The following is a 144179-nucleotide window of genomic DNA, read 5'->3' as shown; positions in this document are numbered from 1 at the left end:
TTGAAGTTGTTTTGGTGGAAAAAGTATCCATAGTAAAGAGGCCCCTAAAATGGGATTTTGTCAATGCATGTGGGATTTGAGTAGGCTATAAACCTAAGTCTCAACCACTATGTCTATCTATGCATTTGAAGAACTATGAAGAAATATTAGAGTCAAACTTGAAGTAATTGAAAAGGGCTCCCATTCCTCCATGTGATGGACTATAGTATTCAGAGTCATCCCAATTGTATTGTAATCCCCTAAAGGCTACCTTCATCTATGCTTGAGTCTGATGAGCGTCACATCCTTACATTTTTCTTATCTAGCTAACCATATGGTCTATCATCTAAGGAGGATTAATTGCATTCCTTTTTCTCATAACCTCAACTTCTTGCAACTTGTGGTGATGATTATGTGGTGATAAGATATTGCAAGTGGTAATACACGTGGTGATCTCTAGGCTTTTATAAATGTCAATGTTGATTATCGTATTGAAATATGCACTACAAGAACTATCACAAAGCACAAGATAATCAAAGAATCAAAAAGCCGCATTCTCCCTCGATGTTGCCGGTAGTGATCTCTGGGCTTTTAAAAATATCAATGTTGATTACAGTATCTTGGGGAGTTATGTTGAGGAAGTGACAGTCGTATTGATATGGCTTGTTATTGCTTAGTAGTGATCTTTGTGTGTTGTAAACTCCCCATCACCACCAACCACTACTTGTTGGTGGTGACCCTCATGGGTACCAAGGGTGAGTACCATAAATGCCAAGTGTGATACTATATTGTGGGTGGTGATATGTGGTGATCTCCATGCTTTAAAAGTGCCAGTGTTGACTATGGTAGCTTGATGGTGATCCTTGTGGATGGCTAGTGTGAGCCACACAATGCCAAGTGTGGTTATAACAACATTGCATCCTAGTATTAGATATTATCCCTCTATTATAGAACCTAGTATAACTTTAGTACTATATTCTCAAACCGAATGTCTATTCTAGGATCAAGAAGAGTGCACAATAAAAATAGGGTACAATGTCGGGGTTATAAATCAAAAGGTGATGGATAGAGAAAAAAAATCCCATGTGCATTATATCAATGATAGCATTGGTACACTAGTTACAATTTGCAAGCATGGGACTTGTAACAAAAATCATGAGAGTGCCTCATCCCTACCTCAAAAATAGCTCTGACAAGGTGCAATCTCATAGAGATTTTGCTAACGCACCAGCCATCTCTAGATCAACATCTGCCTTGGTAACTCCTTCAATATGACCATCTAGGCTATCAATTGCACCCTTGGCTATCCCTAGTTTTGTACTTGATCCCTCAACAATCTCTTCATGGACCTCTGACCCTGCAATCTCATCCGCCAACTTTCAACAACTCTCGGGACCCATGCCCTTCGTGGCATCTTTTGCCTAATTGTCAACCCCCTATCATCCCTCTTTGGTCCGTGAGCAGCCTCCTCCCCACTTTTGGTATCAATAGCATCTAGATCCCCCTTGACCCTAATGGCATGTGGCACCACCTCATCAATTGAAGACTCCTTAGCCTTGGTATGCTTCGCATCTAGCATGTCATCCTCGATGTTCTTAGGTTCAGTAGCACTAGCTCCCAAGTCCATGTCCTATGAGACATCTCTCACCTTCTCCGTACTACACAACTCCTTAAACATGGGGCTAGTAGATTAGATTTTGTTGGCCTTGGCTCATCATATTCCACATTATCTATAGATTTCCCATCTTGGATGACCTTAGCCACTATATTCCTCATCTGCATAGTAACCCGTAGGCAATCCCAAATGTATGAGCACACTAAATCAACATTGTAATCTGCATGTAAAATAACCATGATAGATAACGATGCCAACTTACTCTTCACACTACAATGCCCAATGATCCATGCATTTGCCACCATAGGTACTTCAACATTGCACTCTTCTTTTACACAAAACCTGTCACTATGCAAAAGTGTGCTCAAGTAAAGGGGGTGGTATTGGTGTGGACACTCCATCATAAAGCTACCCATGTTGTATGTCACTTCCAGTGAATCCCCCACATGTAGCACAAATCCCAAACACATGGATGATCCTATTTTTTTCTATAATATATGGCATGGGAAAGAGGGTAAACGCTTTTCCCTTATTTTGAGTCAACAATGATCATCTGATTGACAAAGTCCATGTGAACCTACCCTTCCTTGCAAGAGACCTCTACCTTGTCATATTGTGATTTCCAATGAAATAAATAAAGAGGATTAAACTTCCAACAAAAAAACATCACAATAACCAAGTAGCGAGTATCAAAACTTTCAACCACTATACCATTACCAACCATTGTTCAATACCAAAGTGAACCTTTGTACAAAAAAAAGTACGAGGAAGTACCAATAAACACCAATTAAGGTACTAGAGAGTATAAGAAAACATTTATACCAAAGGAACCAAAAGAGTCTAAATGTACCAAGTTCAACAACATGCTTCATGTATCGTAATAAATCTTTAAGTATACCGAGTATAAAAACCACCAAAATATCAATAATTAGCTTTTTTATAATGAAAAAACTAGAGAGTACCTAGAAGCTCATATGACACTAAAATAGTTTCAAAAGAGCAACAAATGTATCCAAAAATACAAAATGCTACAAAATAGATAAGAGAAAATACCAAAAAGCACCTCATGCACCAAAGGTTCAAACACCACCAAAGGTTCCAAAAACCGCTAGAAAGCACCAATTGCACCAAGGGTTAAAAAAGAATGTACCAAGTTCTACCAAATGTTTCAAGTACCAAAGAGCTTCAAAATATACCAAAGAGTACAAGAACCACCAAAATATCCCAATAAGAGTTCAAATACCACCAAAGGTTTAAAAAAGCACCAATTGCACCAAACGCTAAAAAGAATGTATTAAGTTCTACCAAATGCTTTAAGTATCAAAGAGCTTTAAATATACCAAAGTGAAAGAACCACCAAAATATCCCAAAAAGAGCATGAGACAATACAAGCAAGATTGTTAGTGAGATGAGACCAACCAAAGAGAGTACCAAGAAACACCAAATAGTTCTAAAATGATTTCAAGAGTACCAAATGTATCCAAAACAACCAAGTGCTCCAAAACGATTAAGAAGCAATACAGCACCAATTCCACCAAAGGTTCAATAATCCCAAAGTACCAAAAGCCACCAAATGCACTCTACATTTTCATGTGTACCAAATGCAACCCCTAAACCTAAGGCATCAAAGAGAACCAAATGTACCAATGAGTAAAAGGAACACCAAAATATACCAAAAGAGCCAAAGTTTATACCAATAAGATTTTTACTAAGGAGATTAGCCAGAGAGTTCCAAGGAGAACAAATGGTATTGAAAGGGTTTCAAGAGTACCAAATGTCTCCAAAACCACCAAGTGCTCCCACAAGATTAAGAGATAATACTAGGGACAAACCAAGACAAAGTACATTGAGTATACTTGCTCAAGCTCAACCTCTTGTCCCAGTTATTTTATATTCTCATTGACCTCAAGATGTTGCAGCATTCATTAGCTTGCTCCTAGGTCACTTTCCACCTTGTTTACCCTTGTATCATTACACAAAATTTGCTACCAGAGCTCTTGGAGGCATGTTTCATACACTTTAATGTCGTCCTATATGCACTTGGCCACTCCATTCAACCCCTAGCAACCCTAATAGCGATGCAATAGCAATGCTCTTTGTGATAAATTTATAGAGATGCTTATACCGATCCTTTTAGTAATGGTAGGGGAAACTTTTTTAATGAACATTTTTGTCGGTTTGAACATTAGTATGAGGCCTGTATCTTGTGGTGTTTTCTTTTTACTTTTTCTCTCTTTCTCTCTCTTAAATTTTTATATTTTCTCTCTCTATAATTATCTTTCTCTATGTTCCCTCTCACTCTCTCCCTCTCTCTCCTCTTCTTTCTTTTTTGCTCTCTTTGTATCTTTCTCTCGGTTTCTCTCTCTCTCTCTCTCTATTTTTCTTTTCTTCACTTTTCTCTTTCAAGTTTTTTTCTCTCGCTCTCTTTTCTCTCTATATATTTTTTTCTAATGTCTCTATTTTTCTCTATCCTCTCGTCTCCTTTCTCTCCCCTTATTTTCTCTCTATCTCTCTCTCTCTCTCTATGTCAAAAACTATAAAAAAATGTTTAATTTAAAAAATAATTTTCTCTTTCCTCCCCTCTCTCTTTATCTTTTTCTATTTCTTCTTCTTCTTATCCTCCTCCTCCTCCTCCTCCTTCTTCTATCTCCCTCTCAAAGTGTGTGAAAATTTATCTCCAAAATTTATTAAAATTAAAAATTAAAAATATTTAATTAGCAATAATATTTAAATTAAAAATTTTAATCTAATACACAAAGAGAGAGAGAGAGGAAAAAACCCAAGCCCTACACGAGAGAGAGAGAGAGAGAGAGAGGGGGGGGGAGGAATGTAATTAAAAAGGGGAGGGGGAAGAGAAAGGGAGAGATTATACATGAGATAGAGGGGAGGGGGTTTTAATTTAAAAGAGAGAGAGAGAGAGAGAGAGAGAGAGAGAGAGAGAGAGAGAGAGAGAGAGAGAGATTCTAAGCCCTACAATGAGAGAGAGAAAGGGGGTAGGGGCATTTAATTAAAAAGAGGAGGGGAAAGAGAAAATGAGAGATTACATGTGAGAGAGAGGGGAGGGGAGGGGGTTTTAATTGAAAAAGGGAGGCTTGGAAAAGCGGGTAGGTTCGAGAAGCCCTCTAGAAGTTTGGGGCTTTTCAAACCTATAACCAAAATAAGATACTAGTAAGATAAAAGAAAATATCTAAATTATCTACATGAAGCAAAAGCACGCCTAATATCTCACTATCACAGGGTGCACACTCTACAATCAACAACATGGAGATCTCCTACTCTATTTTGCCATGGCAACTCAATTTCCTCCATCGGCATATAGCTCTACCAAATGGCTAATGAAGGGTCCCCATAAACCTCTTCAATGATGTCCACTCTAGCTTCTATCTCTTCTTTATAGCTTAGTAGTGCCCTACCATCCCTTCTGCCCCTATCAATCCTATAACTTAATAATCCCCCCTTTTCTTAGTGCACACACAAGCAATCATGACACGTGTTATGGAAAGGTAAACGTATTCAAATCACCCCTTTCATAGGCTAAAATAATCTTGAACCTTGGCTCACTTACTGAGTCTCCAAAAACCCTTAAGTGCGACCTTAAATATGAAACTCTTACTCCTAGACCTACCCATAACAGTCATATTTTTCTTGCTTGTTATATAGTGAGAATGTATTCACCTAGCCTCACTTAAAATCTCTTTCCAATTTGCATGAAGACCTTATATCTCATATCCAAATATAAGTAAAAAAATAATTATTACTAAGATCGAGTTGCTATAGATATGAAGTCTTACTAAGCATCAATTTATATAATTTGAGAGAAGAGTAAACTTTGACATATTGTAGGATGTGGTGATTTGAAGCCAAGGGTGATGGCAACAACAAAATGTGAAACCAAAAGGGTTGAAATTGTCTCTTAAATCAACTTCTTAATCAATTTGTAATTATTTTTTAAAGGAAAATGAACTCATCTTATAAATTTTTATTTTATATTTTAAGTTGGTCATGATTTCCATAAATGATGGCAACTACTCTCTCTTTTTTGTTCCATCCTTTGTTTCTCTTTGACATCAACCATTTCTAAAAGACTTAGTTTGACAAGTCATATCACTTCTTATGACCTACAAAATTATGTCATTAAATCCTAATGTATTCACAATCATATTGATTTTTCCTAAGATTCTTAATTTTGTCTTCTACATCTTCCTAGTTCTACTACTATTGTTATTGTCATCATCATTGTCATTAGGGTTCTTCTTATTTTTCATCATCTTCTTCTACATCTTCCTCGTTCTACTACTATTGTTATTGTCATCATCATCGTCATCATCGTTCTTCTTATTCTTCATCATCTTCTTCTGGTTCTTGTTCTTGTTCTTCTTTGATTTTTTTTCTTCTCAGGGTAAAGGGGCCAGTCATGGGGCACTTTCCATTTACTTGATCAATCACCCGTAATAGTGTAGGTTCTAGAGGTTTTCCATCACCAAACAATGGAGCCACATTAGTACAATGGAAAAATCTTTATGAGGATGAATAATTGAGGATTTCATCATTGATGGGAAGGACCAAAAATCATTTGGTATAGTAAAATAACAAGCCTTATGAAATGGCATGCACAAGAGCCTTTCAAATGAATTAGCTAGTTGTTGAATAGATTTAAACCTTTACCTATTGCAACCCAACACTTTCCACATAACAACTTCACCTATTCTATATATTTTTTAAATACTCTTCTACTTTTTTTTTCATTTGCCCCTCACACTCAACTAAAAAATGTTGCATGTGTGTGACCATGCTGCATTGTAGAATTTGTTTAGTACATCGAAATGTCTAGGTTAGTTGTAGCATATAAAATCTAGATACGATAATAAAGAAAACATGAAGTCACTTTTAGAATACATCCCCTTGATAATTCTCACTCCTCCTGAGGGACATTTATCCCTTTGCATGAAGTTGCGGTCAAGGCATAATGCAACCATCTCATAGGCATGAACCTTGGAATCTCCTCTATCTCCTTTATGTACTACATTGAAATTCATATCACACTCCCTCCCATTCTCTTCTAGCTTTCTTGTACCTACTGAGCCATTTTTCCATGAATACATGATGCAACACCAAAAATGATCGATCTCCTCCATGGCACTATCCATCCTCGTTTCTACCCTATTTTGAACCACCACATCTCTTGTTAATCTATCATCATCCTTCAACATCCATAGCATTCTATTATTAGAGTCCACCATTGATAATCACTCCAAAATATGCACTAATACCTTCGACACTAGTCAACCTTCAGTCATGATGTCCTTTGGGATGAGCTCATTGTTGCACAAAGTCCTTCAAGGGTTTTATGAAGTGCTCCAAGAAGAACATATATCAAGTATTGTATCATGAGTATTCTCATAGACATGTACTTCTTAAAGAGACAGACTATCTCCATAGATCCCCACTTTACCAATTAAATAAAGGATGACTTGATCTCCTTTTGTGAAATCTATTGCACTAAATTTGACAACTCATAAATCATCCAATGTATCTCTGGGATAAGACACCTTGCAATAGCAATCAATAGTATGAAATGTCAGAAATTTAAAGCATTACAAACATCAACTCAATAAAAAATAGTGAAATACTGATTGTAGGTATTGTGCAAATCATAGAATTTTAGTCCTACTAGTTGGTCATTTGTAGAAAAAGAAGACTTGAGAGAATACATCATGCATGTCTACGTGTCGATCGACCTGATAATTTGCTTCACCTCACATCGTTCTTTAGTGGACAGGATGCAAGGAGAACAACGTAGTTGCATATGACCATCAGAGCTCCTTCAAATCCATCTACACCCCTACACTGTCTCTCTTTCCTATGATATAGTCCCACAATAAGTTTTTCACATTCTTAAAAGTATGCATAGGATCTAATAAATTATTGATCTATAATAAGTGGGTTCAGTATGGCAACTCATAGAAATCTGAGAGCTATCATATTTTTCTTGAAAGAAAATCATCATGGACCATTTTTCACTCATACTAGCTTTGGGCATTCCTTCATGATAGAGGTCATTCATGCTCAATTATCTTTGCAAGTCTAATTGTGGTCCACACAATGGACATACATAATAACCTAAGGTAACCAAACCTGTCACAATATCCTTGTCTACTAAACATAAACATAAATGGGGCATGTTAGATATCAACAATGAGAAAAGAAGTACATTTACCTTAGCACTCCCTAAATCCCGAATAGTCATGTATGGTCCACATACGAATGGCTCGTATACTAGTGGACCACCAACCAACATGCCCACTCATGTCTTCCACAACAATCTCCTCCTCCCACAAAATCTTGAGCTCATTAACTAGTGGATGGAGATAGGCATCTATATTCTTGACTTTATAGTGCCCATGAATGAGAAAGCTAAGAATAAAGTATCCCTTCTTTGTGGAAAGCAATGACGGGATGTTTTAGTTTACAAGGACTACATGCCACACACTATAAGTAGTGAAGTCTAAGAAGAGACCGAATGGATTCATACCACCCATAGCAAGATCGAGTCAAACATTCCTTGGCTCTTGTAAAAAGTCTGAGAAGGTGGAGTTAATGTGCTTCTATGGACACAAATCTGTTGATATTCATTAGACTCTATCTATTGATCTATTTTGCACATACCATGTTATCAAGCTTACCATGCTTGACGTGTAAAACATGTGATGTATACATGGTATAAGTAAAAAGTGTCTAATATCCTTCTAAAGATGGTTTGCCCATGCAAGTCCTATCAATAGTTGTGAGTACCACACTTTGGACATGTCTCCTTGAAATAGTACACAATCATTGCCACATGCATGAATGTTGTTGTAGTCCATGCCAAGCTTTCACAATACTAGACATGCATCATTGCGAGACTTGGGCATCGTGTTTCGAGGTGATAATATGTGATATTTATGAAACCTTAAAACTAAGCATTTGAAGAGCATAGAAACCATTTTTATAATGGAGAAAAGATAGAGGAGCTTAGTATATACCTAAATAACTTAGTCACACTTACATCACTCCAATTGTATTTTGCATATACACTTAGGAGTGCAAGTAGCATCTTTAAGAGAGATACCCGAAACCCATTATATAATGGTATTATGGACGCCACCTCTATCAGTGGATCAGATGACCCAGCATCCATGGACACTAATGGATTAATCATTGCCTCCATCTCACACCCCAAGATTGGAGGAAGGTTTGAAGTGCCCACCATCTCTTTTGCTGTTGAGGATGTAGTTAGCGGTGTGTCCTCCATTTGGTTTATCGGCTCAAGCACTCTATCCATTACACACCTACAAGCTCTTTTTACAAATTGCAATAGGTGCATTCCTTGTGGAATGAAATGTCACCTCTTTGTAGACATTTATGGGGCACATCTAATATTATTATATATGATATTCAATTATAGTTTGAATGCAAAGTATTATTGGTACACAATTTTCTTATCATTAGCTCAAAGTCCAAGATTTCTTCGTCATAGTGATCTTTGATTGAAACTCTCTGAAGCATTATATGTGGTTTATAGACAAGCAACAATTTCATCGGATTGCCAACTTACACTGAGTGTAAGAACATGGAACACACTAATTTAAGATACACCTCACCATCTTGAATATCACACCCATTATCATTGTCCATTTCGTCTATGTTACGACATACAATATGCTTTTGTTTTCTCATTGTTTCTATTTCTCCATCTCTCTCTAATTTTCTCTCTCCCCCTTTCTCTTATTCTCCTTTTGTTTCCCTATTTCTCTCTCCCTTTGTTGTTCTATATTTTTACATTTTTCTCCATCTCTCTAATTATGTTCCTCTTTCTCTCTATTTATTTCTCATCTCTCTCTTTCCTTCTTCCTCTCTCTCTCTCTATATATTTTTCTTTTTTCCTTCATCTCTCTTTTTCTATCTCCTTCCATCTCTCTAGAACTCTCTCCCCCTCTCCCTCTATTTTTCTCTTTCCCTCCATCTCTTTATTTGTTTCTCTCTCCCTCTCCCTTTCTTTCTCTCCCCTTTCCTTCTCTTTCTCATCCTTCTCTCCCTTCCTTTCCCTCTCTTTCCCTCTCTTTGTTTCTCTCTCCCTTCTCTTAGTGGATTATTATAGCTACTCCATGATTATATTTGATGTATAGTAGTTTAAAGTGGATTTCAAAGGAGCTAGAGCAACTGTTTTGGCAAGGTCCATATGGATTTTTGGAGGTAGATTCTGAGAAAAGATGGAAAAATCTTCACAACATGTTTGTCTTGCAAGGTCATTGTGAACAGGTACATAGCCTTTCTTATTAATTTTTCCACAATACAAAATAGTCACAAATGTTGATTCATTCTTTATGACACACTTGTATGTGATATTGAACAAGTAATCTTCTCTCTAAATCCTTGGTAACTTCATTGGTGATATATTGTGCCATCAACATCTGAGAGTACTCGAGTGTATGATGAAAGCAATGTCCCCACCATGGATGAGGAGAGTATGTAGGTAGAGGAGTCAATATTTCAGGAGGTGAAGGGCAAGGAGGGCTTGGAGCATGAACAAGAGAGAACCATTGATAATGTAGACAAAGAGATAGAAGGCCAAGAATTTTTTGAGAATGGGACTCATTTTTTAATGGAGACCTATGTATAGACCTTCTAGTATATGTCAAGATATGCCAAGATCTTGATATGGAACCCTAGGCAGAGTCAAAATTGTGCCTGCTTGCTCAATTTGTTAATAATTCACTTTTAAGGGTAATTTAGTATATCGGTTACCTAAATCCTTATATTGATTTTTGCAAAATTATGTTGTCATGTTTTACTTCAATCCTTATATTGATTACGTTAACATCATTTTTTAGTGTGTAGGTGACCTTTGATGATACCTGAAGAGCAGGATGAGTTGATGACAATGACATATGAGGAGCTGCATGAGTTCTTTATGTGTAGGTGACATTTGATGATACCTGAAGAGCAGGATGAGTTGAGGAGAACGACATATGAGGAGCTGCATGAGTTCTTTATGCGTATGTCTCTAAATCAGATGGCCCACTTTGGAGATACAACGGACCAAGTGTTATCATAGTCATTATCTAGTGGTTTTGCAAGGTTTACCTTAGTACGCTTCAATACTTATATCTCTAGTACATAGAGTTGACACTCTAGACTTGCCCTGGATAAAGGGAGTGGTTTTAGAAGTTGTTGCATAGATGTAGATGTTGGGGAGTCCACAGCTGGGATCCAACCAATCCTCCCTCTCATATTGGTTCGAGAGAGAGTGACTCAAGTTGGCAGTGTTTTAGAAGCCCCAATGTAAAGTCTCCATCTCGTCAGTTTGGTCGACACTTGTCATTTCCACCGTTTGTTACACTTGTAGGCATGTCTACTCCTCTAAGTCTAGGTTTTTCTTAGTAATCCGTAGGTGGTACCCCTAGGGGTGCAACTCCAAGAGATACCACCCCCACAAGTACACCAAATGTATAGGGGTCTCCGGGTTATGTCCAAGAGCATGGTTGTAGGTGGAAGAGGCCGCATCTTGGATATATATACCCCAATAGGGTACGGAAACCTCGTAGATGAGAAACATGTTTATTTAAATTGGATATTGGCTTGTATCTTGTAGTGAATCTTAATATATCTCTTTCACTCCCTCTCTTTGGCTCTCTCTTTCTCTTCTACTCTTAGTCTATATCTTTCTTTGACTTTCTCTTTTCCTTTCTCTCCCTCTCCTTCTTTCTCTTTTTCCTCTCTTTCACTACGCCACTCTCTTAATCTCCTTCTTTCTCCCCCTCTCTCTAGCTCTCTCTTTCTCTTGATCTCACCTCTCTTCATCTCTCTCTTTTTCTATTAATCTCTCTCATTATGGGATTTTTTAGGTCAATTTTTAGCATTGTAAGAAATTGAGATTAGAGAAAGTGTTGTGTAATTTATAAAATATACCACTAGAAAAAAATTGTAATCCGAGGAAAACTTAGCCCTTTGTGGGTGAAAGCATGGTTTGGTGGTACAATAAAATGACAAGTTTTGTTTGTGCTCGATTGGTGCTTTCATTAATTCTTAATTTGGATTTTGAAGGGAAATCCCTAGATAAGGAAATTTAAAATTGTATAGAATTTTAAGTATATTGCTAACCCAAATGATATCAAGCCATGATGTACATTTGTGGAGTCATTATGATCGCGTATGGATGGAGTTCCAGTCAAGTAGAGTCGAGTTTGAACTACTAAGAAATATCCTAACTTGCACAAGAAACTTGCCATCATCTAATCAACGGGGTACAGATGATGTGCTAAATCTCACTATTCCAAATACATCATGAGCCTCCTCTAGCCATTAAGCTCTCAATGTAGCCACCAAGGCTCTTTGTTCTACTACTCAAACTCTCTTCTCAATGCTTTGCACCCAGTTTTCATGTTTGCCTATTTCCATGAGGACTCCATCAAGGAAGGGGGCCGTTAGAACCACCCAAGTGAAGCCCCCCAATGATGAAGCACAATGAGGGGATGAAATCCCCTTGTAACATTAATAAGACACAAACCATATGGATCCCATAAGGCATGCTTTCAAAGCACTTAGGTGAAGATGGCCTCCATGAAGACTAGTGGTTGATGTCCTCAAGCACAAGCATAAAAAAGGTGCAAAGATCGATGTGAGGAGCCACATGTATCACCACTTGGCAGAAGATTACAGGCTGCTTTTTCACAGGGTGTATCAAGCACCTCCATCTTGTGGTGAGATAACAATTAGGTTTGCATGGTTCTATACATTTGAGTGATGCCATGATGGGATGGAAGACCTTGCACCCTATAAAATGATATGGGCCAGGTTTGGGAAAAGTGTGATTGAGATGTGCAAGAGCAAGCCAAAGGGGGTGGAAAAGAAGATTGAGACTTGGAGAAGGGAAAATGGTGCCTCTCAAGGCAATATCCCTCCCGGAAAGAAGCCTCCCTTCACACAGTCTATGACCAAGATTTGTACAAAGCTCAAGTGTGGGTATGCAGGGCCGATCTATGATTACATTGCTGACTTGGAGTAATTGTTGGAGAGGATGTGTGGCAAGACCAAGAGTTCACTAAATAGGCTGTTGGAGCTAAAGGCTTTGATCCAACAAAAGAAGAAGGCATTGCTTAGGTATGACGGGTCAAATGCAGTGGCCTAGTGCATAAAGGATGACATTAAAGTGTTTGAAGTACATCTCCAAGATCTTTGGTAGCCAATTCCATATAATGATATAGAGGTAAAGGAGGTGGAGGTTGACCTAGGAGAAAGCCAACGAATGCACTAACATCTCAAGGTCAATGAGAATACAAAACAATGAGGATAAGAGGTTGTTCTTGAGAAAGTAGACCTAGTGTACTTTGTCTTGGTGTGTCCCTAGTACTGCCTCTTAATCTTATGGGAGCACTTAGTGGTTTTGGAGACATTTGGTACTCTTGAAACCCTTTTAGTACCATTTGGTGCTCCTTAGAACTCTCTGGCTAATCTTCTTAGTAAAAAGCTTCTTGATAAAAACTTTGGCTCTTTTAGTATATTTTAGTGTTTCTTGGTATATTTGGTCCTATTTGATACATTTGGTTCTCTTTGGTGCTTTAGGTTTAGGGGTTGCATTTGGTACACATGGAATTGGTGCTTTATTGCTTCTTAATCTTTTTAGAGCACTTGATTGTTTTGGATACTTTTTGTATTCTTGAAACCCTTTTAGTACCATTAAGTGTTTCTTAGTACTCTCTTTGGTTGTTCTCGTAACAAGCTTGTTTGTATTTTCTCATGCTCTTTTTGGGATATTTTGGTGGTTCTTGTACTCTTTGGTTTATTTTAAGCTCCTTAATACTTGAAGCATTTAGTAGAACTTGGTACATTCTTTTTAACCTTTGGTGCAATTGGTACTTTTTGGAACCTTTGGTGGTATTTGAACTCTATTGGGATATTTTGGTGGTTCTTATACTCTTTGGTATATTTTAAGCTCTTTGGTACTTGAAACATTTGGTAGAACTTGGTATATTCTTTTTGAACCTTTGGTGTGATTGGTACTTTCTAGTGGTTTTTGGAATCTTTGATGCATTAGGTGCTTCTTGGTGCTTTCTCTTAATAATTTTATAGTTTTTAAGTTTTTAGATCGATTTATTGCTTTTCAAACCGTTTCAGTGCTATCTAGAGTTTTTAGGTACTCTCTAACTATTTTCATTACTAAATGGCTAATTGATATTTTGGTGGTTTTTGTACTCGGTGTACTTAAAGTTCTTTGGTACATGAAGCAAGTTGTTGAATTTGGCACATTTGGACTATTTTGGTTCCTTTGGTATAAATGTTTTCTTATACTCTTTGGTACATTTGGTGTTTATTGGTACTTTCTCATGCTATTTTTTGTACAAAGGTTCACTTTAGTGTTGACCTGGGTGTTGAACAATGTTGTACAAAGGTTCACTTTAGTGTTGACCTGGGTGTTGAACAATGGTTGGTAATGGTATAATGGTTGAAAGTTTTGATACTCACTGCTAGGTTCTTGTGATGTTTTGTTTTTGTAAGTTTAACCCTCTTTATTTCTTTCATTTGGCAATCACAATATGACAAGCTAGAGGCCCCTTGCAAGAAGGGCAGGTCCACATGGACTTTTGTCAACCAAATGATCATTGGCATGAATAAGGGAAAGAGGTTCATCCTCTTCCCTAGGCCATATATTGTATACAAACATAGGACCATCCATGTGTTTGGGATCTATGTTGCATGTGGGGAATCTCTTCGAAGTAGGATATGTCATGGACAACTTCATGATCAAGTGTTGACATCAATACCATCCCCTTTCCTTCAGCGCACTTTTGTATAGTAGAAGTCTTTGTGTAAAAGAAGGGTGCAACATTGAAGCACCTTCTATGGAAAAGGCATGGATCACTGGGCAATGCAATGTGAAGAGTAAATTGGCATAGTTTTCTATCACGATTATTTTACATGTAGATTACAATGTTAATTTAGTGTGCTCATGCATTTTTGATTGCCTATGGTTAATACACAGACAAGAAATCTATGGTTGAGGTCATACAAGATGGGATGTCTCTAGATAATGTGAAATATGCTTGGCCAAGGCCAATAAAATGTACTACTAGCCCCATGTTTGAGGAGTCATACAATATGGAGGAGGTGAGAGATGCCCCATAGGACATGGACCTAGGAGTTAGTGTTGGTGAACCTAAGAAGATCAAGTATGACATGCCAAATTTGGAGCACACCAAGCTTGAGGACTCTTTGACTAATGAGGTACTACCATATGCCATTGGGGTCAAGGGGAATCTAGATGCTATTGATACCAAAAGTGGAGAGGGGGCTGATGATGGTCCAAAGGGGGATGACACTGGGGCTGACAAGAAGGAAAAAGATGCCATGGAGGGCATGGTTGTTGAGAGTTGCAGAAAGTTAGTGATGAGACTCCCATGTCATAGGTCTGTGTGAAGAGAGTATTGCGAGAGCAAGTATAGACATAGGGCTGGACAAGGGTGTAGTTGATAGACTAGATGGTGATACTAGAGGGGTTGCCAAGATAGATCCTGATTCGAAGATGGCTGATGTGGTGGTAAAATCTCTAGGCGATCGCACCTTGTCAAAGATACTTTTTGAGGTAGGGAGGAGGCACCCTCGTGGTTGTTGCAGCAAGCCTCATGATTGCAAACTGTAATTAGTGTAGTAGTGTTGTCATTGATATAATGCACATGGGATTTTTTTGTCTCTATCCATCACCTTTTGTTTTACAACCTCGACATTGAACCCTATTTTCCTTGCGCACTCTTCTTGATCTTGGGATTGACATTTGATTTCAGAATATAATACCAAAGTTATACTAGGTTCTATAATAGAGGCTACTATCTAATACCAAGATAGAACGTTGTTCTAACCATTGTGTAGCTCACACCAGTCATCCACAAGGATCACCACAAGGCTACCATGGTCAACATTTAAATTTTTAAAGCACACAGATCACTACCTATCGCCACCCACAACATAGTATCGCACTTAGCATTTATGGCGCTCACCCTCACCACCCATGAGGGTCACCACCAAGTGGTGGGAGGGAACTCTACTATTGTGATAGAGCTCCCTCGCTTGGTGGTGATGGGGAGTTCATGGCACATGAAGGTCACCATTAAAAAAAAGGCCATATTAACATGATGGTCACCTCCTCAACATAGCTCCTCGAGAAACTATAATCAAAATTGATATTTTAAAAAACCCAAAGATCACCACCTATCGCCAGCATTGAGGACCACATAATCATAATGTAATCATACAGTCTACTGCCTATATGGAAAATGGGCCTTTTTGATTCTCTAATTATCACGTGTTGTATGATAGTTTGTGTAGTATATATTACAATTTGACATTAATAAAAGCTTGGAGATCATCATGTAACACCACCGACAACATTGCATCACCACAAGCTGCAAAAACTTGAGGTTATAAGAAAGAGGAACAAAATTAACAGTGCCTAGATCATAGATCGTATGGTTTAGCTAGATAAGGAAAAGGTAAGGATGTGATACTCATCAGACTCAAGCATAGATGAAGGTAGCCTTCACGAAATTACAATAAAATTGGGATGAGTCTAAATACCACAATCCATCAAATGGAGGAATGGGGTCCCTTTTCAATTGCTTCAAGTATGACTCTAATATTTTTTCATAGTTATTCAAAAGCATAGGTAGGCATAGTGGTTGATGCTTGAGGTTTGTAGCCTACTTAAATCCTAGATGCATTAACAAAATACAATTTTAGGGGCCTTTTACTATGGCTACATTTTTCACCAAAACAACTTCAACCCCTCGCAAGTGGTGGAGCATACCAATATGTATCTTCATTCATGAATCATGGTGATAGCTTCACTTCATTTTCTCTATATGAATATGCTTCTCTTTGATTAGAGTCCAATTGTTGTATCAATATTAGATTTCATGTGCATTCATTATTACTTAAGAATTTCAAAAAAGATAGGTCAATTTAGAAAAGATTACAACATAAGATTTCAATCTCACAAATGTTATGTAAACTCAACATATACTTTTTTGCGCATATGAGGTCAAAGTAAACCCTTACCTCACTACCCTAACCAAAACATGAATTTTCCAAAAATTTGACAATAAGAAAATTCCAAAAAAACATATTATTCTTGTAATTTGAATAGCTCAGGAAATTGTGCATCAATATATTGGATTTGCATGGAAATTCCAACCCCAGAAGGCTAGGGATAGTGCTATCAGGTCTATTTAGAGGGTTTTGTTAAGCATTGGTCTCCAAGAGGGAATGTTGTAATTGAGCTAGATCCTCTCATAGATACAAAAATGGAAATAGTGTTCCTAGGAAACCCTCAATAGGTGGGGTTAAGACCAGAAGGTTTTTGGGCTTCCACGGCAAGCTCTGAGAAGGTTCTTCCCATGTTCATCACAACGAATGGAAAGCAATATATAATGCAATCTAAGACCACAAGGATGATGAAAGAGCAATGAATAGGAAGGCTGAAGTCTAGGAGGCATTGGACACAATGTTTTCGTATTGTGATAAAACAAATTAGTCCATTCAGGACCTCCAAGCCTTCAAGAAGGCCCTCAACAGGTTCAAAACCTCCATGAAGGATGCCTAGGGAGAAAACAATTTCACGCACTACATGGTAAGAAAGTTCCTTTGAATTTAAAAAGAAAAAATTTTAAAGTGACGGAAAGAAAAATGAGGCCTCTATGACACCTGCAAAAGGGGTCACTACCAGTTGATATGGGGAAGTTTCTCTCTGAGAGGGTGATGCTTCTTTCGCTTGGTGGTGACCCTCCCAAGAAGTTAATACTCCCAAGAAGTTAATATTTAGCACTTAACTAATTCCATATGTTTTCCAATGTGGAGCATATTATTTATAGCCATTACCTTGGTGGGCAAGTTATTATGGGAGTTTGTCAATTCGGTCCACCTAAGGAATGGAGAAGTCTCATTACCAAGTAAGGACTAGATACTTTAGACATACAATATGACATGGTGGTGGTGCAAAAAAGGTGAACAACCTACTAGAAGTTTTCCAGTGGTTTTACAAGTTAATTTGGCAAAGAACAAGGTTATAGGAAGCAAAAAGGATGTCCCAAAATTCTAACATTCTATTGCATTAAAAATGTTGAAACAAAAGAGACAAGAAGCATACAATAACTCATGTACAAATGAAATATTCTTACAATGGACGGCCTCCAAGGAGAGGCAAGGCTAGAGATGGGACTCAAGGAATGGTTAATCAAACATTCATTCCTCACTATGTGGCCTAGAAGGGGATGAACTCATCTTCTTTGTTGACATTTCCTCATGCTCATCACTCAAGGTTCGTAGTTTTACAACTGGTGTTGGCTCCCTTGGAAGCTCTGACTCTATACCAGCACTCCTAGAGGGGAAAGCTCTATAGAAACCCTATACTTTGCCCACCTTAAGAATTATTGTTTTGCATAAGGATGCAATTCACCCAATTCTTAGATGCTCACTACAATGGTATGAGTGACGTACGATACATAGTAAGGGGCCTTCAAAGATTGACATCCATATCCAATGCCAAACACTTGCAATGCATGCCACTTCTCGATTAGAATTATTTTATTTGCATTCATCAAAAGTGCATATCCTCCACAAAATCTAGTCAATACCTTGAGAGCAAAAATGGGGAGTCTTGCGCATTGTCTATAGAATATTCACTATGAAAAATTATAATCTATAACAGCAAAGTGATTGATTTATATCAATAGATAATCTTTCACTATAATACATTGCTCGATAGTGTATTTGCATGTATGCACCTTTGTATGATCCAATTTTCCAATGTATTGTGAGAGAGCGGCACCTTTTTTGTGGCTTGTTGTCTTGGATGTGCTGGTAGCCAATGTCCTTGAGTCCCTTGCTCATGCAAGGAACTTGCCACTATCAACTAGCACTTGCTTGAAAGTAAATATTCTTAGAAAAGAAGCTCAAAACCATTGTAGACCAAGAATAAGAAGAGCACATAGACTAAATGCGAGTTGATTTTCATTACTTTCAAGCAACCATGGCATCCACAAAGGGATTGTGCCACCCTTGGATTCTTGTGGCATTGATGTTTTATGTGTTAGAGCTATATATAGCTCACCCTATCTAGACTAGGTCTCACCTATATATATGATGCAATCTTTGGGAGTGAATACGGTGTGTCTCTTCTCTCCCTATCACATTCTACATATATTCTCTCTCTACATGTCAACATGGTATCAGAGCTACCACAATCAACTACAACCAATTTCTTGAGGAAGATAATCAGGAAGTATATCCATGTATTATCTCTTCAATTATTGATTCATGTTCTTTTCATGCTTAAATTTGATGTATTGTGTATGTTATGAGTTTCAAGCATAGAAAAAGTTCACTCAATTATCATTGAGCATCATTTAGATTGTAGATATGCCTTGCTTGGACACCCTAAAAGTTTTTATTTGGAAAACTCCTAAGGAGTCATGTACTAGGAGTCACAAGCTTTCTTCCTATCAAAACCATGCTCAATTTGGAGTTTTGTGTCAAAGGTTATGTAAGTTTAGGTAAACTGGACTTGAAATAGGAAAACAAACATGACAATATCTTTTTATATATACTTCTATGACACAGGTTTTGTCACAATTACTCACTCTTGTGTTTCTGTGTTTTAACCAAAATTCACTAGATCATCATCTATTCTTGGCCAAAAGTTAAAGTAATAATGTTTTGAGTGCTATTCATAGTTCTCTTCTATGTTGGACTAATTTTTTCTCTCACACATTTTGTATAATTTGAGTTGCTTTATTCGTGCCCATGTTTCGTCTATCTTGGGTCTCTTTCTTTTGGAGTATGCTTTTTTAACTAAACTTCTCTCTTTATAGCATAGCTTCTTCTGTGTACGATTTGTTGTGCTACACTTTTGTCTTGTTGCGTACATGGTGTGCAAATTCTATGCTATTATATTGTACTTATTCTCTCAGCTAGCTATGTCAAATTTGATAATCATCAACGGAATTCCTTCTGGACAATGTCCTGTTCCTCACTTTCAAGGACAAGGATTCCTTGGGTGGAAATAAAGATGCTGCTAATTCTTGAAGGAGATGACTTACATGATATTGTTTTTGGTAATTACGAATGTTTGCCTCAACAAATTAATCATGCTCATGATAATACCCTTGTAACTAAAGGACCTATCTTTAAAGAATGGAAAACTCTTTATAATGAGTGGGTCAAACACAACAAAGTAGCTCGTCAATATATTCTTTTTGCTCGTCAAGAATATCTTATGCTTTATGTATGTAATCTTTCAACCTCATAAGCTATATGGGAGAATTTCTCGGATAATTTGATAGAAAATTTTAAGAAGAAATCTATTATAGAAATATTTTATCTTCGTAGTCCACTCACTAAGTTACGATACAACATCAAAATTTCTATAACAACACATATCGAATCATTGAAGAACATTATCAAATCAGCTTATTGCTCTGTTGGTGATGCTATTCCACGAAAGCAATTGGTAACATAGCTTCTTGATATTGTAAAGGATCTTGATTTTATGATAATATTGTTACCATATTATCTAACAAACATGGGATTAAGCTTGTATATCTTTGATTGAATATTCACAATACATGAATAACAACACACAAATTAAGAAATGGTTATGATCTTACAAGAGAACACACAAGCAGAACAAATCAACCAAGATTTACTTGCTTAAAGGCGTCCCTTTCTACGCTCTACGCATAGGAGTCATCTCGTCATGGTAACTTCTCTCGCCTCAAGTTTCCTAACAGACATTGTTCTTAATGCAATAGAAATGGCCACACTACATATATGATTGATGGGCAAAACAATATGATAAAGAACATGTTATTATAAATAAACAACCATGTTTATCTAGAAATTATTCTCCTTGTGACTATTGCAAAAAGAGTGATCATCCAACCAATCTATGTTTCAAGTGGTATTTTGATTCAGATCATAATAGAGCATATATTTCTACACATGAAAACACTACTGAAGAAGAAAATTGTGTGAGTTATTCTATCTCTTTCAAAAGGATACTTCATATCTCTGATAGTTCTCTTTTCATTATTGATTCTGGTGCTACTATGGGGAACATGACATATTAGACCCAATGGTTACATAATTGTCATTCTATTTCTATTAAGAAATTGGTTTATCTTGTTGATGACACAACCTACCAAGTGAAAGGTATAGGTGATTTATAACCTTGGTACTCTTTCTTCAACAAGAATTCTGCAGGGAGTTTTACATGTCCTAGATCTACAAAGAAATGTTGTTTCAATTGCAAGACTTGTAGATCTTGGTCCCTTTCTCGATTTTAACCATACCAAGTATCGCATTGAGAAAGATAGCTAAACTATAGTTGTTGCTGCTCAAAATAGTAAGCTTTTTGAGTTGTCTTTAAATAAAGATGTTGATGGGACCTAAAATGGGCCGGCACTGGCTAAGGCACTAGCCGAACCTCATGCCCTCAATAGACAACCCCACCACACGGCCTTGCGGACTAGGAGCGCTTGTCGAGAGATACACTATCCTAAACACTAATCACTTCGCGTTTTTTAATTTGTAATTCAAAGGATGTTCCCTTTCCCTATCTCTTTAGAGGGATATTATACATATATCGGCATTAAATGCCACATATCACAGACACAAGGGCACCCCATCGAGGCTAATTCCCATGGCCCTATTGCAGCTCTCCTACATCTTGTGGATTGGCCCCTCGATGTGCTACTTCCACACATAGACACATTCGAAACAGAATCCCCTCTTGGTGCGAGTATATTTAACGTTCTAGGAATGCACTTATGCTCGCTTATCCGTCCCCTATGACCCACCGTCTAGACCTAAAGCGGGGTTGCTCACTCTCTCTACATGGGTCAAGTCCTAGAGAAACCAAGTGCTATGCATCCAGGAGCTTGTAATTGATACCATTTAATGATGCTTGATGCAAATGTGTATATGATTAAGTGCTCAAACAATTGAAAAAATAGCCTCATGCATTGTGCAAATCCATTCTTTTCATGTTTCCATACACTAATGCTTAATTACTGCGATGAGAGAAGACACCGAGCCTTACACTCATGCTGTACTTCCCTTTATTTAACTTAACATCAACACAACAAATATATCATATTTTAAAACATATTTCAACACTCAAACTTTCCTTCTCCCCCTAGCATTTAAGGTTTTGCCTCGTTGCATAGGTAAAAGGGTAATTTCATGAGCAGTAAATACTCACAAAAACATATAAATGGGGATAATCTGAGGCAAATGCTCATGCTCTATCCTCATCATACAATCACAAATACATCCATAATTTTCTCCTCCATTCCCTATTTTTTCTCCTTTTAAAGAGCATTTTTTCCTATTTTTCTTTATTATTCCTTATTTATTATCAATAAAAATGGAAGAAAATTAGCATTATTTCATAGCTGTGGCTCTTGAGTCCTTAAATAGCAACCATGTAGATTTTATTGGTGTTTTGTTTCATGCTTTTCCGATTTTAAACCCAAAAATCCCATTTTTACTCTAAAAACCATGCTTTTCGGGTTTTTTCCATTTATTTCCCACACTTTAAGTATAAATTTTCTGAGTTTTTTATTATGAAAGATTAAAACCAATAGAAAACAACATGTCCATCAATTTTCAGCCCATATGAACATTGCTAACCTCATCAAATGCGAAAAAAGAGCCATTTTCTTTGTAAAAATGTCATTACAGTGTATTTTTTATTATTTTGGGCTTTGAAACTTGTTGCGAGTCTGCAAATCAGGCCCCATTTGATGCTCAGTCTACTTCCACACTGCCATTTTCAGCCCACCTTCAACTTGGAAGCAATTCGGTACTATGCTGGACGAGCATTCACCAACCGGGCTTCATTCTTCTTCACACACAAGAACTACCCCTTGCAGGAGAGAGAAAGAAAAAATGAGATTTTTAAATCCTCCATTAAAACGGGCAAGCTTGCAACCATCTTGTTCCTCTCTTTGCCTTGATTGAGAATCTCCCTCTCTCTCTCCAAACGGGTTTGAATCGAAGAGGCAACGAGCAAAAATGGGGAGGGCCATTGATGCTTCCCTCTGTTCAATAGTTTTTTCATTAGTTTCAAGGCTTTTATTAAGCCTGTTTAAAGCATTAAAATAACCGGTTCATCTTTTTGTGTTTATACTGTCCCGTAAGTGGATTTTTCAATTTTGAAGGCCCAAACAAACTCTGATTTACAATCCGATTGGACAGGCGGCTTCATGGCGTCGAACCCCATCAATGTGGCCTCTCCCACGCACTTTATGGCTTCCCGATCCGGTAGCTGCTTTATAATGCCGAACCTTGCGGGGATTAAATGGAGGGTCAAATGACCTCTGATTGGCAAATCAAGACTTGTGTTGGATTCCTGATGTTGAAATGGATGTAGGAAAACTCTAGCTTTGCCATCTGCCACCATTTGATTTTTCATAATAATTGGCTTTTTAACACCTCTCGGGCACTTTTGGGCTCCAAACGAGCTGCAACGCTTCAAGAACGGGTCCAAATCGGATCCTAAAATCCAACTCTCATTGGCGACCACGAGATAGGGCGACTCAACCCGTCAAATCCCACGAACAGATCTGCACATACACAATCATAAAGATCATCAAGGTGATACAAAATAGATGCACAACAAAACATATCACAACTCTCACCCTACCTCCTTGTCAAAACCAAGGCATGAGATCCACAAGGAGTAGGCCTAGCATAATCGGACAAAAAGTCGAAAGCTAGTCATTAACCAACTGCACCAACACAGTCAAGCTAAAAAGAACCATCAAAGAGGTCATCCTAAGTGGTGGTCTGAGCTACCTACATAACTAAGGAAAACTCAACTAGGAGCTCCTACTAGGTGAGGACTCCTATAGCCGGATCAACAAATATTTTCTTTTAGCACATTGGGTCTTTATCCTCTTATTCTCCATACTTGGGCATGTAAAAAGGAGGGAGCTGAGTGTAGTGACCTAAGGAGAGCAAGGCATTGCCCTTAGGTCCTATCTTGGTACCCAAGAACCTACCAAGCCCGTACAAGGCAACACTTAATCCTTTTCTAACGCTCACTTTTATTTCGCTCCAACCTTCTTTTATTCTTATTTTTTCTGCTAGAAGCCACCCCTAGGAAGACAAGGCATCCGTCCTAGGTCTTGTCTGGTCCCCAGACACCTACCAAGCCTTCGCAAGGTGATAAGCAACAACTCAAAGATTTTATTTCTTTCCATTTCTATTTTTATAGGGGTTAGAACCCCTTTTTACACACCTTCGTATATTCATATATTGTGTTTCAGATATTTAGGGTTTTGTCTCTTTCCATCATTATTTTAGTAGGCTTCTCTAACTGCCTCACAACTAACATGAACTTGCAGAACGGCCGCCTAGCAAGTCAACAGAACAGGGTCACTAGAATTCCCATCTAAAACAGGTCTTACAATGCTTGAGAATGCCTTGCAGGAGGCAATGACTACTCAAACCTCCCCCAGACATACAGAGCCTAATCCTAGGACTTCATGCCTCGATTGTCGGTCCCCAACAAACAAAAGAAAGTAGCAGTAACCCTTACACACACATATATCATTAATCGCTTAAGGAAAAAGACTCAAAAAGAGGGACAAAACCACTTGGAATGGCCACAAGAAGCTCCTTCACAGCAAAGGCTCCCTCTAGTGACTTCGTTAACATGTATGATGCAATCACTACAACAAAAACCCATTAACTGTACCTGCACCAAACATACGAATGGCCCTCTTGACCTAAAGAAATAGCACATTTCACTGCAAACTAGCTGGCCCTCTTGGCCTAAAATGGATAGTTCATTCTAATCCATGCAATATATGATCTCTTTGGCATATACAACACATCCTATCAAACTAATGAGGATATCAAGGATAGCATAAAATAGGAGGATTAGCCTCATGCTACTCATGCGAGTCAGCTAAAAGCTTGATCTACGCTCTTTGTAGATCCACTAGCCCAAGCCTTTCTACTGATATCTCAGTAATAATGGCCATCTCTTCTTGGGTACTATATGAACTGAATGAATGACATCATTAGGTTGATATATCTTATCCCCTTAGTCATCATTCGAACGGAATGCTTGTCCCAACTTTCCAGTAACTTCTCCTACAGGGAGAAATATGGATTTATGATCATTCAACTCTTCTCTAATTGGACCATTACATATGTCAATGATATGATCCAAACTAGATAGAGCTTCAAGCCTAGACCCATCACATAGATGCATCTTAGGGCGACGGTCCCTATTGTTAGATGTCGCATTATGTCCTTTAGTCGTATCCTCTTGGAAATCCATCAAAGCATGTTCACATGCAATTCCAGGCCCTTCATCTGACACATCAATAGTATTTTTAGGGGTTTTGGGCCTCTAAACCCATCTCATATTCATTTTCATATTCTTAGAGTGCCTTATCTCCCACATTGGTCCAATGGACTCACTGTGGATTTATCACCATTACCACATGGCCTCACAGCCTTATGGCTTCTATTTAGTACAGGTGGACCTTTGGCATGCCGCATCTTCTCTACACGAGATGTCTTTACTTGCCTTTGTCCACTCTGTAACAATTGCTTAGCCATAGGAACCATGCTTTTACTAAAATGAATATCATCTACTCGAAAGCATGATTCATCTATAAATTGAAAAGGTCTCTCAAGAGCCTTACTAGGATCACAACTAGAACCACTCATAGAACGCTCATCTAAGCTTGTAGACCTAATGGTTTTATCAATTCCACAGTAACAACCACCTCTCATGGAAGTGTTGCAAGCCTTAATGGGACTTACTGGGCTTGTAATCCTTTTATCCTAAGGGGTATATTATCCCTATTTTTGCCATTTTCTGCTTGGAGATTTTGGCTATCAAGGTTCCTCTCATAGGCTGCCTTGGTATCAACAAGCTCGAGTAAGTTACTCATGAATATGTGTGCATCACGTGGGTTCAAAATAAGGTATTCTTAAAATACAATTTTTATACGTTTTTACATACAAAAGGGTGTAATATAAAGGGGTTATTTACAGATTGAATAGAAAAGGGTTATGTTTTATTCAAGAAAAAGTCACAGATAAGGATATTTATGAATAGACCTTGAATGCACATGATGTAGAGGATATACATATAGTAACTTCCCCGAGTCAACAAGTGAGCTGTCTCCTTGTGGAAATGGTTGGAAGCTAGGATGCACTTGTACTGAGCTAGAAAAACTCCATAAGTTTTTCCAACATCTCTAAATATGTCCCTCATAATCAATGGCATGCATCTTTGCTTCCCTTAAGGATTTAGGATTCCGCAGTCCCACTTGGATTTGCATGTTAAACTCTAAGCCACTCAAAAAGAGCTCATATAGCACATCACCTGGGAATGCAATAGCTCTTCTTGGCCAAAGCCTCGGAATATCATCAAAGGCTCTAGCATATTCTTTAACAAAAGGATAGAACTCTTGCCTAATCTACATCAGCTGCCCTAAAACTTGGGTCATAAGCACCTTCTTCTCATATTCATCTAAAAATTGATCACTCAACTCCTCAAAGGATTTAATAGACCCCTTTGGGAGGCTCCAATACCATTTTCTAGCCTCTCCCTTTAGGGTACTTGAGAATACAAGCATCCGATGAATATCATTGAACCCACTTACAAGGTAAGTTAGGCCGTATTCTCTTAAATGCACCATCGGGTCCTCATTAACCAGCCCATGAAACAATGGGAGATCCCTATAAGGAGGAGGGCATTTAGTCATTTCCCTTAGGATCAGCATTGGGCCATTAAAATCCTCGTAATCATGGCCTAACCCAAGTGTCTTAGGGTCTCCAACCTCTTCCATTTCCACCTTTACTGGTGTAGGGAGGTTAATATTATCCTTAATGTCCCTTTCTGCCAACTCATAAAGTGGTCTAGGGAGACCTATAGCTCTTAGCATGTCATTCTGATCCTTTCTTAGAGGATCTTCCATATCTTGCCCCTTCCTAGGCAGTTCCATGATGGCTTTATCTAGGAGCTTTTGCCCCTCATCAAAAGCAAACTTATCCTTAGCACTTAGGACCTGGGGGACCATGTCTTTTAAGCAATGGTTTTCCCTTTACATTTAGGGCTTCTAACATCCTTGTGATACTTAATATTTTGGCACGATGCCCCACCACATGGGATTTTTCAATCATAACTGCACTCCATTGTGTGTCGAGTTTTTCCCATAGCACTATGGCTTTAGCATAATCACTTGTTGATGCCATGACTGCCATAGCTTCCAACATACTTATTCCATGCCCTCTAGGTTGATGGATGGTTATACATGATTTCTCTTGGGTAGAGACCACACCAAGGAAAACCTCGGCCCATACCATCGCATTAGAGGATGGGGTAACCACTAACTGGTTACTTTTCTCATCACCTAAATTATCTTCTGTAGAGGACTCATGCTCTACATAACTAACTAAGTTCATCAGTAAGTTTTGTATAGGGAAAGCCAAGGTTTTCCATCCTTGAACAAACCCCATTTTATGGTTAGCTTAGCATACTCCTAATGGAAATTATAAACTTAGGTCCCTTTACAACCTAGATTCAGAGATCGCCACTTATAGGCAACTCCCCGCAGACGCACCCCTAAAGGGACCTAAAATGGGCCGACACTGGCTAAGGCACTAGCCAGACCTCATGCCCTCAACAGACAATCCCACCACACGTCCTCGCTAAAGAGGAGCGCATGTCGAGGGATACACTATCCTAAACACTAATCAATTCACGTTTTTAGTCTGTAATCCAATGGATGTTCCCTTTCCCCATCTCCTTAGAGGGAGATTATACATATATCGGCATTAAATGCCACATATCACAGACACAAGGGTACCCCATTGGCTGATTGCCATGGACCTACTATAGCTCTCCTACAACTTGGGGATTGGCCCCTCGATGTGCTGCTTCCACACATAGACACATTCAAAACAAACTCCCCTCTTGGTGCCAATATATTTAATGTTCCAGGAATGCACTTATCCTCACTTATCCTTCCCCTTTGACCCACCGTCTAGACCTATAGCTGGGTTGCTCACTCTCTCTACGTGGGTCAAGTTCTAAAGAAACCAAGTGCTATGCATCCAGGAGCATGTAATTGATACCATTTAATGATGCTTAATGCAAATGTCTATATGATTAAGTGCTCAAACAATTGAAAAAATAGTCTCGTGCATTATGCAAATCTATTCTTTTCATATTTCCATACACTAACGCCTAATTACTGCGATGAGAGAAGACACCGATCCTTACACTCGTGCTGTACTTCCCTTTATTTAACTTAACATCATCCTATATGAATAATGCACCAAATACATCAGATTTTATAACATATTTCAACACTCAAACTTCCCTCCTCCCCCTACCGTTTAAGGTTTTGCCTCGTTGCATAGGTAAAAGGGTAATTTCATGAGCAGTAAATACTCACAAAAACATATAAATGGGGATAATCTGAGGCAAACCCTCATGCTCTATCCTCATTATACACTCACAAACACATCCATAATTTTTCATAATTTTCCTCGTCCATTCCCTATTGTTTTCCCTTTTAAAAAGTATTTTTCCTTATTTATTATCAAAAAAATGGAAGAAAATTGGCATTATTTTAGATCTGTGGCTCTTGAGTCCTTAAATAGCAACCATGTAGATTTTATTGGTGTTTTGTTTCATGCTTTTACGATTTTAAGTCCAAAAACCCCATTTTTACTTTAAAAATTGTGCTTTTCAAGTTTTTTCCATTTATTTTCCACACTTTGTGTAAATTTTTTGAGTTTTTTATTATGAAAAACTAAAACCAATAACAAAGAACATATCCATGAATTTTCACCCCATATAAACATTGCTAACCTCATCAAATGCAAAAAAATAGCCATTTTCTTTGTAAAAATGTCATTAGCGTGTATTTTTTATTATTTCAAATTTTGAAACTTGTTGCGGGTCTGCAAATCACGCCTTAGTTGATGTTGAGCCTGCCTCCACACTGCTATCTTCAGCCTACCTTCAACTTGGAAGCAATCCGGTACCATGCCGGACGAGCATTTACCAACTAGGCTTCATTCTTCTTCACATGCAAGAACTCGCCCTTGCAGGAGAGAGAGGGAGGAGAGAGAAAGACTAAAAAAAAGATTTTTAAATCCTCCATTAAAACGGGCAAGCTTGCAGCCATCTTGTTCCTCTCTTTGCCCTAATTGAGAATCTCCCTCTCTCTTTCCAAATGGGTTTGAATCAGAGAGGCAACGAACAAAAATGAGGAGGCGCATTGACGATTCCCTCTGTTTGATAGTTTTTTCATTAGTTTCAAGGCTTTTATTAAGCTTAAGGTTTAAAACATTAAAATAACCGATTCATCTTTTTGTGTTCATACTGTCCCGCAAGTGGATTTTTCAATTTTGAAGGTTCAAACGAACTCCGATTGGACAAGCGGCTTCGTGGCATTAAACTCCATCAACATGGCTACTCCCACACACCTTACAGCTTCCCGATCCGGTAGGTGCTTTATAACGCTAAACCTTGCGGGGATTAAATGAAGGGTCAAACGACCTCCGATTAACGAATAGAGACTTGTGTTGGATTCCTGATGTCGAAATGCATCTATGAAAACTCTAGCTCGGCCATCCGCCACCATTTGATTTTTCATGAAAATTGGCTCTTTAACACCTCTCGGGCACTTTCTGGCTCAAAAACGAGCTGCAACGCTTCAGAAACAGGTGCATATCGAGTCCTAAAATCCAACTCTCAGATATTGCAAATGTTGTTATAGCTCTTGGTGATCTTAACAACAAAATATGACATCATCGCTTTGTTCACTCTGATTTTTCTAAGCTTGTCAATCTTTATGGGCGTGACCTTATTTAAGGTATGGAATGTAAAGCTTGTCCTATTATGGGTATTTGTGAATAGTGCACTTGAAAAGCATTTTTGCAAACCCTTTTCCATTTCCACCACAACTCACTTTAGAGATTTTCTTGATCTTATTCACACTGATATTTGTGGACTATTTCCTCCATCAAAATCTCAATATCGGTTTTTCATGACTTTTATTTATGACTTCTCAAGATATACCATTGTTTTTCTCTTGTGACACAAATCAAAAGCTTTATTATCTTTTTAAAAATATCAAAAAGCTGTAGAACTTTATATTGGTTATCACATTAAGAAACTTTTTAGTGATAATGGTGGAAAATACATTTCAAATGATTTTGATGATTATTGTAATAGTCAGGGTATTTATCTCATGAATATACAGTTACCTACTCTCCTCAATAGAATGGTATTGTTGAACATAAAAATAGGACTATTCTCAATGCCATGCGATGTATGCCCATTCATTCTAGCTTATCTTGATGTTTTTGGATCGAAGAAGTAATTGTGCAAAATCATCTTCCTACAATTGGTCCTTTTGGTAAAATGCTGATTAAGTACTTGGACAAGTGAAAGTCATGTTTTATATTTTTAAACATTTAGATTTATTGCTTATATTCATGTATCGAAAGAGACTCTAAAAAAACTTGATCCTCCCGATTTGAAAGTTATTTTTACATTGGATATTCGAAATTTTCTAAGGGATACAAGTTTTATACAATAGCTCCTTTTGGTAAAATACTGATTAAGTACTTGGACAAGTGAAAGTCATGTTTTATATTTTTGAACGTTTGGATGTATTTTTGATGGACCCTAAAACGAACCGGCACTGGCTCATGCACTAGCCCAACCTCTATCTCACACGCTCAACAACCCCACGGCCTCGCGGCCAGGAGCGTTTATCAAAAGCTCTGCCTTCCTAAACATTGCATTTGTAATACGTTGTAGTCCAACTGATCCTAACCCAATATTACTCCTCAGAGGGAGTCCCTTTCACATAGCCAAAAGGCTCGAATCACATACACATGGGGTTCCTCCTACAGCTAAATGCCGTCAACCCTTTGCGACTCTCCTACACCTTGGGGATTGGCCCCTCAGTGCGTCACTCAACAAATAGACACATCGCACAAAAGTCGCTCAAGGTACCAAATAAGCATGTCTAGGAGTGTATCATTTTCTCCTCACTTGCTTTCCCCTTTGGGACCCGCATCTACCTACAGCATGGGTATCTCACTTCCTCTCAACGTAGGTCATGTCTTAATAAAACAATTGCAATGCATGTCCAGGAGCTAGTCCCTGATACCTTTAAATTCTTTTCATGCTCTATGCATTTGGTGGATGCCTAGTGCTCAAACATTTAGCAAAACAATATCGTGCACAAGTGCAAAAATATTCTTTTAATGGTTTTCTTTCTCTAACGTTCGTGCTTCGTTGCATGGGCCTAGCACCGAGGTGATCCTCGTGCTACTAAGCTTTTATTTTATAATTATTTTCCATCCTAAATGCTATGCATAGCAATCAGCAACTTTTCCATCATCTCACACGGCATTTAGACATATTTCAACTTCCCTACCCTTCCTCGTTCAAATATTGCATCGTTGCATAGATTTATGAGGCATTTTGCCATCCTTTTATGTGTAAGAAGCGGGAAAAACACACTAGAACAAGAAGGCGGGGTTGAACTGAGGCAAATCCTCATGCTTCAGTCCCCACCAACATTCACAAACATTGTTCTTAATTTTCATTAATTTTCCGCACCCAAAATGCATTTTTCCCCTATTTTTTGTGATTTTCCTCTATTTTCCTTGTATTTTTCCTTGTTTTCTGCATTATTTAATTACTAAAAATTCAAAATGGGTTATGGGCTGTGGCCCTTAGTTCCTTCTTGCAGCAAAATTGAAAATTTAGTTGGTGTTCCTATTCATTTTTCCATTTTTTATGCCCAAAAACATCATTTTCCCTTGATTTTTCATATTTTACGTATTTTAGTGTATTATTTTGGACCACAAGATGCATATTTTTCTGATTTTCTGATTATGATCAACAAGTACTCATGGAAAACATAAACATACGCTATTTTTAGCCCACATGAACAACATTTCATCAATCAAAAGCCATAAAATCTCAAATTTCCTTTGAAAAAAATTGAATTACCGCTTATTTGCGTGTTTCGGGTTTCATGTCCATGGCTGCAAATCTGAAAATCAGTAGCACTTCATGCTCATGACGATCACAAGTTACCATTTCCAGCCCGTGGAGCATTCCGATCCATGCCGGACAAGCCTCCATCACTCTTTCTTCTTCCTTCTTCTTCCCACATGAATTCCCTCTTAGAGGAGAGAGAGGGAGGAGAGAGAAAGACTGATTTTCTCTCTCCCTCTATAGGCTGCCATTCCTCGCGTGAATTGGAGCGATGCGGAGCGAAGATTGAATCTTGTTGCCTGCTATGATTGAATCCATGGCTTATTTGATAGCCTGCATCTCGATTTGGGGGGGGGGGCGTTTTTTCCGCGCGGGTCTGTTCACAGCACTTCCTTGCCCCTCATGAAAAAATTGGGGGGGTGGGGAGCCAAAGGGCACCCCCCACTAACCATGCCTCTTCACTTCTCCAATTTGGCCACTCTCTTGGGCGTCCCGGCTGGTCTTTGGCTATCTACGTCGTCCGGGCTCCGATTGTCGTGCTGTAAAATTCTAGGCGTCCATCTCGACATCCCGGACAGGCCTGTAGCTCCCGTATCCTGTCTCAACTGACAAAAAAATTACTAAAAATCCAGACATGTCACTTGGGCGCCCATCGACTGCTTGACGCTTAAAATCGTCCTAGATCGAGCCACCGCCTTTGACGGTGAATATTTTTCCCTTGATATTTGTAATTTTTAGCTATTTTTAAGCACTTTCCGGCACCAAAATTCCGCACTTTTCGGCACCAAAATTCCGCTCTCATTGGCAACCACGAGATAGGGCGACTCAGCCCGTCAAATCCACGAACATATCTGCACATAAACGACCAAAGAAGCATCAAGCTAATACAAAACAAATATATAATAAACTCAGCACAATGCCCCCCCCCACCCCTGGACAGAACCAAGGCATGACATCCACAAGGAGTAGACCTAGCATCATCTAACAGAAGATCCGAAGTGAGTCACTAGCCAACTGTGCCAACACAGCCAAACTAAAAACCCTATCAAAGAGCTTGCCCTAAATGGTAGTCTCAACTACTCACCAACTAAAGACAACACAACTAGGAGCTCCTACAAGGCGAGGACTCCTATAGCCTGATCAAGAAGTAGTTTCTTTCAGTACATGTCTTCTTTTAGGGTTTTATTTTATTAACATACTGGGGCATGTAAAAAGGGGGGAGTTGAGCGTAGTGACCCAACGAGAACAGGGCATCGGTCTCAATACCTTTCTCGGCACCCAAGAACCTACCAAGCCCTCGCAAGGCGACACTTAATCCTTTTCTAACACTCACTTTTATTTTTGCTCCAACCTTCCTTGTTTTGGTATTATATTTGGCAAGAAGCCACCCCTAGGAAGACAAGGTATCAGCCCCGGGTCTGATTCGTCCCCAAGAACCTACCAGGCCTTTGCAAGGCAATGATCAACTGCTTACACATTTTCATTTCTTCTTTTTTTTTCCCCTTTGATAGGGGTTAGAACCCCTTTTTACACACCTTCGTATTTATATTCATCTTTTAGGATGTACAGAGTTTCTTGGCATCATCATTATTATCTTCTGGCAGGCTTCTCTAACTGCCTCACTACTAACAAGAACTCCTAGAACGGCTGCCTAGCAGGCTAGCAGAACAAGGCCACTAGGACTTCCTTCAAAAAACAGGCCTTTCGATGCCTGACAATGTCTTTACATGAGGCAATGACTACTCCGACCTCCCTCAAACATACTTTAGCCTAAACCTGGGACTTCATGCCTTAGTTGCCGGTCCCCAACAAAAATATATCCCCTCGACAAGTACAAATACACATATAACAGGAAAGAAGGGTACTCGTAAAGGAGAGGTATCACTTGGATTGGCCACAAGAAGCTTCCATCGCAGCAAAGGCTCCTCCAGGCTCCACCAACATTCACGAACATGAAACCTGTCCAGCACAACACTTAAAACAAAAACCCAATTAAATGCACCCGCACTAGACAGGGAAATGGCCCTCTTGGCCTAATGAAATGAAACACTTCACTACAAAACTGAATCGGCCCTCTTGGCCTAATGAAATGAAACATAACTACACATAACATCCTCCCGAAAACAACTATGATGAACATCAAAGCGTACCATTCCCAGGGGAACAGGGCTCGTAGCCCTAAACTAGATGCATTAAATTATGACCCATCCCTCCTGTGTATATCGCAAGAGGTGTTCGCATCACATGTCGTCTAATCAGTCTATGGGTCCAAGATAATAAAGGTAGATGAGTCTCGCTTACCCTCTGCATCACCTAGATCAACCATCGTCTGCCAAAGAGGGCATGTTCAGAAAGCATACCCCACAAACGACCAGGTCCTGTCTCATCATCAATAGATATATCGGGACAAGGGCCACCATTAAAGAAGAGGTCTTCTTCATACGAAAAATTAGCCAATGAATCGGCAAACTGATTCCAATTCCATGGAATCAGCTGAAAAGATACTCTATCAAATTCGTCTAGCAGGGCTATGGCACTATGATGGTACATGCAAAGGATGGGGTTTCGTACCATGTATGTCCCATTGAGTTGATTTAAAACCAACTAAGTCCCCTTTCACCAACAACTGGAAGATACCACCCTTCTTTGCAATGTTCAAACCCATAATCAGGGCTTTGTATTCTACCATATTATTGGTGAAATTCACCCCGAGATAAGCAGCTAAGTTCATGACAATGCATCGTCGGGGGTCTCGGATGACAACTCCTACACTTCCTTTTTTGCATGCACCCCTGGACGCCCCATCAAAGTACAAAGTGTACGTCCATAAAGGGTTTACATATCCCGCCATCCAGAACTCTACTCGTAATTATGGTAATCAAAATTCAGCATATTCAACGGGTGGACTGTAGGCTCCATCCTGCCATCCTCATTGAATTCAACAAGGATGCTCGTCAAAATTTGTAGGCAGTGATGGCAGAAGACCTTGATCTCCCAAATAAATGTCCCGCCTTCTTGCTCAGTCACCTTATATCCTTTGCTCCACCAAATGAGCTTTTCCTGATGATACCTCTGTTCTAAGTACGGGTGTTCTAAATAAGGGATCAGACGACCCATCAATCTCTATCACGATTTCCTTGCAGATGTTTGATCGATCTCACCTAGACCTGCAAGGCAGTCATAGTATTAGTGCAATCAGAAATAATAAGGTTTAATCTTATTAAGATTAACCTTATTTTTAAATTCTACCCCCTCAAGGTCAGCTAACAAGGCTGTGGATTTATTCTTTCCTATTCTAACGATCCTATAGGGCCCATCCCATTTGGGCTCTAGCTTGCCTGGAAATAATTCACGTCGTGTGTCATAATACAGAACAAGCTGTCCTTTCTTGAAGGTGTATTTCTTGGCTTTAAGATCGTGTAGCTGCTTCATTTGGCGCTTTGCCACTTCTTGGTGCAATAAGCTCTACAGTTTAAGCTCATCTAAATGTGCCAGTGTCGTCAAGTGCTCAAAAAGTGCATCTTCATCGCTCAAAGAATGATTGATGGCAAACCGAATAGTCGGCAGATCAATCTCTAAAGGCAAGACACACTCCTCCCCATATAGTAACTTGAACGGGGTATGGCCAATGGCTTGTTTGAAAGTCGTATTGTAGGCCCACACTGCCACGTATAACTTTTTATCCCAATCCCGTTTCTTTTCCGATACAATTTTGGACAGGATGCCCACAAGTTGCTTGTTGGTGCTTTCAACTTGCCCATTGGCTTGCGGATTATATGGGGTTATCTTGTTATGCTTGATTTGCCACATCTCTATCAAACCTTTGATCACCTTATTCAGGAAATGGGTTCCGCGGTCCGACACTAATTCTTTCGGTGGACCAAAATGGCATATTATCCGCTCTAAAAGGAAACTAGCAGTTTCTTTAGCATCATCTTTCCTTGTTGCACGTGCTTCTGACCACTTTGTGAAGTAGTCAGTTGCTACAATGATATACCTCTTTTGCGCAGTCGACGATGGAGTAATAGGACCCACAAAGCCTATTCCCCACTTCTCAAATGGAAGTATCGCCATAATAGGGTTGAGTGGTCATTTCCTATTCTCTCGACTATCATGTCGTTGACAAATATCGCATCTCTTAACATACGCAAACGCATCCTGGAAGATGGCCGGCCACCAATAACCTGCTCTTAGAGCCTTTTGTGCTGTAAGCCGTCCAGCAAAATGGCCACTGCAAGCAGAATCATGGCACTCTTCCAAAATGAATGGCACCTTGTCAGGCATCACATATCGGCGATAGATGTCATCAACCCCTTGCCGATATAATGTACCTGCGATCAATGTAAACTTTAATGCTTGCTGCTTAATTTTCCTTCTCTCAGCTTTAGATAATTCGGATCCTGCCTCTCCCGTTGATAAATAATGCGTTATTGCAGCGTACCAGGAGGGAATAGATGCCGTACCTATTTTAAATAACAACTCCATGTCACTACCTTCAGCCACAGATTCTTTCGGCTCCCCAAAGTTCACTAGACATTCCACGATGCCTTGCAACCTTGGTGGCTTACTCCTGATTTCATAATCAAATTCCTACAAAGTGATTAACCATTTCTCTAGACGATCAGGCGGCTGTAGCTTATTCATCAATAATCGAAGCCCCTCCGCCTTCGTATAAAGCACGACTTTCTCATAGAGAATATAATGCCTGAATTTCTTGGTCCTAAAGACCATCGCTAGACACAACTTCTCCATGAAAGTATAATTGATTTCGGATACCCCCATCTTCCGACTGGCAAAAGCAATTGGGTGGTACCACTTCTCTTCCCAAATTTGGGCTAAACAACAGCTGATACTATACATGGTGGCTGCTGAGAATATATAGAACACCTCACCTCTTTTAGGTGCTTTTAAAACGGGCGCTCTTGCTAGCTCCTGTTTCACATCCTTGAATTCTATCTTACAAGGGTCGCCCCATACAAACGAACAGCTAAAGGACAATAAATTTATAAGTGGCAACGTTCTTTCTACCAACACGTTTATGAATCTACGGTAATAACCAACCGAAGATAGAAAGTTATGAACTTCCTTCGGAGTGCGTGGTGGACCCATGGCAACTATAACTTTGACTTTCTCGGGGTCTGTCGTAATTCCTACCGAACTGACCACATGACCCAGCAATAGCCCATAAGGTACTCCAAAAACACACTTCCGTGGGTTTAGGGCGATGCAGAATTGTCTACAACGCTCAAAGCATTTTCTTAAAATGATCAATTGCCTTCCTCTCACGGTGGCGGCCCCTAAGTCATCAATAAACACCTTCAACTCTTCAAGGGATATGTCACCGAATGTCTTATCTACTGTTCGTTGCCACGAACCAGGCGTATTGCATAAACCAAAGGCCATCACATGGTACGCAAAAGTACCAAATACAGTAATAAAAGTTGTTTTCAACTTGTCCTCTTCTGCAATTGCCATCAAGTTATATCCTGCAAAGCAATCCATGAATGAATATATCTCCCTACCCGCTAATTGATCCAAAATCTGGTCAATAAATGGCAACGGGTAGTAGTCCTTAACTGTCTGCTTATTTAGCTCCCTAAAGTCTACACATAATCGAATTTGATTATTCTTCTTCTTTCTGATCACAACCGGCGAACACCATTCCGTGTGTTGCACAGGAAAAATCAAACCCGCTTTTCGAAGCTTCTGTAACTCTTCAAACAGCCCGTCCCTCAGTTCGAAAGGCATACGCCTTACTTTCTGTCGTACAGGATGACTGCCCTCTTTCAATGGAATTGTATGGACAGCAAGACTAGGAGGAATGCCCCTCAACTCATCATAACTCCAGGCAAATATATCATGGAATTCCTGAATCAAGGATACATAGTCCCCCCTTTCTGCTGTGCTGAGCATAGAACCTAATTTGATTGGCCGCGAATCATCAGACGTACCAAGGTCTAGCTTGATAACATCTGTATCTCTTATATGATCTTGGCCTTCTATCGGCTCGTTCAAAGTGATCTGATAGATGTCCTCTGTGGTGGATCCCTCTTTGGACTCATCACTCGATGATGTCTCACTGGCAGATAAATCTTCTAGTGTCTCCAATTCTATAGAAGATAGAGGAGCTCTCTCACTCTGCGGGGACTCAGGATAAGCATCAACCACCACACGCTAGGCACCTCTACTGAATATCAGTCGACCGGTGGGTATATCTTCTTGGCAGTCCGCTTGCAAAATCCAAGGTCGTCCGAGTAATACTTGGTAACTTGGACGCCCTGCAAAACGAATCACCCTAAAGTCCAACAGGATTTCTACATTTGCAATAGTGACATGGACCTTAGTAATGCAACCTTCCAGCTGTCTCAAACTATCAACTGCCATTCTGAGAATTGTGGAGGTATCTTTCTGGATCACAAGACCCAACCTTTCCATTAGTTCAGAACTCATAATGTTAACAGATGATCCCGTGTCGACAATGGTATAATCTACTAATATCCCATCGACATAGGCTGCAACCCTTGGGCAATGCTTCTCAGCATGCTCGAACCAGTCATCACCAACTCGCGCAATACCCAAAGGTTCTACGATATACCCGGTACGTAGAATCTTTCTAAATTCCTTGCGTACTCCTGGGGAAAGCTTAATAAGCTGTAAAAAATTCACATCCGGCTTGACTTCGCAAAGAGAGCTCGCCAAATCGAATTCATGATAGTTCGATAGAGCTCACTTTTCATGCCAAACCATCCGCTCTTTAGGTTGCTGAACCGGCTTTATTGCCTCTTTCTTAACTTTCACCTTCTTCTTTGATGGTTCCTTATCGGCTTTACTTTCTACGGGCTTCAAAGGTCCCCCTTCCATGGCAGGATCCAAAACTTGCGTTCCTTTGTCGCCTTGTTTAGGGTTTTCCTCGACAGGCTTATCCTTGTCGGCTTCTCTACCCTTTTGACCTCTTGTAAGAACAGCACACAGATTAGAGGTTTCAGCATCATTAACGCATACATCCTCAATCAAACTAACCCCACTACCACTAGGTAGCTCCTCCACTGTAGTCTTTGGTCGTTGAAGTATTTGTTTAGGCCCATCTTGTCGCTGGGAATCACTTCCTTGGGCACGATGATTAACAAGCCCTAGTTGCCGACTACCTCGCTGGAGGGAACTGATCTTACTCCAGCAAGTAGCTGCTAAATGGCCGGATTTCCCACAGATGTCGCACTTAACATTTGGGAAATTCCTTGGATAGTGCTGCCCACCACACCATTTGCAACTAAACCTCGAAGGTGCACCCTCATCTGGGTATCTACTTCCTATCAAATTTTGTTGTTTTTTAAGGAAGTTGACATCAACGGCTATTTGCCAATACTACTCCGTAATCATGTTGGTATAATGCTTCATCATGTCCTTAACTTTGCCAAGAACATTGGAAGCGCTCGACTCATAGCCTTGGTCATTACCATGTTGTTCCATCAGCCTAACAATTCGATTAGGCACTGGTTGTTGAGCCACAGGCATGGTGTTAGAATTGACCGCCTGGCCTCCACCATTTGGAGCCATTTGACTGCCCGTAGGCATCAACATGCTAGGGGGAGCTGGTAATAAAGGCACATTCTATATCATGTTCCCTCTCCCATTAGGGTTAGCCATCGCTATCCCTTGGCCACTACTGCCATTGGCCATCGCCACATTGTTTCCCAACACTAAACCCATATTTGAATTGCCTCGAGAAGCATAGGCTGCTTGTAGTCGGGATTCCACCTCTTGTGCTCGTGTAATGGCAGTATCTATGTCCCCCAAGGGGACACTACTCAACTGCAATTGGATATTAAAGTCCAAACCATGTAGAAAATATTGCAATTGGGCAGCTGCAGGGATAGGAATAGAGGTGTCCAACTTATGGAAAACCTCTTTTATTTTCTTCGCATAAGCACGAATATCCTCGTGTGGTTCTTAGCGGGTTACATTGAGTACACGCAACCAATATTGCGCACCCCTTTCAGGGGCAAACTCCCTTCGAAAAGCTCCATAAAATGAATCAATATTCAATATGGTTCCAGCTTCTAAACCATGATACCATATAGCGGCTCTTCCTTTGAGAGTCATGTTGAAGAACATCATTAGATGTCCTTCTTCTTGAATGCGACAGTTAAACATCAGCTTTTGAAACTCCCTAATGTGGAGTTCCGCATCTTCCTCAACTAGCCCATTAAAAATGGGTAGCGGGTAACCTAGAGCCGGCAAATCCGTCGTTCCTACTGGAATTGCAATAGGCTGCGCCATGATGAGAATTGGATTTGCACTAGGAATAGGGGACGAGGGGGTTACACCTCCCGCACTTGATATAGACTGGCTTATGGAAGAAAGGGGAGCACTGGAGATTCCACCTTCTCCTAACTTACTGCGTGTTGCCCCAAGACCACTAGATCCACTCCCTCGTAAGGGTTCAGCACTGCTACGCTTAGGGGAATATCTCCTAAAAATTTCAGCACGTCGCCTAGCTCTTTCGTCTCTCTCTTGCTTTTGGATTTCTGCTAGACGATGCTTATCAATAAATAATGGATCAATCTCAGTATCCTTTGGCATAAACTGCTAGTTGGTCCCTAGACAACCAGGATTTGAGGACCGCCACTTCTAAGCGGCTCCCGGCAGACGCACCACTGATGGACCCTAAAACGGGCCGGCACTGGCTCATGCACTAGCCGGACCTCTATCTCACGCGCTCAACAACCCCATGGCCTCGCGGCCAGGAGCGTCTATCAAAAGCTCTGCCTTCCTAAACATTGCGTTTGTAATACGTTGTAGTCCAACTGATCCTAACCCAATATTACTCCTCAGAGGGAGTCCCTTTCACATAGCCAAAAGGCTCGAATCACATACACATGGGGTTCCTCCTACGGCTGAATGCGGTCAACCCTCTGCGACTCTCCTACACCTTGGGGATTGGCCCCTCAGTGCATCGCTCAACAAATAGACACATCGCACAAAAGTCGCTCAAGGTATCAAATAAGCGTGTCCAGGAGTGTACCATTTTCTCCTCACTTGCTTTCCCCTTTGGGACCCGCATCTACCTACAGCATGGGTACGTCACTTCCTCTAAACGTAGGTCATGTCTTAATAAAACAATTGCAATGCATGTCTAGGAGCTGGTCCCTGATACCTTTAAATTCTTTTCATGCTCTATGCATTTGGTGGATGCCTAGTGCTCAAACATTTAGCAAAACAATATCGTGCACAAGTGCAAAAATATTCTTTTAATGGTTTTCTTTCTCTAGCGTTCGTGCTTCGTTGCATGGGCCTAGCACCGAGGTGATCCTCGTGCTACTAAGCTTTTATTTTATAATTATTTTCCATCCTAAATGCTATGCATAGCAATCAGCAACTTTTCCATCATCTCACACGGCATTTAGACATATTTCAACTTCCCTACCCTTCCTCGTTCAAATATTGCATCGTTGCATAGATTTATGAGGCATTTTGCCATCCTTTTATGTGTAAGAAGCGGGAAAAACACACTAGAACAAGAAGGCGGGGTTGAACTGAGGCAAATCCTCATGCTTCAGTCCCCACCAACATTCACAAACATTTTTCTTAATTTTCATTAATTTTCCGCACCCAAAATGCATTTTTCCCCTATTTTTTGTGATTTTCCTCTATTTTCCTTGTATTTTCCCTTGTTTTCTGCATTATTTAATTACTAAAAATTCAAAATGGGTTATGGGTTGTGGCCCTCAGTTCCTTCTTGCAGCAAAATTGAAAATTTAGTTGGTGTTCCTATTCATTTTCCCATTTTTTATGCCCAAAAACATCATTTTCCCTTGATTTTTCATATTTTACGTATTTTAGTGTATTATTTTGGACCACAAGATGCATATTTTTCTGATTTTCTGATTATGATCAACAAGTACTCATGGAAAACAGCAACATACACTTTTTAGCCCACATGAACAACATTTCATCAATCAAAAGCCATAAAATCTCAAATTTCCTTTGAAAAAAATTGAATTACCGCTTATTTGCGTGTTTCGGGTTTCATGTCCATGGCTGCAAATCTGAAAATCAGCAGCACTTCATGCTCATGACGATCACAAGTTACCATTTCCAGCCCGTGGAGCAATCCGATCCATGCCGAACAAGCCTCCATCACTCTTTCTTCTTCCTTCTTCTTCCCACATGAATTCCCTCTTAAAGGAGAGAGAGGGAGGAGAGAGAAAGATTGATTTTCTCTCTCCCTCTACAGGCTGCCATTCCTCGCGTGAATTGGAGCGATGCGGAGCGAAGATTGAATCTTGTTGCCTGCTATGATTGAATCCATGGCTTATTTGATAGCCTGCATCTCGATTTGGGAGGGGGGGGGGTTTTTTTCCGCGCGGGTCTATTCACGGCACTTCCTTGCCCCTCACGAAAAAATTGGGGGGGTGGGGAGCCAAAGGATACCCCCCCACTAACCATGCCTCTTAACTTCTCCAATTTGGCCACTCTCTTGGGCGTCCCGGCCGGTTTTTGGCTATCTACCTCGTCCGGGCTCCGATTGTCGTGCTGTAAAATTCTGGGCATCCGTCTCAGCATCCCGGACAGGCTTGCAACTCCCGTATCCCATCCCAAGTGACAGAAAAATTACTAAAAATCCAGACGTGTCACTTGGGCGCCCGTCGACTGCTTTGTTGCTTAAAATCGTCCTAGATCGAGCTGCCGCCTTTGATGGTGATTATTTTTCCCTTGATATTCGTAATTTTTAGCTATTTTTAAGCACTTTTCGGGACAAAATTCTGCAGTTTCCGGCACCAAAATTCCGCTTTCAATTTCTTATATTCATGTATCCAAAGAGACTCTCAAAAAACTTAATCCTCCCAATTTGAAAGTTACTTTCATTGGATATTCAAATTTTTCTAAGGGATACAAGTTTTATAATCCATTTTCCAATAAGGTAATCATACGTTGTGATGCTATATTTAATGAGCAACTTATGGGTATCACATGGTCTCACGAGGATGCTGGGAGGACATGGTCACTAGAGGATGCTGATGATACAAAGCCATTACTCACTTCTTTTCCTTTTCTATATGATGATGAATCTCCTTCTCACGGGATAATATTAACTCTTCAAATCAGGATTCATAACATGTACCTATTATTGTTGATGATGACCTTGGCATTGATCTTTATGTTGATCTTCCAACTGATAATAAGCATGGTACTTGTAATGTTTTTGATGCTTATACTCTTGAGAATAATCTCAATATTTGTGAAGACCCTATCTCCTATAGTGATGCCATATCATCCCCATAAAAGGAACAATGGCAAGAGGCCATGGAAGCAGAGTATGAATCTTTTCTATTTAAAGGTCGCTCAAGGACGATGATAGACTATGACCATAGATGTGGTGGTTGGAAATGGGGTAGAAAAAAGGATGGATACTACAATGCAAAAGAAAGTGATTTTTTTTAAAAATGTTGCACCATGCATCCATGGAGACGTGGCTCGCTAGGTACGAGCAAGCTAGGAAATATCGGGAAGAAGTGCGATCCGAATTTTGATGTAGTACGTGCTATCGACTGATTTGATATCCCGAGGGCTTGGAGGAGATGACGTGGTTTATGTCTATGCGATGGTTACATAGAGCTTTGATCACAGCCTCTCACGAAGGGGTAGAGGTCTCTTCTAAGAAGTTGGAATTCTCGAGGGGATGTAATCCAAAGGTGACCACATGTTTTATAATCTATTGCATCTATATTCTATATGTGACAACTAATTAATTGTTTCAATGTACAGTACAAGATGTATAGTGCAGAGTGGTCGCGCAAACGACATTTTCACATGGAGCGTATCGAAAAAATGCACTCCACAACGGATTGCAGTGGCATGGCAAAGTTTGAGCAAGAGAGCCGACGACGAGTCATGGATCCAAACACCGTTATAGAAGAGATAGAGTATTTTGGAAACTTGCAAAGTATTATCATGGTGGATTACCGTAGCTTCTCCATGATCCTATTCGATATGTAGTGGTTCAAAGCGGCCAAGGGCAACTCTTCGACAAGGTCCATTTGGATTTCTCTAAATAGATTCCGAAAAAAGATAGATGGATTTCCACGGTTTTCTTGTTGGCCCATTGTGAACAGGTGCATGAACTCATTTGTTTAAAATTTTATTACGATATGATAAATATCACAAATGTTAGATCTCTCTTTTATGTGATTTTAAACATGTAATTTTCTATCCAAATTTTTGACAACCTCGATGGTGGTATATTGTACTCTTAGCTCCCGGAAGCATGAGAGTATGAGGATAGTATACAAATAGAAGGGTCGATATTGAAAGGGGTGGAGGTCGCCCAAAGCTTGGAGTATGTAGAGGAGGTAGAATTAGTTAACAATGATGAAAAGACAAGAGGCCAAGAATTCTTTGAGAACGAGATGGACTCATCCTTTTGTGGTGACCTTTCTATCAACCTTCCAGTGTATGCAGAGTTGTGTCAAGAGATTGACATGGGACCATAGGCTACGTCATAGTTGCAACATCCACATACTCAATTCGTTGATGAATCGCTTATAAGGGTAGTATAGAATATGTATTTCAAGTAATATAAATTTGTTTCAGAGTTATATTACCAAGATTTTCTTAAATCTTTATATTGATAATGCTAACATCAATTTTATTCTGTGTAGGTGACCTTTGTGGATATTTAGACAGCACGATGAGTCAAGGGATGAGCGACAAGGAGATGCAAGAGATATTCACACGTATGTTTCCAGATCAGATGGCTCGATTCAGAGATATGGAAAACTAAGAGCTCGGACTAGGAGTTGTCTCGCACACCATCAAGCCATTCCGTCAGATCTACTTCAGCACGCTCTAATACATCACTTTCTAGTAGACGAGATTGACACTCCAGACTTGGACCGGATGGAGGGAGTGGTTCTAGGGGATGTTGCAGAGACATAGATACAATGGCCATGTAGTCGACTCGAGATATAATTGCTACTCCTCACTCTCATGCAGGTTCAAGAGAGGGTGGCTCACGTGGTTGTTGTGGAGATACAGATGTAGTATCTTCGTCTCATCATTCTACTGGAGTTGCCACACCTATGGGATTTGTCGCACTTGTGGGGACATCTACTCTAGTCACTCCAACTTTTGTTAAGCCGTTCCTAGGTGGTATCCCTATGGGTGCTACTCTGAGAGATACAAACCCCTTGACTACACCAGATGTACAGGGGTCTCCTAGATATGCCTAGGAGCCCGATCGCAGGTGGAAGAGGATACATCTTAAACATACCCCAGATGGGTATGGATACCTTGTAGATGATAAGATAGGAGGCATCATCATGAATGATAAGAGGAGGGTGATGGCTGTTAGATATGCTCAATGCCCCACCCTCATAAGGTGTCACCAATGATCCATGGTGCTCAAAGTTGTAAGGCTCCCATTATGAGAAGAAGCCGTATGTGAGCCCGGACATTGGTTGAGTCCTGACTTGTATGTCAAATGAGGTCTATGTGATCGGATGGCAAAAAGGTGACCATAGTGGGTCTAATTTTTGGGTTAGATAGAGTAGTTAAGCTAGTAGCAACTCAAGGCACATTGCATCAAGTTGCGGGGTAAGAGAGTTATCAAGGACCCTAGCCAATGGTAAAATGGAATATTCCCTAGCCAACTAGTGGAGGTGCACATGGAAGGTCAACAGACACATGGGCACATGGAAGGTCAATAGACACGTGTATATGAAAGGTCAACAAACACATGTGCATATGGAAGGTCAACTGACACATGGACACATGGAAGGTCAAGAGACACAAGTGCATATGGAAGGTCATCCATCATGACCCCCTTCACACACTATAAAAGCTAAACCCCTTCACAGCCATCTATTATCCATCTTTCACCCAGTCAAGGTTGTTCTAGCTAGCCTTAAGATCTTCACCTATCTTCTGTCTAGATCACTATCTAAGCTTCACAATGGAAGCACACGGGTGGACATAGCCATCTTTGTATCAGTTGTTTGGAGATAAAGAAATTTTGTTATTCTCCTCTTATCTGTTGTGTACTCTCTATCTCTTTCTCTGATTCTGTTTGTTGCGCCATGTAATTTTTACATGGTATCAGAGCCCAGGGGGATCTAGGGATCGAAGAGTGTGCAAGAGGCAAAGGCTTCAACAGCAAAGAGGAACGATGTCGTCTTCCAAAAAGCGGTTCTAGCACATCAGGAAGTGGTGTAGGAGGTGGTGATGCTGTACTGCTACTCAAACACTAAGGATTCATCCACCAACCTTCAATGAAGGCAAGTTAGATGGTACAAACTACACCTTGTGGAAGTTCAAAATTACAACTATCCTTGATTCTTATGAGCTTTTGGAGACTGTGCTGGGGACTGATGTAGAACCACAGCCTACCCCCGACCCATCAAATTCTAGTGTGATGATTCTTCTACAAGCTTGGAAATGAAGGAATGCAGATGCATTGTGTGCCTTAGTTACAAGCTATTCTGACTTTGATTCAGCATACAACCAAAGCATCATAGGCTTGGAATGTACTGAGGAGTCAGTATGAAACATGAAACTAAGCAAGGATTCAAAACTTGGAAAATCAACTAGCAGCGGAAAAGTTTGCTGAAGGAGAGACGATTGAAGCATTCATCACTCGAATTAAGAATCTACATGACCAGATGGTTGGCGCTCGGATACAAAAGACTAGCGAAGAGCTAGCTCAGAGGTGTCTTTGAATTTGTCCACAACAGTTTGATGGACTAGTAACTGCTCTCAATACTCAGGTGAGACCTCAAGCTTTGACTTTTTAGGAGTTTTGTGCATTATTGATGGAGAAGGAGTTGAGGCTGAAAGCCCGAGAAGGAAGTAACAATGGAGATGTTACATTCTCTACCAATGCAAAAGCCAAAGGTGGTTCCTCCACCAAAAATGATGGGTACAAAAAGAATAAGGGTGGTAAGAAGAAGTTTCAAGGAGAGTGCTTCTACTGCAAGAAGAAAGGACATGCAATCGCAGATTGTTGTGTCAAGAAGGCAGATGAAAAGAATGGTACCCTTAAAAGTAAAGGGAAAGAGGCAGCCAATACAACTGAAGCAGAGTTGGAGTTATTCATGGCAAGCATTGAGGAAGTGTGCTCCTCGGTGCAAGAAGAATCTACCAATGACTCATGGGTATTGGATAGTGGGGCCTCCCGCCACATGACCAACAAGAAAGGTCTATATAGTTCTATGTAGCCTCTATAAGAATCCATCACTATGATAGTTGGAAATGATGCAAAATGCCGTGCTGCAGGCACAGGTACTATTTCTTTTGTTTTTGCAAATGGTGAAGTCAAAAAGCTTTCAGATGTGTTGTATGTTCCTGAAATTAGAAGAAATCTATTATCAGTTTGCTGCCATAACTGATCTTGGTCATGAAGTGAGGTTCGAGAAGACAAGTGCAAAAATTCTTGACAGTGTTGGCAAAATTGTTGGCAAAAGAGAAAGAAACAACAACCTGTATGAGCTAAGTCCTCTTATAGCCACCGCTGGAGTGGGCACAAGTAAGCTTTGGCATGAAAGGTTTGGACACATCGGATTTGCAGTGTTGAAGGAGATGCAAAAGCAAGGTATAGTTGCTCACCTACCTATAGTGAATGAATTGAAGGAACCATGTGAAGCTTGTATGATGGGCAAGCAATAGAGAAAGGCATTTCCACAGGAAAGCAAGAATAGAGCACAAGCTTCTCTAGAGGTGCATGCTGACTTGTGCAGTAAGATGCCTACACAGGCCTTGGGGGGATCTTCTGATTTTATGTTGATTGTCGACAACTACAGTAGAAAGATGTGGGTATACTTCCTTCATGATAAGGCTCAAGCTTTTGGTAAGTTTAAAAAATGGCTAAAACTTGTTGAGAATGAAACATGGAAAAGTGTAAAGAAATTTAGAACAGATGCTGGTGGTGAGTTCAACTCAAAGGAGTTTGAAGACTTTTGCAAGAGCAAAGGGATCAAGCATCAATTGAAAACGTCTCACACACCTCAGCAAAAGGGTGTTGTGGAACGCATGAATCGCACCATTGTGGAGATGGCAAGATGCATGCTAAGGGCAAGGGATTGTCTAACCATTTTTGGGCTAAAGCTGTTAATACTACAGTCTACATTCTAAATCGGAGCTACACAAAGGCTCTGAAGGAAAAAACACCTCACGAGGCTTACACTGATAAGAAACCATCTGTCTCACATTTCATAATTTTTGGATGTGAATGTTATGCACATGTTCCAGATGAGAAGAGAAACAAGTTAAAACCAAAAGACAAAAAATGTATCTTCTTGGGTTATAGTGATGAGCAGAAGGCTTACAAATTATATGACCAAGAGGAAAAGAAGATCATCGCAAGGAGCCACATAGAGTGGAGAAGGAGAAGGCAAGTTCTTCCACTTTATCATCAAGCGAAGAAGTAGTCCACTATGAACCTGTCCCGAGAGGTATCCCTATCCTTAAGGAGGAGGAAGCATCATCTTCAGATGATGAGGAAAAAGTTCACCAACCTGACATCACCCCAGGAGAAAATCCATTGCCGCGTTGGGTGAAGCAGCTCTATGGCCACAATAATCCTATGCCTACATCTGTTGAGGAGAAGGCAAACGAACCAAGGAGGTCTCAGAGAATAGAGGAGCAAAGGAGGGCTTCTGCTCACATAGTCAATACGGCCTTGATGGCTGCGATTATGAGAGAAGTAAAGGAGCCAACTAACTTGGAAGAAGCACTTGTAGATCCAGCATGGAAGGCAGCTATGCAAGCTGAGTATGATAGCATAATGAAGAATGACACTTGGGAGCTAGTGGCTTGGCTAGCAAAGCAGAACTTCTCTTGTGGGAAATTGTGACTCAGATTGATCACGAGACAGTGATTCCAAGAAGTCTATTTTCGGTTATTGTTTCTCTTTAGGTTCACAAATTTTCTCTTGGATTAGTAAGAAGCAGCCAACAATGGCATTGTCTTCTACTAAAGCAGAGTACAAGGTAGCTTGTTTTGCTGCATGCGAAGTAGTATGGTTGAGAAGGATTCTATGGCATATGGGAGTGCAGGATGAAGAACCAACTATGCTGAGATGTGACAATCAGAGTTGCATCACCATTGCCAAAAATCTAGTGTCTCATACGCACACCAAACATATAGAGATCCAGTATCACTATGTGCGTGATTTGATCGAGGATGGGATAGTGAAACTGGTCTGCTCACCAACAGAGGAGAATGGAGCAGATATCTTCACCAAAGCACTTACAAAGGATCTACTTCAAGTTCATCTTCAGAGACTTGGTATTGGGCGGAGGATATAGTTCACCTATGGGTGGACCTTGAGGGGGGTGTTAGATATGCTCAATGCCCCACCCTCATAAGATGCCACCAATGATCCATGGTGCTTAAAGTTGTAAGAACCCCATTATGAGAAGAAGCCATATGTGAGCCCAGACATTGGTTGAGTCCTGACTTGTATGTCTGATGAGGTCTATGTGACCGGATATTAAAAAGTGACCATTGTGGGTCTAATCTTTGGGTTAGACAGAGTAGTTAAGCTTGTAGCAACTCGAGGCACATTGTATCAAGTTGTGGGATAAGAGAGTTATCAGGGGCCCTAGCCAATGGTAAAGGGAATATTTCCTAGAATATTCACTGGCCAACTAGTGGAGGTGCACATGGAACGTCAACAGACACATGGGCACATGGAAGGTCAATAGATGCATGTGCATATGGAAGGTCAGCAGACACATGCGCTCATGGAAGGTCAACAGACATAGGTGCATATGGAAGGTCATCCATCCTGACCCCCTTCACAAGCTATAAAAGCTAAACCCCTTCACAGCCATCTATTATCCATCTTTCACCCAATCAGAGTTGTTCCAGCTAGCCTTAAGCTCTTCACCTATCTTCTGTCTAGATCGCCATCTAAGCTTCATAATGGAAGCGCACAAGTGGACAGAGCCATCTTTGTATCAATTTTTTGGAGATAAAGAAATTTTGTTATTCTCCTCTTATCAGTTGTGTACTCTCTATCTTTTTCTCAGATTCTATTCACTGCACCGTGTAATTTTTTTACACTGGTTCATATGAGAGAGTTGTCCTAACAAGTTTTTCGACACAACGTCTTGGACCATTGGAAGAACATACCGAAGGGGAGAAAGGAGTACATAGTAGCATCCTTTCATGAGGAGTTTTCGATACTCACGATAGTAGATAGGTTTCCACATGCTAGATAATGGAGTGCATGTGTGCATACATGTCCCACAGACGATCAAACGCATGGAAGGCACTTAAGAGTGGGGCCTCAAAGCCCGAATGGCTAGACATAGATGATTGGCGGCGACTCAGGGAGGAGGCTACAGATTCTCCAAGACATTGGAGATAGCAGTGCGAGGCAGCGAGGGCATGGCTAGAGGTAGGAGTGGTTCATCATCTTGGGAGTGGCGGCCACAAGACTTATTTGGAGGACTTATATACATAGATACATACATACATACATATATATGTATATATATACACACACACACACATATATATATATATGGAATATTATGCTATGTTATCATCAAGTGTGATACTTAAAATAGAATATACTGATGTGATTTCTCAAGTTTTTATCATATAGGAAACACATGTGGTGACACCATATTAAAAGGAAAATGGAAGTTTGCAGTTGCAAGCAACTTGCTTTAGTTGCAAAAGGGTTGAACTAAAGGGCTATCGCATTATATCATACCTTTATTTCAACCCATTATATCATATCTCTTAGATAATGTGTGGACAATACACGAATGTATACAATGATGCAATGAAATGGGAAATATCCTTAGAGGTCCACCATCTACTAGCACCCCCAGAATAACCTTAAGATGACCACAGTGTGCCCTTGCCACCATAGTCACCAAAGAAGCTTCATCATCACCATATTGTAATATTTTCGCATGAAATATTAATGAATTTTGACCACTACATGCCCCGTGCAAGAGAAGCTTAAAATAATCTCCCCACGACTAGAAGAACCTTGGGCCAAATGCTCCATCCTCGCACTTTAATAAACTCCACTCCCATGGTGCATAAGAGGCCGCGGCTTGAAAATCGCAAGCCCACATGAGAACACCTCTTCTAGAGGGAAAAAGGGATAATGGTTATAATTTTGGAAAAAAAATTATTAATTACCACCTCCCCTTAGCCGATGCATGGTAGGGGGAGAGGGAGTGTGAGAGGAATGGCATAGTGGTGGAGTGCATGGGGGAAGGGAGGAGGCATGCAAGCCATCCACGTGGTGGCTATCTCTCCCCCCCCCCCCCCCCCCCCCCCCCCCCCCCCCCCCAGCCTATATAAACTCCCCCTTGAAGCTTGGGGAGAGGGGAGGGAGCACCGTGTTGACAAAGGAGAGAGGAGACAGTCAACGTCTGCCAGGCTGTCGTGCTGCCGCCATATCTGCCACGGGCTGCTACTGCGCCAGATCGCCGCCTCCACTTCACCATCACAATCCTCATCGTCTTCATCTCCCCCAATCGTCACTTTCATCCCTCCTCCCCAATCATTTCCACCCCACTCCACGTCATGTTTCTGAGACAAAAGTGTAAGAAGCTTCTTTAGAAGCTTCTAAAGGCAAAGCTTCCATAAGCCTTGTGCACACGGCTTATCCCCGGGATTCTTAAAACTGCGTCTTGTAAAGGAAATTCCTGCATGAGAGGGAGTAGGCAGATTTTAAGACTGATTTGCCAAAGGCTGGAGGAAGTCCGAAGATCGCAAAAGGGCAAGGACGAGTTTGCAGAGTCAAGAGTCTACGTCATCGATGACCCCCCCAAAAAAAGACGCAAGGTGCTCACGTGGGAGCCTCCAACCCAAGTTTTTCACGTGGACATCTCTGCGAGTCCTCAGGCCCAGGTTCTTAGAAGTTTAATTCCACAAAAAAGGAATGCATTAGGCATATTTAAATCTCATGAGAAAGTTATGAATGCAATTATTCAATCATCTTACAAGTTTTAGTTGCATGTTGCACTTTGCTTGCATTTCCAATGCTGCAATCCTAAATGCCTATTGCATAGATTAAAAAGATGAAATTGTTTAAATGCATCCTTTTCTTCCTCGCAAGAAAGAATAAGCACTTAATGCATTTAGGCAATGATTCCCTAGATGTGATTCGTAGGAAATAATCGTCGACGTCCATAAAAATGTTGTCCAAGTAATTGCATTACATGGAAGAGATTTATGTACCATGCATATTTCATGCGATGTTAATTGCATCCTAGGTTCGTTAAGTGTCGAAGGACAAATTAAAATCATTAATGGTCTCGTGACATTCATGAACTTCTTTATCAAAGTTGTTTTAGAAAAAGATGCATTTCATATTAAATCATGAATTCAATGCATCGGACAAAGGGTTTATAGGTATAGTTCTTGATGCAATTCAACGTAGGCTTTTATATGAGTTAGCCATGAATTGTCAATCATTATAGATTAGGCAAGGAAAAGAGATGGTCATTTTACGTTTTATAGTTGCATAGAAGGAAAAAGTCAATGAATTGTGTATTTGTACATAATGTGATGTCTTGCAACTATTTACACCTTTTAGGACAAATATTAACATCTCTAAGAAAGGATCAGTTCTTGTCGCAAGACAAGTAGACCAATTTAGCTAAATCACTTGTAATGAAATAACCCACATGTGATTCTTAAAAGCATAAACAGTTAGTACAACAAACACCTCAAAGTGCTAGGTAGGGTTTAGTACGTTAAAAATTCTACCTAGTATCACACTTGGGATGCCAAGTCGACTTTTGAACCCAAAGGTCCTACCCACATTCACGAAATGTTAGGGTTAGTTATTCGTCCATACAATAACGATCTAGGGTTTTCCCCTAGGGCAAACTGGCCAAATACTAGACTTCCATTTGGAATTAGAAACCCTAGGGGCAAACGTTATTGACCTAGCAAGGTTAGGGTTGGGTCAGGTCAAGAGGACATCCCAAACCCTACATCTTGACCAAATGTATTTCTTAACCAAGGAACGCCATTTGATGGGAGAAATGATCCCACAAGTTAGGTGCGACACTTGCCTCGTACAATAAGTTGCAACGTCGCATGGCTTTGTGTTTACGTCACAAGATAGATTTGCCACTCTTTAGAACAAGGGTTGGTAGGATCTAAGTACAAGTTAATTTGCAAGAGGATGAATAGTCATCCTGCTACATCACCTTTCGTGAGGTTGAGTTGCCAAATTAGTGTAACTATGAATTGCCTAGCAAGAAATTGAAAAATCAAGTTAGAGCGACAAAGTTGCCAGGATCTATTGTCTTAGTTAAGGTACCTAAGGTGTTTGCTAATTTGGGTTAATAGGGTATAAATCCTAACCCAAGGATAAAAGGGCAAACAAGTAATGAAACTCTTGGGATCTTACCAAGTCACAATTGATCCTGGATCGAATGTTGAATGTATTCCGAGATAAGGAATATACCTTAGTAGTTGACCAAACAAACGACCACTAGATTGATTGTGTTTGTACAGTTAGGAGCACTGTATGTACTTCTTTGCTCAATGAACTAAATATGGAAAGATAATTAATGCTTTAGTTGAAGGCCTGGAGGGAGAGGCAGCATCAGTTACCCCCAACTGTCTATCTGACCCTATCCAAGGGTGTTGTTAGCCGCGTCGAGTATGTGGACCGAACCCACCGCAAGAGGTCTCTGCGTTGGTGCTACTTCGAGCAAGAGGACGCTTGGGTGCCACGAGGGCTCTGGCCATAAATCCCTTGCCTCCGGGTCCTGCACGAGAGGCCGACGTGACTCGAGATTGGATCTTGAGGCCCACATACTAGTCTACAGGCGGAAACTTGGATTAGTAATCCCTGAGGATTATGGATTGCCTTCAGACAGATTATGGATTAGCCTTCGGGCGGCGGGATTATGGATTAACCTTCGGGCAGATTATGGATTAGCCTTTGGGCTGGATTATATGGTGTATTCCAAAGACTGATAAATAAGATCAATTGTTGAAGAGCAACTTATTTGACATTCTTTTTCTATGTTAGTGCTTAAGTTACGTGAAGGAACCAGTGATTAATTGGCTAACTAAGGAAGCTATTTTTTCTTGTCAAACTAAATGTGGTAGGTAATTAGACAACTAAAGCAACCTTAAGGAAAGTGCGGTGCATGTGGCCATAGGTCCGTCCTACAGATGGGTGGTCTCGGTTGGCCGGAAACTTTTCTCGAAGGAAATCGACAGCAAGGAATGATGACCTAGAATCTAGGATACTAGAGCCCAATTTATGCTATTTTAGGGGAACTGAATGAGACTATGCCTTACGGGCAGAGAGATCGAGATCCGCATCCCTCTCATTTTTCATTCTCCTTGAACCAAGTGCAGCATAAATCCGCTTTGACCCTGACGTTTCTGCGTAAAGTAGTTCGCCTGGGGTTCGATGCTAGCAATCGTTCTAGAAATTGGACCACTAGGAAAACCCTGATTCAGGTCGGCGGTCCTAAGTAGAAACGGCTGGAATGCTTCCGCTTCATGGTGGCAGACTCGGGAGGACCTAGATTGCAAAGCCCATGACATTCCGTGGGAGTGCCGGGCAGTGCTTTCTAGACTCTCTTCCCGATGGGCTACTAAGACGTGTCCTGCAAGTGAATAGGAGGACACGTTATAGTTGGTATCAAAGCAAACCAACGAGGAACTAATATTTACAAGAAAACTTAATGAGGAGAAGTAGAGCAAATGTTGCTATTAAGAACATTTCCTAACTTATTTATCAATACTGACTTGCAAAGTCGCGAAGCATGGAACAGATTCTTGGTGTTCCACGTTATGTTTATGACTGCGATGCGTGCCTCAGATTATTGAGGGAGGATCGATATGATGAATATCCTAGACCGCATCTACAATCCTTCACCCCTAGATGTGGAACGGAGATGGAAGGGTGATTCAAGAATTTATTACATAGCTGCCCACTGATTTGGGTACCTTCGAACCAACTTAAAGAGAATCAAGTGGTTGGAGGACTTAAAGATCGTGAAGCTGTTCATCTTTGTTAAGGCTCACACAAACACAACCCTACATGTCGGCGGTCGAAAGGTTAAGCAGAACAAGTATGTGTACGAGGAAGTGACTCGAATAATCCCTGCCAACAAAATCAAGGTGTTGGGACATTATGAAAAGAACGGGTATCAAAGGAAAGGATACCCTAATCTTCCAATGACCTATCGATTCTTGAAAATTTATGACCCCAATCCATATCATTACTCAGTTCCCGTAGTTGAATGTAACACAATCTTATTCTCCCCGAATTAATGTATCAGCTTGTTCCATCTTCCCAAGAATAATAGTACTCGAAAGGGCTATGCCCATATGAATGAAATAGACTTTTTTTATCAATGATTGTCTTGACTGCAAGTATTAATAAGAAGTTAAGTGATTAGGTCACTTGGTTGAAAGCTAAACTGGGCATGCCATGAAATGTGAGAAACGCTTAGCAAGTTTTTAAGGTAAAGAATTTCAATGCCCAGGCACAACCACAAGTGCAGATTCCTAGTCCAAGCCCTACACCAAGTATGACTGTGATTCAGGAGAAGTTTCTTCTCAAGCAAATCAAGCCACTAGAATTTGATGGCAAGGGAAGGACCATCCAAACTGATGCCGAGATCTGTATTGAATCCATGGAGGATTACTTCGAAGCAACAAGTATTGCACCCTCCAACCAAGCAATGCTCGCCAAGCTGAAGCTTACCCGCAAAGCAAGACTTTGGTGGAAGCAATGGTGCAGAGACCAAGGGATCTCAGAAGGGTCAGTTACGTAGGAAAAGCTTAAAAGAGCTCTGCAAGGAAGATATCTACCACCTGCCTATCACATGCAAAAGATGAACGATTTCTATGAGCTCAAACAGCTTGGTCTATGTCTTGATGCTTACTATTCAAAGTTCGTCTCTCTTTTGAAGTATGTGCCACAAATGGATATGACACAACACGTATCAAAGTTTTGTGCTAGATTAAACCCACCTATAAACACCCGCCTCGAATCAATGCGCCTGACAAATCTTTAGGATGCACTCATTCGAGCTACAACCATAACATAGGAGGTGTAGATTAGGCCAAGAAATAACAAGACTTAGTCTTACAAGAATCAGAACAAAGGAGTGTATAGGTCCCAGGCGAAAAGAGTACAAGGCCAAGATCAGGGACAAAGAAAGAAAGCTAGAACCAACAATGTCAATAATTTCGTTCCTACCCAAGGTAATGGCCGCAATCTCCGTTGCTTCCATTGCAATGAGCCTGGACATTTCAAAAGGCAATGTCCCAAGCTTGGCAAAGGACAACGTCAAGGACCATCTCAAGTAACCATCCGTGGCCAAGGAGCCGCCATCAGGACCAGAGGAAGAACCGCCAGTGTTGCCAACAAGAAAATATGTGATAAAGAAGACCTGACCATGGAAGCTGACTTTGAGAGGGCAACTATTCATGCCGCTCTTCATAAGAAAGGGCCAAATCGCCAATTTTCGGTGATTCAGACTCCATTGGATTATCAAGGTAAAAGCTTCAAAACCTTGATTGATTGTGGCAGTACACATTTCGTTATTTCACCAGTTTGTGCAAGAAGATTAGCAATAGCCACAAAAGATGCACCCACCTTGCTTGTGGAATTAGCAAATGGTCGTGAGGTCACTTGTACCAAGCAAACTGCTAAGGTGGAATTCCTACTGGGAGGAAAGTCGACTTTGGTCACATTCAGGGTTATGAACCTAGGTATCCATGAGTGTTTGCTTGGAATGGATTGGCTTAAACCTAATGATGCCCACATTCACTGTGGAAAGGGCCAAGTTTTCTTTCAAAAATCTGAAGGGGAACTGGTCACAACTCAAGGAGAGGCTGGAAAGTCAAAAATCCAACTAGCCAAAGCATCTCGGATAATAAAAGGAGTTAAAAAGGGGCTACCTGTCTATTTGATTAAGCTAAATAAGCTAGATCAGAATCGGGAGTCTAGTGGAGAGCCTTCATGGCTAAAGGAGTACGTAGACCCATTTCCTAAAGAGCTGACAGAACTTTTGCCTCAAAGGGAAGTTGATCATGAAATCAAGCTAGTGCCAGGAGCTGCACCAATTGCAAAGAGACCTTATAGAATGTCCATCCCAGAAGCGATCGAGCTGAAGGAGCAACTCAAACAACTATTAGATCAAGGCTACATCCGTCCTAGCAGTTCACCATAGGGAGCTCCAGTGCTGTTCCAGAAGAAGAAAGATGAAATGCTTCGGCTATGTATTGATTACAGAGGTTGAATCAATCAACCATTAAGAACAAATATCCCATTCCAAGAATAGATGAACTTCTTGACCATCTTCAAGGTGTGAAGATCTTCTCCAAGATTGATCTCAGGTCTGGGTATTATCAGATAAGGATCAAGGAAGAAGATATCCCAAAGACGGCATTTAGCACAAGATATGGACACTTTGAGTTCCTAGTCATGTCATACGGACTGACAAATGCACCTGCTACCTTCAACAGGCTTATGCAGGATATCTTTAGGCCGTATCTTGATGACTTCGTACTCGTCTTCTTTGATGATACCTTAGTCTACTCCAAATAGGAAGAAGATCATGAACCCTAGCTTCGCATTGTCCTTGAGACGATGAGGGCACACAAGCTTTATGCCAAAAAGAAGAAGTGTGCATTTTTCAAGCGATAGATTGAATATCTGGGATTCATTGTATCAATGGAAGGGATCGCAGTGGATCCAGCCAAGATCAAAGACGTGCTAGAGTGGCCCACACCTACAACTGTTAAAGAAATACATAGTTTTCTTAGATTGACAGGATGGTCTTTATCAAAAACTATGCCCTGATTGTAGCACCTTTGACTGATCTACTGAAGAAGCAAACATCGATTGTATGGTCAACTACTGAACAATCTAGCTTTGACAAACTAAAGCAAAGTTTGGTATTAGCACCTATCTTGAAACTTTCAGACCTTAGTAAGGAGTTTAAGGTGATAATTGATGCTATAACACTTGCCTTAGGATGTGTGCTTATGCAAGAAGGTCATCCTATAGCATAATCTTCAAGGAAACTGAAGAGCCATGAGAGGAATTATGCTATCGATGATCTAGAGTTGTTAGATGTCATCCATGCTCTCATGCTTTGTAGACATTACTTGTTGGGTAACAAGTTTACTCTAGTGACGGATCATAAAAGTCTCAAATGGATCTTTACCCAAAATGAGCTCAACATGAGGCAACGTTGATGGATTGAAGTGCTGGAGGAGTATGATTTTGAAATCAAATATCGGCCTGGAAAGGAGAATGTAGTTGCCCATGCACTCAGTCTCGCAAGGCATTTTTGAATTCTCTAATCCTGCAAGATCTATCAACAGCTAGATCTCTAGCCACAAAAGTATCCATGCTAAACAACCCAATTCTTGAGCTAGCTAGAGAAGAGGCATGCCATGACCCAACCTATCAGAAGATGCTAAGGGAGATCCCTATCAAGGATCAAGACCCAAAGCTACAAGCAAAGTATCTAGAATTCTCTATCAATAGTGGATTTGTCTACTTTAGAATGAGATTATGTATACCAGCAAGCCAGTTACTCAAGCAGAAAATACTTTGGAAGCTCATGACTCCCCTTTTTCAAGACATCCTGGCTATGCCAAGATCCTCAATGCAATTAGAAAGAGCTATTATTGGGAAAGGCTTAAAGGTAATGTTCTCAAATATGTCATTGAATGTTTGTGTTGTCAACGTATTAAGGCCAAACATGTCAAAATGCTAGGGAAATTGCAACCACTTGACATTCCCCAAATGAAATGGGAATTCATTAGTATGGATTTTATTGCTGGAGTACCCCAAGTTCAGGGAGGATACAACTCCATTATGATTGTGGTTGATATGCTCACCAAGGTTGCACATCTTATTCTTGTTAAGACAAACTATAAAGCCTCAAACATTGCAAGGTTATTTATCAAGGAGATATTCAAACTGCATGGGTTACCCAGAAGAATCATTAGTGATCGTGACTCTCTCTTCACTTCACATTTTTAGAGGGCTATCTTCGAAGCCATTGGGACTTAACTATGTTTCAGTACAACTTACCATCCCCAAATTGATGGTCAAATGGAGCGAGTCAACCAAGTCATTGAAGATATGCTAAGGGCACATTGTTGCCGAGAACCCAAAAAGTAGATTCAATATTTGCCACTGGTGGAGTTTGCCTACAATGCTTCTTACCAACAAAGCATTCAGATGACCCCTTTTCAAGCATTGTATGGGCACGATTGTCGAAGTTCTTTAAACTTTTCGGATCCAACTTTGAGGGTTGAAGCCTCAAAGCAGATGTTGGAGGATATGGATGACCAAATCAAGTCAATAAGGCAGGATATCCAAGCCGCCAAGGACAGACAGAAGGCTTACGCACATCTGAAACGTCAAGATAGATCCTTCGCCAAAGGAGATATGGTCTTCATTCGTGTACATCAAAAGAAGAGTTCCCTATCCTTGGGTGAATGCAAGAAGCTAAGTCCAAGGTATTGTGGACCCTACAAGATTCTCAAGTGCTTAGGGCCTAATGCTTATAGACTACAACTCCCTGAGAACCTAAAGGTTCATAATATATTCCATATCAGTCTATTGAAGAAGTATGTGCCTAAACCTAGACACATACTTGATGATCAACAAGTTGTAATGCCTAGCCAAGGAGTCCTTGAGCTATGGCCTGACAGGATCTTAGATGTTAGGGAGAGGCATTTGAGATCCAAAACCTTGAGAGAATACCTCGTCCAGTGGAAAGATTATCCCGAAGAGGATGCCACTTGGATGGATGAAAGTACTCTCAACCAACAATACCCCTAGTTCCTCTCTAGATGAGTACATCTCAATTCCTCTAAGGGGGAGAGAATGTAATATTTCCACATGAAATATTAATGAATTTTGACCACTACACACCCCATGCAAGAGCAGCCTAAAATAATCTCCCCATGACTAGAAGAACCTTGGGCTAAATGCTCCATCTTCACACGTTAATAAACTCCACCCGCATGGTGCATAAGAGGCCGTGGCTTGAAAACGCAAGCTCGCATGAAAACACCTCTTCTAGAGGGAAAAAGGGATAATGGTTAGAATTTTGGCAAAAAAATTTATTAATTGCCCCCTCCCTTGAGCCGATGCATGGCAGGGGGAGAGGGAGTGTGAGAGGAATGGTGTAGTGGTGGAGTGCATGGGGGAGGGGAGGAGGCATGCAAGCCATCCATGCGGTGGCTATCTCTCCCCCCCCCCCCCCCCCCCCCTTTAGCCTATATAAACTCCCCCTTGGAGCTTGAGGAGAGGGGAGGGAGTGCCGTGCAGACAGAGGAGAGAGGAGACAGTCGACGTCCGCTAGGCTGCTGTGCTGCCACCATATCTGCCACGGGTTGCTACTGCGCCAGATCGCCGACTCCACTTCACCATCACAATCAACATCATCTTCATCTCCCCCAATCGTCGCCTTCATCCCTCCTCCCCAATCATTTCCACCACAATCCACGTCATGTTTCTGAGACAAAAGTATAAGAAGCTTTTAAAGACAAAGCTTCCATAAGCCTTGTGCACACCGCTTATCCTTGGGACTCTTAAAACTGCACCTAGTCAAGGAAATTCCTACATGAGAGGGAGTAGGCAGATTTTGAGACTGATTTGACAAAGGCTGGAAGAAGTTCGTAGATCGCAAAAGGGCAAGGACGAGTTTGTGGAGTCAAGAGTCTACATCATCAGTGGCCCCCAAACAAAAGACGCAAGATGCTCATGCGGGAGCCTCCAACCCAAGTTTACACATGGACATCACTGCAAGTCCTCATGCCAGGTTCTTAGAAGTTTAATTCCGCATAAAAGGAATGCATTAGGCACGTTTAAATTTCATGAGGAAGTTATGAATGCAATTATTCAATCATCTTACAAGTTTTAGTTGCATGCTGCACTTTGCTTGCATTTCCAAAGCTGCAATCCTAAACGCATATTGCATAGATTAAAAAGATGAAATTGTTTAAATGCATCCTTGTCTTCCTCACAAGAAAGAACAAGCACTTAATGCATTTAGGCAATGATTCCCTGGATGTGATTTGTAGGAAATAATCATCGATGTCCATAAAAATGTTGTCCAAGTAATTGCATTACATGGAAGAGATTTATGTACCATGCATATTGCATGTGATGTTAATTGCATCCTAGATTTGTTAAGTGTCGAAGGACAAATTAAAATCATTAAATCGAAGTTGTTTTAGAAAAAGATGCATTTCATATTAAATCATGAATTCAATGCATCGGACAAAGGGTTTATAGGTATAGTTCTTGATGCAATTCAATGTAGGCTTTTATATAAGTTAGCCATGAATTGTCAATCATTATAGATTAGGCAAGGAAAAGAGATGGTCATTTTACGTTTTATAGTTGCATAGAAGGAAAAAGTCAATGAATCGCATATTTGCACGTAATGTGATATCTTGCAACTATTTATACCTTTTAGGACAAATATTAGCGTCTCTAAGAAAGGATCATTTCTTGTCGCAAGACAAGTAGACCGATTTAGCTAAATTAGTTGTAATGACATAACCCACATGGGATTCTTAAAAGCATAAACAGTTAGTACAACAAACACCTCAAAGTGCTAGGTGTTAGCTATATATAGTCTGTCTATATATCGCGCCCCAGGTCCCCTCTATATATTCCTATCATGTGTGCTCAGCTGACACACTTCTAGGGTTCCACTTCTGGTGTCTCATATCTCTTTTCTCTCCTCTCTTCCTTTCATCTCTCATCTTCCTCACAATTTCCAACATGCTATCAGAGCGAGGTCCTACAACATCACAAAGATAAGTTTTCTTTATTGTTTTATTTCTTTGCTCATTAGCAGACCTCTATTTCATGACATTTTGTCAATTTCGTTGATGGGTCGTGCCACTTTGGATCATGGTAATTGTTTTCAAGCTAAGGTAATAGTTTTTCATCTTTTGTTATAAGTTATGAAGCTTGAGTTATGATTTATTTTTTTTGAAGCCCGTCATGGTATTAGGTTTGAGTTATGCTTCATGCAACTAGTGTTGCATATCACTTATCAAGCTACTAAAAGGCTTTCTCTATAGGCCTGCATCATCATCTGTTTAGTCGCCTGTTCCGATATTGATAGTGATTACCTTAGGTTTTCAACTATTCGATCATCTGGTTAGTCTTGATGACCATAAACATAGATCTATGAGGTATGGCATCTGCTTTATTTGAGATCCAAGGATGGATTTTCTAGATGAGTTTTACTGCAAATCAGAGCAAATGCGACGGATGGTTTCATAACATAACTCGTCGTTGTCAGCTGTGGAAGCCAAACCAACTGGACATCATTAACTTTGTCTCCCTTCATCCTATGTAAGGTTGATTTTCTCATAGCCTAGAAATCTTGATACCAGGGCCAACCAGAAGTTGTTGCTAAAGCCAAACAGCGTGTTGAACACAACTCAGTAATCAGGACAGGCTTATGACCATATATGTCAGCCACCATACCCCAAGGTGCTAAAGTGAGAAACTGCCCAAGCATTAGTGCTGACCCTAATGAACATAAATAACCAGCATATGAACCTATGCTTGTATCAAATCTCGCGATGCCGAAATCCTGACCATGAAATAAACGAATGGGAAAAGCGAAGAAATAGGCAGTGCGTTGCATAGAACCATGAAGGCCACAAAGGCAAGCTCTCATTTAGGGGCTCCATTGGAGGCGAGCTTTCTGCACTCGAGGGAGCAGCCAGGGCAACCTTCCACGTATAACCAATCCTTCTCTTCTTTCTCGACCTGATCCTCTTTTTTCTGCAATAGAGGCTCCTGATGGTCTGCACTTGTGCTATACGTCCCCATGGACGATTGATAGAATTGCAGAAACCTAGAATTGTACCAAATATAGCGCTTTCATCCCACTATTACTCAACAGCTTGCCCGTTCTTTTCTCTTAGAGTACCAGTTGCCCGTCTTTCCTCTCCAATTAGTGTTTCATGATAAAGCATGCACGCTATTCTTAGATACAATGTGAAGCCTAGTGCCATCGCCTTCTGATTCTCTAGAACATGCTATTCCTATTCCTCGATACTGACATTCATAAGGATACTCCTTGTCAGGCAATAATGTTATTATATCTAGGTTATTGTTAATTAGCTTCAGTATCAATAGCATCGGCATTACTAAAAGAACCTACAATAGCAATGACATGTCTTATGTTATGGATTCTTTGTCATGTCATTGTTTCATAAGTTTCATAGCTTATATTTCATATTTTTCATGTGGCTTCTTTTCCCGTAATAAATTTTTCATGTGGCTTCTTTTCATGTAAATGAATAATTTTTCTACTATGATGATCTTGCAAATTAATCCATCCATGTGCTTTCGGATGTTGATATTTCCATATATTCAATCAAGGTTTTATTCAATGCTTTGGGATGTTGATATTGCATTATTCAATTGCTTCATGTTGCTCATCCTCGTCCATTATTCAATCAATGTAAATTTCAATTCTTTCAAATATCGATATATAAATTTATTCAATCAATGTTATTCAATTACTATTTCATTCAATGCTTTGGATGTTGATATTGCCATGCTTCATGATGATCGTCCTCATTCGTTATTCGATTGATGAGTGTCTATATTCTTGCTGATGATACATTGTTTCGTTTGTATTCTTTCCAGCTGATGAGGGTCTATATTCCAGCTGATGACACATTATTTGATTTATATTCTTTCTAGATGATGAGCGTCTATATTCCAGCTGATGACAAATTATTTTATTTTTATTCTGTTCATGGGGCCCCACATGTGTTATGTTGTTTATAGAGCGGCATCGCGAACCATCTCTATAGACCTTGTGTTGTTCTAATGTTACTGTAACGCTTTTCTTTAAGTTTTGATGTGACAGATATACTACTTACATCCCAAGTTCAGTTGAAGGAATTTCTTGGAGATTTTATCTTTTGCAGTGATGTCTCTTATACTTATTTTACATGTTGTATATTTAGGAGTGATAAATCTCTTTTGATGCCTTTGAATAGGCTATTGTAATTCAGGAGTGATGTAGCTCCTTCTCCGTTGATGTTGTAACTCATGAGTGATGTAGCTCCTTTGATGCCTATGAATAGGCTCTTGTACATTCAACTTTGTAATATGTTAGCTATATATAGTCTGTCTATATATAGTGCCCCAAGTACCCTCTATATATTCCTATCATGTGTGCTCAGCTGACACACTTCTGGGGTTCCACTTCTCGTGTCGCATATCTCTCTTCTCTCCTCTCTTCCTTTCATCTCTCATCTTCCTCACAGTTTCCAACACTAGGTAGGGTTTAGTACGTTAAAATTTTTGCCTAGTATCGCACTTGGGACGCCAAGTCAAGACTTTCGAACCCAAAGGTCCTACCCACATTCACGAAATGTTAGGGTTAGTTAGTCATCCATACAATAACGATCTAGGGTTTTACCCTAGGGAAAATTGGTCAAATACTAGACTTCCATTTGGAATTAGAAACCCTAGGGGCAAACATTATTGGCCTAGCAAGGTTAGGGTCGGGTCGGGTCAAGAGGACATCCCAAACCCTACATCTTGACCAAATGTATTTATTGACCAAGGAATGTCATTTGATGGAAGAAATGATCCCACAAGTTAGGTGCGACACTTGCCTCGTACAATAAGTTGCAACGTCACATGGCTTTGTGTTTAAGTCACAAGATACATTTGCCACTCTTTAGAACAGGGACTGGTAGGATCTAAGTACAAGTTAATTTGCACGAGGATGAGTAGTCATCCTGCTACATCACCTTCCGTGAGGCTGAGTTGCCAAATTAGGGTAACTATGAATTGCCTAGCAAGAAATTGACAAATCAAGTTAGAGCGACAAAGTCGCCAGGATCTACTATCTTAGTTAAGGTACCTAAGGTGTTTGTTAATTTGGGTTAATAGGGTATAAACCCTAACCCAAGGATAAAAGGGTAAACAAGCAATAAAACCCTTGGGATCTTGCCAAGTCGCAATTGATCCCGGATCGAATGCTGGATGCATTCAGGGATAAGGAATATACCTTAGCAGTTGGCCAAACAAATGACCACTGGATTGATTGTGTTTGTACAATTAGGAGCACTGTGTGTACTTCTTTTCTCAATGTACTAAAGATGGAAAGATAATTAATGCTTCAGGTTGAAGGCTTGGAGGGAGAGGCAGCATCACTTACCCCGAACTGTCTGCTTGACCCTATCCAAGGGGGTTATTAGCCACGCCGGGTACGTGGACTGAACTCTACGGGTATGAGGATGCTTAGGTGCCAAGGGGCTCTGACTGTAAATCCCTTGCCTTTGGGTCATGCACAAGGATTGGATCTCGAGGCCCGCATACTAGTCTACAGGTGGAAACTTAGATTAGTAATCCCTGAGGATTATGGATTGTCTTTGGGCGGATTATGGATTAGCCTTCGGGCGGACTATGGATTGCCTTCGGGCGGATTATGGATTAGCCTTCGGGCGGATTATGGATTAGCCTTCGGGCTGGATTATATGGTTTATTCCAAAGACTGATAAATAAGATCAAATGTTGAAAAGGAACTTGTTTGAGATTGTTTTTCTATGTTAGTGCTTAAGTTACGTGAAGGAACTAGTGATTAATTGGCTAACTAAGGAAGCTGTTTTTGCTTGTCAAACTAAATGTGGTAGGTAATTAGACAACTAAAGCAAACTTAAGGAAAGTGCAGTGGATGTGGCCATGGGTCTGTCCTATGAATGGGTGGTCCCGGTTGGCTAGGAAATTTTCTCGAAGGAAATTGACAGCAAGGAACGATGACCTAAAATCTAGGATACTAGAGTCCGATTTATGCTATTTTAGGGGAATGGAATAGGACTATGCCTTATGGGCAGAGAGGTCGAGCTCCGCATCCCTCTCATTTCCCATTCTCCTTAAACCAAGTGCAGCATAAATCCGCTTCGACCCTGACGTTTCTGCGTAAAGTAGTTCGCCTGGGGTTCGACATTAGCCACTGTTCTAGGAACTTGACCACTAGGAAAGCACTGATTCAGGTCGGTCCTAAGTGGGAACGGTTGGAATGCTTCTACTTCGTGGCAGACTTGGGAGGACCTAGATCGGAAACCCCGTGACATTCCATGGGAGTGCCGGGCAGTGCTTTCTAGACTCTCTTCCTGATGGGCTGCTAAGACATGTCCTGCAAGTGAATAGGCGGACACATTACACATATAGCCAACATCTCAAAAGAGCCTCTAGAAAGCTTGTTAGAATAGTTACTCCCATGCTAGACACCATCTCCTAAGAAGCAACAATGTCAATGTAGCTCCTCCATTAGGGGCTCCTCCCACAGGTCCATAGGTATCTCCTATGCTATTGTAGCAACTTCCAAGGAATCAAAGGCCTCACCCTTATGTGTTGATCACTTGACCCTCATAAAGAGAGAGAGAGAGAGAATCTTGCTATATTTTGTTCATTAACATTGAAATATTGTCCTATGTTAACATCAAGTGCGATACATAAAATGCAAGATACTCACATGAATTCTCAAAGTTTTATCATATAAGAAACCTATGTGGTGATACCCTATTGAAAGGTAAGCAAAGATTGTTGCAATGCTACTTTCTACAGCTACAAAAGGGTTGAAATAAAGGACTATGGCATTATATCATATCAATAATCATGGCATGCAGGCCACAACCAAATAGAAAGTGTAGATCAGATAGGAGAGCATCCTTAGAGGAGAATTTGAAGAAGGAGATATGATAAAATCCATTTCTTTAGTGTGTAAACTATGTGGTGCCATTGTGAAAAGACTCTATAGCATATCTCTATACGATGAGCATGTCAAAAATGTCAAATAAATTGGTAAACATGTATCAAGAAGATATGTCATTTTTATTTGAGTGATTCCGGCTATGCTTGATAATCCATTAGGGATTTTCTTCAAATTAATCATATAATTGTTGGGACAAGAATGTGCAAAGGAAAAGAAACTTACAAAGGTAGATGCTCATCACACTCAAACAAACATGCATACACAAAATCATAGAGAATGTGAGATTTAAAGTGGAAACTAGTAATTGAGGGGGGGTGATTAGTGCCTTCCCATGAATTATTTCATGTTCATATTGAGGAATGCTTTTTGCTTGGTGCTTCTCAAGTGTAAATTTATTTCACTTAATTTCATATAGTCAACTTAATTTCCCACTTAATGTTCTTGGTTGATTAGTGCTTCTCAAATATATATTTGTTGTAGTTGATTCATGAAGTCAAGTGCATATTCTTAGGGATGATTTGTGAGTATAGTCATTGCTATGGTCAATAGCTTAAGGCTTGAACCTTCTTTGACATTATGTGGCATTCCAAAATACTACAACTATTGAATGGTCTTCATGTTCTTAGGGATGATTTGTGAGTTTAGTCGTTTCTATGATCAATAGCTTGAGGCTTGAATCTTTTTTGACATTATGTAGCCTTCCAAATGCTAAAACTATTGAATGTTCTTCTTGGAGCTTTGAGAAAATTTTGGATTTTAATAAGCTACCACATGTGGGAAGTTGTTTTCTTATCCCATGCTTCATAATTGTTGAATCTTCTTTGTCTTATCTTCGAGGCACATCTAGTCTATATGTGAAACTTGAGTATTCATGGTTGTAGCATCAATCAATTGCTACTATAGCATCTATTAAGTCAACCTACCGAGCCATTTTTCCATGGATGCATGATAAAACAACAAAAATGATCCATCTCCTCCATGGGACCATCCATCCTCTTTTCTATCCCATTTTGAACCACCACATTTTCTATTAATCTATCATCATCCTTCAACATCCATAGCATTCTAATATTAGAATCCACCATTGATAGTCACTCCAAATATGCCTTAATATCTCCAACACTAAGTCAACCTTCAGCCATGTTGTCCTTTGGGATGAGCTCATTGTTGTGCAAAGCCCTTCAGGGTCTTTATGAAATGCTCCAAGAAGAACATCTATCAGGTGTTGTATCATGAGAATGCTCATGGGCAAGTACTTCTTAAAGAGCCAAACTGTTTCCATTGGTCCCCACCTTACAAATTCAATAAAGGATGACTTGATCTCCTTTTGTGACATCCATTGCACTAAATTTGAGAACTCATCAATCATCAAATGTACCTCTGGACTAAGACACCTTGCAATAGCAATCAATAGTATGAAATGTTAGAAATTTAAAGCATTAAAAACATCAACTCAATAAAAAATAGTGAAATACTGATTGTACATGCTATTTAGGACCAACATGGCATATGTTGTGCAAATCATAGAGTTTTAGTCCTACTAGTCGGTCATTGAGAGCGAAGTTTTGAGCTCCGGATGTGCCTAAAATTTGCCAAAAAATCTAAAATTTAGGGAAAAAATATTCAATATCGAAGGCGGCGGCTCCAGCTAGGACGATTTTAAGCACCAAGTGAAATACGACTCTTAAAAGGCACTCGAGCAACACTTGTGGATTTTTGATAATTTTTTAGATTGCCGTGTAGGTTGTCAAGAGTTTCTACTTAATGCGAGATGTAAAGCTGGATGCATAGAAATTTACAGCATTCGAATTGGAGTCCAGACGGGAAAATGGCCACAAAATGGTTAAGATATGAAAAGGTGGACACTTGGGAGGCCAAAATTGGGCATGCCTTTTGAGTTTGGAGCCCCCTCTAAAATTTTATGCACTTTATGAAGCAAAAAACGTGGAGAGAGAATGGAGGAAGAAGGCGCCATCATCTTCACGCGGAAATTTGTGCCCTCTCTGATGATGGGGCAGATGGCAAGTTACAAACAACCCATCCAACTGATCATGGCCCCGATCTTCTCCTTTCTTGTCGGTCTTATCGCCTGTCTTCACCCGTGAAATGGCTATGGGAATGAGAAGAACCAGATCTAGTCTTTCTCTCTCCTCCCTCTCTCTCCCCTAAGGGGATGTTCTTGTGTGGAAGAAGACAATGAAGAATGGTGGAGGAAAGCTTGTCCGGATGAGACCGGATTACTTTCGGATGGATGAAGACTTGAAGAGTGCTATTCTTGAAGATGTTAAGTATTAAATGCATGCTGGAAATCAGTCCTCTAATCAAGAACAAGAAACCGAGACCTGAAAATAAGCGGTAATGCTATTTTTATAAAGAAAAATGATCTTTTTATGCTATTTGCTTTATGAAATCTTGTTCATATGGGATGAAAGTTCATTATGATATTGTTTGCCATGATTTTCAATTGTTTGCAACCTGAAAATCAGAAAATATAAGGCTACATGGCCGGAATTAGTATCAAAATATATGAAAAACGCGCGTGTTAAGGGTAAAATTGGTGGTTTTGCTATATAAATGAGAAATAGAATATGTCACACCAACTAAATCCGACCTTTTACTGTCAATGAACCTAAGGGCCACATCCCATAATCAATTTTCATTTGCAGTCATTATTTGTTAAAGAAAAATGGGGAAAATTGCCCAAAAATGGAAAAAATGGGTTTAAAATTAGGGAAAAATAAAAAACAGACTGAGGAAAATTAGGAAAAATTATATCTATGCTTGTGCAATGTATAACAATGGCAAAGCATGAGGTTGGCCATGGTTTGTCCCCATTTCTATGTTTTGTGTGTATTTATCATGTTTTTAAAAGGGAGAAATGCATAGAAACCCTATCTAACCGATCAATGATACAAAATGCTAAGAGTTGGATGAAGAGGGGCTGAAATTCTGAAAGATAAAAAAAATATTTGATTTATGCATTGCACTTGGCATATATGAAACGGTTTAAATAAAGAGGATGGTAACATGAGCATATGGCTCGGTGCTTCCTTTCAACGTAGCGCGCGCTAGTAATATTCATGGAAAGAATGCTTTATGCACCATTCATGATGCTGATCTTTCTTTTGTCTGAGTACATAGTCATACACGATTCGCATTAAGCATAATAATTAAAAGGTATCAGAAAAACCTCCTGGATGCATGGCACCTATCTTCCTTAGGTTGTGACCAATGATGAGCGTGAGAGGATGTCCTAAGCTATAGGTTAGTCGTTGCGTCCTAAGGGGAAAGTGTAGTGATACATCCTGGAACGTAAAATATTGGTACCTTGAGAGGAGTTTGTGTTCATTTGTGTTATATGATTAGCAACGCATTAAGGGGCTAATCCCTGCGATGTAGGAGAGCTGCAGTGGGGCTCCAACTATTAGTCGGTGGAGTGCCTCCTATGTGTGTGTGACGAGGCATTATGCCTATGTACTTTGGGATCTTCCTCCGAGGAGTTTAAGAAAAACGTTGGACTATGAACTATAAATGCACAAATTAAGCTTTAGGACAGTTTGTCCTTTAGCAATAGATTGACGCTCCTGGTCCGTGAGGTCGTGAGGGTGTTTGTGTGTCATGAGTATGAGGTCTGGCTAGTGCCATAGCCAGTGCCGGCCCATCTTAGGTCCCATCAATGGTGCGTCTACCAAGAGCTTCTTGTAAGTGGCAGTTTTTTAATCTAGGGTTTCAAGGGACCCTAAATTATCCATAAAATGGGGTTTGTTCAAGGATGGAAAAACTTGGCTTTCCCTATACAAAACTTACTAATGGACTTAGTTAGTTATGTAGAGCATGAGTCCTCTGTAGAAGATAATTTATGTGATGAAAAGAGTGGCCAATTAGTGGTTACCCCATCCTCTAATACAATGGCATGGACCGAGGTTTGCCTTGGTGTGATCTCTACCCAAGAGAAATCATGTTTAACCATCCATCAACCTAGAGGGCATGAAACAAGCAGGTTGGAAACTAGGGTAGTTATCGCATCAACAAGTTATCATGCTAAAGCCATAATGCCATGGGAAAGTGCTGATATACGATGGAATATGCTTGTGGTTGAAACCTCCCGTGTAATGGGCCACCATGACGACATAGTAGGCATCACAAGGATGTTAGAAGCCCTAGCTGTCGAGGGAAAACCGTTGCTTAAAATGCACGATTCCCAAGTTTTAAGAAGTGGTAATGATGAATCTACTTTAGATAAGGACCAAAAGCTCTTATATAAACCCGTTATGGACTTTCCTTTTAAAGGAAAAGGTATGGAAGACCCTCTAAGAGGGGATCAAAAGGACATGTTGAAATTTATAGGACTCCCTAGACCACTCAGTGAGTTGGCAGAAAGGGATGTCAATGAGGATATTAACCTCCCTACACCAAAAAGGGTGGGGATGGAAGAGGTTAAAGATCCTAAGAGGCTGGACCCAGATCATCATGAATATGAAGATTTGAATGACCCAGTGTTGATCCCAAAGGGGAGAACCAAAGGTCCTCCTCTTTATAGGGATCTCCCAATGTTTTATGGGTTGCCAAATGAGGATCCGATGATTCATTTAAGAGAATATGGCCTTACTTGCATTGCAAGTGGGTTTGACGATATACATCGGATGCTTGTATTCCCAAGTACCCTAAAGGGAGAGGCAAGGAAATGGTACTGGAGCCTCCCAAGAGGGTTGATCAAATCATTTGAGGAGCCTTGTGATAGATTTCTAGATGAGTATGAAAAGAAGCTTCCTATGATTCATGTCTTAGGGCAGCTTATGCAGTTTAGATAGGAGTCTTATCCTTCAGTTAAAGAGTATGCTAGAGCCTTTGATAGTACTCTTAGACTTTGGCGAAGAAGAGTCAGTGCACTACCTGATGATGTGCTATGTGAGCTCTTTGTGAGTGGCTTACAGATTAATACGCAAATCCAAGTGGAACTGCGGAATCCTAAGTCGTTAAGGAAAGCAAAAATGCATGCCATTGATAATGAGGGTCACATTCAGAGATGTTGGGAAAACTTTTGGAGTTTTTCCCCCTCAGTACAAGTGCATCCTAGCTTCCAACCATTTCTGCAAGAAGAGAGCTCACTTGGTGATACCAAGGTAGCCTATGAGGGGAACCTTGATGGCCAAAATATCAAAGCAGAAAATGGCCATCCTATGTGTAGTAATGACATGCCTATCAGTGAAAAGGTTCCAAGCCATGTAAGTCCCGTTAGGGTTTGCAACACTTCCACAAGAGGTAGTTGTGATGGCAACATGGATAGAAACAATGGGCCTATGAGTGTTGATAAGTATTATGTGTATGGTTCTAATTTTGTTGCTAGTAAGGCTCTTGAGAGACCTTTGGTGTCGGAATCATGCTTCTAGGTGGATGTTGTTCCCTTCAATGAAAGCATGGTTCTTGTGGGGAAAAATTGGTAGTATGGACGTAAACAAGTAAAGACATCTTTTGTAAAGAGGATGCAAAATGCTAAAAGTCCACCTGTACTTCACAAAGGTTATAAGGATGTGAGGCCATTTGGCCACAGGGATAAGTTTGCATTGAGTTCATTAGACCGGTGTAGCAAATTGAGGAAATGCAAGAATATTAAGGGAAATGTGGGATGGGTTTGGAGACCCAAAATCTCCAAAAGTATGGCAGGAGTGTCGGATGCAAGGCCAAGAATCCCATCTGGATATATTTGTCGAACCCCCAAGAGGATAAGACTGGATATAAATCTGATGATATACAGTGCCTTGGGATACACCCATGTGATGTGCCTAGGCTTGAAGCTCCACCTAGTTTGGGTCGCAGCACTGATTTATGTGAAAAACCCAAATAGGGGAGGTTCGAATGAGTATAAAGCTATGATTATTTCTGCCAAAGGAGCCACTCAACCGCTTGAACGACCAATTTATTCAGATGATAATAAATGTGGGACATGTGAGCCCATTGAGGCTGTTCATTCATCTCATAGTGCCCAAGAAGGGATCGGCCTTATTGATGAGTTATTTGTGTGGAAAGGCTTGGATTAGTAGCTCTACAAAAAAAACCTAAGATAAAAAAATACAAGATCAAGCTTTTACCTAACTTGCATGAGTAGCATGGGGTTAGTCGACCTATGATATGCTATCTTTGGCATCCTGGGTAGTCTGATAGGGTGTGATGTATATGCCAAGGACATCAGTATTACGTAGACTAAAATGACCTATCTAGTTTTAAGCTAGGAAGGCTAGCTACTTTGGATATTACGTCTAGTTTTCATTAGGCCAAGAGGGCCAGTTGTCTGTTTAGTGCAGGTGCGGTTAATGGTTTCTTGTTTTAGTTCTGTTGTAGATAGGTTCAAAGAAGAGCTTGGAAGGAGCCTTTTGTTGCGTGGAAGCTTCTCGTGGCCCTATCCAGGTGATATCTCTCATTTACGAGTATCGTCTTTTTATGCTATTTGTGTCTGTGTACTTGTGGGGGATTTTCTTTTCTTGTTGGGGACCGGCGTTCAAGGCATGAAGTCCCAGGTTTAGGTTAAGTATGTCTGAGGGAGGTTTGAGTAGTCGTTGCCTCCTGTGAAGACATTGCCACACATCAAAAGACATGTTTTAGATAGTAGTCCTAGTGACCCTATTCTACTAGCCTGCTTTCTAGGCAGCCTTTCTAGGAGTTCTTGTTAGTTGTGAGGCAGTTAGAGAAGCCTGCCGGATAAAAAAATAATGATGATAGAGAGGGAAAAACAACCCTGAATATTTGAAAGAAAATAAATATATACAAAGGTGTGTAAAAAGGGGTTCTAACCCCTATAAAAATAGACAAGAACAGAAAGAAAAATTTATAAGCAGTTGATCATCGCCTTGCGAAGGCCTGGTAGGTTCTTGGGGACGAGTTGACTCGGGGCCGATGCCTTGTCTTCCTAGGGGTGGCGTCTTGCTGGAAAAGAAGAAAGTAAGGAAGGTTGGAGCGAAAATAAAAGTGAGCGTCAGAAAAGGATTAAGTGTCGCCTCGCGAGGGCTTAGTAGGTTCTTGGGTATCAAGACAGGACTTGAGGCCGATGCCCTATTCTCCTTGGGTCACTATGCTCAGCTCCCTCCTTTTTACATGCCCGAGTATGGAAAAATAAAAACCTCAAAGAAGAAATGAGTTAAAAGCAAATACTTCTTGATCACGCTATAGGAGTCCTCGCCTAGTAGGAGCTCTTGGTTGTGTTGTCCTTAGTTAGGTAGGTAGTTCAGACCACCCCTTAGGGCAACCTCTTTGATAGTTCTTTTTAGTATGGCCGTGTTGGAGCAGTCGGTTAGTGACTAGCTTCGGACCTTCTATTAGATTATGCTAGTCCTACTCCTTGTGGATGTCATGCCTTGCTTTTGTCAGGGGGTAGGGTGAGCATTGTGCTGTGTTTAATATGTATTTATTTTGTATCAGCTTGATGCTTCCTTTGGTTGTATTGTGCAGATTTATTGTGGGATTCGACGGGCTGAGTCGCCCTATCCCATGGTTGCCAATGAGAGCGGATTTTTGAGCTTCAGATGTGCCTAAAATTTGCCCAAAAATCCAAAATTTAGGGGAAAAATATTCAACATCGAAGGCGGCAGCTCCAGCTAGGACAATTTTAAGCACCAAGTGAAATACGACTCTTAAAAGGCACCCGAGCGAGACTTGTGGATTTTTGATAATTTTTTAGATTGCCGTGCGGGTTGTCAGGAGTTTCTAGTCAATGCGGGATGTAAAGTCGGACGCGCAGAAATTTACAGCATTCGAATTGGAATCCCGACGAGAAAATGGCCACAAAATGGTCAAGATATGAAAAGGTGGACGACACTTGGGAGGCCAAAATTGGGCATGCCTTCTGAGTTTGGAGCCCCCCTCTAAAATTTTATGCACCTTATGAAGCAAAAAACGTGGAGAGAGAATGGAGGAAGAAGGCGCCATCATCTTCATGCGGAAATTTGCGCCCTCTCTCATGATGGGGGAGATGGCAGGTTACAAACGACCCATCAAACTGATCATGGCGCCCATCTTCTCCTTTCTTGCCGGTCTTATCGCCTGTCTTTGCCCGTGAAATGGCTGTGGGAATGAGAAGAAGTAGATCTAGTCTGTCTCTCTCCTCCCTCTCTCTCCCCTAAGGGACTGTTCGTGTGTGGAAGAAGACAATGAAGAATGGTGGAGGAAAGCTTGTCCGGATGAGACTTGATTTCTTCCAGATAGATGAAGACTTGAAGAGTGCTGTTCTTGAAGATGCTGAGCATTAAATGCATGCTTGAAATCAGTCCCGTAATCAAAAACAAGAAACCGAGACCTGAAAATAAGCGGTAATGCTATTTTTATAAAGAAAAATGATCTTTTTATGCTATTTGCTTTATGAAATCTTGTTCATATGGGATGAAAGTTCATTATGACATTGTTTGCTATGATTTTCAACTATTTGCAGCTTGAAAATGAGAAAATATAAGGCTACATGGCCGGAATTAGTGTCAAAATACATGAAAAACACGTGTTTTAAGGGTAAAATTGGGGGTTTTGTTATATAAATGAGAAATATCATGTCACACCAACTAAATCTGACTTTTTGCTGTCAATGAACCTAAGGGCCACATCCCATAATCAATTTACATTTGCAGTCATTATTTATTAAAGAAGAATGGGGAAAAATGCCCAAAAATGGAAAAAATGGGTTTAAAATTAGGGAAAAATGAAAAACGGGTTAAGAAAAATTAGAAAAAATTATATCTATGTTTTTGCAATGTATAACGATGGCAAAGCATGAGGTTGGCCTCAGTTTGTCCCCGTTTCTATGTTTTGTGTGTATTTATCATGTTTTTAAAAGGGATAAATGCATAGAAACCCTATCTAACCGATCAATGATACAAAATGCTAAGAGTTGGATAAAGAGGGGCTGAAACGTTGAAAGATAAAGAAAAAATTTGATTTATACATTGCACTTGGCATATAGGAAACAATTTAAATAAAGAGGATGGTAGCATGAGCATATGGCTCGGTGCCTCCTTTCAACACAGCGCGCGCTAGTAATATTCATGGAAAGAATGCTTTATGCACCATTCACGATGCTGATCTTTCTTTTGTCCGAGCACATAGTCATACACGATTTGCATTAAGCATAATAATTAAAAGGTATCAGAAAAACCTCCTGGATGCATGGCACCTGTCTTCCTTAGGTTGTGACCAACGATTAGCATGAGAGGATGTCCTAAGCTGTAGGTTAGTCATTGGGTCCTAAGGGGAAAGTGTAGTGAGGAATGGCACATCCTGGAACGTAAAATATTGGTACCTTGAGAGGAGTTTTTGTTCATTTGTGTTATATGATTAGTAGTGCATGAAGGGGCTAATCCCTGTGATGTAGGAGAGCTGCAGTAGGGCTCCGACTATTAGTCGGTGGAGTGCCTCCTATGTGTGTGTGACGAGGCGTTATGCCTATGTACTTTGGGATCTCCCTCCGAGGAGTTTAAGGGAAACGTTGGACTATGAACTATAAACGGATGAATTAAGCTTTAGGGCAGTTTGTCCTTTAGCAGTAAATTGACACTCCTGGTCCGCGAGGCCGTGAGGGTGTTTGTGTATCATGAGTATGAGGTCTGGCTAGTGCCATAGCCAGTGTCGGCCCATCTTAGGTCCCATCAGTCATCTTTAAAAAAAGTAGACTTGAGAGAATACATCATACCTGTCTAGCTGTCGGTAGACCTGATAATTTGCTTCACCTCTCACTGTTCTTTAGTGGACAGGATGCAAGGAGAATGATATAGTTGCATATGACCATCAAAGCTCCATTGTGGCCAAAGTGCCTCCATCCTATCTACCTCCTTCAAATCCATCTACACCACTACACTATCTCTCTTTCTTATGATATGGTCCCACAATAAGTTTTCACATTTTTAAAAATATGCATAGGATCTAAGTAAATGATTGATCTATAATAAGTGGGTCCAACATGGAAACTCATAGAAATCTAAGAGCTGTCACATTTTGCTTGAAAGAAACTCCTCATGGACCGTTTTTCACTCGTACTAGCTTTGGGCATTCCTTCATGATATAGGTCATTCATGGTAAATGATCTTCAGGAGTCTATTTGTGGTCCACACAATGGACATACATGATAACCTAAGGTAACCAAACCTATCACAATATCCATGTCTACTCAACATAAACATAAACGGGGCATGTTAGATATCAATAATGAGAAAAGAAGTACATTTACCTTAGCACTCCCTAAATCCCGAATAGTCATGTATGGTCCACATAAGAATGGCTCGTATATTAGTGGACCACTAGCAAACATGCTTGCTCATGTCTTTCACAGCAATCCCTCCTCCTGCAAAATCTTGAGCTCATTAACTAATGGATGGAGATAGACATATATGTTCTTGAATTTATAGTGCCCATGAATGAGCAACCTAAGGATAAAGTATCCCTTCTTTGTGGAAAGCCATGGCCATATGTTTTAGTTTTGAAGGACTACATGCCACACACTATAAGTAGTTTAAGCAGAGACCGAATGGATTCATGCCATACATAGTAAGATCAAGTCAAACATTTCTTAGCTCTCGTAAAAAATATGAGAAGGTGGAGTTTATGTGACTCCATGGAGATAGACGCCTATGTTCTTGAATTTATAGTGCCCATGCAAGAGCAACCTACGTCTATGTTCTTGAGTTTATAGTGCCCATGAATGAGCAACCTAAGGATAAAGTATCCCTTCTTTGTGGAAAGCCATGGCGAGACCTTGTAGTTTACAAGGACTACATGCCACACACTATAAGTAGTTTAAGCAAAGACCGAATGGATTCATGCCATCCATAGCAAGATCAAGTCGAATCTCATAAAAAGTCTGAGAAGGTGGAGTTTATGTGACTCCATGGACACAAATCTGCTGATATTCATTAGACTCTATCTGTGGATCTATTTTTCACATGACATCATGCTATCAAGCTTACCATGCCTAACGTGTAAAGCATGTGATGTATACATGGTATAAGTAAAAAGTGTTTGAGATCCTTCTGAAGATTGTTTGCCCATGCAAGTCCTATCGATACTTGTGAGTACCACACTTTGGACATGTCTCCATAGTCTCCTTGAAATAGTACACAATCATTGCCACATGCATGAATGTTGTTGTAGTCCATGCCAAGCTTTCACAATACTAATCATGCATCATCATGAGACTCACGCATTGTGTTTCGAGGTGATAATATATGATATTTTAGCAACCTTTAAAAACAACTAAGCACATTTGAAGAGCATAAAAGCCATTTTTCTAATGGAGCCAAAGATAGAGAAGCTTAGTATACACCTAAATAACTTAGTCCCACTTACATCAGTGCATTCATATTTTACAAATACACTTACGAGTGCAAGTAGCATCTGTAAGAGAGATGCTTGACACCCATTATATAATGATATTATGAACACCACCTCTATCAGTGGATCAGATGACCTGGCATCCATGGAAACTAATGGATCGATCATCGCCTCCATCTCACTCTCCAAGATTGGAGGAAGTTCTGAAATGGCCACCATCTCTTTTGGTGTTGAGGATGTAGTTAGCGGTGTTTCCTCCAATGGGTTTATCCGTTCAAGCACTCCATGCATGACACACCTACGAACTCTTTTTACAAATTGCAATAGGTGCATCCCTTGTGGGATGAAATGGCACCTCTTTGTATACATTTTTTGGGCACATCTAATATTATTATATATGATATTCAATTATAGTTTGAATGCAAAACATTATTGCTATACAATTTTCTTATCATTAGCTAAAAGTCCAAGATTGCTTGGTCATAATGATCTTTGATTGAAACTTTCTAAAGCATTATATGTGGTTTATAGACAAGAAACAATTTCATTGGATTGCCAACTTACACTGAGTGTAAGAACATGGAACACACTAATTTGAGATACACCTCACGATCTTGAATATCGCGACCATTATCGTTGTCCATTTCATCTATGTTACGACATACAATATGCTTTTGTTTCCCTCATTGTTTCTATTTCTCCATCTCTGTCAAGATTGTGGGAGAGAAGGAAGGAGTCTCACTTCTAGCTTTCTTGCTTGCACAATGGGGGAATACACACACAAGTGGAGGCTGAAAATAATTTTCCTCTTCTTAGTTGTGTAAGCCAAAAAGAACTCTAGTACATAGAAATAGAAGAACCCTATATATGGGTCTCAAACCAAACTCAACTAACTAAGGTGGCATACTAACTGAGCCACAAACTAGAGTAGATAAGCATAGTTGTCATCTAGCTATTATTCATGGGTGGTGTTCCAACCGCATCTGCAACTGACAAGTCAGTGACATAAATGCACAACGATCACCCTGGCATATCACAAGTGGAGCTCGATATCTCAACACTCCCCCTCGAGCTCAATCCCAATTCCTGCACACCAAGCAGGTCTCTGAACTTGCGCAGCTTCTCTACGCCCAATGCCTTCATGAATATGTCAGCTACCTGATCCTTTGTGCTGACATAAACTAGATCAATAAGACCTAGTAAAACCCTCTCGCGCACATAGTGATAATGCACCTCAATGTGCTTTGTTCTAGCATGATAGACTGGGTTATTTACCAAGTGTATACTACTCATGTTGTCACAATAAATGACAACTGGCCCATCTGTAGGCTGATGCATATCATAAAGTAGCTTATGCAACCAAGCTACCTCACATGCAGCCATTGCTGCACCACTGTACTCAGCCTCTGTGCTCGACAAGGCAATTGTAGGCTGTTTCTTGCTGCTCCAAGTGACTGCAGCACTCCCAAAAGAGAATACATATCCACTGGTAGATCTTCTATTAGAAATACTACTAGCCCAATCAGCATTAGTGTATCCATGCAACTGTATCTAAACCCTAGTCTCATAAAATAGTCCATACTGCAATGTGGACTTCACATATCTGAGTATTCGTCTAGCCGCATCCAAATTTGGTTTCCTTGGAGCCTGCATAAACTGACTTACCAATCCAACAACATAGCTCAAATTTGGCCTGGTAATAGTCATATAAATCAAACTTCCTACTATGCATCTGTACATAGTAGGGTCTTCGAGAAGCTCACCTGCATCTGTGCTCAACTTCACATTCTGCTCCAAAGGAACTGAAATAGGCTTACAGCCTGTCATCCCACATTTGGACAGCATGTCCAATCCATACTGCCTCTGCAAGAGCCATATCCCACTTGGTGATCTAATCACCTCAATGCCCAAGAAATAACGCAGCTCTCCCAAATCCTTCATCTCAAACTTTTGCTTCAATAGCATTTTCACATGAAGGATATCTTCATCACTATCACCTGTGATAATCAAATCATCAACATAAATGACAAGCAGCATAATACATTTCTCTCTTTTTCTCACATAAAGTGAAAAATCTGCCTTGGAAATCTGAAAGCCAATAGTGACAAGATATTGTCCTATCTTGTCAGACCATGCTCTAGGTGCTTGCTTCAAGCCATACAAGGCTTTCTTCAACCTGCAAACAAACTTAGGATGAACAGCATGCACATAACCTGGTGGCTGCTCCATATAGACCTCTTTTTGCAAATCACCATGCAAGAAGGCATTCTTTATATCCATCTGATGTAAAGACCATCCCTTTGATGCAGCCATAGCAATGACTGCTCTTACGGTTGCCATCCTTGCAACCGGACTGAATGTTTCTTCATAGTCAATGCCATATGTTTGTGCATACCCCTTGACTACTAATCTTGCCTTGTATCTATTCACAGAACCATCTGCATTGTGCTTCACCTTATAAACCCACTTATAGCCAATTGCATTCTTATCTTTAGGCAAAGGTACCAACTCCCATGTAGCATTTTCTTCCAAGGCATCCATTTCTTTATCCATGGCTTTCTCCCATTTTTCTTTTCCCATGGCTTGCTCAAAAGAAGTGGGTTCTGGTTCCTGTATCACTTTGACTATATATGCATTGTGAATGGCTATAAATCCATCATATTTCAGACTATCCACAGGATACCTAGCTCTGGTAGACCTACGCAAAGTAGGCTCACTCCCCAGGTGCTCTCAAAACATCCCTAGTCTTCCTTACTCCAGGTGTAACAATAGAAGGAATACCCAAATCATCATCAATGCTCTGTTCTGAGCCACTAGATTCACCATCCACATAAGAGTGACCTGCATTCACATCAAACATGGGCTGATCTACCTTCTCTTTTCCTTTTTGTGATACCTGCATACCACTATCTGCATTGCTTTGAGAAGATTCTCCTGATCTCAATTTGCCTATCCATGGTGAAGAATGTGAACCACTGCTAAAGGACGCTCCAGGTCCACTAATATCTTGTGACTGCTACTGTGAATTCTGTGCAGCATTACCATTTTGTGCATCTACATTATCAATCACATTTACTGGTTTATACTAGCTACTCATCTCATAAAAAACAACATCTTTGCTCACTGTAAACTTACGAGTAGAAGGGTTATAGCATCTATACCCTTTCTACTGCAAAGAGTAACCAATAAAGATGCACTTTTCAGCTTTTGGATCCAACTTGGATCTCAACTCATCTGGCACATGAACATAGGCAATGCAACCAAAAATTTTCAAATGAGAAATATCTGGTTTCCTACCAGTATACCTCTCCTCTGGAGTCATCCCATGTATTGCTGCAGTGGGAGTCCCGTTCATTATGTAGACTACTGTAGCAACTGCCTCTGCCCAATAAAAATCTGGCAGGTCTTTTTCATTGAGCATGGCACAAGATACCTCTCCAATATGCCTGCTTTTCCTTTTTGCAATTCCATTTTGTTGTGGGATATGACTGCATGAATATTGCTGCTTTATGCCATGCTCCTGCAGAAACCTTGCAAACTCATTTGAGAGGTACTCTCCCCCTCCATCTGACCTTAGGCATTTTATTTGCAGGCCTGTTTCTTTTTCAACCATAGCTTTAAGAGTTTTGAAATGCCCAAAAACTTCACTTTTCTTTTTCATAAAACACACCCAAACTTTTTTGCTATAGTCATCAATAAAAGTGAAAAAATAATGACAGCCTCCAAGAGATGCAACTTTAGTAGTCCACACATCAGAGTGGATTAATTCCAATGGCTTCTTACTCTCTTGAACATGTCTAGGAAATGGTTTCCTTGCCTGTTTTCCAAACTGACAGGCTTCACATACCTTATGCATTTCTGCAACCTTGAATTTAGGCAATCCTGCAACAATATTTTGGGCCTGCATTGATTTAAGTCGTTGTACATTAACATGACCAATGTGTTTATGCCAGATATCAATATCTGCAACTACACCGGTCCCATGTGCAAACATTGTTGCACTCAATTCAAGCATGTCTGCATCCAATGTAAACATTCTGCCCTTCTTCTTTCCTTTTGCTATCAAGCGACCTTATTTTTCATATCCTCAACAAAGCATCCATGAGGATTAAATCTGACCTGCAAGCCCTACTCAACCATTCGACCAATAGAAACCAGATTCTTGGTGATATTCGGGACATGAAATACATGTGACAGGTATTTCTTTTTCCCATCGTGCATAGACAAAGAAATTTTTCCAATCTGCACAATAGGATGTGCAGTATCATCACCAGTCTCCACAAATCCTAGTTTTTCTATTTTTCTTGCATCCTGCATCCATTCTACATGACCTGTCATGTGGTTTAATGCACCTGAGTCAACATACCACACTTCGTTGCTTTCTTCTGCACTTGTCACAGAATTATTCATGTACTGCACCATAAACAAATGCTCATTTCTGTCATCACCTTGTCTACTAGAAGATGCATAATTTCCTTGTTGCAATTTTCCATTCAAGATGTGATTCTACTTTTTATAGCAGTCTTTAGCCATATGACCCATTTTACCACAGTAGTAGCATTCAACATTGCTGTTTGCATTTTGGCCTCTTTGCCATCCACCACGACCTCTTTGGCTCCCCCTGCCTCTAGAGTTACCACATCCTCCATAGGACTGGTTTTCTTGAGTCTGTTGCATATTCTGATTTCTACCATGGCCTCCTCTACCTCTACCTCTACCTCTTCCAACATTTGAGTAGAAGAAAGTTTCTTTTGAAGTTCCTCCTGAAGAAGATGCACAACCATTTCTCTGCTCCTCAGAAATTAGAAGAGCAATCAACTCCTCAATATCAGGAAATCTTTTACGAACTGAAATGGATGTCCGAAACTGTGCATAATCCTTTCCTAGACCATTCAAGGTCACAGAAACTAAATCATCATCTTCCACTGGCGACCCAATGGAAGCAAGTGCATCTGCAATCTTCTTCACCTTCATGTGGTAGTCATTGATGCTCATACTTTCTCTTTGCACATTATGCAACTCTTTCTTGAGCTGTATTTTCCTGGCTTGCGTATTTGTGCTATACATTTTTGACAAAGTATCCCATGCCTCCTTTGGCGTACTTGCATTCTAAATATGCACAATTATAGAGTCTAAAATACTGATAGACAGCCAGTACATAACTTTCCTGGCTCTCTCATGCCATGCTTTAAATGCCTGCATTTGCTGTTGATTGGAAACATCAGGAAGAACTGTTTCTTCTTCATTTCCTGCAACAAATTCCCAATATCCTTTTCCCATAAGGAAATTCGTCATTCTAAACTTCCATGCTTGGAAGTTGTTCTTGTCAAGCTTTTTAGTTACAATCTGTGAAAGAGAATCAGATGCCATTACAGAACACTGCAAAAAATTCTCACTGCAAAAAACACAGCTTCACCCTCACAAGGGCAAATCTGCAAAACTGGCGAAAGTGGTATTTGACCACACAGTCACTTCCTAATGACGATTTTGCATAAGCAAGAAACAAGGATGATTCTGTAACTCCCAATGTCTCTACACACAAGCATACGATGCAATTTCTGTGGTAACTTTTCACCGACCTATAGAATAGTGGTCGCACATCATAAAACAGGGCCTTTTCCTGAGTGCGTGCAGAAAACTTCCGCCTCCAAAACAGGCCCCGAAATGGCCTCAAATAAAAAAAATAGAGCAACCTAGGGCTAAAGACCTCCCCCATAGCATATACTGCCCTCTTGCTACACCGCGAAGGGCGTCTCAATCTGAGACAATGCACTCTTGCACTTTCCGGCTATGCTACCTGCAGAGACTTGCTCCCAAAACAGAAAAATGAAAGCAACACTGGTCCTCTTACCATAACACCGCGAACCTAGTTTGCTTTCTTGAGCTCCTTACCATGAACAAGGCTTTGATACCATGTCAAGATTCTGGGAGAGAAGGAAGGAGTCTCACTTGTAGCTTTCTTGCTTGCACAATGGGGGAATACACACACAGGTGGAGGCTGAAAACAATTTTCCTCTTCTTAGTTGTGTAAGCCAAAAAGAACTCTAGTACATAGAAATAGAAGAACCCTATATATGGGTCTCAAACCAAACTCAACTAACTAAGGTGGCATACTAACTGAGCCACACACTAGAGTAGATAAGCATAGCTGTCATCTAGCTATTATTCATGGGCGGTGTACCAACCGCATTTGCAACTAACAAGTCGGTGACACAAATGCATAACGGTCACCCTAGCATATCATGAGTGGAGCTCGATATCTCAACACTCTCTCTAATTTTCTCTCTCCCCTTTCTCTTATTCTCTTTTTGTTTTCCTATTTCTCTCTCCCTTTGTCATTCTATATTTTTATATTTTTCTCCATCTCTCTAATTGTGTCCCTCTTTCTCTCTATTTATTTCTCATGTCTCTCTCTTTCCTTCTTCCTCTCTCTCTATATATTTTTTTATTTTTTCCTCCATCTCTTTTTTTCTATCTCCTTCCATCTCTCTATAACTCTCTCCCCCTATCCCTCTATTTTTGTCTTTCCATCTGTCTCTTTATTTGTTTCTCTCTCTCTCTCTCTTTCTTTCTCTCCCCTTTCCTTCTCTTTCTCATCCTTCTCTCCCTTCCTTTCCCTCTCTTTCTCTCTCTTTGTTTCTCTCTCCCTTCTTCAAATAAGTTACTCATGAATATATGTATCCATCACGTGGGTTCAAAATAAGGTATTTTAAAATACTATTTTATATATTTTTTACATATAGAAGGGTGTAATATAAAGGGTTTATTTAGAGATTGAATAGAAAAGGGTTATGTTTTATTCAAGAAAAATTTACAAATAAGGATATTTATAATTAGGCCTAGAACGCACGTGTTGTAGATGATATACATATAGTAACTTTCCCGAGCTTCTCTCAGTGGATTATTGTAGCTGCTCCATGATTATATTTGATGTATAGTAGTTTAAAGTGGAATTCAAAGGAGATAGAGCAACCGTTTTGGTGAGGTCCATATGGATTTATTGAGGTAGATTCTAAGAAAAGATGGAATGATCTGCACGACATGTTTGTCTTGCAAGGTCATTGTGAACAGGTACAATGGCTTTCTTATTAATTTTTCCATGATATGAAATAGTCACAAATGTTGATTCGTTCTTTATGACACACTTGTATGTGATATTGAACAAGTAATCTTCTATCTAAATCCTTGGTAACTTCATTGGTGATATATTGTGCCATTAACATCTGAGAGTACTTGAGTGTATGATGAAAGCAATGTCTTCACCGTGGATGAGGAGAGTATGCAGGTAGAGGAGTCAATATTTCAGGGGGTGAAGGGCAAGGAGGGCTTGGATCATGCACAAGAGAGAACCATTTATAATGTAGATGAAGAGGTAGGAGGTCAATAATTTTTTGATAATGGAACTCATTTTTTTATGAAGACATATGTATAGACCTTCTAGTATATGTCGAGCTATGCCAAGAGCTTGATGTGGAGCCCTAGGCTAAGTCATATTTGTGTTTGCTTGCTCAATTTGTTAATCTGTCACTTTTAAGGGTACTTTAGTATATCGATTACCTAAATCCTTATATTGATTTGCAAAGTTATGTTGTCATGTTTTACCTAAATCCTTATATTGATTATGTTAACATCATTTTTTTAGTGTGTAGGTGACCTCTGATGATACCCGAAGAACAGGATGAGTTGAGGAGAATGACATATGAGGAGCTGCATGAGTTCTTTATGCGTATGTCTCTAGATCAAATGGCCCACTTTAGAGATACAACAGACCAAGAGTTATCTAGACTTGGCCCCGGATAGAGGGAGTGGTTTTAGGAAGCGTTGCAGAGATGTAGATGTTGTGAGTCCATAGCCGGGGTCCAACCAATCCTCCCTCTCATATTGGTTTGAGAGAGAGTGACTCAAGTCGATGGTGTTTTAGAGGCCCCCATGCAATGTCTCCATCTCGTCTATTGGGTCAATACTTGTCACCTCCATGGTTTGTCACACCTATAGGCATGTCTGCTCATGTGACTCCAGGATTTTCTCAACCATCTGTAGGTGGTACTCCTATGGGTGCACCTCCAAGAGATACCACAACCGCAAGTACACCAAATGTATAGGGGCCTCCTGGTTATGTCCAAGAGCATGGTTGTAGGTGGAAGATGCCACACCTTAGATATATATACTCCAATAGGGTATGAATACCTCATATATGAGAAAGCATGTTGCTTTAAACTCAGTATTGGCTTGTATATTGTAGTGAATCTTAATATTTCTCTCTCTCCCTCTCTTTAGCTCTCTCTTTCTCTTTTGCTCTTAGTCTATGTCTTTCTTTGACTTCCTCTTTTCATTTCTCTCTCTCTCATTCTTTCTCTTTTTTCTCTTTTTCACTACGTCATTGTCCTTATTTCTCTTTTAATTCCTCTTTTTCACTATGTCACTCTCTTAATCTCCCTCTTTCTCTCCCTCTCTATAGCTCTTTCTTTCTCTCGATCTCATCTCTCTCTTTTTCTATTAATCTCTCTCATTATGGGATTTTTAAGGTCAATTTTTAGCATTGTAAGAAATTGAGATGAGAGAAAATGTTGTGTAATTTATAAAATATACCACCAGAAAAAAATCCTAATCCAAGGAAAAATTAGTCCTTTGTGGGTGAAAGCATGGTTTGGTGGTACAATAAAAGGACTAGTTTTGTTTGTGCCTGATTCGTGCTTTCATTAATTCTTAATTTGGATTTTGAAGGGAAATCCCTAGATAATGAAATTTAAAATTTTATAGAATTTTAAGTATGTTGCTGACCCAAATTATATCAAGCCACGATTACATCTGTGGTGTCATTATGATTGGGTATGGATGGAGTTCCAATTAAGTAGAGTCGAGTTTGAACTATTGAGAAACATCCTATCTTGCACATGAAACTTGCCACCATCTAATTGATGGGGTACAAATGATGTGCTAAATCTCACTATTCCAAATATAGCATGAGCCTCCTCTAGCCATTAAGCTATCAAGGAAGGGGGCTATTAAAACCACCCTAGTGAAGCCCCCCAATGATGAAGCACAATGAGGGGATGAAATCCCCTTGTAATATTAATAAGACACCATGGTTTGTGTCATAGGTGATATGGATCCCATAAGGGATGATTTCAAAGGACTTAGGTAAAGATGCCCTCCATGAAGACAAGTGGTTAATGTATTCAAGCACAAGCATAAAAAAGGTGCAAAGATCGAGGTGAGGAGCCAAATGTATCCTCACTTGGCGGAAGATTATAGGTTTCTTTTTCACAAGATGTATCAAGCACCTCCATCTTATGGTGAGATCACAATCCAGTTTGCATGGTGCTATACATTTGAGTGATGCCATGATGGGACAATGGAAGACCTCACAACCTACAAAGTGATATGGCCAGGTTTGGGAAAAGTGTGATTGAGATGTGCCAGAGCAAGCCAAATGAGTTGGAAAAGAAGATTGAGACACAAAGAAGGGAAAATGGTGCCTCTCAAGGCAATATCCCTCCCAAAAAGAAGCCTCCCTTCACACAGTCTATGAGCAACATTTGTACAAATCTCAAGCCTGGGAATGCAAGGCTGATTTGTGATTACATTGCTGACTTGGAGTCATTGTTGGAGAGGATGTGATTACATTGCTAACTTGGAGTCATTGTTGGAGAGGATGTGTGGCAAGTCCAAGAGTTCACTAATATGTGCTGTTGGAGCTAGAGGCTTTGATCCAATAAAAAAGAAGACATTGCTTAGGTAGGAGGGGTCGAATATGTAGTGGCCGAGTGCATAAAGGATGACATTAAAGTGCATGAAGTACATCTCCAAGAGATTTGGTAGTCAATTCCATATAATAATATGGAGATAAAGGAGGTGGAGGCTGCCCTAGGAGCAAGCCAACGAATGTGCCAACTGTTGGAAACTGCAAGGAAGACGAGAGAGAGGAGAGAAGAGAGATATGAGACACTGGAAGTGGAACCCCACAAGTGTGTCAACTGAGCACACATGATAGGAATATATAGAGGGTACTTGGGGTGCTATATATAGACGACTATATATAGCTAACACCAACATCTCATGTTCAATGAGACTACAAAATGATCAGGATAAGAGGTTGTTCTTGAGAAAGTAGGCCCAATGTACTTTGTTTTGGTGTGTCCCTATTATTGCCTCTTAATCCCATGGGAGCACTTAGTGATTTTGGAGACATTTGGTACTCTTGAAACCCTTTTAGTACCATTTGGTGCTCCTTAGAACTCTCTGGCTAATCTCCTTAGTTAAAAGCTTCTTGATACAAACTTTGGCTCTTTTGGTATATTTTAGTGTTTCTTGGTACATTTGGTCCTATTTGATACATTTGGTTCTCTTTGGTGCTTTAGGTTTAGGGGTTGCAGTTGGTACACATGGAAATTGGTGCTTTACTGCTTCTTAATCTTTTTGGAGCACTTGATTGTTTGGATACAGTTTGTATTCTTTAAACCCTTTTAGTACAATTAAGTGTTTCTTGGTACTCTCTTTGGTTGTTCTCATAACAAGCTTGTTTGTATTTTCTCACGTTCTTTTTGGGATATTTTGGTGGTTCTTGCACTCTTTGGTATATTTCAAGCTCTTTGATACTTCAAACATTTAGTAGAACTTGGAACATTCTTTTTAACCTTTGGTGCAATTGGTACTTTTTGGAACCTTTGGTGGTATTTGAAATCTTATTGGGATATTGTGGTGGTTCTTATACTCTTTGGTATATTTTTAGCTCTTTGGTACTTGAAACATTTCTTAGAACTTGGAAAATTCTTTTTGAGCCTTTGGTGTAATTGGTGCTTTATAATGGTTTTTGGAACCTTTGGTGCATTAGGTGCTTCTTGGTGCTTTCTCTTAATATTTTATAGTATTTTATATTTTTAGATCAACTTATTGCTTTTCAAACCATTTCAGTGCTATCTAGAGCTTTTAGGTACTCTCTAGTTGTTTTCATTACTAGTGCCTATCAATCCTGTAGCTTAATAATCCCTCTTTTTCTTAGTGTGTACACAAGCAATCATGACATGTATTATGGAAAGGTAAACATATTCACATCACTCCCTTTCTGTTAATGATGTGGGATCTAGAGCATGACAAAGGCGATAGCTATGGAGGATGGAAGATAAATACACAACTCATGTTGACATGACTTGTAGACAATTGTTACACAAGTGAATTAGGTTTCAAGATTGAGACTTGAACTCATAAACACAATCTTGTGTATGGACAACAATGACACAGAAACTTGATATAAGAGACAAGTATTATTGCATTATCATCATATCAAAGTGATAGTTCAAGTACATCATTATATAAAGTTCTTTGGTAGCACTTAACATCCACTATGCATATGGGATTTTGTCTCTCTTCCTAGAATGGACTGCATCTTCCTAGCCTAGCTATCCTATACAGAGGGACTAGAGTAGGTGTGATTGCAAGTATCTCAACACCGCTTCTCAATCACAACCAAAAAGTACAAACTGCAGAGGATTTAGTAAAAGCAACACCTGTAAAGTGTGGGCACACCATAAACATGGCAAAACACTAGAGGTTGTCGCAGAAAAGGCTAAGTGTGGGTACCACAAATATGATGGACATCTAGAGGCTGTAGCAAGGGCCTTACAAAGTGTACAGAGGCTATAGTATAAGGATAACTGAGGAGTTTTACAATTTTATGTTTGAGACATTAGGACTAGGAAACACAAAACTAAAAAAGTCTATCTGAATAGAAGGAATGATGAGGTTTGTCCTTCTCCTGGTGGTCTTCTTCTTCTTCTTCCTTTGCTCCATTTTCTTCTTCTTCTTGGACTGCAACTAGATATTCCTTTTTGAACGTCTTTCTTGTGTGGTAGAACTTCTCGGTGTGTTCGGTCCTTTTGCAGAAGTCACAAAAGAGCTAATCCTTCTTGCCTTTGTACCTGTTTCCAACATATAATGCGTGCTCATCTCGACAGGTACTTGGTTCTTCCTTAGTTTTTAGCTTCTTTTCCTCTTCTAACAGTGATGCCTGGATATCAACAAGTTCAGGATTTGGCATGTTGATTAAAGTTGTTGATACATTATTATATTCAGGAGGCAAACTCTTAAGTAGAACATCGATGCAAACATATTCTTCCATTTTAATGTTGATTCCTGCAAGTTGGGTTAGACTTTCATGTAACTTACATGTGTGGCAAGTGATGTGCTGGACTTCATTTCAATCCTGAAAAACTCAATCAAGAGACTATACTTTGATGATTTAGATTGTGCACCGAACAAGGTGTCAAGTCTCTTCCATGTATCTATGAAGTCTCACAGTTATCCACATGGTGGATATAGCTGTCGTCTAGCTGTCATCATTCTTTTGCCAAGTAGCTACAAGGTCTGCATCCCGAGGTTTCTTCTCTTTGCCATTTGTGTTGGCCCAGAGTCCCTTCTTTATCAAGATGAGCTTGATGCGGGTTTGCCAGGTGTGAAACCCAACTCCCTTAAACCGAGTTGTCGGTGATTCTTTTCCCATGCTGAAGAGCTGGAGCAGCAGCAAATCAGTTCCAAGATTCTCATATTTTACAAGTGAAAGAGCAGATTACAATGTGTCAAGAGACACAAGTAATGGTAGTGTGAAAAAACACACTAGGTCTGACTTAATGTTGAGCTTGAATCTTCATGTTTGGGTCTTCGATCCTTTGTTGATCTTTCCAAGTCCTTCCCCTCCTTGATTTGATGCTAGGGCAGTAGATCAGAGTGGCAGTGGGTTGCTCCAAGTGGCAGGAGAGAGAAAATGATGAGATTTTTGAGCTTTGATGAAAATGGCTATGGCTGATAGTTTAGGATTTCAGACAGGGGCCTAATTTTTTGCTATATGTGGGCTGAATACTTGATCATTTCCCAAACTTTTTTTATGGAAAGAAATCTTAACTCATGGGCTTTCATTGCCCCATAACCATCGTCAGCATCAGGTCAAGCAGCAGGTGCGCATGACAACGAAATGTAGATAGTCACAGTTTGGGCAGATTTTGACGCTTTTGACAATGTTAAGGGCATAGGTGGCTAATGTCAGTGGCTATGATGATGAGCTGTTGCGCTTAACCAGAGGAAGAGTTCTTTAGAAGAATCATCAGCAGATATGCTTTATATTGAGAGATCCAATGACTCCAAGTGAGCTAGGTCCTGTTGGCTATGCAGGACACCCAAGGCAGAAGTTGAGAAGATTGACAATGCTGAGCTCCAGGGTGTGCAATGCTTAGGTGTGAGGTGCCAATGAGGAGCTCTGGAAGTAGAGGAACATTTTCCTAGAAGGAATTGCACTGAGATATGACTTGTGGAGAGAGATCCAAGAGCTTGAATGTAATATTCCACGTTACAAAAAAATGTGATATCAAATTTTTTTGTAACGCGGAATATTACATTGAAGTAGGCAAGGTGCAGGCTGGCTATGGCTACCAAGGAAGGTCAAGTAGAGATGAAGGTGAGAAATGGAACCATGAGCTTGAGTTGGACCTACAGTTAAGATGAGCTGAGAGATAGTAGAGGAAAGCTAAGCCATGCTCAGCTGAGAGATAGTAGAGAAAAGCTAAGCCATGCTCAGCTGAGAGATAGTACCTTCGAACCAACTTAAAGAGAATCAAGTGGTTGGAGGACTTAAAGATCGTGAAGCTGTTCATCTTTGTTAAGGCTCACGCAAACACAACCCTACATGTTGGCGGTCGAAAGGTTAAGCGGAACAAGTATGTGTACGAGGAAGTGACTCGAATAATCCCTACCAACAAAATCAAGGTGTTGGGACATTATGAAAAGAATGGGTATCAAAGGAAAGGATACCCTAATCTTCCAATGACCTATCGATTCTTGAAAATTTATGACCCCAATTCATACCATTACTCAGTTCCCGTAGTTGAATGTAACACAGTCTTATTCTCCCCGAATTAATGTATTAGCTTGTTCCATCTTCCCAAGAATAATAGTACTCAAGGTCACTTGGTTGAAAGCTAAACAGGGCATGCCATGAAATGTGAAAAACGCTTAGCAAGTTTTTAACGTAAAGAATTTCAATGCCCAGGCACAACCACAAGTGCAAATTCCTAGTCCAACCCCTACACCAAGTATGGCTGTGATTCAGGAGAAGATTCTTCTCAAGCAAATCAAGCCACTAGAATTTGATGGCAAGGGAAGGACCATCCAAACTGATGCCGAGATCTAGATTGAATCCATGGAGGATTACTTCGAAGCAACAGTTATTGCACCCGCCAACCAAGCAATGCTCGCCAAGCTGAAGCTTACCTGCGAAGCAAGACTTTGGTGGAAGCAATGGTGCAGAGACCAAGGGATCTCAGAAGGGTTAGTTATGTAGGAAAAGCTTAAAAGAGCTGTGCAACGAAGATATCTACCACCTGCCTATCACATGCAAAAGATGAACGATTTCTATGAGCTCAAACAGCTTGGTCTATGTCTTGATACTTACTATTCAAAGTTCGTCTCTCTTTTGAAGTATGTGCCACAAATGGATATGACACAACAGGTATCAAAGTTTTGTGCTGGATTAAACCCACCTATAAACACCCGCCTCGAATCAATGCGCCCGACAGATCTTTAGGATGCACTCATTCGAGCTACACCCATAATATAGGAGGTGCATATTAGGCCAAGAAATAACAAGACTTGGTCTTACAAAGAATCGAGATGTCCTCAACTCGAGATAAACTAGGGATATTGATGGTTGAGAGAGCTTTCATCTATCCAAGTGGCATCCTCTTTGGGATAATCTTTCCACTGGACTAGGCATTCTATCAGGGTTCTAGATCTTAAGTGTCTCTCCCTAACATCCAAGATCCTATCTGGCCTTAGTTCAAGGACTCCTTGACTAGGCATTACAACTTGTTGATCGTCAAGTACACGGTTAGGATTAGGTACATATTTCTTCAATAGGCTGATATGAAATACATTGTGAACCTTTAGGTTCTCAGGGAGTTGCAATCTATAGGCATTGGGTCCTAGGCATTTGAGGATTTTGTACGGTCCACAATACCTTGGACTTAGCTTCTTGCATTCTCCTAGGGATAGAGAACTCTTTTTAGGGCGTACACAAATGAAGACCATGTCTCCTTCTTTGAAGACTCTTTCTTGACGTTTCAAATATGCGTATGCCTTTTGTCTATCCTTGGCCGCTTGTATGTCTTGTCTTATTGACTTTATTTGATCATCCATGTCTTCCAACATCTGTCTTGACGCTTCAACTCTTAGGGTTGGATCAGAAAAGTTTAGGGGACTTCGACAATCATGACCATACAATGCCTGGAAAGGAGTCATCAGAATGCTCTGCTGGTAAGAAGCATTGTAGGAAAATTCAACTAATGGCAAGTATTGAATCCACCTCTTCGGCTCTCGACAGCAGTATGCCCTAAGCATATCTTCGATGATTTGATTTACTTGCTCTGTTTGGCCATCCGTTGGGGATGGTAAGCGGTGCTAAAACAGAGTTGAGTCCCAATAGCTTCAAAGATAGCTCTCCAGAAGTGTGATGTGAAGAGAGAATCTCGATCACTAATGATTCTTCTAGGTAACCCATGTAGCTTGAATATCTCCTTGATAAACAATCTTGCAATGTCGGAGGCCTTATAGTTTGTCTTTACTGGAATCAGGTGTGCAACCTTGGTAAGCATGTCAACCACAACCATAATGGAATTGTATCCTCCTTGGACTTGGGGTAAGCCCACAACAAAATCCATACTGATGAATTCCCATTTCATTTGGGGAATGTCAAGCGGTTGCAGTTTCCCTGCATCATGACATGTTCGACTTTGATACGTTGGCAAGACAAACACTCAGTGACATACTTGAGAACGTCACCTTTAAGCCTCTCCCAATGATAGCTCTTCCTAACTGCATTAAGAGTCTTAGCATAGCCAGGATGTCTTGCAAAAGGAGAATCATGAGCTTCCCATAATATCTTCTGCTTAAGTGACTGGCTTGTTGGTATACACAGCCTTGTTCTGTAGTAGGCAAGTCCATTATCAATGGAAAATTCCTGATAGTTAGCTTGCAACTTCTGATTCTGCTCCTTGGTAGATATTTCCTTTATCATTGTTTGGTAGGCCAAATCATGGCATGCTTCCTCTCTAGCTAGTTCAAGTATAGGGTTGTTTGGCATAGATACTTTTGTAGCCAGAGATCTGGCCGTTGAGGGATTTTGCAAGATTAGGGAATTTAGGAATGCCTTGCGACGACTGAGTGCATCGGCAACTACATTCTCCTTCCCTGGTCGGTACTTGATTTCAAAATCATATTCCTCCAGTACTTCAATCCACCGACATTGCCTCATGTTGAGCTCGTTCTGGGTAAAAATCCATTTGAGATTCTTATGATCGGTTACTAGAGTAAACTTGTTACCCAACAGGTAGTGTCTCCAAAGCTTTAGAGCATGGATGACAGCTAGTAATTCCAGATCATGCGTGGCATAATTCTTTTCATGACTCTTCAATTTCCTTGAAGAGTATGCTACTGGATGACCTTCCTGCATAAGTACACACCCCAAGGCAAGAATGCTAGCATCAGTTACTACCTCGAACTCCTTATTGAGGTCAGGAAGTTTTAGAATAGGTACTGATACCAAACTTTGCTTCAATTTGTCGAAGCTATTTTGTTCGGAAGTTGACCATGTAATGGAAGTCTGCTTCTTTAGTAAGTCTGTAAGAGGTGCTGCAATCAAAGCATAGTTTTTGATGAGAAGACCCTACACCATCCTGTCAATCCAAGAAAGCTACGTATCTCTTTGACGGATACTGGTATTGGCCATTCAAGCACATCTCTGACCTTGGCTGGGTCTACTGATATTCCTTCTGATGATACTATGAATCCCAGATATTCAATCTAACGCTTGAAGAATGCACACTTCTTCATTTTTGCATACAGCTTATGAGACCTCATTGTCTCAAGGACAATCTGAAGTTGAGGTTCATGATCTTCTTCCTGTTTAGAATAGACTAAAGTGTCATCGAAGAAGACAAGTACAAAATCATCAAGATATGGTCTAAAGATATCTTGCATTAATCTATTGAAGGTGGCAGGTGCATTTGTAAGCCCGAATGACATAACCAGGAACCCAAAGTGCCCATATCTTGTATTGAAGGCCGTCTTTGGAATATCTTCTTCCTTGATCCTTATCTGATAGTAACCTGACCTGAGATCAATCTTGGAGAAGATCTTTGCACCTTGAAGACGATCAAGAAGCTCATCTATTCTAGGAATAGGATACTTGTTCTTGACTGTTGATTGATTCAACCCTCGATAATCAATACATAGTCGAAGTGTCCCATCTTTCTTTTTCTGGAATAGTACTGGAGATCCCTACGATGAGTTGCTAGGCCAAATGTAACCCTGATCTAATAGTTGCTTGAGTTGTTCCTTCAACTCAATTGCTTCCGGTATGGACATTCTATAAGGTCTGTTTGCAATTGGTGCAACTCCAGGTACTAGCCTAATCTCATGATCTACTTCTCTTTGAGGCGGAAGTTCAATCAATTCCTCAGGGAATACATCAGCGCATTCCTTTAGCCAAGAAGGTCCTTCATGAGACTCTTGCTTTTGATCTAACTTGTTGAGTTTGATCAGGTAAACAGGTAATCCTTTTTTGACTTCTTTTATGATCCGAGATACTTTGGCTAATTGGATTCTTGGCACTCCTACCTCACCTTGAGTTGTGACAAGTTCCCTTTCAGAGTTTCGAAAGGAAACTTGACCCTTTCCACAGTGGATGTGGGCGTCGTTGGGCTTAAGCCAATCCATCCCGAGTAGACACTCATGGATACCTAAATTCACGACTCTGAATTTGACTGAAGTCTTCTTTCCTCCCAGAAAGAATTTCACCTTAGTAGTTTGCTTGGTACAAGTTACATCACGACCGTTTGCCAATTCCACAAGTAGGGTAGGTGCTTCTACTGTGGTTATTCCTAAACTTTTTGCACATGCTGGTGAGATAAAGGAATGTGTACTGCCACAATCAATCAAGGTTTTGAAACCTTTACCTTGATAGTCCGACGGTGTCTGAATTATCGAAAACTGGTGATTCGGCCCTTTCTTGTGTAAAGCGGCATGGACTATTGCTTTTTCAAATTCAGCTTCCATCGTCGGATCTTCCTCCTCTTCTTCTTCGCATCTTTGCCTATTGGCAATGCAAGCGGTTCTTCCTCTTCCACGGGTAACGGCTCCTTGACCGCGGCCTACACCTTGGAAAGGCGTTTGACGATGTCCTCCGCTGAGCTTGGGACATTGCCTCTTGAAGTGACCGGGTTCGTTGCAGTGGAAACAACGGAGGTTTCGACCGTTACTTTGAGTAGGAACAAAGTTGTTGACGTTATTTGTCCTTGCTTTCTTCCTTTGTCCCTGATTGTGACCTTGAACTCTCTTCATTTGAGGTCTGAATGCTCCTCTGTTCAGGTCACTATAGCACCAAGTTTTGTTACCCCTTGGTCTAGTTTGCACCTCCTGAATTATAGGCGCCGCTCGAATGAGTGCATCCTGAAGGTCTAATGGACGCATAGATTTGAGACGGGTATTTACGGGTGGATTTAAGCCCGCACAAAATTTGGACACCTGCTGCGTCATATCCATCTGTGGCACATACTTTAAAAGTGAGACAAATTTAGAGTAGTATGCGTCAAGAGTGAGTCCTAGTTGTTTTAGCTCGTAGAACTCATTCATTTTCTGCGTACGATATGCAGGTGGTAAATATCTTCCCTGCACGGCTTTCTTTAACTTTTCCCAGGTAACGGATCCCTCTGAAATCCCTTGATCCCTGCACCATTGCTTCCACCAAAGTCTGGCTTCGCCGGTGAGCTTTAACTTGGCAAGCATGGCCTGAATGGTAGGTGCAGTACCAGCTGCTTCAAAGTAATCCTCCATGGATTCAATCCAAATTTCAGCATCATCTTGGACGAATCTGCCTCTCCCGTCAAACTCGGGTGGCTTTATCTACTTGAGGAGGAACTTCTTCTCTTGGGTCACAGCAGTACTTGATGTAGGAGGCAAATTTGGAACCTGTACCTAGGGTTGTGCCTGGATAAAAGTTTTCTTAACGTTATTATATGATAATCGATGATAGCTTATCTTTCATTTTTAGTTCATCTATCTCGTAAATAATGAAGCTACTTAACTTTTTAACAACTCTTATGCACAACCAGATATTGATAAAAAGAAGTCTTTATTTGTATTTACATGGGCATAGCCTTATACAACGTTTCGTGTGACGATAAGCCAATCATTACATTCAGTTTGGGGAAAACAACGTTGTATTGCATTTGTCTACAGGAACTATGTAATAGCAGGGCTTTGGGTCATGGATCTTTAGGAATCGATAATTCATTGGAAGTTCAGGACACCCTTTCCGTTGAAATCCATACTTCTCATGGCGGCCCAACACTTTAATCCTGTCGGCTAGGATTACACGGGTTACTTTCTCATATACATATGAGTTCATTTCAACCCTCCGACCTTGAATATGTAGAATCGAATTCACGTAAGCTTCCACAAAAATGAACAGCTTCACGACTTTCAAGTCTTCCAACCACTTGATCCTCTTTAGGTTGGTCTGTAGATAAGCAAACCGGTGGGCGGCTATATAGTAGATTCCTGAAGACCCCATCCATCTTCGTTCTATGTATAAAGGTGATGGATTATAAATCTGTTCTAGGATGTTCATCATCCCAATTCTTTGTCTATAAAGCGGAGAATGGATTGCAGTCATAAACATGACCTGAAATACCAAAAACTTGTTCCACGCTTCATTATTTTGCAAGACAGCATTGAAAATGAGAAAAATGTTTGGACAGCAACCATTTCTTTACTTCATTTTTAGTGAGATCTCATAAAAACAATTCCGTTGTTGGTCGTCTCTGATACCAACTGTAACGTGTCCACTAGTATCATCCAGGACACGTCTTAGCAGTCCATCGGAAAGGATGTCTAGAAAACTCCGCCCGGCACTCCCATGGAATGTTACGGGTTTTGCGATCTAGGTCTTCCCGCGTCTGCCACGTAGCGGAAGTATCCTGGCCATTCCCACTCAGGATCGACTGGAATTAGGGTTTTCCTGTTTGGTCATTAGCTAACAGCAACTAGCGTCAGACCCGAGCGAACTACTTTATGTAGAAACGCCTGGTCCGAAGTGGATTCACGCTGCACTTGGTTCAAGGAGAATGGGAAACAAGAGGAATGCAAGGCTCAACCTCTCTGCCAGAAGGCATAGTCCCATTCCGTTCCCCTAAAACATCGTAAATCGAGTAAGACGTAACTCTAGGTCATCGCTCTCGTTATTCGTTTTGATGATCATCCCACTGTTCTTTGGGATTTTTGAGAAAAGTTCCCGGCTAACCGGGACCACCCAACCCATGGTCCATCCTCCACACTTTCCTCTGTTTGTTTTAGTTATGTAATTATCTAACACATTAATTTGACATATAACAATCAGCTTCTTTAATTAATCCTGTTACGCACTGGTTCCTTCACGTAATCTTATCACGTGACATAGAAAGCCAATACCAAGCAAGTTCTTTTTTTACATTTCATCATTTTATCTTTGAAATACAAAGAGTTTCGCCCGTAGGCTTGTCCATAATCCGCCCTAAGGCTATCCAGTGATCCTTAGGGATCACTATTCCAAGCTTCCGCCCGTAAACTAGTATGCGGGCCTCGAGATCCAATCCCGAGTTATGTTAGCCTCTTGTGCAGGACCCGGAAGGTGAGGGATTGACGGCCAGATCCCCCCTGGCACCCAAGCGTCCTCCTACTCCAAGTAGAGCTCAAGGGAGAGACCTCTCGCGGCGGGTTCGGTCCACGTTCCCGGTGCGATGAACAACCCCCTTGGTTAGGGTTAGGCAGGTAGTCGAGGGTAACTGAAACTACCTCTTCCTTCAAGCCTTTAACTTGAAGTATAGGTACTCATTTAATTTGTAATTCATAATTCAAACAGAGCTCTAAAGTCTCTAGCAAGCACAAACATTTCCATTAATCAACCGTGTTGCTTGGCAAACTGCTAAGGAAGTGTTCTTTCCTTTTTTAGTGTATCAGTACTCGTTCCCAAGGTGTCTTGTAAATTGGCAAGATCTTTTACATTCCGGTGTAGGGCATACCTCATTAACCCAACTTGGTTAACCCTAAAGTTCCTTAGATATGCTAGTTTCCGGTTTACAACTTTCCTTACTTAGAAGGATATCAAAAATTACGTCCTTTTGCAAGATAACTTGCGTAGAGATCTACCATCCTTGTTGAGGATTTTTACCCTTTCTCCTTGTGAATCAATCACAAGACTAAATGATTTCGTACTTGCTGCGCAAGTCTTGCGATGGAATAATCCGTTTTAGAGCCTTTAAGCTGACGTATGTCGGGCCTAGGGTTTCTTTTTAAGGTTCTCAGGGACAGCCCTAGTTCTTTATCTTTACGAATTTTTTTAACCTTAGGATATGAATATTTCTATGTTTAGATTGGTTTGGATATCTTTTGGAAGGTAATATTAATCGTCTTGTCACAGTTTTGCCATCCTTGTGACAATTTACTTTTCAGTCAATACCTTTCAATTTAAACTTCCTTTTCCCTTGCAGATGAACTCATGCTAAATAACAAATATTTCCCTTGCTAAGATGTACAACTAGCAATGATAACTTCCTAGTAATTTGAGCAACGAAAGAAACCTTTCATGAATTTAACCATTTACAATGATTCGTTGCGAAAGGAATAAGACTAATGGTACAAGATATAATTTCTACACCTTTAGGATTTAACCAAAATATACTACTATAGTAAATGGATAATCTTGCTCGTAATTTATAATGCTTGACGCAACTCGAAGGAAACTAAGTTCTATTCATTATCATTTATTCAAATAAGCTAAACTTCTTTATTACAAATAACTCGGACAAATATATCCTATCCCTAACAATTTCTCTTCGCATGATCGACTTAAAACCGAATTAAAGCCAAGAAGAAAAACCCAGTTTTGGGGTGAGATATCCACATGGATACCGGGAGATGACCCTCCCGCAGCTACACCTTGGACTTTCTTGGGCGGCATCGTAGTTCGAATGTGAGATAGCCTTTTTCTCTTTCTTCTCGAATTCCACCGTCTCTTTGGAAAAAAAGTTTATGGGTGAGTGTGGTTTTGCAACCACAAGAACCCTTGGAGGACTTTGACTTGCGGTAGAAGGAATAGAAAGCACTTATTCTCCTTCCTTCCCTTTCTTTTATCTTTTTCCTACTCTTCCTCCTTCACTCCTTCTTTTCACTCCCTCTACTTTCCCTCCCTATCTTTTATCATTCATTTGAGACAGTTCACGCGTGTGTTTCTTTCAGTAAATCGGAATATTACAGAATCCTTCTCTCCGAATGCATCCAACACTCGATCTGGGATCAATTGCGACTTGGCAAGATCTCCAAGGGTTTGTTTGTTAACCCTTATGTCCTTGGGTTAGGGCCGTACCCTATTAACCCAACTTAACCAATACCTTAAGTTCTATTAACAGAAAATATATTGCTCCAAATTATTGATTGGTCCTTTGCTTCCAAGCAAATATCTATTCCCCTTATCTTTGTCACTTTTCCTAAGAAATGTACTATATCAGGACGACTACTCATTCTCTTGCAAGATAAACTTGCGCAAGAATCTGCCAATCTTATTCTGAGGAATTGGCCATTCCCTTGTGGTCAAACCACAAGATCATGCGACTCTGCAACTTGTTGCACAAGTGCCGCATCTAATCCATGGGATTACTTTACCCATCGAACGATGTCTTCTAATCACGAAATCATGATTAGATAGGAAACAAGGCTAGGGTGTCTTCATGTCCAATCCATTCCTAATTGCACTAGGCGGACATAGTTGGTCCTAGGGTTCCAACTCAATCCGAGTTTCATCTTTTTAATCGAGCGATCCTTAGGGTAGAAACCCTAGATCGTTTCTTGCAAGTATGTCCTACTGTCCCTACATTCCGTGAATGTGGACAGGTCTTTAGGGTATGAGAGTTTCATCTTGGCAATACGTGCGACTAGGTCACGTCTTCAACGTGCTAAACCACCCTAGTTAGCACTTGGGATATGTTGCATCGATTTAACCATTCCTAAGCGAGTCCTTTGTGGTTTGGGTGTTTAGGGTAAAACAATGTACTTGTCTATTCCCAAAGATATTGTCTTGAACGAAGAGGAGAAAATTGGTTGCATTACGATACAATTCTCATAAGCACACGATTCATTGCCTACCATATGATTAGATTTACAAACCCTAACTTTTCTGGTTAAGATCAAAGCCTATGCTAAGTTATGGCATAATTTCTATTGATCCTTCTAGAACATGCATTCAAGATTCAAGCTACTAAGCTTTAGGGTTTTATCTTTGAACCATGCAGCCTTTTCTAAGAACTATGCAGTTGAACAAGATTTATGTCAATTTCCTAAAGTTTAATCTACTTCATGCAGCCCTAGAATCATTTCCTTGCCTTGCAAATTCCTACGGTTGTTAGCAACCTTCTTTAATGAATCATTGCGAAGAAAGAGATGTCTAATAATGCGACATGCAATTTAATCTTTCCATGCATAATCAAAGTGTACTACAATAATTTTAACTTTGAAATGATGGTCATTAGTTGATCTAAATTCGTTACTTTGCAATGCATAAAAACAATTTGCTAAGAATGCCTAGACATCTTATGTTCTTCTTTCGTTCGTTTCTTTGAGAAATACAAATGACCGATTCTTCAATTGTGAGTTATTTCCTTAAATTAGCCAATGTATTTCAAGCGCAAAAGTGCATCTTTATCAAACTCGGTGGATTTGACAAGCATAAGCGTAACCTAATTCCATGAATTAACCATGCATGTTTGTAATACTTCAACATAAATCAAAAAATAGGAAGAAAACCTAGACTTGTGGGTTCGGTGAAATGTCCACATGAATGTTAGGAGATGATCCTCCTGCGGTTGCACCTTTAACCTTCTTAGGGGCCATCGTGAATTCGACCTTCTTTCCTTGGTCGCAGACTTATGATCTTGGCCCGTCTCCCTCGCATGTGCAATTCCCTTTGAGATTCAGCTTCCTTGACCAATGCACCGTCTTGCAGAATTAGGCTTTGGAAATGGGAACTTATGAACTTCCCCTTCCTTTCGTAGAAGTTTCAAGAATACAATTGGTCTTCACGGAAAGGGGGCTTAAGAAAAACCCCGGGATAAAATGGCTTGTAGGAGTAACAATGGGCAAGGGTTAAAACCCGGCTAGTGTGGGAATTTACGGGAAGGGGTAAAATAGCTTTGTGGGATGCAAGGGGGGAAAGGGGACTTAAATCCCCACGTTTGAAAAAAAACCACTTGTGGGGCAATGGAAAAGGTTTTAAAGAATACCGGTGGGTTAAAGTGAACTTAAGAGGTTCAGTGGAAAGAAAGGGGGTTTAGAAACCCAGGCTAAGGTGGGCTTTATGGGGGATGCAAGGGGGGAAAGGCGTAATTCGCGGGGGGTGTAAAAGACTGCTTGAGAAGGGAAATAGAAAAGGGGGCTTAGAGAGCCCCCTTAGAAGCTTCCAAGAATCTAGCTTCTTGGAAGCTTCTGTGGCCGTGAGGAATCCACATGGAGGAAAAGGAGACGATTTTTAATGGCGGCTTGTTGGCGGGCAGGGGCGAAATGATGGCAATGGCGGATCTTCTGCGACAATCCTCCCCCCACACAGCGCACTTAGAGCGACGTAGCTCTACACACTCTTTCATACGGCCTGGCAGCGTCATGACTCAACTTCACCTCTTCACCCCATAGAGGAGGGTATTTAAAGGAAGGGGGGATAAGACCTCCCTCCCCCACATGGTGCCCCGCATGCAGTCTCTTCTTCCACCTCACGACTTCCCATTATAGCATCATCCTCTTCGGCTGGGGGAAGAGGATTAAAAAAATTTGCAATAAATCTAACATTATCCTCTTGACCTCATCCCAAGAGGAGGTTCACATGTAGATATGCGGAACTTTTTAAACCTTAGTCTCGATTTTTGCCAATGGAGGGTCATGTTGTGTACAACATAAAGATCGCACCATTCGTATCTTCAATGCCGAAATTGTCATTGCATGAGACTCACGTGGCTCGTAATATTTTTCAGCAGAAATATTATAAATACATGATCCCACATATGCTACCCCGACCTCATTAAGAGCGTTTGCAATGGTCCATGAGATCCAACTTTCTACCACTATCCAAAAACATCCCTTGTAATGATAAACTTCTTCTAGAAGAAGATTTACATGTGGCTAGCAAGCTAGGAATAGAGAACATGGTACTTGATGTTAGTGCATATATCTTCTACCTCACTCAAGACCCTACAATCCTAGATTTATATGCTTCCAATCAATACAACCTTGACTTCTTCAATTGGTTTTGTCCAAGATTACATGACAGGAATCCTAAACCATCTCTTGGTTCTAGACTAGAGTCCCATGAACCTCCTGATGATTAAGAGAAAACCAACTCTAAACACAACACTCGCTCTAATAACAAGTAATAGAGGCATGTTCCAATGGGTAATAATAAGAGTCTAGAACAAACATCTAACCACGAGCAACTACCAATGCAATTGGATGAGAGGCTAAATGGAGGGGAATTAGTTGAAGAGCTACACTCTCCAAAAAGAGAGGCAGTGGTACCCTCACAACCTAGCCAGGTTGCTCAACAAGCCACGACTATGTCCCATGAAGACACACCAAAGAAAGAGAATACTGAGGGGCCCAACCAAGCACATCAATGGCTGACCTAGTTCAAGGTCCTGAGTCTTTAAAGGATGCACCCAATTTCCTAATAAAAAGAGTAGAAAACAACAAAAATAATGGCAATTGCAAGTGGATGTAGATGCCAAGAAGATTGAGACCAGGAGTGCTGAGGAAGAGATGAGGAATAAAGCATTGAGTCCATCCATGAATGAACCCAGTGCCATCTCACTTAACAATGGTGAAACCTTAGACACGTCCATGTATTCTGATAAATCAAAGAAACCATTACCATTAATGGTTTCTTGCAACACTTAATCCACCAACAACGCAACTTACATTGATTAATCAAGAGTGGATACAACACTATCACAATAGGTTTATGAAACTATTTCAATCATATCCGAGGAAAACCATGACACAATAGCTGCAAAGCATCATGAGAAATATGAAAATGACAAGGACGTAAGCAATCCTAGCGTTGACCAATCTTTCTCATCTAAGCCTCAGCCCCCAGCTATGCTAAAGCCTAGGAAACCTCCCAAAACCTTGTATGAGATAGCAACTGAGCGAGCTGTCATCGAACATAGAAGTGTCACAGAGTGCTTGACCGAGTTGCAGGCTAAACTCAAATTATTCATAAGTGTCTATGTCCTTGCGGACATGAGCACATTCCCTAGGGAGTAACTTGAGGAATATTTGTCATATCTGCTATCCTGGTTGGGAAGAGCACGAATATCCTAGTGAGCACTATGACAAACTCGTATATGAACACACGCAACTCATCTCTGACAAGGAAGCTGACGAACTACGCTGAACTATGATATTCAACGAAGCCCTTTGCCAATCAAATCTCTTACAGATAGAGTAACTAAATCGACAATCATAGGGTCGAACTCAATTTGAGAAAGGATGACACAGGTCTCTATATGAAAGCATTCAATGTCCAAGTCACCAGAGGTTCAACAAACCCACAAGGAACCATTATGGAGAAAGCAACATAAATACTAACAACAAAGAATCATGATGGAAGTTCTGTGTTGGAAGAGAAAATCAACCCTGCTAAAGAAAGCACACACTGCATTTGAGCATGGCCCAAATCATAGTCCTTGGCTACCCTTTCTTTCTTGTCTCAACTCTACATCCTGGTAGGAGCCCTGCTCTCAACAACGACAATGGTTTCTTCATCAACCACGATTCAATTCACCAAATGCTATGTCCCTTCTCCATGCATAGCTCATTTTAGTTGCTACCTCAATTGGTCTAATGTCTAAAATGTTACAAAGAGGTTTGCAAAATCTCAAGTGTATCTCTTCATCTCAATAACTATTCCTCTAGCATCGAGGCTAGTAACACAATCATCTTTATAATATCCATTTTTCACAGCCTTTGGATCTCTGCATTTTCCAATCCAAATGAAAGACTAATAGCCTCAATGTATTGCAATGGTTGTATTCATTTTATCCAAAAAAAGAGAGATTTAAAAAAAATTAAAAGAAAGAAAAAAAAGAAAAAGAAAAAAAAGCACCCACAATCATAGCACAACACCTAGGCGTCCTCAAGTTAGGTACGTCGAGTGACCATGGTCAGGTGGCTCCATCTGTAGTCCCCTGGCCCTTTACAAATCCCCCACAATTGTTCAAGGCACATCAAGGGTAGGACATACCTAGGGAGCTCATCTCGCCTATGGTTAGACCTATCACCCTCAGCCATTTGCATGATTCTTTTTCACACTCCACCTCAGTACCATCACAATCAATAGTGGTGAGCAAGAAACAAAAGACCATAGAAAGTACACCGTACTCTTCAAACAATACAAGCAACCACCAACTACCAAAGGCTAAGGCGTTAATGATCTCAATTATGCTACATCGTGTTGTCAAAATCACAAATGATATCTCAAGAAGTCTTCAAGTGTATTTTTCTCACCATCGACAATTTTTCCACCCCATTGATCCTCGCTTCATCCACATATTGCTATGAGGAACTAGACCACCAATCTTCTAACTATGTAATATCTAAGTATGTGCACTTACATAATATCTACACCACAATCTATACCAAGTTTGGGTCCTCAAGTGTAAGACAATACTCTTGGCTTGCTTGGAGTTTGAGCTATCTCCCAAACTCATCAAACTATGTCTTGTGCATGATAAGAAAACTAGCACTAACCCTTAGGGAGAGATCATATGAGAGGTTTTCAATTGGAGGTATTCAAGACTCCAACGAAAGTATTGTCAGCTCTCCATCAACACTCATCTTTGAACTCTTGTCCTCTATCATCATACAAACCCACCAAAGAATCATCAAGCACAGAATCCCTAGAACACCAATTCCTATGCCAGCCGGGAGTGCAACTCTTTTCCTTTATCATTATACAAGCCCACCAAAGAATCATTAAGCATAGAATCCCTAGAACACCAACACCTGTGCAAACCAGGAGTGCAACTCCCAACAAAGAATAGCCCCATCACCAACCACCAAAACCCTATCACCAACCAATTAGGCCAACAAAGTGCCACCAATGACCTTCATCCACATGACCACCAAAAATCCTCCATAGCAAACCACAACAGTACCTTCCACCCATGTCTTTGGTGTATGCCAAAGCTTGCTACCTAGGACGGCGAGTGCCATGGTACTAGCATTCGTCTAGGAAGGGGATAATGTTAACCCTCAGACAAATAAGATGGAGAATTTGAAAAATCTAAAGCAGAAGACAATGCAAGGCAAAAGTGAAATGGAAGACGAAGACGTGCCAAGAGAAATATGGAAACACAAGAAGTGTAAAAAATTTCTAAATCAAGGAGAGAGACACACAAGAGATAGTGCAAATTAATACTTTTGTAAAAGAGCGCAAGGCGCACCATGATTTATTTTAAGAGCGCCGATGAACTCTCACCAGTGCAAATTGTAAAGGTAGATGGTTGGTAGGAAGGAAGCTAGTCAGATAGGAGGACAATGGAAAAAAATGGCCACAACCGGCCATTTTAAAAAAGGGATAAGGGAATGACCATCCAAAAGAGATTTATGGTTTTGTATGTAAAGTTGAAAAATGAATTAGAAGCTCATTCTTGTGTGTGGCCAAAAGTAGCTCTCTTCTTCTTCTTCTTCTTTTTCTTGTTCTTTCTTGCTTGAGCTTGTACTTGAGAGAGGGAGTGTGAGACTGTGAGGGAGTGAGCATGTGAGGGTTTGAGGGACCATGATGGAGAATCTCTCCATCTTCTCCTCTTCTCTCATCTCCTCTTCTCTTCTCTTCTCTTCTCTTTTCTTTTCTTACTCACCGCAATGGAGCTTGGAGCGTGGAGCTTGCGGATCAAGCTCGCTTGAAGGTTACACTTGGATCATAGAGCTACTGAAGTGCTCAGGGGAGGGGCATTAGGAAAAAAATGAACTCACAAATGGGTCCTTAAAAATAATATAGTTTAAGATGTTGGCCTTTTGGATTGTCCAATAGGAAGGTTAGATGTTGACATCCATGGAGGCTGAATCTTCTCTCTCCAAATCTTGGGTTTTTTATTAAAAAAAGGGGTAGTGGGAGATTTTTAAAAAAGGGAGAATGAATAGTACATAGAATTTGAGTTTCTCTCATCTCGTATTTCTCCCATTTTTTGGAGAATTTTCAATTTCAGTTATTTTTCCTCTCACAAAATCAGTTTGACCTAAAAGTTGAGCAACAAACCACTTTCCCCCTCTTCTCTATACTCGTGAATTTTCCTCTTCATTGAAGCTCCTTGCTGAGAGTAACTAGGGTTTTGAGCGTTCTGCTTACCTCTGCACTTTCTTCTCCATGTAGCTCTAGATATTGAGCAAAACACAGGTGCCCATCTCTCTTTGCATTTTCTCTTATTTGCTATTTTTTCAATAGGGTTTGATGTCGTTTCTTACTGTTATTGTTGTTTTATTGTAGAGGTTGTTTGGGACAAGAGACAGAGATGCTCATCTCTCTCTCTCTCTCTCTCTCTCCCCCCCTTTCTTTCCCCCCTCTCTCTATGTGTTGTTTCTCTTTTATGTTGTATTTTCAATAGAATTTGATGTTGGTTCTAATTGTTGTTTTCTTGCAGAGTTTATTTGGGCAAGAGGCAAAGGTGTTAATCTCTCTCTCTCTCTTTTTTTTTTTTGCTAACATCTTTTCAATACAACATAATGTTAGTTCTAATCCTTTTTTTGTTTTTCAGAGATCATTGTGGGTGACATTGCATAAGTGCTCATCTCTCTCTCTCTCTCTCTCTCTTTCTCTCTCTATGTTTCCTCTTTTCTACTGTTTTTCAGTATGCATTCATATAAATACTAACTCTTGCTATTGTCTTTTGCAGACATCAATTTGGGCAAGATTGGATAAGTGATCATTTCTTTCTCTCTCCTGTGTACTCACACACTCTCTCTTTCTTCCTCTTTGCATTATCCCTTTTCTACTATCTTTACAATAGGGTTTGATGCTAGTTCTAACTTAAGGATCAATTGTTGTTGCAACACTTAACACAAGGTAGAGTAGAGATTCTGTAGCTCAATTTACAGGTAAATTTGCCATATTTTGTGGTGCCAAAATTTATTCATTTAATTAGTGACTTTTATGTTTGATGGGATTGATGTTTTCTTATGTCCATCATTGGCAATGGATTTTGATTAGCAATGATTTAATATTATATTAAGCAAATCAGCTTATAGGTAAATTAACTGTGTTTTGTATTGCTTCTATTCATGCACTTATCTAGATATTTTTTGCTAAAAGGGATTCATGCAAGCATTTTTGTTAAAAGAGATTCATGCAGGTATTTTTTTGTACATGTAGGTATTGTACAAGGTTTAGGTGAAGCATATAATTCTTGATCGACTATTTTGATGTGGTGAGTGATTCCTTTGTGCTGAATGATGTGGATTTGTTGGAAGTCGATGGTTCAAAAATCCTCCACTTTATTGGTCCTATGTGTCCATTTGGATCTCCATGCGAATTGGCAATGATCCATGAAACTCTTGTAGCATATCATCCATATAACACACAATGTGTTGAGTCTTAGACTATCTCAGATGTCAATCCAATGTGCCTATTAAGATTTGCATGCCATGTGGCTGCTTTCCTTGTAACAACTACTCTATAATATCCACATTTCATACAATGTATTAAGCCAAATCAGACTCCTCTTCATTATAATAAAATTTATTTTGGAAAAATTCTCTGAGTATTCTTGTGTTATTCTTTTCATTATATTTCATGTAAATGGTATGATCAAAGTAATGCCTTGAAATTGGATCTATACTTTATGTCGATGTATATATCCACATGTGTTTCGATATCGATGTTTATGTTTGTTTACAAAAGTATAAACATCTCTTAATTCCATGTTGATTTGGATGGCATATTGGTAATTACTAGACAGACTTAAAATGCTTATTATTTAGGGATTAATACATACTTCTTTACATCTAATGCATAGGTTATAATGCTTGAGAGAAAAACAAGCATTCTCTCAATAGAAATACATAATAGAAAAGATGAAGGGAATTGGATCATTGATACATATCATTGCTCGTCATGGGTACATATGCATGGATCCACTCGTCAAAGTGTGTAGTATCGTAGATGGAGAATGCTCAAGGATAAATGGTTATGCCTTGATCAAGACATGGGTGAAAGTGCAACTATGGATGTTACTGTCATTTGTGAGGACCATGAGCCCCAAGTGTTGCAAATAGAGGATGATTAGCCCTTGAGTATAATGTGCCACGAAATTACAATGTTAATGCAGAATCCACTTGTTAGCGTCTATTTTAAACTAGATGGCAAGAAAATTTGAAGCCGAGCTGAGGATACTGTTACTAGCAGAAAGTGTGTGGCTCCACATATTTTAGAAATTGTAGAGTCTCCCTAAAAATTCCAACACCGCAAGTTGTAATATTCAACACCTATAAATTTTTAGAATTTTTTTGCCAATAGAATATTGTCGCTTATAAACTTGCAATATTTAAACATTATGGTATTAATGAAAATTCATATACTTGTTATACACTTTTCACATCAACACATTTACATATGGATGTAAACTTTACAAAGATGTAAATAAAGCCATAACTAAATATCGTATGCGAATAATCCTTAATAGTTTAAAACTTAAGGTTTTTAAGATAGAACTAGTTTAATTCTTGTTTCATTGTTTCATTTCACACTTTCTCTCTTTATCTCTTTATATCCACCACATCCCTCCTACCTACTACGATGGATGCTCGCACACACTTTGATGAGTGGATCCATGAGACTATCTTTGCCAATCAAGGTGACGAGATATTCCAAGTTTTCTCTAAGAACTTCAACCTTGAAAGCATGCTCTCATTGTTGGATCCCCCCTTCATGTTTTGAAAGACTTTGTGAGTACCATTGCTACTTGCATATACTCCATCGAGGGATCCAACTTGGGTGCCTCTCAAGTACCTCATGGTATTTCAAGCAGGGAAGAATCACCAAAAAGTGGTGACTAGGTGTATGGTCCATGTGGATCCTTCGCACAGAGTATGTACTATTCCCATGGAAAGTGCACCATATACATCACCTTTGGATCTCGTGGAGTGTAATTGTGCATTTGCAATTTTCTCTCCTTGCATTGGATACACCCCTAGAGAAGGAGAGCGATGAAGATACAAATCCACAAGTTGTTGCTATCACATATATGGGAGAAGAACTAATTGAAGAGCTCATAAATGTTAAAGAGGAACATCGGATGGTGGCAAAGCAAGGGTTGGGTCTCATGGTGCCATCTTCTTCAGAACAGCCACAAGTCGACAAACCCAACCTTGCCTCCTTGACGCCCATTGAAGTAGGTGGTGTACAATACTTGTTTCTATCAGATGTGCTGCAATACTTGGAAATGAAGGAAGAATAGTTGTTTTCCATCCTAGTGAGGGATTCGATGGAAGACCTGATCGATTATGATTACATGGATGTGCATTCGACGATGGCAAAGATTGGAAGATATGATGGCACAAGTTTAGATACAGTGATTGCCATCATAGCAGCATAAGATCATATTACCTTGGTTGAAGAAGATTACCTTGTGCCAGATACTGAATTTAAAGCACTACAGCCTTATTTGTTCGAACTAAGGCTCCATCTTCCTACCAAGGAGTTTATAGATTCCTCTGCCCAAAGAGGTGCCTCGTTGACACACGAGGAAATGAAGATACAAGATGATTTGGAGAAGGTGAGATTTCTAACTACCATACATTTTTATGCAATGAAACTTAACGACAAGGTGCATCGGGTCCCCTAAAGTCCATCGGTGAAATCTTGGTAAAAAATGATGCATGCAGCAGCCCTGTCCGAAGTTGGCGTCTGGGCCCCAGATGCTGCGAGAGGACAATTGCAGGCATCATTTTTTGCCAAGATTTTATCGATGGAATCTGCAGGACCAACGCACCCTACTGTCAAGTTTTATTGCTTTTTTATAACTCTAGGTTAGTCGCTTAATATATTGTTTGATTTGACTTTGTCATTCAAGACATACTTTATATAGATGAGTTTGCATCAAGGTAAGGGGAAGCTCGATATGCAGATCGACAGAAGGATTCAATTGTGTAGGAGTATATTGGCAACCTTGTTGCAAACTTGGTGGTCTTCCATAAGAAGTGCTTACCAGGAGGGCAATAAATAATCATGAAAATTTGAGCTTTGACCAAGAAGTTTGGACCTTTTTGATTTATACCTGTAACATCGAGCTTGGAGAAGGTGGTGCTAATCAAGCGGTCAAAGCTTATTTACTTGTTTGACCAAATGCGTGGTGGAGCAATGTGTGTGCTTGCTAAATTATGTGACCTTGCTAAAGTGTCAGATCCGCTTCTCTTGGAGAAAGAGTTGAAGGGGAAGCGCATCATTTTTGAAGCAAAGAAGGAATTTATATTTTCATCAGAAGTTGACCCTCCTCTACACTGTTGAGAGTGGAAAAAGACTGAAATTTTGACTGATTTTTGTTGTTTTTGAGGTCTGAATGATTGATTTTTGATGGATTTAGAGTGATGTATGATTGCTAATGGAAGTGTTTGAGAGTGTTTTGCATGATATTGATTATGTTTTGAAATTCCATGATTATTTTTAGTGGAGATATGAAGCTCTATGATGTTTTGATAGGTTCTAATCGGTTCTGTATAGCTTCTATTTGTTCTAATTTTCTTCTGTATGAAGCATGGATTCATGATTAATGAATATTGAGATCTTTTGGAAGCCTATTGAATAGTTTTTTATAGTTTTGAATGGTTTGGGTATGAGTTATGAAATTCTCATGACCTTCTGTAACCCTCTATAGACCTTATGTAGAGCCTCTGTCTCTGCTTTGTAACTGTACTGTAGCTACTCCGGTATTGTATTGTATTGTTCTGTAGATCTTTTGTAAGTGTTCTTTAGAATTTATGTGTGACTTTGGAAAAGTTTTCTAACTTTTGGAAATGATGAATCTAATTTCAAAAGAGCTAAAACAAGTGGAAGAAGAAACTGCTGAAGATTGAAGAGAAGACTAAAGTGACAGTGACAGTAGTGAGCTGTGAAAAGACACTGTAGTGGCTCTGATGACTCTTCATATCAGACATACCTCTTGGAAGGTGCATCCACTACCTAAGAAATATTATTAATAGTTATTATGAGAGTATTTGAGTGAGGATATGATGTACTATTGATAGAGAGAGAGAGAGAGAGAGAGAGAGAGAGAGAGAGAGAGAGAGAGAGAGAGAGAGAGAGAAATAGCAAAATCTATCAAAACAGTGTAATTGTATATGAGAGATTGAGAGAGAAAACTATGAAGACATTGAAGATGAATACTATGTGAATGATTTCCATTCAAAGATGGTGTATTATTTTATGTTTTTTGTTCTATTGATGGATTTTATGAAGATGTTGAAGATTATGGTTGATTCTATCAAATCCGTGGTGGGAGATATCTACTACGATGCTGCGTGAAGATTTGCAGTTTTCTTTGTTTTGGTTATGAAAAGAATGAAATAAAAGCTTTTTGATGTTACAAGATAGATTTTCTTGTAGTAGAATTCCCTTTTTCTTAGTGTTCCTCTTGGGGCTCCATGTTTTTGTTGCGCAATCGGGGAAACTTGCCATCAACAAGCATAAGAAGAGGTTGAAAATGAAGGAAATGGCATTGTGAAGAAGAGGAGAATTCAATGGATATTTGCAAACTTTCTTCTTCCACTGAAGAGTTGGAGATTCTTATCATCAAAGTCACTTTTCACAAGAAGTTCATCCCACAATGGTGGAAACATATCACCATCAAGATGCATACTCTATATGGTGGATTGTTTCCTCTTCCTCTTGAAGGAGCAGAAACTTGCATCTTGGTGGCAAACTGTTTGGGAACAAACTGAAGAGTAGAAATAGAGAGAATGACCATCCATGGAAGATTTGGCATTCGTTGAGAAGTTTTCAAACATCATCAAGTGAAAAATTGTGAAGAAGCTTCAGGAGTCGTGATCTATGGAGGTTCACGAAAACCAGAAGGAAAAGAGTTGAAATTTATTTGTGGATGCTCAACAGCAAGATACGTGGGATGCTTGGTGCACTTATAATCTTCTGTTTGTCCAATTAGCAACCCATTGGAAGTTGGTAGACAGAGTGTTTTTCACAACATGCACTGTTGAAACCCTCAGAAGCTGGCATTATTATAATGGCACAACAACGATCCTAAGAAGAATGAGTTTTGATACTTTTCGAACAAAATATCTTCCCCTCTGTAGCGGTTTGAAAGTCGAATTTAGAGATGTTGAAAAGAAGGAAGTAGAGGAGATGTTGGCCAGAGAATCCTCCAGAGACTGATCCCTCTCTAATACTATCCTATTATAAAGAGGAAAGCATTAGAATGAGTCCAGAGGTACGTAAGAAGAGAGAAGGCAAAAATCAAAGCTAAGAACGAGCTCACAGTAGAAGCCTCCTTCTTTGACGCCCTAAAAGCACTCTTTACAGAAGTCTCCATGGCGACTCAAGGTCCCCTTCCTAGTCAGATTCGTCTTGGAAATATTGATGACAGGCCAGCAAATGTAGTCCCATTGCCAGTTTTTAAGGAAGAGTACAATGAAGACCCTGATCTTCATGTAGCAGAATTTATGGTAGCATGTGTGGCTAACAATTCCAGAACCCCTGAGCATTGGTTAGCAATATTCTCTGTCACTTTCAAGGGTGCGGCGTTTCAGTGGTATGAGAGACAAGCAACAGGAACTTTTGGCACTTGGGACGATCTGAAGTTGGCCTATCTCACTAAATTCAGACGTGAAGGTTTTGAAGAACAGATGCGAGAGGAGTTTATGAACCTAAGTCAATCCTCTAGAGAAAGAGTAGAAGCTTATGTCTCGCGAATGGAATCCATCCTGAAGAGATAAACTAACCATAATTTGGATGAAGGAATCCAAAAAGGAGTGTTTCTTAGAGACCTACAACCAAAAGTTTGCAAGTTCATGGAATTGAGAAGACTAGTCAATCTGCAAGCCATAGTAGAAGGTACAAGATTGTATGAAAAAGTTGAAGCAAGGCTGTCAATGACTCCATGAAGAGGAGTCTTACCTCCTCCTATGTCATGAATGGTATACCCACCAAATGTAGTCCCAGGGAAAGTTCCCTACCTCTATCCCTAGATGTACTTGTCAGCGAATGGGGAAACCCACCACAACAAGTGCCATGCCACTACAACCCATTCTTCCCCTAAAGCCATTTGAGAAGTGGGGGATTGATTTTGTGGGTCCATTGATCCACCTACCAGACGGAAGTAGAACTGATACATCTTAGTATGTACGAATTATGTCACAAAGTGGTGTGACACTAAAGCCTTGAAGCGGGACGATGGTAACAACGTAGCCCTGTTCATGTACGAGAATATTATCACCCGTTTTGGCAGTCCCTTCGAGTTGGTAAGTGACAGGGGTACTCATTTCCTTAACAAATTTATGGAGAAGCTGATTGAACTGTATAAGATCCGCCATCGCAAGTCCACTCCTTATTACCCCAGAGCCAATGGCCAAGTTGAAGTCACCAATCTCATTCTCTGATCGATTTTGACAAAAATAATTGTTGCACATCATCGTGACTGGGGCGATCTACTTACAGAGGCCATCTAGAAAGTGTATAGAACCTCCCATAAGGTCGCTACATGACATACCCCTTTCTAGCAAGTGTATGGTACAGAATCCGTCTTCCCTATTGAATTGAAATTGGCCTCTTTGCGAGTGGCAGTTAAAGAATGCTTGGGAGATAATGAGTCACTGCAACGCCACCTCCTGCACTTGGAATACTTGGATGAGATATAGTGGATGGCCCTACAGTGCATGGAAACCACACACGCACGACGCAAAGCCTATCATGACAGTTTCATCAAGCACAAGGAGTTCAAAGAAGGTGATCTTGTCTTGGCCTATGATTCAAGATTTGACAAGTTTCCTGGCAAGCTTCAACAACGGTGGATGGGCCCATACAAGGTACTTGTTGTCAATCCTAACGGCTCTGTTCAGGTGCAGACCATTGATGCCTATGATGATCCTTTCCTAATCAATGGCTATCGCCTAAAGATGTATTTTCCTCCCTAGGGATCTTAACAATCACAGTCGACCTACCCTTTCCCTTTTGGGCATCACACTGTCCTTCTTGTCATGCTTCTAATAGCCCTTATGATTCTCCTCATGAGGTGGTCTCATTCTCTTAACCCCTCACAGATATATCTCAACCCAAATTTGTTCTCTTCTCGTCTGATCCAACAACGATGGCGAGGTTGGTGGTCCTGACATATGGTATATCTACCATTCTCTTTCTTTTTAAAAAACAAAGGAAAAGAAAAGAAAAGAAAAGAAAAAACAAAATAAATGCAACTATTATGGGAGAAAAGGAAGAAATTATCTGTCATGACAAGCCTCGTTCCAAGAAAAGGTGGAAACACCCTTGGGTGGGAAGCTGATTGTGGAAAAGGTGGTAACACCCCAAAGTGCAAGATAACTGACTCACCAGGAGAATATTTCCAGCATGTAATTTTAAGCCACTTCCCTTGGTGCATTGTTTCTGCAATATCAGTCCGTCTGCCCTTCTTAACAGACGACTCTTCTTACAAATCATTGAAATATGAGATTTGTTGGCTACCTCCCTGGGTACGCCTCGTCTTCAAGATCTTGATGACAACAACAGCCACCATGATCTTTATCACCAACCCCTTGAATGATGTGAGCTTTCATCCTAACAGGATGGGGACGTGAGCATGGGCTATCCTTTGTATATATCAGAGAGTGAGATAGAGGGTGGGGTGAGTGACCAGTCTTTCTCTTTAAATCAAATGAGAGGTGAGATGTGTGAACTGTTGCACATACAAGATGGGCCTCTCAATGCACAATGCACGATCTGTTCCTGTGCACTGCACCATAAGGCTCCATGGCCTTCTTCTTGCACTGTATGCCGGCACAGGGTGGGATGCACAGTTGCACTATCAATTGCGCACAAGGCATACAACCTTTGCCTAAAGTGACAGTAAGGATTACATCAATGGGTTTCAAGAATGGGTTGCCCTCTGTATCTTTCAACAGAGCGTGAGACAGAGGGTGGGCTGAGTGTGATTGGTGTTTCTTCAATCAATTAGTGAGAGGTGAGGATTGAGGGACGTTGCGACCATTGGAGTCAGGTACGTTTCTATTTCCCTATGCACCCACGGGCTGGGTCTCTGCCATCAGCACATGACACATCATTCTATTCTGTACACTGCACTGCAAGGCTCCCTGGCCTTCCTACTTGCACTTATGCCAGACGGGGCGGGATGCACTAATGCACCATCAATTGTGCACCCTCGCATACTCTTTTCTGCATCGTTTCCTTGTCGATTCCTAAAGTAGGTGTGAGCTTTGGGTTTCATCATTATTTCCTCGAGTGATGTTAGTAATGGGGCGAGTGACTGTTCTTTCATTCCATTTGAGTGATTGTGAGTTGAGTGCAATATCCCTCGTCCTCCACGAATTTTCCTGCAATTTTTTCAACCAGCTACCTCCTTGGGTGTTGTCGCTTGGTCCCTGCCACGAAGGACATTGGACGTGTGCAATTTTCGTAAATTTTTGAAGCAATTTCCGTAAATTGAACAGTTTTTCATGTGAACGCATTTTAATTGCTTTGGAACCCTGATATGATGTGCCAACCTTGTCCTACCCATTCCCCCTGATATTTTTTCTTTTTTACTCCGTGTCATTCCGATGCACAGTTCATCCGTTATTAATTTTTACGGGTTTTCGAGCCTTTTTGTGCTTTTTTTAAATACATTTTTCCATGTGAACCTGCCCTCTTTTCATTGGAATTTTGATTTAATTTGACAATCGTGTCCTGCTAGCCTTTGCCCCACTTTTTCCTTTTTTCTCCACCCTCTTCCAACTGCTGGATTTTTAGTTATTAGTTTTTTCGAGTATTTTTGGATGTGTTTTTCGTATTTTTTCCACGTGAACCCCTCCTAATTTCCCCCAAACTGAGTTTTGATGTGCCATCCCTGTGAATCCCTTTCTTTTGGACATTTTTCCTTTTTACCATCCTCTATTTCGGTGCATGATTTTTCCCGTATTAATTTTCGAGTCCATTTTCAATTCTATTTTGGGGTTTTTTCCATGTGAACGCATCCTATCTCGATTGGAACTGTGTCTTGCCATGATAGGGTTGTTGGACACCTTGTTCTGTGCAATTTTCTTTTTTCCGCACTTTATTGTGATGCGTGGATTTTCCGATATTAATACCTGTATGTGTTTTCGGGCTTGTTTTTTGTGTTTTTCCCATGTGAACACCTTGATTTTGCCCCAAAACGTGTGTTGCATGTTTCCATCCCGTTCCCTTCGTCTCTTGACACATTTTTCCTTCTTACAGTTTTTCGATCCGATGAACGGTTTGGATTTTATTAAATTTTTTTCCTTTTTGCGGTGTGCTTGCGTTTCTCATATCGTACGTGAACGTACTTGTTTCTGGTTTTATGCACCTCGGGATGCTCTCATGGCGTCTGTGGTTCGATATCACCCGCCTTGCCCCATTTGATCCATCACTACAAATTTTTTTACTCCCGCCCCGCACATGTGCACGGGACGGGGGTGCGTTTTTTTTGTCCACCCATCTTCCATGTATTTATTTATTTATTTTTATTTTTAAAAAAACAACCAAAGAAAAAGAAAAAAAAGAAGAAAAAAAAACAAGAGAGACCAAACAAGCACAAGAAAAGAAGAAGCAAAACAACAAATATGAAACAAAAAGAGAAGAAAAAGAAAAAAGATCATAATAATAATAATAATAAAACAAAGAGAAAAAATTAAAAAATGAAAAGAAAAAATAGCAAAAACAAAAAAAAGAGATAAAAGAAAAGAAAAAAAACAAAGAAAATAAATTTTCAAAAAAAAACCCTAACTACCTTACTTGCCGCGCTCCTCTGCCGCAACTGCCTTCTTCCTTCCCCTTCCTCCTCTCCTTCTTCCTTCCCTCTTCTTCTTCTTCTCCTCACCCTTCTCCTTCCACTTCTTCTTCTTCCTCCTTCTCCTTCTCCCTCCTACCTCTCCCTCCTCTCCCATGATTTGCTGCTGACGTTGTGCCGCCCTGTTGCCCCCCGCTGGCCGCCGCCTCCTCGACTGTGTCGCTCGTCGTCTCCTCTTCATCCGCTCACTAGCCGTCCCCATCGTCATCCTCCACCTTGCCTGCAGACGCCACCACTCGCCGGGGACGCCGCTCACCGCCGTGGAGCACCTCACCTGTTGCCGCCGCCGTGCCTACCGCTGTTGCCCGCTGTTGTCCTCCTTCTCCTCCCTCCTCCTTCCTCCTCCTCCTCCTCCGTCGCCGTCCTAGTGGCCCACCCCCCTCCCTCCACCCTAACCACCCTGGTTAATTTCCCTAACCATAGTTCATTAACTAACCCTAGTGAATTAAACTAACCCTTAGTTAATTAACTTAACCTTAGTTAATTAACCTAACCCTAGTTAGATCTAACTCACCCATAGTTAACCTTCCTAACCCTAGTTAAATTAATTAACCTTAGTTAGTTTGACAACCCATAGTTAATCTCATTAACCATAGTTATCTTAACTTAACCACAGTTAGTCTATCCTAACCATAGTTAGCCTCCCTAACCCTAGTTAGCTTAACTTTACCCTAGTTAAGCTAACTCACCCCTAAACCTACCCTCACCCACAGTTAAGCTAACTCACCCCTAGTTAACCTACCCTCACCCACAGTTAATTAACTCACTCACAGTTAACCTAACCTGCCCATAGTTAATTAACTTACCCATAGTTAACCTACTCTAACCATAGTTACCCTACCCTAACCATAGTTAGACTGACTAACCCTAGTTAGACTAACCTAACCTTACTTACACAAATTAAATAGACTCACATGACTTACCATAACCTAACTTAACAAACTCAACTCACGTAACTAACCTAATTGATTTACCTCACTAAATTAACTTAATCAACTTTCTCAGACTAAGCTCACTTAATTCACTTAACCTACTTAGTTAGCCCCCGTTCCTGCCTTTTCTCTTCCGTTATTTTCCCGTTGTCTACGGGTGTGCTAGCAGGCGTTCACGCGCGAGGACTTGCTTCCGACTTGTCCCTGCGGTGGAGTATTGCAGTCAGCCGTTCACACACACTCATCCTTCGCTATTCACACGTAGACCGAGTACCGCCTTTTATTTTCAAACCCGCAAAATACATAAAAATACACAAAAATAAACATAAAACACAAAAAAATTCCAAAAATTCATTTAAATTTTCAAAATATTACAAAATAAATTTTGAAAATTTACCAATATTGCTAAAATCATTTGAAATATTTTTAAGGTGGAAATTTGAAACAAATAAATTGCAAAAAATTCAAAATTTAAAAATTCCTTAAAAAATATATGTAAAATGAGTAAAATTCGTTAAAAATTAGTAAAAATTTAGAAATAAATCCAAAACAATTCCTAAAATTTCTACAAATTTTCTTGTCTCTTTTGTCACTAATTTCTCAATTAAAAATATTTTCATAAATGGAAAATATTATTTGAAGCCAAAAATCCTAATTTTAATACTTCACTTTATAAAAATTCATTTTGAATTCTAAAAATCAGTTGGAAAATCATGGATGACTTAATACACATTGTTGACACTTGTTGGATTCCTGAAATCCCACTCTTACACTTCACAATATATTCATGTGTCATATACCCCGATTTAATTATTAACAAACAAAAACAAAAAAAGAAAACAAAAAAAGAAAACAAAATAACAAAACAAATAAGCCAAAACCAAACTCTATACAAAATACGAACACACCTAAAATACAACTGAAAAAAAACCATAAATAAATAAAATTAAAAAAATCAAATCTAAATAAAACAAAAACACTAAGGTGCTTTATTTTTTCCAGTCAGTGGTGTTTGGTTTTTTTGACTGGATTCCTTACATTTGGGAAACTACTCTGTGCGCCTTCAGTTTATTGCATACACACCCCTACCAGATATTTATTTTTTGAGCTTCATGTATTTTCATTATCCCTTTATCACAATTAATTGCTAAAATGAACTATATTCACCCACCTTGTCACGCGCACTCGCGCTAAACACATAGTTTTTAATAATTAAAAATAAACCAGCCATTCACTTTGTACGTGCTACGTGCGCTTAAGAGGCACCTTAATTTTTAATAAAAATAAATCAGCCGTCACAAAAAAGCACGCGTTAGCAAAAAAGTGCTCCACATCACCATTAATTTCTAATTAATGAATTTGCATTTAGAAACCTCAGTTTGGGAATCATAGTTTGGGTTTCGATAAAGCATCATTTCACCCTAATAAATTGTAATTAAAATTTTAAGAAAGAATCGTCGTTTTCTTATTAAGGTTATAACCTGATAAAATGTCACCCATTGTTAATAATTTTTTAAAATGAACCCTTCATTAAAATAATTTTCCATCACTCCACTTTTTTTTTCCCTTTTAATAAACACGCTTCGTGGGATGGGCGCGTAAAGTCCTCTTAGTTGAAATTGATGGTCAAGATTATGGTCAAGTCCTGATTAGATTTTTATGGTATAATGGTTTGCTTATGTGTTACGATTATGAGTATGGTTTGTAGTTTTTCTTTCTTTTTTGCCTGATACGGGGTTTTGGGTGCCTGTTTGTTACATCGCATGAAGTTTTCGGTCGCATATGTGTAGAGGTCATGCCAAATTTTTTCTAGGATGTGGATTGTTTGGGGTGGTAAATTGGTTAGCTATGTCTATGTGTGTGTCCTTTTGATTGATTCATTTTTTATAGTCATTTTGGTTGTTTTGCAAGCATTCTTTGTGATTATCTGTGTTGTGGTGTGCGTGTTTTCCATCTGAATGATGCCTCACGCTCCTCCTCCTATCTAGTATGTCCCACTGATCAGTAGGGATTATTCTTCCCTACTGGCTTTTGAGCCTATAGCGAAATCAGGACTTGCAACTTTCGTGGCTGCTTCATTCCCATTGATTCCAGATGATCCATCCCTGTGTGATGAATTCCTTACATCATACAGTAAGAAGTGGGGTCTGGTTCATGGTGCTTCCATGGGGTTGACACCCTGAGGGCTAGGGAAGGATTTGTCTCTTCCCTACAAAGGAGAGCCCTTTGTTACAGCTGGACAATTATTCTCAATCGATGAGATTCTCAAGCTGTTACAGAAGCATACCAAGGAGATTCTGGATGTCAAGGAAGTGATCAACACTTTAGGAGTATCTTTTTCCATGATCACTGATCCTCTTTGAAAGTTAGTCTGCCAGTTTCTCCAAGACAGGTTTATGCCTGCCAAAACAACATCCCATTACTTGTCCAAAGAGCTCTTCATAGCTTCTAGGATAGTGTTAAAAGGGGTAGCCATTGATTGGAGTACTTACCTGCTTACAAAGATGGACCAACAAAGTAACCAAATGAAATGTCACAAATGTCACCTATGGTTCCTACCTGTATGCTTTCTTGACATACTCAGGCCTAAAGAAGGGTGTGCTACCACCTCCTCCATCTGATCCAGTACCTCCCCCTCCACCTTCAGAAGAGTCAAAACCTATTGACATAGAGGATCTTGATTCCCCTCCTCCACTGCTCGTTCAGCGGAAGCACTTGAAGCGTGTGGCAGATAAAACTCCTTCAATCCTTCCTTCAGTCACAATTCCTGCTACATCTGGCAGTGACCTCCCTGCTTACCTCACATGTAACAATTTATTCAGAGCACATAGAGAGGGTTCTTTGGAAATATGAGTCCCTTGAATAGTTTAGTGTCGGGAGATGCTATTCCATTCCTCTGTAAGGACATCCAGAGTTTGATTAAACTTTTAATGATAGCTTGTGCTCAACAACTGTATGCTTCTTTTTATGAAGAACTGATGCAGTCCAAAGACCAATTGCATAAGGCAACATCAGAGTTAACCTCTGCTAAAGACACACTTGCAGATCTGTTTAAGTAGATGGAGCAGCAAACCCAAATGATTGAGACCCAAAGAGAAGAAATATCTTCTTTGAATATTTAGTTAGGAGAAGCTCAATTAGAGGTCACTAGAGTCTCAAAGGAGAAAGAGAAAATGTCCAAAGAAGCTCAAGAGTTTCAAAATCTTTTAGATGCAAAACTGTTAGCCTTACAGACTTTTCATAACACAGTGGAAACACAAGCTTCCCAAATCAAGCAATTGCAAGACCAACTGGCACAGTCACGGTTTGTTCCTCCAAGCCCCAATGTTCCCATTATTCATTCTATCTCTAAGCAGGACTTGGCAGTTCTCCAGAGACAGGTCATATTGTTTCCTTTGTTCCAAGATAAAGTGGAAAGATTACAGTCCAAAATGGATTTGTTATGGTCAACATTTGAGCACTTTCAGGAGTATGTTCCTCCGGACCATTCTTTCTTTGTCCACTATGAGTTGCAAAAGTTGGCCTTTTATAAGAAGCTTTCAACGATGGATCTTCCTCTTCCAGAGGATGGTTGGAGTGGGGATTGGTCTCCTGAGTTGCTGATAGAAGTGGTCCGTATGGTGTTTGAAGATTCTGTGATGACGGATATACGAGGTGATCTGTTGATTCCAGATGATGTAGATATGGCCTGGTATGTGGGGGACATGGTTTTGCAAGATGTCTTGTATGTCAACTATTTGGAGTTGCGGATAGATGACATGTTTTAATATTACTCCTCAAAAGTGGCTACTTGCCCTAACCATTCTTGGCACTCAATGATTGATTCTGTGGTCCTGAATCAATATCAGAATACATCTTCTACCTATGTACAGAGCACTAACCAACTGAGGGTGGATCTCTTAGCTCACCTTTCCAAAAACCATCCATTTGATTCAACCCTTTTTTATGCCTATCAGAGAAGATCTGTCTTAGGTCCCTCTATTCCTAGCCTATTGTACTATCAACAAATGGCTCATTGCTATGATACTTATCTTTCCCTTTATCAAGCCAATTCAACAGTAATCTTACCTCTTCTTTTCCAACCTCAATGTTTTCCTCAAATTCCCATATTTAGTTATTGTTCTTTTATCGAAGATAGAGTATTTTCCCCTTCTCCACCATGCTCTTCACCATCTATCCATATACCTTTTACTTTTCTTGTTTATCAATTAATACCTTTCTTAACTGATTCCCTTAAATTTTCAGCCACTCCTTCTTTAACTTATTCCTCCTTTTATGATTTTTCCTACCCCTCTTTTCATCCTCTTTTACTTATTCCACTTCCATCTCCTGCCACTTCTATTTCACAATCCCCTCAGTTGGTTAGTGAGTATGATCGATTTGATTAGCAGATTCTGAGAAGAAGAGGATGGAGCTCGACTAATTCTCTTACAGGACCCCAGATAAACTGGCCAATAATTCCAGGGGATTGGACAACTACTATTCAAGCATATCAGAACTACCTTCATTTTGCTCACCAATATTCACAATCTCTAGATCCTTCAGTGAGATTCACAGCTCATTTTGCTTGGTATCTAGCATATATGCATAGGCATTCCCATAATGATCAAAAGGCAATTCCAAAGCTTTGTATGAATGCCAATGTGAACATTGATTCCCAATAGTTGGATGTCCTGTATTTTCATGCCCTATGTCTACCTAGCAGATACCTTGTTTTGCTAGAAAGGATGTGCTGCCTGCAGTTCTTTCAAAATCCTCCAAAGACATTTGTAGATGAATCCTTCTCCATGGATCGTTTTCGAAACCACCAAGCCTTCAAAAGGGATCACCTTCATTGATGCCTTTGCAATGTATTTTGGATGATTCTTAATGATAGATAAATCTCTCTTTTTGGAGGTGTCATTCAGATGGTTGTTGTGTTAGTGTTTATGTGTGTGTTGTGGGTTAATTATATGTTATGAGTTCGTGCTGGTTGAATAATTTGTTTGAGAGCTCTTTTCAAACTATTGATGGTGATGGTGGATGGAAAGCCTATGGTGGAAAGCTGAAGAAAAACCTCTTATATTCTTTACAAATTTTTTATGGCTTTTTAAATGATTAATCAAATGAGTTAATGAATAACGAAAGTTTTCTTTTAGTAGTATTTTTTCTATTAGATACATGTGATAAGTTGGGTCGTGGTTTGGCGAGATTATTGAAGATCCTACGGAAGTTAAAATGGAGCTCTTTAGTGAACTCATATTCTTCTTTTCCTTATGTCGCGAGGACTCTTCCTTTCTAAGTGTGGGGATATGTTGAGAGTGGAAAAAGACTAAACTTTTGACTGAATTTTGTTGTTTTTTAGGTCTGAATGATTGATTTTTGATGGATTTAGAGTGATGTATGATTGCTAATGGAAGTGTTTGAGAGTGTTTTGGATGATATTGATTATTTTTTCAAAGTTCATGATGATTTTTAGTGGAGATATGAAGCTCTATGATGTGCTGATAGGTTTGGATTGGTTATGTATACCTTCTGTATAGCTTCTGTTTTGTTTTGATTTTCTTCTGTATGAAGCATGGATTGATGATTGATGAAGATTGAGATCTTTTGGAAGCATATTGAATAGTTTTTGATAGTTTGGAATGGTTTGAGTATGAGTTATGAGGTTCTCATGACCTTGTGTAACCCTCTGTAAACCTTCTGTAAAGCCTCTGTCTCTGCTCTGTAACTGTACTGTAGCTGCTCTGATGCTGTACTATACTGTTCTGTAGACCTTCTGTAAGTGTTCTGTAGAATGTATGTGTGACTTTGGGAAAGTTTTCTAAATTTTGGAAAGGATGAATATAAGTTTAAAATAGCTAAAACAAGTGGAAGAAGCAGCTGCTTAAGACTGAAGAGAAGACTGAAGTGACAGTGACAGTAGTGAGCTGTGAAAAGACACTATAGTGGCTCTGGTGACTCTTTATATCAGACATACCTCTTGGGAGGTGAATCCACGACCTAAGAAAGATTATTTAGAGTTATTATGAGAGTATTGTAGTGAGAATATGATGTACTATTGATAGAGAGAGAGAGAGAGCCAAAGATAGCAAAATTTATCAAAACAATGTAACTGTATATGAGAGATTGAGAGAGAAAACTTTGAAGACATTGAAGATGAATAATATGTGATTGATTTCCATTCAAAGATGGTGTATTCTTTTATGTTATTTTTTCTATTGATGGATTTTATGAAGATGGATTCTATCAAATCCGTGGGAGATATCTACTATAATGCTGCATGAAGATTTACTATTTTCTTTGCTTTGGTTATCAAAAGAATAAAATAAAAGCTTGTTGATGTTACAAGATAGATTTTCTTGCAGTAGAATCCCCTTTTCCTTGGTGTTCCTCTTGGGGCTCCATACACCAATGAAAAAGCCAAGGAACAATTGAGAGTTCTTGTGGCTATCGGCTTTTTGTATCTACCATCACTAGTAGCCATCGCATGTATTTCTCTTGATGAATAAAAGATATTTTACTTTATCTCTATAAATAAATATTTATTAAATAAATGTGTGGTTTGTATAAGTGTGACGATAATGTGTGATACGTGAATGACACATTTACATACGTTAACATGATTCAACACGTAGTATTACACTTAAGATTGTGTAAGTGTGATGATAATATGTGGTACATGAATGACGCATTCACATACATTAATATAATTCAGCGTGTAGTACTGCACTTGTGATTGTGTATAAGCAATAATGTAACTCGTATTCGTACATATTACTACTTTCAATGCATTCGTACGTTAAACAAAATTAAAAGTCATGCATTTCAAGAAACAAAACAAAACAACTTTACTCAATTATTTGAATTCAATACACATCGCATGAGATATTATGTATATATAAATAGATATTCCAATGTAGTAGAGTATAATTTTTTTTTTTGTCTTCCAAGATGCTATGGTGCTATAACACTCATTAAAAAGCCTTGTATCATTAATCTAGTAACCTATGATGGATTCCCCTTGCCGTGTGTCTAAGCTGAATGATAAAGTTCATGTCTTTATCTGTGATTGTGACACACTTTGCATGGATGGCTGCAAGCTCTCTATCATCGAACAAGTCAATGAGAAACCCCTTTGCAGCTATTTGTAGGGCCTCCATAGTTGCAGCAGTCCACCTTCCTAATGGTGGGCCATCCCTCACTCACACCCAAAATTTTCACATCCCTTTCAGCTCCAAGTCTTGCATGACTTCTCAAACAACCTTATGAAAATAACTTTTTGGGATGAGAAGCTCGTATCCGCATTGGATTGTCCTTATCTCTCGAAGGGCGACAATACCTGTTTTCCATCTACTCTTCTTCTATGGTGGTCCTTGTGCTCTATGCAGAGCACCTGTTGCTACACTATAGGAGGCTCCACCTTGTGCTCTAGGTGGCGGGCCTTGGCATGAGGTCTTTCCGGGGCCAAATGGTGACATGCTTCGTGCATGCCATGCAAGCTTGAGGAGGGCAAGATGGAGAAGAGACAGAGGTTGGGGATGTGAAAATGAGAAGAAGAATGAACTTTTAACCCATTTAAATCTCAAAATCGGGTTCATGCAGCTTCATACGCACTGTCCATCATGTGATCGTAAATCCATAACCTTTTATCAGAATGCGACGAAACTTCACACACGCACTCGTTAGGTGGCCAAGAGCCCAATTTTGTTTTTGAAATAAAAATCATGCAGACCCTTGGTTTGAATTCTGGTGTCTTGAGCCACCTAACAAGTGCGCATGTGAAGTTTAGGTTCTTGGCCACCTAACGAGTACACATGTGAAGTTTCGCCGCATTCTAATATAATTTAGTATTTTTAACATTATCCCATACCAAGATTATGGATGGATTGACAATTGAGAAATCAACATCGCGACTACTGGCCTTTAGAAACATCGCACCACATAGACTATATAGAGGCATCAAGAGTAAAATTTTAATTCATATTTGTAATATTCCTGTGCTCCCCCCTTGTCCCTCCCACCCATAGGAACTCCCCCTCCTTAATTTTTAAAAAAATTATTAACGTTAGTGCAAATTTTTTTATCACTCTCTCTCTCCCCACCGACAGCACGTCGGGGAGAGAGAGAGAGAGGGAGTGAAGTGAAGATGTTAGGAGAGCATGCAGCCCCCTAGGTGGAAGGGGTGGCATCCAAGCCACCCTCCTCCCCCTCCTATAAAAGAGAGGCTCCCCCTCCTCCTTGGATGGTACATCGCTCCCCTCTAGACGTCCGCAGGGAGGTCCTCCCCCCCCTCGTGCTCGTCACCTTTCCCCTCTCCTTCGTGTGACAATAGCGGCCCCCCTAGGCTTCTGTAAGAAGACTCCCCCCCGTTTTCTCAGCAATATCCCCCCCCTTTCGTGATCAGCGAAAAGAGAGGGAGGGAAGAAGAGAAGGAGAGGGAGAGAGGGAAGGAGAAGAAGAGGAAAAGAAGAAGGAGAGGAACAAGAGAGGGAGAGAAGAAGAGAAGGAGAGGGAGAGAGAGAAGGAAAAGAAGAAGGGAAGAAGAAGAAGAAGAGGAAAAAGAGAGGGAGAGGAGAAGAGAAGGAGAGGGAGAGAGAGAAGGAGAAGAAGAGAATACAAGAAGAAGAGGAAGAAGAGAGAGAGAGATAAAGAGGTAGCTACATGCATGGAACAAGAACGAGTCTTAGGATTTTTGTTTACTCTAAGTGCTAGGTTTCATGCATGAAATGGTAGAGTATGGAGTTCGCATAAGTTTATATGCATGGAATGATAGCTTTTACACACATAGAATGATAAGGTTTTCACATTATTTCACATGAAATAATAATTTTTAAACTAGTTCAGTGCATGAATAGCCATTTAGAATTCATGCTTCGCAATCATGATTAAAATAAACACATGAAATGTTAGTTTTCGTTCATAGGATACAATTGTACCCATGGATAGAAACCTAGACTTTCATATACCCAAGTCACATGAGATCTGATACATTAGGAATAAGTATTTGTTGCCAGGTATGAAGAGAGTTAAAAATCGTTTAGGATGTAAAAATATATTAAATGCACCATGTGCATGATGGGTAAGTTTGATTGGAAAACTTTACATAATACCGCACTAAGAGAGATGGAAGGGACACATGCATCTAGACCGTACCTTGAAGGCCTAGATGAAAAGTCTTGAGTTGCCAAGTGTGTTAACTGAACTTGGTTGGAGGGAGATGAGTAAAGATCTAGATGAATAAAAGACCCTTGGTTGGGTTGTGAATAAGGCATGTCCGTTGCCATGGTTGAGCAGTTAAGGCTTTGAGTTAGGGTTAAGATACCATAAGGTAAAACCCAAGGGCAAAAGCAAGTTGACGAGTTAAGACTTTGAGTTAGGGTTAAGATACCATAAGGTAAAATCCAAAGGAAAAAGCAAGTCCAAATAAGTTAACTTACCAAGAACATTTGCTTGCATCACCTTGTTTGAGATTATTGGGATCTTGCCAAGTCGCGAATGATCTAGGATTGGATGGTGGGAGTATCTGGGAAAAAGGAATCACACCTTAGTAGTTGGTCGTACAAACGGCCTCCGAAATGTTCGTGATTGTACACTTAAGTACATTATTTATACTCAATGCTCAAGGAACTAATTCAAGGAAAAATACTTAATGCTTTAGGTTAAAAGCCTGGAGGGAGAGGTAGGAACAGTTACCTCCAACGACTGTCTGCCTGGCCCTATCTAAGGGGGTTGTTAGCCGCGCCGGATATATGGACCTAACCCACTGCGAGAGGTCTCTCCATGAGTGATGCTTGGAGCGGAAGGATGCTTGGGTGCCAGGGGAGGCTCTGGCTATAAATTCCTTGCCTTCGGATCTTGCAGAAGAGGCCGACGTGACTCGAGATGGGATCTCAAGGCCCGTGTACTAGTCTACAGGCAGAACTTGGAGCAGCAATCCTGTAGATTGCTGGGATAGCCTTCGGGAAGGATACTTGATGTCCTCCCGGATTATGATAAATAAAGAACAGATATTTGAGAAAAAGAAACGTGATTGACATTGTTTTTGTGTTAGTGCCTAAGTTACGTAAAGGAACCAGTGATTAAATTGATTAATTAAGAAAGCTGCTTTTGGATGTCAAACGTAATATGGTAGGTAATTACGTAACTAAGAAAACTGAGGAAAGTGTGGTGGACATGACTTGGGTTTGTCCTGCGGAAGGGTGGTCCTGGTTAGCTGGGAACTTTTCTCAAATGACGAGATATCGAGACTATAAAGACCTAGTATCAATAGATTTAGAATCCTGATTTATGCTGTTTTAGGGGAAAGGAATGGGACTATGCCCTATGGTAGAGAGGTTGAGCTATCCCTCTCATTTCCCATACTCCATGAACCAAGTGCAGCATGAATCTGCTTTGACTCTATTGTTCCCACACAAGTGGTTCATCTAGAGCTCAACGCTAGCTACTTCCTAAAGACCTTGTTGATAGGAAAGGAACCCTGACTTCAGGTGGATCCTAAGTGGGAACGGCCAGACACTTTCGCTCGGGGCAGACTCGTGAAGACCTAGATCGCAAACCCTGTGACATTCCTTGCGAGTGTCAGGCGGAGCTTTCTAGGCTCTCCTCCCAATGGCCTGCTAAGACGTGTCCCACAAGCGAACAAGAGAACACATTACAGTTGGTTGGATGACAGCTACATTCATCCTGTGGATGCCTGTGACACATCCCATGACACCTAGGATAGATTGGACACATTGTTTGGTGCCCAGTCAAAGTCTTCTAAGTATGGATTGCTAATTGAAATTTTTAGACTAGACATGAATCCTAATACATCCCTGGCATATCGTCTAAACTACATGGAAAGTATTCTAACCCAACTTGCAGAAATAAATCTAAAAATGGATGAAGATATATGTATTGGTGTCTTGCTAAAAAGTTTGCCTCCTGATTATGATAATGTTTCAACCACTTTAATCAATATGCCAAACCCTAAATTGGTTGACATTAAGGCCTCTCTATTGGAAGAAGAAAAGAAGATAAAAAATGAAGAAGAGTCAAGTACTTCTAAGGATGAAAAAATGTTGTATGTCAATAACATGAACAAAGGAAAGAATGACTAGCTATTTTGTGACTTTTGCAAAAGGACTGCACACATTGAGAAGTTCTTTCATGCTAGAAAGAGGTCTCAAAAGGTATATCTTGCAGCTATAAAAGAAGAAGAAGATCATGAAGCAAAGGAAGAAGAAGAAGAAGAAAACCATCAGGAGCAGAAGGGCAAGCCTCACCAGTCCTTCTTTTTTCAATTTTCTGATGGACTTTTTTAAAGCCTTGTATAACCTTGCCCTAATGCTTCTGTTATAAGAGCGAACCAACGAGATACAAGGATTACAAGGGAACTTAATGGAGGAAAATAAAGGGAATAAGGGGATAGTCAGGGGATGGTGAGTAGAATAGAGCATTGTTTTCTATTGAAAACATTTCTTTACTCACTTATGGATGCTGGGTTGCAGAGTCACGAAGCATGGAGCAAGTTCTTGGTGTTCTAAGTCATGTTCATGACTGCAATGCATGCTTCAAATTATTGCCAAAGGCTTGGCATGATGAATATTCTGGACCACATCTATAATCCATCATCTTTGTATGTAGAGCATAGATGGACGGGAGATTCAGGAATATACTACATAGCAGCCCACTGACTCGCGTACCTTCAGACCAACTTGAAGATAATTAAGTGGATGGAGGATTTAAAGATCGTGAAGCTATTCATCTTTGTCGAAGATCACGCAAACGCAACTTTGCATGTTAGCAGTCGGCAAGTCAAGTAGAACAAGTATGTTTATGAAGAAGTGACGCGGGTGATCTCTACCGACAGGATCAAAGTGTTAGGGCGCTATGAGAAGAACGGGTATCAAAGGAAGGGATATCCCAAGCTTCCTATGACTTATCGTTTCCTGAAAATCCATGACCCCACTCCATATTATTATTCCGTCCTTGTAGCCGATTGTAACACAATCCTATTTTTTCCAAACTGATGTATCAATCAGCTTGTCCTACTTATCCAAAATAAAAGTACTCAAGGGTTATGCCCTCATGAATGAACAAGACTTTTTACTATTTTCTATCTTGATTATAAATGTTAGCTAAGGTGTTAAGTGATTAAATCACTTGGCTAAAAGCTGTGCTAGTTTTATTAACGTAATATGGGGAACGTTTGATAAGATGTTAATATAAAGAATCTTATTGTCCAAATGCAACCCCAAGTGTAGGTTCCAAGTCCGACTCCTGCACTAAGTATAGCTGTGATTCAAGAGAAGAAGTTCCTTCTCAAACAAATTAAGCAACCCGAGTTTGATGGCAAGGGGAGAACTGTTCAAGCCGATGCTGAGATCTGGATTGAATCCATGGAGGACTATTTTAAGGCAGCAGGAACTCCACCTGCTGCTAACCAAGCCATGCTTGCCAAACTTAATCTTATAGGTGAAATGAGACTTTGGTGGAAACAGTGGTGCACAGACCAAGCGATCTCGGAGGGGCCAGTCACTTGGGATAAGCTTAAGGAAGCTGTGCGAGGGAGGTATATGCCACCTGCCTACCACACACAAAATATGAATGAATTCTATGACTTGAAGCAGCTAGGATTATCCCTTAAAGCATATTATTCAAAGTTCGTTTCACTCCTAAAGTACACGCCTCCAATGGATATGACATAATAGGTGTCAAAATTCTGTGTTGGGTTGAATCCACCCATAAACACCCGATTGGAATCCATGTGCCCAACGGACCTACAAGACGCACTCATTTGAGCTGCTCCAATAATATAGGAGGTGTAGACCAAACCAAGGAACAATAGGATTTGGCCTTTCAGAGATCAGAATAAGGGTATTTTAAGGCTTAGACTAAGAGAGCACAGAGTCAGAATCAGGGCCAAAGAAAGAAAGCTAGGGCCAATGCTGTCAATAACTTTGTTCCTACACAAAGCAATGATCGCAACCCACATTGCTTCCATTACAACGAGCCCGGAAACTTCAAGAGGGAATGTCCCAAGCTTAGCAAAGGACATCACCAAGGGCAATTCCAAGGTCAAAATATAGCCGCTCATGGCCAAGGAACCACCATTATGGCTAGAGGCAGAACCTCCAGTGTTTCCAACAAGGAGATGGATGATGAAGAAGATCCATCCATGGATGCTGACATTGAGAGGGCAATGGTTCATGTTGCTCTTCACAAGAAGGGTCCGAATCGCCAATTCTCGGTGATTCAAACTCCATCAAATTATCAAGGTAAAAGCTTCAAAACCCTGATTGACTATGGCAGTACACATTCCTTCATTTCACCAACCTGTGCAAAAATATTAGGAATAGCTACAATAAATGCATCTACTTTACTTGTGGAATTAATAAATGGTCGTGAGGTCACTTGTACTAGGCAAACTGCTAAGGTGAAATTCGCACTGGGTGGGAAGCCAACTTTGGTGAGATTCACGGTAACGAACCTAGGTGTCCATGAATGTTTACTTGGAATGGATTGGCTAATATCCAATGATGCCCACATCCACTAGTTACGAATCAAGGAGAGGCTGGTAAGCCAAAAATACAATTGGCAAAAGCAACACGGATAATAAAAGGTGTTCAAAAGGGTCTACTTGTCTATCTGATTAAACTCAATAAGCTAGATCAAAATCAGGAATTTGGGGAAGAACCTTCATGGTTAAAGGAATACACAGACGTATTTCCTAAAGATCTGACAGAAATTCATCCTCAAAGGGAAGTTGACCACGAAATCAAACTTGTGCCAAGAGCTACACCAGTCGTCGCAAAGAGGCCGTATAAGATGCCCATTCCAAAAGTTATCAAATTGAAAGAGCAACTCAAGCAACTGTTGGACCAAGGCTACATCCGTCCTAGCATTTCACCATGGGGAGCTCCAGTATTGTTCCAAAAGAAGAAAAATGGGACGCTTCATCTATGCATTGACTACAGAGGGTTGAATCAATCAACCATCAAAAATAAATACCCCATTCCAAGAATAGATGAATTACTTGACCATCTTCAAGGAGCGAAGATATTCTCTAAGATAGATCTCAAATCCAGATATTATTAGATAAGGATCAAAGAAGAAGATATCCCGAAGGTTGCATTCAATACAAGGTATGGCACTTCAAATTCCTAGTGATGTCATTTAGGCTAACAAATGCTCCTGCTACCTTCAACAGGTTAATGAAGGATATCTTTAGGCCCTATCTTGATGACTTCGTGAAGAGCACCCTGCCACGGCACCATGAGAACCACAATACGGCCAAGAGAGGCTGCAACTACATTTGCTAGCCATGAAAACCTGCAAGAAAACTCTCCTTCTCACCAAGAATCCATATCCTCAAGACACACAAGAGGAAGGCACACAAGAAATTAGGAAATTCTTCCATCCTCACCCTCTTCCTCTTCCTCTTCCTCACTCTCCATTAGATTTTGCAAAGGAGCACTAGAGAGAAAAGCAAGAACAAGAAAGATGAGAGTTGTGCCAAAATGAGAGAGGGATAAATGAACCATGAGAGGAGAAGATAAAGGAAGAGAGAGGGTGTAACCACCTTAACCTCCCACCTCCCCAAATCCCACGACTGCAACTACCTCCTTTTCCTTTCTTGAATTATAAAATTCAAATTTGCATACATTGACTAAGGTGTAAGGACCTTTCAATTTTTAGCATGAGACAAAAGGGTTTGACCTTTCCTTTTCTTAGCAATATTTGAAGATGTAAGCTTAAGGACCCACATTGTTACATTGCTTCATAAATGATTTTTGACAAAAATTACATTTGCAATGGATCATTTTACAAAATATGTTTCCATGAGAAGCACATTTTGGTGCCTTTATTTGCACATATTTTTCAGTCATCACTTCGTACTCGTCTTCTTTGACGATATCCTAGTCTACTCTAAACAAGAAAAAGATAATGAACCCCAGCTTTGCATTGTTCTTGAAACAATGAGAGCACACAAGCTTTATGTCAAGAAGAAGAAGTACGCATTTTTCAAGTGACAGATTGAATATATAGGATTCATTGTATCAGCAGAAGGAATTTCAGTAGATCTAGCTAACGTAAGAGATGTTCTGGAATGGCCAACACCAACTTCTGTAAAAAAAATATGTAGTTTTCTTAGGTTGACAGGATGGTACAAGATTTTCATCAAAGGTTATGCTTTGATTGCAGCACCTCTGACCGATCTACTAAAGAAGCAAGTAGCAATTGTATGGTCACCTACTGAATAGACCAGCTTTGACAAACTAAGGCAAAGCTTAGTATCAGCACCCATCCTGAAACTTCCTAATCTTAGTAAGGAGTTTGAAGAGGTAATTGATGCTAGCGCACTTGCTTTAGGATGTGTACTTATGCAAGAAGGTCATCCCGTAGCATATTCTTCGAGAAAATTGAAGAGCCATGAAAGGAATTATGCTACCCACGATCTGGAGCTGTTGGCTATCATCCATGCCCTCAAACTTTGTAGGCATTACTTGCTAGGTAAAAAAAATTCCTTAGTGACAGACCACAAGAGTCTTAAATGGATCTTTACCCAGAATGAGCTCAATATGAGGCAACGTCGATGGATCAAAGTGCTGGAAGAATATGATTTTGAAATCAAATATAAGCCTGGAAAAGAGAATGTAGTTGTCGATGCACTCAGCCGCAAGGCATTTCTAAACTCTCTTATTTTGCAAGATTCGTCAATGGCAAGGTCTCTAGCCACAAATGTATCAATGCCAAAAAACCCGATTCTTGAGCTAGCTAAAGAAGAGGCATATCATGACCCAGTCTATCAGAAAAAAATAAGGGAGATCCCCATTAAGGATCAAGACCCGAAGCTAAAGACATAGTATCAAGAATTCTCTGTTAGTAGTGGACTTGTCTACTTTAGGACGAGATTATGTATCCCTGCATGCCAAACTCTCAAGCAGAAGATACTATGGGAAACCCATGGCTCCCCTTTCTTAGGGCATCTTGGTTATGCCAAGACCCTTAATGTGGTCAGAAAGAGCTATTATTGGGAAAGGCTCAAGGGTGACGTTCTCAAATATGTCACGGAATGTTTGTCTTGTCAATGTATTAAGGCAGAACATGTGGAAATGCCTGGGAAATTGCAACCACTTGACATTCCCCAAATGAAATGGGAATTCATTAGTATGGACTTCATTATTGGCCTACCCCAAGTTTAGGGAGGATACAACTCTATTATGGTTGTAGTAGATATGCTCACCAAGATCGCATATCTCATCCCTGTCAAGACGAACTATAAAGCTTCATACATCGCAAGATTATTCATCAAGGAAATATTCAAACTGCATGGGTTACCTAGAAGAATCATTAGTGATCGTGACTCTCTATTCACATCACACTTCTGGAGGGCTATCTTTGAGGCTATTGGAACTCAACTCTGTTTCAGTCCAGCTTACCATCCCCAAACTGATGGTCAAACAGAACGAGTTAATCGAGAGAATGCTTCATCCCTAGTGGAAAGATTATCCCAAAGAGGTTGCCACCTGGACGGATGAAGATACTCTCAACCAACAATACCCCCAGGTCCTCTCGAGATGAGGACATCTCCATTCCTCTAAGGGGGAGAGGATGTAATATTCTTGTGCTTCCCCCCCCCCGGTGCCTTCCCCCTCCCCCATAGGAACTCCCCCCCTTAATTTAAAAAAATGTTAACGTTAGTGAAAATATTTTTATCCCTCTCTCTCTCCCCGTCGACAGCACATCGGGGAGAGAAAGAGAGGGAGTGAAGTGAAGATGTTAGGGGGGCATGCAACCCCCCAGGTGGGAGCGGTGGCGGCCATGCTATCCTCCTCCCCCTTTTATAAAAGAGAGGCTCCCCCTCCTCTCTCGATGGTACAAAACCCCCCTTTGGACATCCTCAGGCGGGTCCTCCCCCCTCGTACTCGTCACCTTTCCCCTCCCCCTCCGTGCGATATCAGCGGCCCCCCCTGGGCTTCCAGCCCGGCAATTGCACCTCTCCCCCCCCCCCCCCCCGTTCACTCAACAGCTATGCCTCCCCCCCCCCTGTGATTAGTGAAAAGATAGGGAGAGAAGAAGAAAAGGAGAGGGAGAGAGGGAAGGAGAAGAAGAAGGGAAGAAGAAGAAGAAGAGGAAGAAGAGAGGGAGAGGAGAAGAGAATAAGAGGGAGAGAGAGAAGGAGAAGAAGAGAAAAGAGGAAGAAGAGAGAGAGAGAGAAGGAGAGGGAGAGAGAGAAGGTGAGAAGAAAAGAAGAAGAAGAGGGAGAGAGAAGGAGAAGAAGAGAAAACGAAGAAGAAGAGGAAGAAGAGAGGGAGAGGAGAAGAGAAGGAGAGGGAGAGAGAGAAGGAGAAGAAGAGAAAAGAAGAAGAAGAAGAAGAAGAGAGAGAGAGAAGAAGAGAAGGAGAGGAGAGAGATAAGGTGAGAATAAAAGAAGAAGAAGAGGGAGAGAGAGAGAAGGAGAAGAGGAGAAGAAGAAAAAGAAGAAGAAGAGAGAGAGAGAGAGAGAGAGAGAGAGAGAGAGAGTTGGTGAGTGGAGAAGGTGTCGAGGGCCGTGTTCGAGGAGCCACTCTTCAAGCCACCCCCTCATCGATGAAGGACCCGCTTCTCACGGCCTTCCCTTCCTGAGCCTGTCATCTTGAAGGTCGTTAAGGTCAGGACTATCCAAACTCCACATAGCAAATGGCTCCCAAAAAGAGATTCGCGGGAAGTGTAAGTGCCAAAGCTACCGGTAATGCGGGAGAGGCGAGTGGAGCGACCAATGTAACAAATGCCCCTACAATCACGAATCAACAGGTTCTTTAGATATCCTAAGCTTTATAACTAATTCTGTATTATTTCTCGAGGAAGAAATAAAGAGGTAGCTACATGCATGGAAGAAGAACGAGTCTTAGGATTTTTGTTTACTCTAAGTGCTAGGTTGCATGCATGAAATGGTAGAGTATGGAGTTCGCATAAGTTTATATGCATGGAATGATAGCTTTTACACACAAAGAATGATAAGGTTTTTGCATTATTTCACATGAAATAATAAATTTTAAACCAGTTCAGTGCATGCATAGCTATTTAGAATTCATGCTTCGCAATCATGATTAAAATAAACACATGAAATGTTAGTTTCCATTCATAGAATGCAATTGTACCAATGGATAGAAACCTAGACTTTCATATATCCAAGTCACATGAGATCTGGTACATTAGGAATAAGTATTCATTTCTAGGTATGAAGAGAGTTAAATGTCGTTTAGGATGTACAAATATATTAAACGCACCATGTGCATGATGGGTAAGTTTATTGGAAAACTCTGCATAATACTACACTAAGAGAGATGGAAGGGACGCATGCATCTAGAATGTACCTTGAAGGCCTAGATGAAAAGTCTTGCGTTGCCAAGTGTATTAACTCAACTTGGTTGGAGGGAGATGAGTAAAGATCTGGATGAATAAAAGACCCTTGGTTGGGTTACGAATAAGGCATGTCCATTGCCATGGTTGAGCAGTTAAGGTTTTGAGTTAGGATTAAGATACCATAAGGTAAAACCCAAGGGGAAAAGCAAGTTGATCAGTTAAGGCTTTGAGTTCGGGTTAAGATACCATAAGGTAAAACCGAAGGGGAAAAGCAAGTCCAAATAAGTTAACTTACCAATAATATTTGCTTGCATGACCTTGTTTGAGATTATTGGGATCTCATCAAGTCACGAACGATCCAGGATCGGATGCTGGGAGCATCTGGGAAAAAGGAATCACACCTTAGCAGTTGGTCGTACAAATGGCCTTCAAAATGTTTGTGAATGTACACTTAGGTACATTATTTGTACTCCTTGCTCAAGGAACTAATTCAAGGAAAAATACTTAAGGCTTGAGGTTGAAAGCCTGGAGGGATAGGCAGGAACAGTTACCTTCGAGTCTCTGCGTGGTCTTATCCAAGGGGGTTGTTAGCCACGCCGGGTATATGGTCCTAACGTGCCGCGAGAGGTCTCTCTGTGGGTGTTGCTTGGAGCGGGAGGATGCTTGGGTGCCAGGGGAAGCTCTGGCTAAAATTCCTTGCCTTCAGATCCTACATAATAGGCCGACGTTACTCGATATGGGATCTCGAGGCCCGTGTACTAGTCTACGGGTGGAACTTGGAGCAGCAATCCTGTAGATTGCTGGGATAGCCTTCGGGCAGGATACTTGATGTACTCCAGGATTATGATAAATAAAGAACATATATTTGAGAAAAAGGAAGGTGCTTGACATTGTTTTTGTGTCAGTGCCTAAGTTACATGAAGGAACCAGTGATTAAATTGATTAATTAAGGAAACTGCTTTTGTATGTCAAACATAATGTGGTAGGTAATTAGGTAACCAAGCAAATTGAGGAAAGTGCGGTGGACATGACTTGGGTCCATCCTATGGAAGGGTGGTCCTTATTAGCTGGGAACTTTTCTCAAATGATGAGATATTGAGACTATAAAGACCTAGTATTAGTAGATTTAGAATCCCGATTTATGCTGTTTTAGGGGAAAGGAATGGGACTATGCCCTATGGCAGAGAGGTTGAGCTTCTTATCCCTCTCATTTCCCATTCTCCATGAACCAAGTGCAACATGAATCCGCTTCAACTCTGTTGTTTCCATGCAAGTGGTTCATTTGGAGCTTGACACTAGCTACTTCCTAGAGACCTTGCTGATAGGAAAGGAACCCTGACTTCAAGTCGATCCTAAGTGGGAACGGCCGGTCACTTCCGCTCGGGGCAAACTCGTGAATACCTAGATCACAAACCTTGTAACATTCCTTGCAAGTGCTAGGCATAGCTTTCTAAATCCTCCTGTCGATGGGCTACGAAGACGTGACACGCTACAATATTTTAAGGGCACATACAATAGTTTTGCACTGAGACATAGTCATATATCCAATGCACAAGGATAACACTATGCTAAAAAAGATAACATTACAAACTGTGTTCATTCCATTGGAACGAATGCATCCTTCATTGCTTGAAGATTTTTTACAAGTTGGAAGCCCTTCGGAGTTACGGTGATGCGCTTCACATGTATTGCACAACTTTGAGTATCAGTCATCAAGTCAACTAAAAAGGTCTCTGGAGCACATTATAGAGCGTGAATAAATTCTTTTGTGAAACGATCAGGTCTATCTTGACCTTGTGCCAAAAACCACCTCTTGCTTTCTGTGCGATAGAGGTCTTGCACAATCTCGCGGACAAGTTTTGAGAAGCTTGCCTTTGGAATGATGAGATCAAAAGATCATTGATACCTCTTAATTTCTCTCAAGGCCACCGTATCTAGCTTCCACTTGCATTTCTTGTGGGGATGTTGAGGAGGATCCTTGTGAGGGCAGATTGAGGAAGGTGGGTTAAGTTGAGAAGGGAGTGCATCCTAGCTAGTAGATGCTCCAAGGGGCTAAACACAATATGGGGCTCTGAGCAGAAGCTTATTTGCAACTACCTTAGACCTAACCATCTTTCCTGCACAAGAGATGTGAAAACTCAATGAATAAGATAGAAAGTGCAACCCTCTTTTATATAACCTTAAAGTGTAAGACTCATTCACATAGATGCACACTCTCTCTTTCTCTCTTAAACTATGAATCGTATTCACATTGAACACATTGTTCATCTTACTATCTTATCTCTCTTCGAACCCATTTGCTGCCTTGTCAAAGCCTTGTTTCTAGCAACTCTGCATGGTTTTCTTTGGCACTTGAGGCTTTATAATGCACTCTTTTAGTGACGCGACATTATTTCATCATGTCTATAGCTGATTCATTGGCACTTTTATTTTCTCACTTTTGTGAGAGTTTAGCTTCATCCGCTACTATAATCCTATACTACCAAGATAGCAATTGGATCATTGGATTGCTACCATTCACCCTTCCACCATAATAAATTTTTTTTTGGTATGCACCATGTGCTATCCAATGTGAATTCTCCATCCCTTGTGTGGACCAAATTCTAATGCTTCCCTTTTTTGCAAAATATGGCCCATGTATCTCAAGGATATGGTACAAAGACACGTATTACACATGAGTAAAACTATGCTCAATAGTTTATACAATTCATACAATTTTAAAATATTAACTTAGTACACACCATGTAATGTGTGATAGAGCTTTTGCCCCATCCTTCTACCATGTTTTCGTAGAAGCTATGCATATCATTGATAAATTCTTGCTTATCTTCATTGTTAAACACCATCTTGTGAAGTAAGGGAGCCAATTTGTTAAGACTTATCCAAACCTTAGCTTTGACCAATCTTGTTTTTCCTCCATTACTTCGATCAGGAACTGAAAAATGTAATTTTTTCCACCCATCGTAGTTATGTGGCCTACAAACCATGGCATTTGTAACGTGTCCACTAGAATCATCCAGGACACGTCTTAGCAGTCCATCTGAAAGGATGTCTAGAAAGCTCCACCCGGCATTCCCATGGAATGTTACGGGATCTGCGATCTAGGTCTTCCCGTGTCTGCCACGTAGCGGAAGTATCCTGGCCGTTCCCACTTAGGATCGACCTCAATCAAGGTTATCTTGATTGGTCATTATCTAGCAGCAACTAGCGTCGGACCTAAGCGTACTACTTTACGCAGAAATGCCAGATCCGAAGCGGATTTATGTTGCACTTGGTTCAAGGAGAATGGGAAACGAGGGGGATGCAAAGCTCAACCTCTCTGCAATAAGACATAGTCCCATTCCGTTCCCCTAAAACAGCGTAAATCGGTTAAGACATAACTCTAGGTCATTGCATTCGTTATTCGTTTTCATGATGATGATCATCCCGCTATTCTTCGAGATTTTTGAGAAAAGTTCCCGGCTAACGGGGACCACCCAACCGTAGGACGGACCTATGGCCTATCCTCCACACTTTCCTCGGTTTGTTTTAGTTAAGTAATTATCTAACACATTAATTTTGATATGTAACAATCAGCTTTATTAATTAATCCGTTAAGCACTGGTTCCTTCACGTAATCTTATCACGTGACATAGAAAAACAATATCAAACAAATTCTTTATTATCATTTCATCATTTTATCTTTGAAATACAAGGAGTTCTGCCCGTAGGCTTGTCCATAATCCGCCCGAAGGCTATCCAGTAATCCTCAGGGATCACTATTCCAAGCTTCCGCTCGTAAACTAGTATGCGGGCCTCGAGATCCAATCCCGAGTCATGTTAGGCTCTTGTGCAGGACCCGAAAGGCGAGGGGTTTACAGCCAGAGCCCCCCTTGGCACCCAAGCGTCCTCCTGCTCCAAGTAGAGCTCAACGGAAAGACCTCTCGCGGCAGGTTCGGTCCACGTTCCCGGCGCGATCAACAACCGCCTTGGTTAGGGTCAGGCAAGCAGTCGGGGGTAAATGAAGCTGCCTCTCCCTTCAGGCCTTCAATCTGAAGCATTAGATATCATTTCATCCTTTAGTTCTTTGAGCAAACAATGCAAACAACGCTTTCTAAACTGTTACAAGCACAATCAATTCCAGTGGTCGTTTATTTGGCCAACTGTTAAGGAGTGAATCCTTCTCTCCGAATGCATCCAGCATTCGATCCAGGATCAATTGCGACTTGGCAAGATCCCCAAGGGTTTGTTTGTTCACCCTTTTGTCCTTGGGTTAGGGCCATACCCTGTTAACCCAACTTAACCAATACCTTAGGTTTTATTAACGGTAAATCCTGGCGACCATGTCGCTCCAATTTATTGATTGATCATTTGCTTCCAAGAAAATACCTAACTTCCCTTTACTTGGAAAAGTTTCCCAAGAAAGGTGATATAACAGCATGACTACTCATCCTCTTGCAAGTTAAACTTGCGCAAGAACTTGCCAACCTCATTCCAAGAAATGGCAAATTTCTCTTGTGAACAAACCACAAGTCTATGCGACGTTGCAACTTATTGCACTAGTGTCGCATCTATTCCATGGGATCATTTCACCCATTGAACGGCATTTTCTGGTCACGAAATTATCTCCAAACGAGAAGCACGGTTTAGGGTGTCTTCTTACCCAACCCATTCCTAATTACACTAGGCCGGGATTCCAACTCAATCCGAGTTTCATCATTTGAACGAGTGATCCTTAGGGTAGAAACCTTAGATCGTTTTATGCATGAGCGTCCAATTGTCCCTACATTCTGTGAATGTGGGTAGGACCTTTGGTTCAAGGGTTCGTCTTGGTAACAAGTGCGTGAAACTAGGTCAAGTCCTTAACGTGCTAAACCCTAGTTAGCACTTGGGTTATTTATCGTATCGGTTGAACCATCCTATGCGAATCCCTTGCGGGTTAGGTGATTTAGATAATTCGATCTACTTGTCTTGCGACAAGGACGAACCATCCCTAGAGATGTTAACTTGATCTTAAAGGAGAAAGCTAGTTGTAACATCTCACAATTCACCTAAACGCGTGATTCATTGCTTTTACGTACCCCTAAATTCGCAATAACCCTAACTTTTCTTGTTAAGATCAAAACGCATGTTAAATTGCGGCGTAACTCCCATTGATCCTACTAGGACTTGCATTCAAGAATCATGCCCATAATTCTTTTTCTAAGCTTTTAAGATTTCATGCTTCAATAAACCATGCAGCCTTTCCCTAAATACAACTCTTGATGAATGAAATTTTTCATATGACAAATGTGCAACATGCACTCCTTTCCTGACTACAATGTAGTGAAATTCATGCAAAAAAAAACTAGAGTTGACCTATTCCAATTTACAATCACATGCCACACGCAAATTCCTAGAATCATTTCCGCGCTCTTCTATTTCCTACGGGGTTAAGGACTTTCCCTAATGAATCATTCAATGAAGATTTGTCTAAAAAATGTGATGTGCAATTAATCTTTCCATGCCTAGTCAAAGGTGCACTTTAATAATCTCAACCTTATAATGATAGGCAATAGGTGTTTTAGGCCGTCACTTTGACATGCACGACAAGGCAACATACTATTAAGGACGTTAAATAGATAGACAATTTCTTTATATGGAAAATACCAATGACCCAATTTCATGTCATGAACTAATTCTAATCATTGTTCGAATAGTCGATTTATTTCTAGTTGCATTTAACTTGACTAGGTGATTTTAAGCATGCATAGGTGCTTCCTAATCCATGAAGTTATCGTGATTAATACAATGCTTTTGCGTGGAATCAAAATTAGTAAAAACCTGGACTTGTGGGCTCGGGGAGATATCCACATGAATATTAGGAGAAGAACCTCACTACAAGGGAATGGGGCAATAGCGACGCCGATTAGCGACGGCGGATATCGGTGTCGCTATAGGCGTCGCTATATGCGTCGCGACGCAAATAGCGACGCATATAGCGACGCCAATTGTGACGCTGCAGGGAAAAAAAGCGCGGCCGAAACCAGAGCGCCGTTTTCATTTTGTTTTCTTCGCCTTTTGAGAGCGAGAGCGAGGGAGAGAGCGAGGGAGATAGCCAAGGCTTTGTGAGAGAAGAGGAGGAAGAGACTTGCCGCCGCCGCCGCCGCCGCCACCGCCACCGTCGTTGTTCGTGAAGGAGAGGAGGAGCCCTCGTTGCAAAGAGAAGCCACCCACGCTCGCCATATCTCATTGGTGAGTCTCCCTCTCTCTTTCTTTTACTTGTTGAAGGTTTAAATCGTTCTCTTTTGTTTGTTTAGGAGAGGAAATGAAAGAGAAGGAGAGGGAGAGGGAGAGAGAGGGAGAGAAAGAGAGGGAGAGTGCATTCTCTCTCTCTCTCCCTTTTGCTTGTTTAATGTTTAAATTACTTTCTTCTTTGCTTGTTTAGGAGAGGAAACGAGAGAGTAAGAGAGAAAGAGAGGGAGAGGGAGAGGATGAGGGAGAGGGAGAGGGAAAGAAAGAGAAAGAGAAATAGAGGGAGAGGGAGAGGGAGGGGGAGGAAATAGGAGAGGGAGAGAAAGAGAAAGAGAGGGAGAAGGAGGGAGAGTGCATTCTCTCTCTCCCTCCCTCTCCCTTTTGCTTGTTTAATGTTTGAATCACTTTATTTTTTGCTTGTTTAGGAGAGGAAATGAGAGAGAAAGAGAGTGAGAGGGAGAGGAAGGGGAAGGAAATGAGAGAGGGATAGAAAGAGAAAGAGAGGGAGAGTGCATTGTATCTCTCCCCCTCCCTTTTGCTTGGAGGATGTTTAAATCACTTTATTTTTTGCTTGTTTAGGAAATGAGAGAGAAAGAGAGATAGAGAGGGAGAGGGAGAGGAAGAGGGAGAGGGAGGGGAAGGAAATGAGAGAGGGAGAGAAAGAGGGAGGGGGAGGGAGAGGGAGCGAGGGAGAGGGAGAGGGAGAAAGAGGGAGGGAGAGGGAGAGGGAGAGGGAGGGGGAGGGAGAGGGAGGGGGAGGGGGAGGGGGAGGGAGGGGGAGGGGGAGAGGGAGAGGGAGAGGGAGGGGGAGGGAGGGGGAGGGAGAGGGAGAGAAAGAGAACG

Source organism: Lygodium microphyllum, chromosome 9 (assembly GCF_053477565.2).
Source record: "Lygodium microphyllum isolate KBCC chromosome 9, Lygodium_microphyllum_v1.1.10, whole genome shotgun sequence".
Classification (NCBI taxonomy): domain Eukaryota; kingdom Viridiplantae; phylum Streptophyta; class Polypodiopsida; order Schizaeales; family Lygodiaceae; genus Lygodium; species Lygodium microphyllum.
Note: the sequence above shows the minus strand (reverse complement) of the source record.